The following is a 142828-nucleotide window of genomic DNA, read 5'->3' as shown; positions in this document are numbered from 1 at the left end:
TGTCCATCAGGGGTCCGTGGGTGGATGGGTGGCTGTGTCACCTGGATCTCAGTGTTCCCCCCGGGTGGCTGTGCCACCTGGATCCCACATTCCCTGGATGTCTGTATCACCTGGATCCCAGATTCCCCAGGTGGATCTATCACCTGGATCCCAGATTCCCTGGATATCTGTATCACCTGATCCCAGATTCCCCAGGTGGATTTAACACCTGGATCCCAGATTCCCCAGGTGGATCTATCACCTGGATCCCAGATTCCCTGGATATCTGTATCACCTGATCCCAGATTCCCCAGGTGTTTCCCCCCTCCCGGACAGGATTCCCGCAGCAGTGCCCGAGCTCTGGCCCCACTCCCGGCTCTGGGGGTGCTGCACAGAGCTCTGGGCAGGTCTGGCAGCCCCGGAGCCCCAAATCCCTGCCGGGCACCCCCAGGAGCGCTGCTGCTGCCAACTCCTGCTCCGGGAGCCGCATCCCAGCGGGATCAGCACGGCCTCGGCCGGGCCGAACCCTGCAGCTCCCATTTCCAGGCGAAGCACGGGTGGCACAGCCAGCGGGGAGGGCACCCAAAGCCCTGCGAGCCCCTCGGGGCTCCCTCCGGGCTGGGGGGAGCTCGGGAGGCTCGGCACGGCTCCGTCCCCACCTGCCGAGCCGTGGCAGGGTATGGCCCTCTGGAAGTGTGTGCCATGGAAATGTGCACATTTCCTAAAAGCAATATGGAGCAGCTAAATATACTGCTCACAAATCTGTTTACACTAATAATGGCTGGGAGCCTGCCATCCATATGACTGCACGGAACCATTGATTCAACAGAAATCCGCTGAAAATTCCTTGCAGGAGGAAGAAACTCACGGCGCTTCATGTTGCAATTTCTTCCCCCTATTTTTTTCCTGCTCCTCGGGGTTTGTTTTTTTTTCCTGGCACCTCTGGCACAGCCACGTTGGCAGCGGCTGTGCCCCTCTCCCTCTGCTCAGCCACCACGGGGATGGGGATCCTCAGCAATCCGGGATTTCCCAGCTCAGCTCCCAGCACTGCAGCCGCCCCCAGGGCGAAATGAGCACAATATTTCCCTTTTTCCCACCCAACGGAGGGGTCCGAGGCAGCGTTTTGGCGCCGCGCTCTTTCCCTTTTTGGGGAAAAAAAGGGAAAAAATAAATAAAAAAACAAAAAAAGAGGGAAAAAAAGCCCCTCGGGAATTGGCAGCTCGTGGCGTATTAATGGAAATGCTGCAGACTTGGCTCCCGCTCACCTCCCCAACATAATGTTAAATGGCAGCAAGGCACTATAGCAGTCATTTACATATGGTGCTTATAGACGCCAAACTTATTAACACAATAAAACTGCTGCGCCAGGAGCTTTCCTGCCTATTTTTCTCCTGGAGAATGTCAGTGTTGGAAGCACCTATCCTCCTCGTATGGAAACACCCGGGGCTGCCTTTCATATGGCACCGGCAAAATAAATAAATGACTCAGCCAGGGGCCCCCTCCGACCACTGGTGGAGGGAAGAGGGAGGGAGATGCGTGGATTCTGAGGTTTGGGGGTGGGGGAGATCACTGGAATTCACCAGATTTCACCAGGATCCACCAGGATCCACCAGAACCCAGCGGTACCTCCTGGAAAAGAGCCTTTCCTCCCTGGCTGGGGGCAGCGCCAGCATTGGAGTCAACCCCCCCTGCTCTGCGGTGTCCCCAAGTGTCCCCAAAGCTGGAAGTGATTTCCAGGTGGATTTTCCTGGTGCCGCAGGGAAAGCAGCCCCAGGTGTTTCCATGGGAGTTGTCCAGGTGCTTCCAACAGGGGAATTCTCCACGTGGGAAAGGAGGAATTTCCCAGCAGCGGTTTTGCCGTGCTGGGAAGTTTGGTGTCCACAAGTGACATTTGTAGGTGGCTGCTGCAGTGTCCCGGTGCCATGCTGTGGGATTTTGGGGATGTGGGATGGCAGCCGGGTCCGCTGATCCCCACTGAAGGGACGCTGTGAGGTCCCCTCGGGGTTTTGGGGAGACTCCCCGGGGTCCAAGCGGCCGCAGCTCCTCTCTTGGCGCGTTCCAGGCCCTGCTCACAGGGAATGTTCCCTGCTGGAGCTGAGGGTGACACTCCGGGGCCACCCAGAGGAGCTCCCCGAGCCTCCCGGGGCCGGGTGTGCGATTTCCTGCAGGGAAATCCCCCAGCTCGCCTGTTTCTGCTGGAAAAACAACAACCCTGCCCTGCTGGAAGGACATTTCTGAGGGAACACCTGATGGCCCTGGTGGGAGAGCCTGGGGGACATTAATGGGATCAGCAACTGTCCCCAGAAGTGTTGGGGACACGCTTAAGTGTGTGGCAGTGCCACCAGGGCATGGCAGTGTCACATGACAATGGCAGTGTCACATGGGAATGGCAGTGTCACACGGGAATGGTAGTGTCACCGGGACATGGCAGTGCCACAGGGCAATGGCAGTGTCACCAGGACATGGCAGTGTCACAGGGCAATGGCAGTGTCACCAGGACATGGCAGTGTCACAGGGCAATGGCAGTGTCACATGGGAATGGCAGTGTCACCAGGACATGGCAGTGTCACAGGGCAATGGCAGTGTCACATGGGAATGGCAGTGTCACCAGGACATGGCAGTGTCACACAGCAATGGCAGTGTCACATGACAATGGCAGTGCCACACAGCAATGGCAGTGTCACACAGCAATGGCAGTGTCACATGACAATGGCAGTGTCACACAGCAATGGCAGTGTCACCAGGCCATGGCAGTGCCACACAGCATTGGCAGTGTCACACAGCAATGGCAGTGCCACATGACAATGGCAGTGTCACACAGCAATGGCAGTGTCACATGACAATGGCAGTGTCACCAGGTCATGGCAGTGCCACACAGCAATGGCAGTGTCACCAGGCCATGGCAGTGTCACATGACAATGGCAGTGTCACACAGCAATGGCAGTGTCACATGACAATGGCAGTGTCACATGACAATGGCAGTGTCACCAGGCCATGGCAGTGTCACCAGGCCATGGCAGTGCCACACAGCAATGGCAGTGCCACATGACAATGGCAGTGTCACATGACAATGGCAGTGTCACACAGCAATGGCAGTGTCACCCCAGGGCCCAGCACCCAAAGTGGGGTTGGGGTTGGGGGCTGGGCTGGACCTTCACTGTGGAGATTCCAGGGATTCCCAGAGCCCGGGAAGGGCCGTGTCCCCTCACTGTCCCCCATGTCACTGATGCCACCCTGGAGCCATGTGTGCTGCAGGTCCCCGCGGCACCAGGGCTGCTGTCACCAGTCCTGTCAGCAGGACACCCCAAATCCGGCTGTTCCAGAGCCTTCCATGGGCCCTGCGGTGGGAGAAGCAGCTCAGCACAGCCCAGCAGGGGACACGGGGTCCCCAAGGTCAGGCACAAGGCCAGGGGAATGTCCCCAAGTGCCCAAACTCTGCCCAGCACTTTTCACTAATGGGGTTTGGATGGCTTTCCCAAAATCCCTGTCCTGTGCCACCATTGGGCACAGAGTGACCAGAGCTGTCCCTGTCCTGTGTCACTGCTGGACAGGAGTGACCGGAGCTGTCCCTGTCCTGTGTCACTGCTGGACAGGAGTGACCGGAGCTGTCCCTGTCCTGTGTCACTGCTGGACAGGAGTGACCAGAGCTGTCCCTGTCCTGTGTCACTGCTGGACAGGAGTGACCGGAGCTGTCCCTGTCCTGTGCCACCATTGGGCACAGAGTGACCGGAGCTGTCCCTGTCCTGTGTCACTGCTGGACAGGAGTGACCAGAGCTGTCCCTGTCCTGTGTCACTGCTGGACAGGAGTGACCAGAGCTGTCCCTGTCCTGTGTCACTGCTGGACAGGAGTGACTGGAGCTGTCCCTGTCCTGTGTCACTGCTGGACAGGAGTGACCAGAGCTGTCCCTGTCCTGTGTCACTGCTGGGCACAGAGTGACCAGAGCTGTCCCTGTCCTGTGTCACTGCTGGGCACAGAGTGACCGGAGCTGTCCCTGTCCTGTGTCACTGCTGGACACAGAGTGACCAGAGCTGTCCCTGTCCTGTGCCACCATTGGGCACAGAGTGACCAGAGCTGTCCCTGTGCTGTGTCACTGCTGGACACAGAGTGACCAGAGCTGTCCCTGTCCCAGTCCCAGGGGAAGCCCAGGCCACCAAGGGCTGGGGTGTCATCACTCCTGGAAAGGCTTTCTCAGGGCCATGGGCTCAGTCCCCTGGAGGTGTTCCCAGGCTGGAGATGATCAAATCAGGAGCTGGATGTTCAACATCTACCAGGACCTGGCTGTCAGATCCAGTTGGCTTTGCAGGCTCAGAATTCCTGTTCCCACGTGGCTGCAGCCACCAGAGCCACAGCCCTGTCCCCTCCAAGGGCCCTCAGGACCCCTGTGTGTGCCCCCAGCCCAGCCAGGAGCTGCCAAGCAGATCCCACCGCTCCTGGGCAGCGTTAGGAGACCAGAGTGGGGATGCAGCCCCATGGAAAAACCAGTGAGAGCCTGTGGAGGGGAGTGGGAACCAAGCAGCCCCTTCCCTGCTGGAATGGCCTCTCCCAGTCTGGAACTGGGGGGTCTGGGTGGCTTCCTGTTCCTAGACTTGGGTGGGATCTTCCCTCAGTCAGCCTGATCCTATAAACTCCATCCATCCCTCCATCATCCATCCATCCATCCATCCATCCATCCATCATCCATCCATCCATCCATCCATCCATCCATCCATCCATCATCCATCCATCCATCCATCCATCATCCATCCATCATCCATCCATCCATCCATCCATCCATCATCCATCCATCCATCCATCCATCCATCCATCCATCCATCATCCATCCATCCATCCATCCATCATCCATCCATCATCCATCCATCATCCATCCATCCATCCATCCATCATCCATCCATCATCCATCCATCATCCATCCATCCATCATCCATCCATCCATCCATCCATCCATCCATCCATCCATCCATCCATCCATCATCCATCCATCCATCATCCATCATCCATCCATCATCCATCATCCATCCATCATCCATCCATCCATCCATCCATCCATCATCCATCCATCATCCATCCATCCATCCATCCATCATCCATCCATCCATCATCCATCCATCATCCATCCATCCATCATCCATCCATCCATCCATCCATCCATCATCCATCATCCATCCATCATCCATCCATCCATCATCCATCCATCCATCCATCCATCCATCCATCCATCCATCCATCATCCATCATCCATCCATCATCCATCCATCCATCCATCCATCATCCATCCATCCATCATCCATCCATCCATCATCCATCCATCATCCATCATCCATCCATCCATCCATCATCCATCCATCATCCATCCATCCATCATCCATCCATCATCCATCCATCCATCATCCATCATCCATCCATCCATCCATCCATCCATCATCCATCCATCATCCATCATCCATCCATCCATCATCCATCATCCATCCATCATCCATCATCCATCCATCCATCATCCATCCATCCATCCATCATCCATCCATCCATGCATCATCCATCATCCATCCATCCATCATCCATCATCCATCCATCCATCCATCCATCCATCCATCCATCCATCATCCATCCATCCATCCATCCATCCATCATCCATCCATCCATCCATCCATCCATCCATCCATCATCCATCCATCCATCCATCATCCATCCATCCATCCATCCATCCATCCATCCATCCATCCATCATCCATCCATCCATCATCCATCCATCCATCCATCCATCCATCCATCATCCATCCATCCATCCATCCATCATCCATCCATCCATCCATCCATCCATCCATCCATCCATCCATCCATCCATCCATCATCCATCCATCCATCCATCATCCATCCATCCATCCATCCATCATCCATCCATCCATCCATCCATCCACCCAAACACCCAAACATCCATCCTTCCATGGATCCATCCATCAGGTGCAGGGTGGGATTGTTTGGCTGTCCTGTGCAGGGCCAGGAGCTGGACTGGGCGATCCCTGTGAGCCCCTTCCAACTTAGGATATTCTAATCCTGTGTTTCTGTGATCCATCATCCATCCATCATCCATCCATGCATCCATCCATCCATCATCCATCCATCCATCCATCCATCCATCCATCCATCCATCCATCATCCATCATCCATCCATCCCTCCATCCCTCCATGGACCACTTGACAGAATCACCTTCACAGAGGACACTGAGGGAGGTGACAGGAATCACCTGCTGGCATCTGCTGGCTTCAGGGCAATTTATTCCAATCCAGAATATTCCCGAACCAAAGAAAATTAAAGAAATAAAATAAAATAAAAGCCCAGGAAGCAGGGGAAGGACCTCCTGAACCTCCCTGCCCTAAGTAGGCCCCCATTTCCCCCCTGTGCCCCTCAGGGCCGCCCTCGATGGCCGATGAGAAGGAATCCGGGCCGGGCAGGAGCTGTGCCCGGGGGAAGAGGAGGAAATGAAGCAGCGCTTTGAAGTCTGGTCAACTTTTACCGTGGCGGCCGAGCCGAGCCCTCGGCCTCACTCGGGGCCGGCGCTGATTTTCCGCACGGTGCCCTTTGATGGTGGCGTTACCGATTAACGAGGGGACAGCACCTGCCGGGGGTCCCGGGGACCCCGCCCGCTCCGGCCACCGCCACGGGAGGCTCTGAGTGCCCATGGACACGGGTACAGCGCTGGCCCTGTGCCACCCCGGACAGCCCAGAAATGACCCGCGGCCGCTGTTGGGTGTCTGTGCTGTCCTTCTCTCCCTCTCCTTCCCTCCTCTTCCGTTTGCTCCTTGCGGGATCCCCCCTGGGTTGGATTTCCCGGATCCCCCTTTCCCTCCCCGGCGCCCCCGAGCGCGGTGCAGCCGCCCCTGCCCGGCCCCTGCGCTCGCACTGCCGGCGGCTCTTTCGTTCAAAAGGAAAATGCCTTTTTTTCCCTTCCCGGAGCTGCTCCCGGCCGGAATCCAGCGGGAAGGAATCCATCCCGGCTCCCCTCTCCTGGGCATTCCGCGGACAAAGTTTTCCTCTCGGGAAACCAGGGGCACCTCCAGCCCGAGCAAGGTCCCCGCTCGGCGGGTCCGGGTTTGTTTCCGAAGGGATACAAATCCTGCTTGAGTTATCCTGGAGCTGGGAGCAGGCCTGGGAGAGCAGAGGGGAAACAGAAATTTAAAGATAAATTTGGGAGTTCTCGGTGGCTTTCAGCGTAGCAGCTCCCCGGTTCCCTTCGGAGCATCCGAGCAGCCTCGCCTGGACACTGAGCCGGGACTGAAAACCAGCGGGGCCAATTGAGGGAAAAAACCAAAATCAGGTGAAATATTTATAAATTCCCGAGAGGACGATTCACCCCCAAACCGAAGCTGCTCTCTCACAGAAAACCTCCCGGTGGAGCCGGGGCACCGAGGGCAGATGCCGGCGGCGGGGATCCCGTGGGAAGCGGCCGCAGCCCGGCCCCCTTTCCCATTTTTCTCCCTCAGAAGATGCTGAAATCGAGGGAGATCCGCACGAAACGAAATCTGGGCCCCGCTCCGCGCTCCGGGGCCGCGGATCCCGCAGCGCCCGCTCCTCACCCGCGGCCGCCGCAGGGCAGGGGCGGAGGGGACGCGGATCCCCCCAGGCCGGCCCCGGGGGCAGAGAAAGGTCGCGGGGAAAAAAAAAAAAAAAAAAAAAAAAAAGAAAGAGAAAAAAAAGGAAATTAAATTGAATTCAATTGGATTAAATTGATTTAAATGAAATTCCACAAACGGTCCGGAGCCGGGCACAGTTTCCGCGACTGAGCCGAGCTGAGCCCGCGTCCCCTTCTCCTTCCCCTTCCCATCCCTTTCCCTTCCCATCCTTTCCCCTTCCCATCTCTTCCCATCCCCGTTCCTCCGCGGGTGTTCCCCGCTCCGCTCCCGCTGCCCTCTCCGCCAGCTCTCTCACCCAACTCCGCTTCTTTATTTCCACTTTTCCTATTAAAAAAAAATAAAAATAAAACCAGGAAATATATATTTTTAAATCAATTTATAAAATATTTTTAATATCGATTATTTTTTCCCCCTTCTCTCTCTCTTTCTCTTGCGGAAATGAAAATAAAATTCACAAACGCTTTGCCGACGCTCTCGCTCCAATTTTAGGCTTTCACTTCTCTGGGATTTCGTGTAATTTTGCCTTTCCTCCCCCCATCCTTCTTCCCGCAGGCTCTTGCGGGAGCGCGTCCGCGCAGAGCCCGCGGGCGCGCAGCAGCGCTCTCCTCTCCGCGGGGGGAAGGATCCCGCGCGGAGTATTTCGATCCAGCCAAGTGGAAAATAGACTTTCAACCCTCTTTGTGCGGGAGGGGAGGGCTGGCCCCCGCCTCCGCGGGCCAACAAAACTCCGAGCAGAGCCAAACTGCGGAGTGAACTCGGGAGCGGCCCGCGCAGGGGCTGCGCGCCCGCGCATCCCCCCGAGCCGGGGCTCAGCGGCTCCAATCGCCACTTCTTGCGAGCTCGGACATTTCGGGTTTTGGCTCCCGGAGCGGGATCGGAGCCGTGGGAAGGAGGTTTCGGCCGGGGGAAGTTCCTGCCTTGGGAAAGGGTTACGCGGAGGGGAGCGGAGCTTGCGCGGGGGGCGGGAGAGGCGGGGGAGGTTTCACCTGTCCTCCCCCCGAGGGCCGGAGCTCCGCTCGCCGCTGCGGCCAGGGCTGGGGCTGTCATAGAAATCGCGAAAAGAAAAAAAAAAAAAAAAAGAAAGAAAAAAAAAAAAAAAGAGAGAGAAAAAACAAGAAAACCAAAAGAAGAAGAAAAAATGAGGAGTTTTTAATTTTTTAAAATTTTGTTTTGTTTTGTTTTTTTAAAGACGGAGGGAAACCTCCCCCGCAGCCGGAGCCCCTCTGCCACAACTTCGCGGTGCGCCTGCGGGAACGGCTCCAGTCCAGTTTTTCGGGCGCTCTCTGCGTCCTTTTGCCTCCTCTGCCTCCCCTTCCTCCCCTGTCTGCCCCTGCCTCCCTTTCCTGCCCCGTCTCCCCCTGTCCTCCCCTTGTCTTCCCCTGCCTGGCTCTACCTCCCGTGCCTCCCCCGGCCTCCTTGTGCCTCCTCTGACTCTTCCTGGCTGCCCTCGTCCTCCCGCGGCCTCCTCTTGCTTCCCTCTGCCTCCCCTGCCCCTCCTCTGCCTCCTCTACCTCGCACTGCCCATCCCTGCCTTCCCTGTGCTCCCCATCCCATCCCACCCCATCCCCACTGTCCCCTGCTCTCCGATCCCATCCCATCCCTATATTCTCTCTTCTCCCCATCCCATCCCATCCCATCCCATCCCATCCCATCCCATCCCATCCCATCCCATCCCATCCCATCCCATCCCATCCCATCCCATCCCATCCCATCCCATCCCATCCCATCCCATCCCATCCCATCCCATCCCATCCCATCCCATCCCATCCCATCCCATTCCTGCCTCCCCTGCCCTCCCCATCCCGGCCCTGCTCTCCGATCCCATCCCATTCCTGCCTCCTCTGTTCTCCCCATCCCATTCCTGCCTCCTCTGTTCTCCCCATCCCATTCCTGCCTCCCGTGCCCTCCGCATCCCGGCCCTGGTCTCCCATCCCCTCCCTACATTCCCCTGTTCACCCCATCCCATTCCTGCCTCCCCTGTTCTCCCCATCCTATTCCTGCCTCCCGTGCCGTCCCCATCCCGGCCCTGCTCTCCGATCCCATCCCATCCCTACATTCCCTGCCCTCCCAGCCCGGCCCTGCCTCCTCCGGCCTCTCCTGTGTGTCGCGGGGCTCAGGTGAGGCGGCCCCTGCCCGGCCCCGCAGGTACCGCCCGCATCCGCCGGGGCTCGGGGCTGCGTGGGCGCCCGCGGGTGGGCGGCGGGGCGGGGGCGGAGGGAGGGAGGGGTGCGGGGCGCGGGTCCGTGTGTGTGTGCCGTGCCCAGGGGGAGGTTTCTTGCACACGCACACACACACACACCGCACACACGCGCGCACCCGCAGGACCGGCCCCGCTCCGGCCCCCCCCCCGCTCCCGGCTCACACCATGTTCCAGCCGTCTGCGAAGCGCTGCTTCACCATCGAGTCCCTGGTGGGCAAGGACACCCCCCTGGGCCCCGAGGCCCCCCCGCGCCCCCCCCCCCCCCCCTCCCCCGGCCCCGCCCCCGCCGCCGACGCCGCCGCCTTCGCCCCCGGCTTCCAGGGAGCCGCCGGCCGGGCCCTGTACGGCAGCGCCGAGCTCGTCTTCCCCGAGGCCGTGGGGCACCCGGCGCTGCCCGTCGGGCCCCCCCAGCTGGGGGGGTCGGCCCTGCCGCACCCGCACCCCTTCTTCGGGCCGCAGCACCGCGACCCGCTCAACTTTTACCCCTGGGTGCTGCGGAACCGCTTCTTCGGCCACCGCTTCCAAGGTGAGCGGGGGCTGCGGGGGGCGCGGGCCGAGGGCTGGCGGCGGCCCCGGGGGCTGCGGAGCCGCGGGGCTCCTGCCCGGGGCTCGGGGGGCCCGGCTGCAGGGCAGGACCTGTTGCTGCCGTGCCCGCACGCACGGCCGGGGCCGCGGGCGCTGCTCAACGGGGCCGGTGCCTGGGAGCTGCCGGTGCCCCGGAGCTGCCGGTGCCTCGGAGCTGCCGGTGCCTCGGAGCTGCCGGTGCCGCCGCCTTTGCACGCCCGCGGCCGGAGCGCTCCCGCAGCCCCGGGGCCGCGGTCGGGGCCGGGCAGAGCCGGGCAGCCTCGCGGAGTCCCGGCCGAGCATCGCGGAGCTCCGGGGGACGGGACCGGCGCCGCCGCCTCCGTGCGCAGCCGAGAAGGGAATTTGGTTTTCTCCTTCCCGGGAACGAAGGGAAGGATTTCGGTGCGGTGGATCTCGGCTGCGCAGGGAGATGTTGTTTGGTTCCGTAGATTTTCTCTCCGTTCCTTTTCTTCTCTTTATTTATTTCCTCGCTTTCTTTCCTTCTCTTTCTTTTCTTTGCTTTCCTGTTTCGCTTCTTTCGTTCTTTCTTTCTTTCTCTTAATTTTCTGGTTCTGTCTCTTATTTTTTTCAATCTTCATTTTCTTTCTTCTTGTTCCTTCCAATCCTCTTTCTTTTCCTTTTCCTTTCTTTATCCGGTTCCTTTTCTTTCCTTTTTCCCACACGTTTTTTTTTTTCCCTCGGTTTTTTTTTTCTTTTTTGTTTGTTAGTTTGTTTTTTTCTCTGTTTTATTTTCCTCTTTTTTGCCTCCCCGTTTCCTCTCACCGCCTGTCCCGCCGCGGTGCCGGGGGGGTCCCGCAGCCCGGATTAGTTTTATCTGCTCGGCACCAAGCCCTCGCTCGTCCCCGGGGCTCCGCCGGGGATTGCGGCCGCTGCCGGCGGCTCCCGGGGGCACCGGCCCGGCTCCCTCGGCCCCGGGAGCGGCTCCGGCCGGGCCCATGCGGGGCTCCCGGTCCCCCACAGCCCCCGGGCCCGGCTCTCCCGAGCCGTCCCTCTCTCCTGCCTTCTCTCTCCGCCTTTAATTTTCTTGTTCTTCCCTTGCTTTCGTTTCTTTCTACCTTGTTTCGCTCGCTTGCTTTACAGCTTTCCTTCTCTCGCTCGTTGTTCTTTGCTTCTTTCCTTCTTTTATTTTTTTTTTTTTGCTTTCCCACTTCTTGTCTCTTTCTCTTTTTTCCTTTCTCTTTCTTTTTCTGTTTTTTTTTTATTGCTTCCCCACTTTTCTCCTCTCTTTCCTTGTCCCCTTCCCTCTTTCTTTCTCCACTTCACTATTTTCTTTCTTACCTTTCCTTTTCTGTTTTCTTTTCCTGTCAATTTCTCAGTCTTCCTCCTGTTTTATAATTTCTTTTTCTCTCTGTCTCAGTTTTTTCTCTGCCTCCCACCTTCTCTTCCTCTTTCTTTCCTCTTCTTGCTGCTCTCCCCATCCATCCCTTCTCCCTCTTTCTTTCTCTTTCTTTCTTTCCCCCTCCCTCCCCACCCTTTAGCGCTGTGTCCAACCCCACCGTGGGGCTGAGATCAGCCGAGAGGGAGAACGGGGCGCAAACGCTGCAATTTTGGGATGGGGAAGGCTCCGAAAAACCCCGCAATTCTTCTTTTGTGCCCTTCCCGTGCCACGGGGCAAGGAAATCAGCCCAAGCCGGCCCTGCAGAGGGGGTTCCGGGGCTGAGCTCTGTGTGTGCCCGCAGGGAGCGAGGTGTCCCAGGAGAGCCTCCTGCTGCACGGCCCCTTCGCCCGCAAGCCCAAGCGCATCCGCACGGCCTTTTCCCCATCGCAGCTGCTGCGCCTGGAGAGGGCCTTCGAGAAGAACCACTACGTGGTGGGCGCCGAGCGCAAGCAGCTGGCCAGCAGCCTCAGCCTCTCCGAGACACAGGTACTGCCACCCGAGGGTTCCTCCTGTCCCACCCCGTGTGTCCCTCCTGTCCCACCCCGTGTGTCCCTCCTGTCCCATCCTGTGTGTCCCTCCTGTCCCATCCTGTGTGCTCCTTCTGTCCCACCTGTGTGTCCCTCTTGTCCCATCCTGTGTGTCCCTCCAGTACCACCCGTGGGTCCCTCCTGTCCCATCCCGTGTGTCCCTCCTGTCCCACTCCATGTGCCCCTTCTGTTCCACCCGTGTGTCCCAGTTATCTCACCCCGTGTGTCCCTTCTGTCCCATCCCGTGTGTCCCTCCTGTCCCATCCTGTGTGTCCCAGTTATCCCACCCTGAGTGTCCCAGCCTGTCCCACCTCAAGTGACCCAGGTGTCCCACCCCGTGTGTCACTTCTGTCCCACCTCGTGTGTCCCAGCTATCCCACCTGTGTGTCCCTTCTGTCCCACCCCATGTGTCACTTCTGTCCCACCCCGTGTCTCCCATGTGTCCCATCCCTTGTGTCCCAGCCTGTCCCGGATCCGCAGCCCCGGGAGCAGCTCGGAACCGGCACCGGATCCGCGCAGCGCTCCTGTGGGAAATCCCAGCTGGGATTCCAGGCCTGGGGTTCCAGCAGGTGCCGGAAGCCCCAGAGCCTGCGGGTGTTCCCGGGCCCCTCGGGCTGGATTTGGGGTTTTTGTGTGGCGGCGTTCGGGTGTCACAGAGGCTGCGGCAGCTTTGGGGCTGGGGATGCGGCTCCGGCACGGTCCTGCTCTCCGGAGCGCTTTCCTGGTGTTGTTCCTGGCTGGCTCGGGGTGTTTTTCCTGGGAGCAACTGATGGGTTTAAAAATCCAGTTAAGAAAGGAGCAGCAGCCCAAAGGCTTCCCTGGGAAGCTGGAAAAGTGTGGCTGAGCCGAGCAGCCCCGCTCTGTGCGCCCAGAATTCAGGATGGGTGTGGAGACGACGCTGCCGAAGGGCGCTGGTGTCGGATGAGACTTTCTGGGATCAGAACAGACATTTCACGGGAATTCAGATGTAAGGAGACCCAGGAGAAGCACAGGGATGAGAGGAAAAGTGGACAGAGCTGGGGGAAAATGAGGGAGCTGGGGCTGAGCATCTCTGGGAGCCCGGTGTCCCGGCGAGCTCCCAAATGCTCCAGGGGAAGGAGCGCTATTTCCCGGGATATTCAGCAGCTGAGGGATGGAGAAAGTTTTCCCCAAATTCTGGTGAGGCGGTTGGGCCTATGTGCTGAATTAATTGAATTTTTAAGCTTTAATTGATTTGGGAAATAGAGCTGGAGCCGTGGGAGTTCCCAGTGCCCGCCTGGCTCGTCTTCGCCTGGGCTCCACCACACCAAACCTCCATCCCTGGGAGCAGGAAATTCCTGGCAGGAAAATGTCACGGGCACGGGGACAGTGGGAAGGAGCAGCTGTGGCTGTTGGGAAGCGAGAACTGAGCCCCCAAAATCCCGGGGGTGTTTGGAGCCCGAGGGTGATGCTGTCCCTGCGGCTCGCGGGGCTCAGCGCTGGATCTGGCTCGGGTCCCTTCCCGCTGCTCCTGTCACCTCTCTGGGCTGGAATGGAGGAAAAAAGGGAAAAAAGGACAAACCCCAAAGGTCAAAGAACAGCCAGGAACTTGTCGGGGTGGAAAGGGCAGCTCTGGGATGCCCCAGGGCGAGCTTAGCCATTCCCTGGCCTTTTCCAGCATCGCCTGGAGCCTAAATGCGACAACGCCGTTTATTCCTGGGGAAATGCAGCGGCATCCCAACCCCAAATCCCAGAGATTTTGGGGTGCAAAGAAGCCACGTAGACATTTTAAATTTCCTTTTCCTGTGTGTGCTGCAGCCCATTCGGTAGCTCGGTGCTTCCGTGGTTTTGGGAAGCTGCTGCTGCTGGCGGGGAGCGGGCGCGGGGACAACGGGAGGCAGCGGCAGGGCCGGGAAAGGCTCCCGTCCTTCCCACGGATCCATCCGGGAATGGGCGCTCGGCAGAGGGAAACGTTCTTCCCTTCTGCTTTGTGGCTTTGGAAAAATAGTGTTTATTTTTAATTTTTTAAAATCTGGTTTAATTACCTGGAGGAAAATAATCCCAGTGCGCCGAGGGATGGGATACGGGATGGGATACGGGATGGGATATGGGATGGGATATGGGATGGGATATGGGATGGGATAAGGGATGGGATATGGGATAGAATATAGGATAGGATACACCCAGGTGTGGGGATTGGAGGAGTGGGACACCAGGGGCTGGTGGCCGTGCCAAACCCAGGATATTATTACTATTATTACTATTATTATTATTACTATTATTATTATTATTGTTATTGTTATTGTTATTATTATTAATTCAATATTCAGTGATAAATCCCGCGTGGAATCAAATTTCCATGGAAAACCAGCCCACTTTATCCATGATACCCATCCCGGTGCGACACAGGCACCGGACCCACAGTTTGCTGGGTTTTATCATTTTCTCATGGATTCAACAATTCCCACTCGGGGTTCCAGGCCCTGGCTGTGCCTGGCCCTATTTCCCAACTGCTTTTCCCCCTGGAAAAGGGGGTTTTTCCCTTTGGGCTGGGCCAGCTCCGGGTGCCCCAGCCAGGGAGCAGCACCTGGAGCAGCCCAGGGAAGGTGGGGAGGGTTCAGGTCCCGCCAGGCCTCAGGAAATGTCTTGGGATGTGGGCTGTGGGATATGGGCTGTGGGATATGGGATGTGGGATATGGGATATGGGATATGGGATATGGGATGTGGGATATGGGATGTGGGATATGGGATATGGGATATGGGATATGGGATATGGGATGTAGGATATGGGATATGGGATGTAGGATATGGGATATGAGATATGGGATATGGGATATGGGATATGGGATGTGGGATATGGGATATGGGATATGGGATGTGGGATATGGGATGTAGGATATGGGATATGAGATATGGGATATGGGATGTAGGATATGGGATATGAGATATGGGATATGGGATATGGGATATGGGATATGGGGTGGGGACGGTGCCAGTGTTTAATCCCTTCCCAGCCCTTCTCCTACCCAGGAGCTGCGTTAATTCGGGATGAGGTTGGAACAACAGGCTCGGGAACAGCAAAATCAAAGGGGCTGGGGGAGCAGAATGGAGCTCAGGGCCCTGCCACAATTCCAGGGGTTCCACAAGTGGGAGCAGGGTGGAGAAGGTGCAGGAAGGGCTCCGAAGGGAACATGGGATGGGCTGAGCAAGAGCAGCCGTCCGGGGGCTTTGGGTGTGATGGGAACAGTGGGGTGAGACCCAGGGGGCATTGAGCGGGTGTGTGGGGACACCGGGATCAACAGGGACACCGGGAAGTGTGGGGACACCGGGAAATGTGGGGACACGTGGGGACACCAGGATCAGCAGGGATCCTGGTAAATGTGGGGACACCGGGATCAGCAGGGATCTCAGCGCTGTGGCTGCTTCAGGGTTGGTGTGCCAGACTGGGATGTGGGATATGGGATGTGGGATATGGGGTGTGGAATGTGGGATATGGGATGTGGGACGGGGGATGTGGTGTGTGGGGTGTGCACTGGCAATGGGATGAGCTGGGGGCACTGTGCCCATCGGGCACGGCCTCTCTGTGCCCAGCGCTGGTGGCACCAGGTCACCTCAGCTCCCACGGGAGCACCCTGGGCTGGGAAGGCACTTCCCTGGATTCCTCTGGCACCACGGAGCCCAGAATTCCCAGCAGAGCCGCTCCACCCCCAGCAGCTCGAGGGGCAAACCCCGCTTGGGGTCTCAAACCTGCATTCCCAGAGCAGAGGCCACTCCCTGGCTCCTGCCAGAGGGAAGTTTGGGCTGGTTATGGAATCCCTGGATATCCCAGTGTCCCTCCTGGATTTGGGCTGGTTATGGAATCCCTGGATATCCCAGTGTCCCTCCTGGATTTGGGGTGGTTAAGGAATCCCTGGATATCCCAGTGTCCCTCCTGGATTTGGGGTGGTTAAGGAATCCCTGGATATCCCAGTGTCCCTCCTGGATTTGGGGTGATTATGGAATCCCTGGATATCCCAGTGTCCCTCCTGGATTTGGGCTGGTTATGGAATCCCTGGATATCCCAGTGTCCCTCCTGGATTTGGGGTGATTATGGAATCCCTGGATATCCCAGTGTCCCTCCTGGATTTGGGGTGGTTATGGAATCCCTGGATATCCTGCTGTCCTCTCCTGGAGCTGTCCCTGCAGGGACGGAGCAGCCCTGGCCAGGGACTCGTGGCCGGCTGGGAATTGCAGCTGCTCCGTAATTAATAATTAACAATTAACAATTAGAGCGAATGCCTGGGAATCACAGGAGGAGAAAGATGCCCAGATAGAGCAGGAGAGTGGCCCAGTGCAAAGCCCGGGGCTGGCAGTTGTCCCCTCCCCATGAGAACTGTCCCCAAAAACAAACCACAGCGTTTTTGGGGTGTCTCCGGAGGGAAGTGCCTGCAGGGACAGCAGGAGGAGGTGCAGGGGGTGGTGGCACTTTGGGTGACAGCGGGGCCGGTCCCTGTGTCCCCATCCCGACCCAGGGACAGCAGGAGGAGGTGCAGGGGGTGGTGACACTTTGGGTGACAGCGGGGCCGGTCCCTGTGTCCCCATCCCGACCCAGCGCTCTCAGCCTCACGGCCTGGGGGAGCTCCACGCGGAGCCACCGTGGATTGTCCCCTGGTGGTGGCAATGTCACCTTGGGGCCAGGTGGGACTCTGAGGGTGCCGTGCTGGCCCCGGGGGCACCGTGAAGGACACGGGGCTGGGAGCAGCGTCCAGGGATGCAGGACAGGGATGCAGGACACGGATGCAGGACACGGATGCAGGACTGGGATGCAGGACTGGGATGCAGGACTGGGATGCAGGACACGGATGCAGGACACGGATGCAGGACAGGGATGTAGGACAGGGATGCAGAACAGGGATGCAGGACACGGATGCAGGACACGGATGCAGGACAGGGATGCAGGACAGGGATGCAGGACAGGGATGCAGGACAGGGATGCAGGACACGGATGCAGGACAGGGATGCAGGACATGGATGCAGGACACGGATGCAGGACAGGGATGCAGGACAGGGATGCAGGACACGGATGCAGGACAGGGATGCAGGACATGGATGCAGGACAGGGATGCAGGACAGGGATGCAGGACACGGATGCAGGACAGGGATGCAGGACACGGATGCAGGACAGGGATGCAGGACAGGGATGCAGGACAGGGATGCAGGACACGGATGCAGGACAGGGATGCAGGACATGGATGCAGGACACGGATGCAGGACAGGGATGCAGGACATGGATGCAGGACACGGATGCAGGACAGGGATGCAGGACATGGATGCAGGACAGGGATGCAGGACAGGGATGCAGGACACGGATGCAGGACAGGGATGCAGGACACGGATGCAGGACAGGGATGCAGGACAGGGATGCAGGACAGGGATGCAGGACACGGATGCAGGACAGGGATGCAGGACATGGATGCAGGACACGGATGCAGGACAGGGATGCAGGACATGGATGCAGGACACGGATGCAGGACAGGGATGCAGGACATGGATGCAGGACACGGATGCAGGACAGGGATGCAGAACAGGGATGCAGGACAGGGATGCAGGACAGGGATGCAGGACGGGGATGCAGGACAGGGATGCAGGACTGGGATGCAGGACTGGGATGCAGGACTGGGATGCAGGAGCCATCCCCACCCTGCCACAGGACCCCGGGAATGGCGGAGCTGGGATTTACCAACACCCGGCACAAGAAGGGTTAATTTGGGAAGGGATAAAACCGTGGGCTCGGGAATTTGAACCGATTCCTCCCGGAGTCGGAGGGGGCAGCTGATCCCACCGGGAGCTGCTCGCACTCTTCCCAAGGTGGTGGATCCCAGCGAGGGATCTGGAAAATTCCCCATTCCCGCAGCCGGGAATGCCGGGGAGCCTCGTCCCGCTGGAGCCGGGAATCGCTTTATGCCCCGCTTCCCCTTCCATCACTTCGGGAAAAGGCAATTCCCTGTTCCCAGAGGGCCGCGAGCTTTAATTAAAGTTTGTAAAGTGCTCGGCGGCGCCTGAATGAAAGGCGCCAGCTGGGAATTGTTCCGGGAATGGCCCAGAGGTAGGAAAGGCAATGGATTGTGTCCCGGGAGGGGTCAGGACACGTCCCGTTCCCAGAGAGCCGCAAAGTCAGGGGCTGCTGCTGGGCTGGCTGCGGCTCCAGGGAATGCCGGCCGGGACTGGGAATGCCGGCTCCCGAACTGGGAATGCCAGCCCGAACTGGGAATGCCGGCCTGAACTGGGAATGCTGGCTTCCGAACTGGGAATTCCGGGTCGAACTGGGAATGCCGGCCTGAACTGGGAATGCTGGCTTCCGAACTGGGAAAGCCGGCCCGAACTGGGAATTCCGGTTCCCGAACTGGGAATGCCGGCCCAGGATGGGAATGCCGGCCCAGGATGGGAATGCCGGCCCGGACTGGGAATGCCGATCCGGGATGGGAATGCCGGCCTGAACTGGGAATGCCGGCCCGAACTGGGAATGCCGGCCCGAACTGGGAATGCCGGCTCCCGAACTGGGAATGCCGGCGCTCAGACTGGGAATGCCGATCCTGGATGGGAATGCCGGCCCGAACTGGGAATGCCGGCCCAGGATGGGAATGCCGGCCCGAACTGGGAATGCTGTCCCGGGGTGGGAATGCTGGCCCGGGGTGGGAATGCCGGCCCGGACTGGGAATGCCGGCCCGGACTGGGAATGCCGATCCGGGGTGGGAATGCCGGCCCGGACTGGGAATGCGGGCCCGAACTGGGAATGCCGATCCGAGAAGCTCCGGAGCAGGGAGCAGGCGGTGGTTGGTGCTGAAGGACAGGGGAAGGGCCGAGGATCCGGGATCAGCTGCAGCCGAGCGCTGCCGGCGGCCGCGGGATCCCAAATCTGCAGCGGGAGAAGGCTCAGCCCGGCCTGGGGTGGCGGTGGCACCTGGTGCTGCTGGGCCTGGGAGCCAGGCGGTGTCCTCATCCCTCCTGGGACATCCTGGATCCTGCCTGGGGCATCCTGGATCCCTCCTGGGGCATCCTGGATCTCGCCTGGGGCATTCTTATCCCACTTTTGGAATTCTGGATCCCTCCTGTGGAATCCTCATCTCTCCTGGGCATCCTCATCTTGCCTTTGGAGTTCTGGATCCCACCTGCACATCCCCACCCCACCCCATGCCCTCCTCACCCCACATCCCTGCCTGCAGCACCCAGCACTGCTGCCTGGGGCATCCACCCTGCTCCCTGCAGCATCCCAGTGCAGCATCCCAGTGCAGCATCCCTCACCATCCCAGCTGCCACATCCTGCATCCCATAACCCTGCCTGCAGCATTCCCACATCCCATAACCCTGCGTGAATCATATCCACTTCCCTTATCCCATCCCTGCTGCTTCCTGCAGCATCCTGCATCCCTCACCGCTGCCTCCTGCATCCCTCCTCCTGTCTGCAGCATCCTGCATCCCTGCATCCCTGCATCCCTGCATCCCTGCATCCCTGCACCCCTGCACCCCTGCATCCCTGCATCCCTGCACCCCTGCATCCTGCATCCCTGCATCCCTGCACCCCTGCACCCCTGCACCCCTGTACCCCTGCATCCCTGCACCCCTGCATCCTGCATCCCTGCATCCCTGCACCCCTGCACCCCTGCATCCTGCATCCTTGCATCCCTGCATCCCTTCATCAGTGCATCTTGCATCCCTGCATCCCTGCATCCCTCCTCCTGCCTGAAGCATCCCTGCATCCCTGCCTCTGGCATCCTGCATCCCTGCATCCATGTATCCTGCATCCCTGCATCCCTGCATCCCTACATCCCTGCACCCCTGCATCCCTGCACCCCTGCACCCCTGCATCCTGCATCTCTGCATCCCTGCATCCTGCATCTCTGCATCCCTGCATCCTGCATCCTGCATCCCTCCGTGCACCACTGACCCTGTGGGTGCCCTCAGCACCCCAAAGTGATGCCTGTCCCTGCTGTCCTGTCCTGTCCTGTCCCTGCTGTCCTGTCCTGTCCTGTCCTGTCCTGTCCTGTCCCTGCTGTCCTATCTGTCCTGTCCTGTCCTGTCCCTGCTGTCCAGTCCTGTCCTGTCTGTCCTGTCCTGTCCTGTCCCTGCTGTCCTGTCCTGTCCTGTCCTGTCCCTGCTGTCCTGTCCTGTCCTGTCTTGTCCTGTCCTGTCCACCCCGAGCCCAGCCCACGTTCCCAGTGCTGGAATCGAGGATCGTGGGGTTGGATTTGGATTCCTGGGCAGGTGAGGAGGGTGGGATCCCCGAGCACGGAGACTCCTGGGGCTGTTTGTCACCGGCACAGTGGAAAAGGTCTCCTGAACCCTCAGTGTGGTCAATTAGGGATCGCTAATTGTAATTACAGTCCTGGCAGGGGCGTGGGGATGGCTCTGAGTGTTACCCCGGTGGTCACTGCAGCCATGCTGCTGTGCCTGTGACATCCTGTGGCATCCTGTGACATCCTGTGACATCCTGTGGCATCCTGTGGCATCCTGTGGCATCCTGTGGCATCCTGGCACCAGGGACAGCTGGAGCAGTGCTGGGATTGGCTGCTCCCCGTGGTCCGTGCCCATCCAGGCACAGCCAGCTCAGGGTGTCACGCTCTGGGTGCTCCCAGGGGTGTCCCCTGTCCTGCTGTCCCATGGCTGAGGTGTCACTGAGTGTCCTTCACCTCGGTCATGGTGCTGCAACCGTGCAGCAGCTGCAGCTGTCCCTGTCCCATCCCTGTCCCATCCCTGTCCCATCCCTGTCCCATCCCTGTCCCATCCCTTTCCCCCCTGCCCCACCTTGCCATGGGGAAGTGAGGCAGGGCAGGGCAGCTGTGGGAGCGCTCCTGGAGGGACAGGGATGGCACAGGGACAAGCACAGGACAGGGACAGGCACAGGGACAGGGACAGGCACCAGGACAGGGATGACGCAGGCACAGGGACAGGACAGGGATGGCACAGGCACAGGGACAGGGACAGGGATGGCACAGGGATGGCACAGGGATGACACAGGCACAGGGACAGTCACAGGCACAGGGACAGGACAGGGATGACACAGGCACGAGGACAGTCACAGGCACAGGGACAGGGACAGGGATGGCACAGGGACAGACACAGGGACAGTCACAGGCACAGGACAGGGATGGCACAGGCACAGGGACAGACACAGGGACAGGGACAGTGACAGGCACAGGCACAGGACAGGGATGGCACAGTCACAGGCACAGGGACAGGACAGGGATGGCACAGGGATGACACAGTCACAGGGACAGGGATGGCACAGGGATGACACTGTCACAGGGACAGACACAGGGAGGGACAGCGTGGCCGCTCTCCAGGGCAGGCCGAGTTCCCAGCCGTGCTGCAGCCCCGCCCGTGCCGCCCCAGCCGTGCCCGCAGCCCCGAGCGCCGCCGTCTCTCCCGTGCCAGGTAAAAGTGTGGTTCCAGAACCGGCGGACGAAATACAAACGGCAGAAGCTGGAGGAGGAGGGCCCCGACTCGGAGCAGAAGAAGAAGGGCTCGCACCACATCAACCGATGGCGCCTCGCCACCAAGCAGTCGAGCGGAGAAGACATCGACGTCACCTCCAACGACTAAAGCAGGGACAGGCTCCAGGTGCGGCCACCATGGAGAGGACCCCGGGGCAGGCCTGGGGGACACAGGCGGTGGCACCGACAGGACTGTAGGGACATCGCCCGCCGCCGCCGCCGCCGCCCGCGGCCTTTCCTCGGGGCGCGGCCCGACCCCGTCCCTCGGAGGGGCTTTCGGGGAGCTCCCGCAGAGCCGAGGAGCGAGAGGAGCCCGCCAGGGCGGCCCCGGGACCGCGCATCCTCCTCGGAGCCCGAGTCCGTGAGATCCGACCGACGCGTCCCACCACAAGCTCAATGTTCCAAACCCTTCCTCATTTACCTTTTTATTCTCATTTGCCACCGTTTTTCCCCGCCTTCCTTTCCCCACCGTCCCCCCTGCATCGTTTTCTCCGTTGGTTCATGGTTTGGGTTTTTTTATGAGGATTTATTTTAATTTATTCTCTCTCGCCGTGCCCGTGTGCGTGCGTTCCCTCCCGTAGGTAGCAGCTGTAGTGAGTGTTACTGCGTGGAAATAAAAGGCAAAACGTGCTGCAAACTCACCTGGATGGAAACTGCGGGGCAGGGCGGCAGGGCACCGGCACCTCCTCGGGCTGGGGACAGCGGGGGCCCGGCGGGACGGCGGCTGGGGGGCATTGGGGGGTCCTGGGGGGGCACTGGGAGGGCACTGGGGGGGACTGGGGGGAGACTGGGAGGCATTTGGGGGGGACTGGGGGGGCACGGGTGGGGGCGGGGAGGCACGGGGGGGCACTGGGGGGGACAGGGAAGCACTGCGGGGGACTGGGAGGTACTGGGAGGGCACTGGGGGGACTGGGGGGGGACTGGGAAGCACTGGGAAGCCCTGGGGAGGCACTGGGGGACACTGGTGGGCACTGGGAGAAAGGGAATGAGCGCAGTTTGGAGGATCCGTGGCGGTGAGTGAGGACAGGGGGGCCCTTAGGGGTCCCACAGGTGTGACAGGTATGGAGGGTGTCCCCGGGGGTCCCACAGGTGTGACAGGGATGGGGGGTGTCCCCGGGGGTCCCATAGGTGTGACAGGGATGGGCGGTGTCCCCGGGGGTCCCACAGGTGTGACAGGGATGGGGGCTATCCCCGGGGGTCCCACAGGTGTGACAGGGATGGGCGGTGTCCCCGGGGGTCCCACAGGTGTGACAGGTATGGAGGGTGTCCCCGGGGGTCCCACAGGTGTGACAGGTATGGAGGGTGTCCCTGGCTGTCCCCGGGGGTCCCACAGGTGTGACAGGGATGGGCGGTGTCCCCGGGGGTCCCACAGGTGTGACAGGGATGGGCGGTGTCCCCGGGGGTCCCACAGGTGTGACAGGGATGGGGGCTATCCCCGGGGGTCCCACAGGTGTGACAGGGATGGGCGGTGTCCCTGGGGGTCCCACAGGTGTGACAGGGATGGGCGGTGTCCCCGGGGGTCCCACAGGTGTGACAGGAATGGGGGGTGTCCCCGGGGGTCCCACAGGTGTGACAGGTATGGAGGGTGTCCCCGGGGGTCCCACAGGTGTGACAGGGATGGGGGGTGTCCCCGGGGGTCCCACAGGTGTGACAGGGATGGGCGGTGTCCCCGGGGGTCCCACAGGTGTGACAGGGATGGGGGGTGTCCCTGGCTGTCCCCGGGGGTCCCTGGGGGTCACAGGTAAGCGGCAGCTCCAGGAACCGCAGCTCCACACCCGCACAGGGATTGGATGTCGGGAGAGCTCCCAGTGCCCTGAGGATCCCTCGGGAATGTCCCCTGAGGGATGGAGGGGACACCCAGGGCTGGCCCCACCGGGACCCCCAGACCTGATGAGGGATTTGGGGTCAGGGGGAGCTCAGGGGAGCAAGGCCGGGAGTCCTTCCCAGGTGCTCCTGGAATTTGGGGGAAAACACATCTCCTAATTTTATATATATATAAATTATATATCTAAAAATATATAAATATATAAAAATATATAAAAATATATAAATTATATATATAAATTATATAAATATAAAAATATAAAAAATATAAAAATTATATATATATAAAATAATTCATATATATAAATTATATATATAAAAATAAAATAATTCTCTATAAAATACAGCCTCTATACACACATCTATATACATAAATAAAACATATCCCTCCTAATGCATATATAAAGTGTATATGGTATTTTATAATTTATATTTTATATATATTTATCAGTATGCACACCATCCATCGTGTACATAATATGTATATATAAAATATAGATTGTGCTCGGTAAGGCCTCTATTATATATAATGATATCTAATTACATATTTTAAAATATATCCATTGGCTCATATATTTTATTATATGTACTAGATGATAATTATATATATATATTATGCCTTTAGTTATATGTATTTTTATATTCTAGCGCGATACAAATTTTGTAATTATTTTTGTATAATTATATACAAACACACAAAATTCATCATTTCTGCTGCTGGGAAAGCGCCCTCCCCACATCCGGGGAAAATCATTCCAAGGAAAATCCCCCACCCCGTGCAGCTTCTTCCCTGTAAAACCAGCCCATAATAACCTTGTCCTTAGGCAGGTTTAAATCCCAAAATTCCCACGGAATTCCACACGGAGCTGGGAGTGCAGCAAGTGTTTGATCTCTTTTATTCCGACAGATCCGAGGGTTACACGAGGAGCCGCGGGCGGTGGCTACGGAGGGGTTAAAAAGAACTGGAGCGGGGGGGAGCCCGGGGGTGTCCCGGGGGTGTCTGGTGTGTCCTGGGGGTGTCCCAAGGTGTCCCGGGGGTGTCCCGGGGGTGTCTGGTGTGTCCTGGGGGTGTCCCAAGGTGTCCCGGGGGTGTCCCGGGTGTGTCTCGGGCTGTCCCAGGTGTGTCCCGGGGTGTCCCGGTGTGTCCCGGGGTGTCCCGGTGTGTCCCGGGGGTGTCCCGGTGTGTCCCGGTGTGTCCCAGGTGTGTCCCGGGTGTGTCCCGGTGTGTCCCGGTGTGTCCCGGGGTGTCCCGGGGTGTCCCGGGCTGTCCCGGGTGTGTCCCGGTGTGTCCCCGGTGTGTCCCGGTGTGTCCCGGTGTATCCCGGGCTGTCCCGGGGTGTCCCAGGGGTGTCCCGGTGTGTCCCGGGCTGTCCCGGGTGTGTCCCGGTGTGTCCCCGGTGTGTCCCGGTGTGTCCCGGTGTGTCCCGGTGTGTCCTGGTGTATCCCGGGCTGTCCCGGGGTGTCCCAGGGGTGTCCCAGGGGTGTCCCGGTGTGTCCCGGGGTGTCCTGGGGGTGTCTGGAGTGTCCCAGGTGTGTCCCGGGCTGTCCCAGGTGTGTCCCGGGCTGTCCCAGGTGTGTCCCGGGCTGTCCCGGGGGTGTCCGGGGTGCCCACCCCGCTGGAAGACGCCGCTGCTGGCAGCTGACCCCTGGCCATTCCCGAGGGATCGGCTGTCAGGGTGTGCTCAGATCCCAGGATGAGAGAGATGCCGGGTGTGGAACGAGCCGGACAAAGCGGGGAAAAGCCCAAAGTGGCGTTTCCTAAAGGGACCTGGGGACACACCCAGAGCTGGGGACGGCCACCACCCCCAGGACAGCGGGTGCCACCCTGGAATGTCCTCAGAGCATCCCGGGGGAGCTGCTCTGTCCCCAGAGCTCTGCCCAGGGCCTCACACAGCCCAGCAGCCCCCGAGCTCCTCCCGAGGCAATCCCAGGCTCTGGATCTCCACCCCAGCGCCCCAGGAGGAGGAGGGGACACCCCATCCCTGGGCCAGGAGCCATCGGTGGGGATGTCCCTGGGGACAGGCTCCGGCTCTGGCCAGGTGACCCCACATGCCAGCCGTGCTCACAGTGACCTCTGCCCATCCTGGGAGCCGGGCACACGCCAGGATGGGGAGCAGGAAAAGGAACAACAAGGAGAAACGGAAGGAGCTGAGCCGTGCCCAGGCTGGGAGGGTTGGCACGGGGGTGACACCGCCCTGGCCTTGTCCCCTGGTTGTCCCCCGGGCACCTCAGGGAGCAGCCAACAGCCCCATCCTCCAGGAGAGACTCAAAACTTCTCGCCGGCACCTTTTGCTGCAACCTGGTCCTCATTATTCCTTAATTAACATAGCCAAGAAATCAATTAGCTGCGACATTTCTAATTAAATACTCCGGGAGATGATCATCTCATTATTATTCTCTGCCGAGGTGAAGGACTCGATGTGAGCTCCGCGCTCCCCGTTCCCCGCGCTTCCCCAATTACAGGAAATCGGGAATGCAAATGCTCGGGGTTGTTCCCGCAAACCCAAGGCTCCGTTTTGTGCAGGAGGAGATTAATTAGCGATTAAGTGAACGTGCAGAATGTTATCGTTAGCTGCGGTGTGGAGTCCTCCTGGCACCGCTCACTGCCCTAATCACCGGTGCCGCTGTGGCACCGCGCTCCCGGCTCCGTGTCCCGGCCCAGCGCCCTCGGAAAGGCCCAGTGGGACATTCCCGAGCTCTCCGTGGCTCCCACCACGAGGTTGGGGATCAGGAGCTCCCAGGGCTGCTCCAGGAGGGAGCCCAACCTTGAACTGGGAGTGGAACTGCCTTTGGAGATCCCAAAGGGTCGGGTTTGGGTCTGCCGAGCTTTTCTGCTGTTTTGAGATCAAATCCGAGCCCAGCCCTCACTGGGGTGCTGGAACTGCATCAACTGGGGACGTCGTGATCCTGCTGTCCCCGTGCTGGGATGCACAAGGACTCTGCCCGAGGGTTTGGGACCACAGGGCCACCACAACCTGCTCCTCGTGCAAACCCCTCCTGGTGCTGCTGGTCAGCACGCCGGGGACAGCGAGGGGAACACGGCAGAGAGGGATCTGCAGCGGCCTGACTGTCCTGGGGGATGCAGTGGCTTTGGGAGAGGGGGGGACAAATCCCAGGGTGTCCAGGGCCACCTCCTCACCCCAGACCTGCAGGGGCTGTGGAGGGGCTTGGAGCACGCTGGCAGGGGTTTGGAATGGGCTGAGATTCCAGGTCCCTTCCAGCCCAAAGCATTCCACGACTCTGTGCTTCCAGAGGAGGCCGGAGAAGGGAAGTGAGCCCAGGACTGGCTCTCCCCAGCTCCCAGCTGGAGCTTCCACCAAGGGCAGGGGCCACGAGCGGCACTGGGACAAAATTTGGGAGCATCCTGTGCTGCCCCTGCCAGAGGCTGGCGGAGGTAACCCCGGGAAGGGCTGGCTCAGGCCCGGGATGTTCCACTGCTCAGCACAAACGCTGCCGAGCTGACTGAGCCCCGCTCTGCTGCCACACAAAGCCAAACAAGTCTGACGGGGTTTGTGCGGGCAGACGACAAATCCAGACTCATTTAGGCCCTTTGATTGTCACTTGTTTGACGGAGCAGCTGCCTTTGAGCCGAGCCTCGCTCGCAGCGCAGCTCCTCTGACATCCCCCAAGCTGGTCCCAGCCTCTCCCGCAGGATCAGGCCCGCTGCATTCCCTGGAGCTGCCTGGCTTTAATAAATCCCCAGTCTTCTCCAAACTGATCCAGCCCCTACCGATGATCACTGGATTAATGGGACGAGCAGCCCCTGCTAATTACCACACCCGCTCCCATCACCGGGAAAACCGGGAGCTGGCTCTTTCCCGAGGCAGAACTTGGTCAATCCCTGCTTTTCCTTGGGTGTCTCCTGAAGAAGCACAGGCAGCCAAGCCCAGCCTCCTCTCATCCCCTGGAAATTCCTTGCTCCCGGTAACCCCAGCTCAGACACCAAACCTCGGATCTGCCATCACCGACAAACCCAAACCACCGCTCCCTCCTCGCTCCACCTCTCCGGAACCTCACGGCAAAGCGCAGCCTCCATCCCTTCCTCCTTCCCCCTCCTCCAAACAAAAGCCTGGGATGAGGGAGCTTTGAAGCAGAAAGGCTCCGGCAGTGCCCAAAACCAGCGGGAAGGGGGAACGCTGCAGCCAGGCCGAGCCAGGAGCCTCCTCCCTGTCCTGCCTCTGCCCCATCCCTGCTGGGATTGTGCCTCCTGCAGCAGCTCCCCTTCGGCTCCACGGAGCCCAAACGGGAATTTCAGCCTCAGAGGAGCTTCAGTCTGCTCCAGAACCGCCATGGGTGCGGGGCCAGGCACCCCCGGCACCCCACAGCGATCCCAGCCTCATGGAAAGGGCATTCCCAGGCTCCCAGCAGCATTCCCAGGCCAGCATCCCTTCTCCCCTCAGTGCTGCGGGAGTTCCCCGCTCCCAGGGCGCTGCCAGGAGCACAGATGGCCGTGGAAGCGTCCCCAGGACAGCTGTCACCTCCTCACGGCCTCCCCACATCCTCTGGACCGTACATTCATCTCACCCAGTGCATGGCAGGAGCTGGGCTGGGCCCAACCCAGCTCTCCTGGGCTGAGCCGGGCCTGCTCTGGGTGCCCTGCGCTCTTTGGGAGCTGGTCAGGGCCTGGCCCCTCCTGCCCTGTTTGCTGAGCTGTAAATCCACAGCGTGGATCCCTTTTGTGCAATTTTTCCTGATTTCCACCGGGGCAGGATCGGCCCTGAGCTGCCCCACGGCGTGGTCCTGCTCCTGTGGGTCGGGCTCCACACAGGGGGGCTCGGGCCTCCCAATCCAGGCATGACAATAAATCCATCAAATACATTCTGTGTCAGAGCTGATTTGGTTTCCCCTTTCCCCCCACCCTCCCCAAGCCCACAATAAATGGGAATTTGACAGGGAAGAGCCTGTGCTGCCCCAGTCCCTCCCCACGGTGACCCCACAGGGATCCCAGGGGACATCCCGCCTTTGGAATGCTCTGCTGGTGGCCACGCTCCAAATGAACCTGGGGGAATCCCTCAGGGTTGAATTTTGGCTGTGATACACCAGAAAACCAAACTGTGGCCCCAAACCCACAGGAGGACAGGACTGGGTGCAGTGTGGGGGTGACTCAGCCCTCCCCTTCAGCAGCCAGTGAAGGGACGGACAGACAGACGGACGGACAGGTGTCCCCAGAGGGAAGTGTCCCCTCTGAGGGTGCAGTGTCACAGCTGCCAGCACCTGGCTTTGGGTCCTCGTCTGCACCAGCACAAGGCCTTGGGCAGGGTCGGCTTTGATGGGTTGGGGGTTGGAAAAAAGAGAGAAGAGGAAGAGGAAGAGGAAGAGGAAGAGGAAGAGGAAGAGGAAGAGGAAGAGGAAGAGGAAGAGGAAGAGGAAGAGGAAGAGGAAGAGGAAGAGGAAGAGGAAGAGGAAGAGACTCGAGGAGAGGAGACTCAGGAGAGGAGACTCGAGGAGAGGAGAGGAGAGGAGAGGAGACTCGAGGAGACTCGAGGAGACTCGAGGAGACTCGAGGAGACTCGAGGAGAGGAGAGGAGAGGAGAGGAGAGGAGAGGAGAGGAGAGGAGAGGAGAGGAGAGGAGAGGAGAGGAGAGGAGAGGAGAGGAGAGGAGAGGAGAGGAGAGGAGAGGAGACTCGAGGAGAGGAGACTCGAGGAGAGGAGAGGAGAGGAGAGGAGACTCGAGGAGAGGAGAGGAGAGGAGACTCGAGGAGACTCGAGGAGAGGAGAGGAGAGGAGAGGAGAGGAGAGGAGAGGAGAGGAGAGGAGAGGAGAGGAGAGGAGAGGAGAGGAGAGGAGAGGAGAGGAGAGGAGAGGAGAGGAGAGGAGAGGAGAGGAGAGGAGAGGAGAGGAGAGGAGAGGAGAGGAGAGGAGAGGAGAGGAGAGGAGAGGAGAGGAGAGGAGAGGAGAGGAGGAATTCCAGTTGGAAGGGGACTGCAATGATCCTTGTCCCACTGCCTGCCCAGCTGGGGACTGGTCCAAACTTAAGCCACATCCTGTCCTTAGACACCAGCCCAGCAAAGCGTGGCTTAGGTGACCACCTGGGACAAGCAACATCCCTGTCAGAGGCTCTGTGCTGGGTGAGGCAAACCCCCCTCAGGGCTGTGCAAAGGAACAGAGCAGCTCCAGCATCACTTCTGCTCCAACACTCTACGTGTGGGCACCTTGGCTTTCCAGGACCTTGAAATCTGGGCAAAAGCCCCTGTGGAATTGCGGGTGGTGGGATCCAGGGCCAGCCAGCGGCACAGCAAAGGGCAAGGTGCCACCAGCAGCGTCTGCAGGAGGAGGAGGAGGGATGGAGGGGACACAGCTGAGCCCGTCACCGGGCACACGGACGCGGGAATTCCTCTCAAGAGCAGGACTGCTGGGGTGGCATCGGCAGGAAATCAATACCGGGCATTCCCAATCACCTGATCAATCACATCCACCCACCCCTGGCTCTCTCCGGAGTCGGTGTTGTGCAGCATCAGTGGAGGCTGAAGTCCCATGAGCACAAGATGTGCTGGGCGATGTCGGCGTCGTGCAGCCCCGACCACGTGGGCTCGCCCCTGCGCTCCCTCCATGCGGTGCCGCTACTTCTGAGTCCAGTTAGCTAGTTCTAAAGTGTTTCAACGTGATTTTATTTGTTGTAGTTGCTGCTCCTGTTGCTAGGTTAGAACTTTGAATATGCATCTTAGTGAGTGGTGTGAGGTGTCAGTTCTCTGCGGGTGTTAATTCACTCCCGGGCTGCCGGGAGCAGCTCCTCTCGCTGAGCTCTGTTATCTCATCCTGGTGTTGTCGCTTGCTTTCTCCCAGGCGGGGTCTGGAGTTTCCCCTCTTCCCTCCCCAGACCTTCTGGGCTGGGATGCTCCTGTTCCACTCACAAGCCTTTGTTGTAGACCACAGTCTTACTGCTGGTGGCCATGGCGATCTCGGGCTCCAGCCGAGACGTCTCGATCTGCGAAGGCAAAGAGGAGCGGGATCAGAACCGCGGATCGATCGATTAAGGCGGAGATGGAAATAATTCCGTGGCGATCACGCCTTTTCCTGGTGTTTCATGTGCCGTGCTCCAGCCTCCAGCCCCCCCCGATCTGGATGGGTTTGTAGCGCACGAAACGCTGCACGTTCGCTGCCTGGCAGTGCTCAATGAATTATAGAGTGTCTGAGGCTCCAACGCATCCCACCCATCCCAGTTTTCCATCCCTTCCTCTCCCTGCAGCTCGCAGGGATCCGGTGCCCAAAGCTGGACCTGGCAAAGCCCAGGGCTGAGCGGTGCCACCAGGGAAGAGCCTGTCTTGGCTCCACCCTCACAGCCAAACCCTTCCTGCCCTTCTCCATCTCCATCAAATCTCCGTCCCTTTCCTCATTTTCTCCCTCCACCAGCTTCTCCCGAAGCTTTCCCTTGCTCTGAAATCTTTCAGAATCTCCTCACCCCCGGGAGGGATCCGTGGCTCTCCTGGTCCCCACGGGAAGCGAAGACCCCGCTCCCAGCCGGGACAGGACATCTGGGAAAACCTGGAATTTTTGAAATCCTATACATTGAACCCACGCTGGTGCTGACACAATGCGAGGAACCCACGTTAAAAATCGAAATGCTTTTGAAAATGTTTAACCTAGTTAGACAAATTAGCAAAAATTTGTGCAAAACAATTTAGGTATTTAAAATATTCAATGTTTTTAAAAACTGGAAAAACTGTTCTTAGCTTTCAGCTGCAAAAACCCAACAAAATATAACATCAAAGCAATCTTAACATGAGGTGCAACATAACCCTTCAGCAAAGCTGTTAAACAGCTACTGAAGCATCATGGGAAATAGCACTTCATTTATTCAAATGCACATATGTCAGGTTTTTGCACCATATGTCATTCCAAGCTATTTACAGTAATAATTAAATCTTAATCAACGTTTAACCTCTGTAAAATGTTTGAAGGGATCTAATCACCCTTCAGACTGCACTAATGAAGGAGAAATATATAAACATAAAAAGAAAATGATGCATAGATAGCACACCAGAAAGAACAGTAATTGCAAAATTGTATTTCTTTTAAATATAATCAGCAAATTATGTAAAGTAAAGCCAACGAGTATTTTAAGTGAAGACATCTTGGGTGTCAGAGGTGTGATCAGCTAATTTTGTACTGCTATCCATAACAGATGTAGCATATTTTCTTTTAGTGCCATTATTAGCAACTTCACCATTCCTTTCAGTGCTGCAGCACAAAGTGAAGCATTGTGCCGGGAGAGCACCGGGAAAGGTGCAGGAGATCCGGATCCGACGGATCCCGTTCGAGGCAGGATTAACTCTGCTCTGCCTGCCTCTGACGCAGCTTTTCCTCCCTTTGTGTGGGGGTTTTTCTGCCAGGGACAGGCAGAAAAGCTCCGAGGTTTTGGGGCTGGGTGGGTTCAAGCGCCGGGAGGAAATATTCCAGGTGGGAAGTGGAGTCGCCAGGCTGGGGTTCAAGGAATGGCTGAATGTGGTGATGCCACACCACTGCCAAGGTGGGGACGGGTCACAGGTTGGATTCTGTGATCTCAGAGGGCTTTTCCAACCTCAGTGATCCTGGGATTCTGTGCTTTGAAATGAATCCCACCTGGCACTGGGTGGGTCAGCGCTGGCCGTCCGTTGCAGGGCTTGGGAAAATGGGGCAGCCCAAACCCAGCCTGCTCCCGGGAAGTCTCCACACAAACCCAACGGAGAGGCCCCCAGTCCCGCCCTCTCCAAGGCTTTGGAGAACTGGGAGCTCCAAGGAGAGCCACAGCTGCCCTGGAGGAGCCCAGAGCAGTTCTCTGAACGCCCCGGGGATGTGCCGAGCTGGGAGCCAGGGGCTGCGCGGGGGGATGCGCACCAGGCTGGGAGAGGGAAGGAAGGAGGGAAGGAGCAGTGTTGTGTTCACGCTCTCTTGGGACACAATTCAAGAAGCAGCGAGCACAATCCAAGCTGAACAGCAGGAAGAGTATCCTGGTGGGAAGAGCAAAATATCGCAGCCGACTGCTCGGGGAAGGTGTGGGGCGTCTGTGGTGGGAAGTTTTCAGCACAAATTACAGGGAACCCATCAAGAATAGTTTAGGCAGAGCTGAGATTGTCTTGGTGGAAGGAAGAGATGAGATAATTGTTTGTAGATCCTTCCAGCTTCCATCCCCCGGTCCAGGGGGGGAAAAAGCTCCTTTCCCTAGGTGGGGGATGAGTTCTTCATCCACGGCAAGGCTGTGGGGTCTGAGGTGGGTTCGGGGAGGATGGGATGGAGGCGGGATACTTCTGGTGACTGAGCAGGACGTGGGAATTCACACCCGAGGTGGGAGTGCTCAAAGACCACATGGATGTGGCACCTGGGGACATGGCCAGCGGTGGCCTTGGCAGTGCTGGGGAATGCTTGGACTGGATGGACTCTGAGGGCTTTTCCATTTTAACGATTCCACGGTTCTCGTGTGGGATGGGCACCCAGGCAGGGAGCTCTGTGACACCAGCAGGTGCTGGTTTGGAGATGTGTGACACCAAACCCAAAGCCTGGAAAGGTGCTGGAGAAACTGGGGGTAACTGGTTGAACTGGAGCCTGCTCTGCAAGTCTCTTTCTGGCTGACTTCAGTCAAGGAGGGATTAAAATCTGCTCTGGAGCCTCAGGAGCTCCAAGGGGTGCATCTGCACCAAGGAAAGATGTACAAGAAGTTGGGAGAGCTGCTCAGAAATCCATCAGGAGGAACCTACTCCTCCCACTTGGAAATCAGATAGAGAAGAGCAGGGAGATGATGGTGGGTTACAGGTATCAAGATAACATTAAATCACAACCTGGCTGTGTACCAGGTCAGTCTTTGACTCCCTTGGTGGTGGTTTTTGTTAGAAAGTGTAATTTCACTCATTTTGGGATAGACGGATCTCCAGAATCCTGGACCTGCTCAGCCAGCCTTCCACTGGCCACAGAATTGTGTCAGATGTGGACACCACGGTTCCTTGTCAAGATTTTGGTGCCTCAGCTCCCAGATGACCCTGATCATGGTCATGGCCATGCTGGGAGCCCTCCTGTGCAGGAGCAGCTTGGGACCTGCTGGGACCCCCCTGATGGGACCTGTCCCCCTGTCCCACACAGGGCACTTCGTCCCTTCAAACCGAGTGCCCACCGTGGGACTGGGGTTCAATCACATCCATCCTCTTCCTCCCAGCTCCATCTGTGCCAGGGCAAAGCAGGGATCCTCTTCCTGGCTTTGGGATGATGGCACTGGGGCGACACCAGGAAAGGGCCCTGACCTGTGAATCCAGCAGGAGTCCGGGAGGGACAGAGGCTCCGGCAGCACTGAGGGACACGGGGTGGGAAGCACTGCCCCCAGACAGTGCTGTAAGGGGGGTGTCTGGGGCAAACCCCAGATTTGGGGCCGATGGCTGCACGGACAGCTTGGTATCCAACACGGGGAACTCTCCAGTGAGGCCGTGGGAGAAGCAGGAATTCCTTCAGCGCCCTGTGAGGCCGCTGGAAGCTCTGCCATAGATCCAGGGAGCTCCTCACCGTGATGAAGCCCAGCCCAGGCCCTGGGAGCAGGTGAAGCCTGAGGACGCTCCTTTCCCTCTGGCAGACAGCCAAGAACACGAGGGAAAAAGGGGGAAAACCCCAGGAAGTCCTGACCCTTACGAAGCACCTGTTCATGGAGCAGCTCAGGCAGGACGGCAGCGATGCCAGCACCGGCGCCCCTGACCCGCTGAAATCCATCCTTCCCAAGGAACAAAGCTGGGAATCGCCTCCCGGGTACCCACGGCTCTCCAGCTCTCTTCCCCCCATCCTTGCCTTGCAGTGGAAGCCTCTCTCCTCTCATCAGCTCAGACAAGGCTAATTGGGGTGATAAAGAACTGGCTCCGAGTGCTGGCGTGGGCTGGAGGAACAAATGGTGCGGTGGTCACAGCTGGTGCTGCGGAGCCGGCGCGGGAGCGGGCGCGGGGGAGCTCCCTGCGCCCCAAATTGAGGCATCCACTCCCGGCTGGGTGCGAGGGGGGTTGTGTGTGTTTTGCATGGCTGCTGACACGGGTGTAACGTGCAGGCGCGGCCGGTGAGGCAGCAGCAGGCAGAAAGCAGATGCTTTTTGTTTGGGGTTGATACTCATTTCTATCCCAGCTCGGGAAAAGGTGTAGAAAGGAATGTGCTCCGGAGAGTGCAGGGAGAGAGATAGGTCTAGGCTCGCTGCCAGGGATCCTGGAACGATATGGAAGGCAGCTAGGGGAGACAGGAGCAGATGGATTTGGCATACAGCTCATCACTCAGCCAAAAAAAAAAAAAAAAAGGAGGGGGGGAGAAGAAGGGAGAAAGCAGCCAATTTTGGGAGGGGGAGGGTCATGACGGAAGCTGCTCCGGGGTGGGGGAAGGGAGGACCAGGATGGTCACTGTGTCTTCTGCTGCTGCCAGCGGGGAGAGGTGCTGGAGGCTCGTTTGGAGCCTGGGAAGGGTCTCCTGGCCATTCCAGCAGCTCTCGGCCATCTCCTCCCAGGCCTTTGGTCACCAGGGCAAAGCCCAAGGCAGGGCCAGGCTCTCGGAGCCCTCGGGAAGCTCTGCCAGGTGTAGGAAGGGCTGTGGCACCACGGAATCGTGGAATGTTTGAGGCTGGAAAGGAGCTTGGAGATCAAAAAACTCAACCACCCCTGCCAGGGCCAGCACTGCCCCATGTCCCCAAATGCCACCTCCAAGGGCTTTGAAATCCCTCAAGGGATGAGCATCCAAACCTCCCTGGGCAATTCCAAGGCCTGAGCTCCCTTTCCATGGGGAAATTCCTGCTGCTGTCCAACCTGAGCCTCCCCTGGCCCAGCCTGAGGCCGTTCCCTCTCCTCCTGTCCCTGTTCCTTGGGAGCAGATCCCAAATCCCCCCGGCTGTCCCCTCCTGCCAGGGACTTGTGCAGAGCCAGAAATTCCCCCTGAGCCTCCTTTGCTCCAGCCTGAGCCCCTTCCCAGCTCCCTCAGGAATTCTCCAGCCCCTTCCCAGCTCCCTCAGGAATTCTCCAGCCCCTTCCCAGCTCTGTTCCCTTCCCTGGACATGCTCCAGTCCCTTTCTTGTCATGAGGGCCCCACCCATTTGCATTCCCAGTCTACTGGGACCTTCCCAGTTATCCAGGAGTGCTGATAAATGATGGGAAATGTCTCTGTGAGCCCTTCCCCCAGCTCTCCCAGCCCCTTTGGATGGATCCATCCTGCCCCACGGATTTGTGGGTGTCTCTGTGGTACCTCAGGTCAGTTCCCCTTGGATTATGGGCCTTGGAGCACCTGGGCCTAGTGGAAGGTGTCCATGGAAAGAATCCCTGGCCATGGAAGATGTCCCTGACCATGGAAGGTGTCCATGGAAGGTGTCCATGGAAGATGTCCCTGACCATGGAAGGTGTCCATGGAAGGTGTCCATGGAAGGTGTCCCTGGCCATGGAAGGTGTCCATGGAAGGTGTCCATGGAAGGTGTCCCTGGCCATGGAAGGTGTCCATGGAAGGTGTCCATGGAAGGTGTCCCTGGCCATGGAAGGTGTCCATGGAAGGTGTCCCTGGCCATGGAAGGTGTCCATGGAAGGTGTCCCTGACCATGGAAGGTGTCCATGGAAGGTGTCCATGGAAGGTGTCCCTGACCATGGAAGGTGTCCTTGACCATGGAAAGTGTCCCTGGCCATGGAAGGTGTCCCTGGCCATGGAAGGTGTTCCTGGCCATGGAAGGTGTCCATGGAAGGTGTTCCTGGCCATGGCAGGGGGTGGAATTAGATGGGTTTTTAGGTCCCATCCCACCCAAACCACTAAAGTGCCCCCCATGGATCGATCCCTAAGGAATGAGATGAGCACAGCAGTGCTGGCTAAGGATTCCTCTTGGAATTGTTACAGTCCTGCAGACAGCTGGAGGTGACCTGAAGGTGAGAGAATTCGGGAAAAATTCCAAAAACCTTTTGATTGTAACACAGGAAATATTTTTCAGAGCATCTCCAGCCTCTGGTTCAGAGCCCAAGCAGCTGTGGAGCCCCAAGGCCTCTCCGTGTCCCACTCCAAGGAGCACCAGCCGCCCTCACGGTCGGCATTTTCCTAAATCCACAATTCCAGCTCTTCATTTCTCCACTTGCTGCCCCGAGGAGCTCTCTCCTGCTGATCTCCTTCCCAAGTGTCCAAAGAGTATCAGCTCAGCTTTGTGAAAACTGACAGACAAAACCCGTGCCTCTCCTCAGCAAGGCAGATTGCTGCACAAAATGTTGGTGTTAAAGTCTTTTTAACTTTAAATTTTTAAAACTGTCTTTTCTGATAATTTCCCACTTTTTCTACCCTGTTGAAATCCCGGTGCATCCCAAAGCTGGACACACTGGTGGAGAGATGTTCTCATGACTGAAGTACAAATGAATGATTGATGAATGATCGATATTCAGTTTTCTGCCCAAATCACGGAGCTGGAGGAAAACAGTTCTGAGAGAAACCTGGATTTTGTGAAGTTTTCCTTCAAATTAATAATAAAACCTGAATTTAAGAGGTGACCAGCACAGTTCTCTTCATTTTAGTTTTCTCTCAAGTCTTTTTGACCCATCTTTGAAAGAAACATTCTGTTTTCATAATAAAAAAACATTGTATTCAGTCAAAATGTTTTTCACAAAACCATGGAAAGTCTCATGAGAGCTCAAGATTAAAACCATGGAATCATGGAATGGTTTGGGGTGGAAGGGACCTTAAAAATCCTCACATTTCTACCCTGTCCTGCTTCCACCCCAAACCATTCCAAGAGATCGTGATTCTACTCCTGAGCTGATAGGAGATGCTTTGACTGCATCCACCTCCCTTCTGCCTTCCCAGAACATCTTTTACAGATAAAAAAAAACAACCAGCAACAACAAAAGACAAACAAACAACAACAACAAAAAATAAAAATAAAAAAATAAAAATTAAAAATAAAAAAATAAAAATAAAAATAAAAATAAAAATAAAAATGAAAATGAAAATAAAAATGAAAATGAAAATGAAAATGAAAATAAAAATGAAAATAAAATAAAATAATAATAATAATAATAATAATAATAATAATAATAATAATAAAGTTGGAAGATTTGGCTGTTCTGGAATATTTGGTTGTTTTGGCTTTTGAGATTTATTAAGTTCAGGAGGCTTTTTGTCCTGGAAGATTTGGCTGTTCTGGAATATTTGCCTGTTGTGGTTTTTGAAGGTTTTCCATTTTAGGATTATTTTTGTTTGCCAGGGATGTTCCTGCCCTCAGCTTAAATGGGAATAACCAATTGCCCTGGAGCTGAACAGATTTCAGGATTTTTGGGGCAGCTGTGGAACTTCCCCCTCTTCAGTGGATCGGGAAGCATTGGCTTCATGGCTGGATCTGATGATTTCAAAGGTCTTTTCCAGCCTAAATGATCCTGTGCTTCTGGGCTTTGCTGGTGCTGGGTTAACGGTTGGACTCGATGGCCTTAAAAGTCTTCTCCAACTTAATTTCCTTCTTCTACAATCGAGGGTGGGAATTTCTAATCTCCCTTTTGGGAAATTACCACAGCACAGCTTCTCTGAGGAAAAACACTCGGCAAAGAGCTCGACACGGAAGCAGGCGGGCGGAAGGGAAAGGCGGATTTGTGAAGTTTTCCTTCAAATTAATAATAAAACCTTTAATTTAAGAGGTGACCAGCACAGTTCTCTTCATTTTAGGTTTCTCTCAAGTCTTTTTGACCCATCTTTGATAGAAATGTTGTGTTTGGCTGGAGCAGGGAGCTGCCCTCGGCCAGGGCGTCTGCGGAATGAGCGATGATCCCGGCGGTGATAACAGAGCCGGCAGGTGGGATGACAGCCCCACACCTGGGCTGGGAGGTGACCCCTGCGTGTCCCAGCCTGTCCCCGAGCACGGCAGCAGCTCCCCAGCTCCAGCCCCGTGGTCAAACCCAAACCAATCCCCCAGGAGCACCCCCAGCACCCCACGGGGACCCTCCCGGTGACCTCGGTGACACCTGACAGGCACAAGGAGCTTCTTCTCCATCCTGCTCTTTGAAATCCTACAGTTTCTAAGCCTTCACTTGGGGTTTTGGGGGGCTTTGGTTAGCACTGAGCCCTCAGCACTTCCAGCTTTATAAAAATTGGAATAAGAATTGGCACCACCCCCAAGTCACTGCAGAGTTGTGGGTTTGAGTCCTCTGGGAAAGCAGAGGGATGCCCACAGCACCAGAAACCTCAAGTGTTACAACAAAACCCCCAAAAAAAGCTTTGAGACCGTAAGATTTCAAACAGCAAGATCAAGAAAAGTCCCCTGTGTCTGTCTTCCAGGGAGAGGAGACAGCCAAGGCCTTGAAGCCTTTCCCCTCTGCTGGGGAGTTTGCTCAGTGTGGGAGGGGATCCACCACGGGGTAAATCTGAGTTTACCACAATTAACTCCCTTCCACACCGGCTCCAGAACGGTCTCAGGCTGCTGCAGAAGCAGCTGTGAGGTGACCCCAGGGCTTGTGGCCTCGCCAGGCCAGGACCTTCCTGAGGAGAGGGCTGAGGAAACTCCTCCCTGGATTCCTGGAAGAACCCTCACGTTACAGATGCAGATCTCTTGTGGAACACCCGAGCCAGTGGATGGGTGGAAAAGTCACCACTCCAAACGTGGAACTTTTGAGTTTTGAGAACTCCCAAAATCACAGAGTTTGGTTATGATTCCTGATCCTTGCTGGAAGGAAAAGCACCTACACAGACACTCGGAGTTTCTCCTTTCTTGGAAGGAAAAAATAAAATTAAAATACTGCTTTTGAATGTGGGCATTATTGAAAAGTTTCCTTTTGGATGAAAACGAGCTCCCAGGCCCATTCCAGCAGGAATTCCTCAAGCAGCTCTGTCAAGGAAGAAAGAATTTGTTGCTCTTTGCTGAAGACATCGACCCCTGAATTCTCCTGCTACTCAGGAGGAAGAGCACGATGGAAGAGTGGGATTTAGGGATGCCCTTGGTGCTTTAGGGAAGCTGAGCAAATTCCTCAGGATCCCAACCTCCAGCACATTTCCTTCTCTCACAGACCACCAGCCTCACTAGGAACAGGAAATTTAAAAAGCAATTACAGATAATTATACATGTGAGATGTGATTAATAAGGCATTCTCAGCCCTAAGCAGGCAAGTCTGGACAACTGATCCCCTTCCTTTGCATCCTGCACCTCTTGGAGTTGTTCCAGATGAGCCAAAACAACTCCAAATACACCAAAAAGGACAAATCCAACCCTGTGTGACAGGAGAGGGGAAAGGACAGGGAAGATCTGGGGGTGAACCCCGAAAAGAGGCCTCTGACCAAGAATGGTTGGTGATGTTAAAGGTATTTTCCGATTTAATGATTCCCCAGGGCCAGGAGTGGCGCTCAGGGATCCTGGTGGATCGCTCATCGTTCCAACTCGGTATTCCCTGACTCCCAGCAGGCGGCTGGGATGTGCAGGGTGGGCTGGCAGGAGAGGGGAAGGGACTTGGTTTTCAGGCCCAGGATAAAGCAGCAGAGCCCAGGAGCCACCGGTGGGCTCAGGAATGGCCACGGCCCTGCAGGAATCCTGGGGAGGAGCCCCTGTGTTTACAGTAGGTGCTGCTGAAAGGTGTCCTGAAGAAAGACAGCAATTAACAGGCCTGCAAAAAAAAAAAATGGTTTCTTTCCACAAAGAGCCTTTTAAGTCTGTTTTTCGGGCCACTTTAAGGGTTAATGTTTAGCTGTTTATCCGGACTTGTCGGATGTCAGCTCTTTCTTTTGACTCCTAATGGCTTATAGCCATCAGGAGGTGAAGACTCCTCAAAAGAGCTGGTGTCAGGAATGTTTTTTTATGCCCACCAGCACCCACACACCTGCAGCAGCCTGTGCTTGCAGGGGGATACTTTACATACTTGAACCTGTCTCCCAGGGCCAGGGGTATAAACATGAAACCAGATCCCGTCTGACACGGCTGCCGGAGCCCCTGGCGCTCAGAGGGGTCGCACACCCACCCCACTGACCACAAAGAACAGCTGGGGTCAGCTCCTGGAGAGCTCCGTGGCTCCAGGCCCAGGTTTTAATGCCCTGGAAAATGTTCAGCACCTCTGAGTGGGGAAACAAAGGAGCAGCCATCAAAACCCAGCTGGGTCACAAATCAAAGGCTCCGGGACAGGGAGCCAAGGGACAACAAAGGCACAGCCCCCAGAGCCATCGGGGCTCACTCCTGACCTTCCCTGGCCCCGAGGTGTCACCGAGGCCCAAAATCACCCAAACAGGCGGAGCAGGTGCACATTCAACCACCCTGAGGTGTCCCAGGGGCTCCTGAGCAGTGATAATGGAGTTCCTGAAGGCCAGAGCCTTCCTCTTCCTCTTCCTCTTCCTCTTCCTCTTCCTCTTCCTCTTCCTCTTCCTCTTCCTCTTCCTCTTCCTCTTCCTCTTCCTCTTCCTCTTCCCCTTCCCCTTCCTCTTCCCCTTCCTCTTCCTCTTCTTTCTCCTCCTCTTCCTCCTCTCCCTCTCCCTCTCCCCTGGAGATGTCCCTGGATCCCGGCAGTGTCCCAGGCCGGGCTGGACGGGGTTTGCAGCACCCTGGGACAGTGGGAGCTGTCCCTGCCCATGCAGGGGTGGAACAAGATGAGTTTTAAGGTCACTTCCCACTCAAACCATCCCATGGATCCACGATTTTTAGAACAAAAAGGCATTTTCTCCCAGAAACGACTGAGATCTCCCAGCTCCAGAGCACTGGGGAGCGAGTGGGGAAATGCTTTGATTTTGAGATTTTGAGAAAGAAGCGAGGGAGAAAAACCCCAGGGAAATGGGAGATGTCATGATCCAAAAACGTTCTTTTCTTTTCCAAACTGGTTCCTTCTCTCCTGGTCAAGAGGAGTTTCAGCTGTGCCGGGACACGAATCCAAAGGGCACCGCAGGGAAGAGCTTACAAATGAAGCTGAATGTGAAATGAAGGTGAATTTGTCCCCTTGGGAAGTGGCCCTGGGACAAGGCAAGTGCTGTGGGATCACCCCCATGGATTTGCAGCTGGAATTCCACCAGGTGGAGCAGGCGGAAGGGAACCACCGGGACACAGCTGCTGCTGCATCCCAGAAGGAGAACCTGAGAGCATCAGATGGTGGGAATGAGGATTTACCATAGAAAAAGGAGAATCTGGGGGTTCTCCTGACTGGAATGTCCCAGCCATGCAGAGTCTGGAATGTTTGGGTGGTCTTTGCAGAAGGACCAGGCTGACCCAAAGCCCTCCCTGGAGCGGGAAGGAGCTGGAGGCTGCAGGAAGGAGCTGGAGGCTGCTGGATCATCAGCTCAGGACAAAGCACCACTGGGAGGGCAGGAGAGGACAGCCTGGCATCCTCTCCCATGTTCTTAGGGAATACCTTCACCCAGGAATGCTCTGAACCGCCTCGGGGAGGTTTGGAGCACCTGAACCTGTCTCTGTCCTTGCCTTGAATGCATCTGAGCTCCCCAAAAAGCTCTGCTGCCACGCTGAGCTGGAGTTTATCCCATGGAGGGTGGCCTGACCTTGCAAGCTCTGAAGCAAACCCAGCTCCAGGTCTGTTGGTGGAGATGATGCCAGAGGGAGAAGCTCCAGGTGGGAGCAGGAAGTGGGGCAGATCCCTGCAGCCAGGAGCCCGTCATGTCCAGCTGGCAGCCAGGGCAGGTTCCACCTGAACCATGGGGTGGCAGATGTGCCCTTCACCTGTGGCAGCACAGCCTGAGGGGGTCTCTGCCCTCCAGTGCTCACCTGTCCTGGAGCAGGGACACCCGACTGCCTTCCATGGAGGATTCTGGTGCTCTGATGTCAAAACTCAGCTCAGATAAATCCTATCAGCCTCGAGAGACCCCAGGACAAACCAGCACAGCTCCCTGAACACCCACAGCGGGCCAGGCGGGGCTGCAGCTGTGGCAACCCGCAGAACCAGGAGCACCAGGATGGCAGGATGAAGATAAAGCAGAAGATAAAACAGAAGATGAAGATAAAGCAGAAGATAAACCAGAAGATAAAACAGAAGATGAAGATAAACCAGAAGATAAGACAGAAGATAAACCAGAAGATAAGACAGAAGATAAACCAGAAGATAAGCTGGGTCAGCACTCAGAGAGGAACCACAGATGAACCTGTGGGGCCAACTCCACCCATCCAACGGGATTTGTTAGGAGCACCCCTGGCAGCAGGACCTTCCAGCTGGGAAGTCCAAAGTGCCCCAGAGAGGATGGGGACAATCCATCAGCCATGGCCAGTGCCCCGGGCTGTGCTCGGATCCTGCTGGGGTTGGAAGTACAGGTGGAGTTCAGGACTTCCTTAGGCCTAATATAATAATCCTTAGGATTATTTCTTATCAAAGATGGGCTGGAAACTCCCCCTGGAGCTCTGGAAGGGTCACTCACTCTCCAGCCTCTGACAGGAACAAGTCCATCCTCACTAAGGAGAACCAGAAACCTCATTAAGCACCACCATCCTTCATTTGAAAGGGGCTCAACACATTCCCAAATACCTCAGATTTTCCCTCAAGTCCTACTTGAACTATGCCAGTGTTCTGCCAGGTAAATCCTGCGGGTTCTGCTCAAATCCACCATTTCATGGGCATTAAAGAAGCCCCCTGGGGTCACCTCTTCATTTGAGGTTCACGAGGAGAACGAAGATACTCCTGCCTTTGTCAACAGGACGATAAAACAGAAGATAAGGCAGAAGATGAAGATAAACCAGAAGACAGAAGATAAAGCAGAAGATAAACCAGAAAATGAAGATAAACCAGAAGATAAGACAGAAGATAAACCAGAAGATGAAGATAAAGCAGAAGATAAACCAGAAGATAAGGCAGAAGATAAAGCAGAAGATAAAGCAGAAGATAAACCAGAAGATAAACCAGAAGATAAACCAGAAGATGAAGATAAACCAGAAGATAAAGCAGAAGATAAAGCAGAAGATAAAGCAGAAGATAAACCAGAAGATAAACCAGAAGATAAGGCAGAAGATAAACCAGAAGATAAAGCAGAAGATAAAGCAGAAGATAAAGCAGAAGATAAAGCAGAAGATAAAGCAGAAGATGAAGATAAACCAGAAGATAAGACAGAAGATAAACCAGAAGATAAGCTGGGTCAGCACTCAGAGTGGAACCTCAGATGAACCTCTTGGTGCTCCCGAAGCCACCGGCGGAGCAGGAGGAAACAATCTCTGCGGCACAGCTTGAATCCTCTGCAGTCTTTGGGAGACACTTCCCACTGAGCTTCCAGCCTCCTGCCAGCCCTTCAGGACCTTGTGCCACTTCTTTGCTGAGAGGAGCTCCTTCCAAGCCCAGCCTCCAACCCAAGGGCTCCCAGACTCCCAGGAAACCGTTCTCCAGCCCCAGAAGCAAAGCAGAACTTCTCACTTCTCAAACATTTTTCCCCATGGCAGCTGGCAAATCCCTTCCCTGGCTTCTCATCCAACTTGGACAAAATTACTGCAGAGAATCCCTCCTGCTCCCCTCCCCCCTGTGCAAAGCAATCCCAAGGGAGGGATGGTTCCATGGGGACCCCCTGCTGGATTGCATCTGATTTCCCTCCTAAGTATGGAATGGGGAAGCGTCTCGAGGGCTATGGCTGTGACCTCCATACAGCTCTTTTGTCAAGTGCCATTTCATTAAAAAATCAGCCTTTTAACTGTGGACACATTTCAACCTCACCAAATCTGCTAATTATTGACAGTTGGTGAAGAGGAGATTTCACTTGTTCCTCCTGTTAAACTGCATCTAATTAGTAATTACTGGTTCACTGTCATCTTTACTGCAATAATCCCACTGCACATTGGCTCATTAACCTTTTGCTTTTCTAAAGCAGCCTGCCAACAAGATGAAGGCTAAAACAGATTGGAAAACAATAGCTCAGCCTTGGATTTTAGGCTGTTTATTCCCCTTGTCCTGGAGATCCAAGAGCAAGATTATTTTTAAGGAAAGGCTGAAATCAGCCTCATTCCAGAAGACGCCTCGGTTTGCATTGAGCATCACCCAAAAAGCGCCCTTTGAACTCCCCCCAGGCCAGGGCAGGAGAGCTCAGGTGGTTGAAGGTTTCCCTGCCATTCTCCAGCTCCGTTTCTCCATTTCCCAGCTGGCCCTATCCCCCTTTTCCCCAGGATCCCGCCGGGCTCCTGGTGGGTGCTGCTGAAGGAACGATCTGGAGGAGCAGGGCCCACGGGGCGCAAAAGCAGCGGAGCAACCCCGTGGCTCTTTCTTCTGCTGCTACACTGAATTTCATTTGCACAAGTCCCATTTTCGGTTTGGAGCTGTCACAGCTGTTTCCATTGGCAGTGCATAGCTGAGTAGGAGTTGTCAGTGGGGATGCTGCGGGATTGGGAGAGGGAAGAGATTCCCCGGGGGGCATGGGAGGCAGTTGGAGGTTGTGGGCTAAATGCATTAACTACATGTTTCTCCTAAACTTAACAGCAGTGAATTACTCAATGCATATTGATGGGTTTAGGTACCACAGTTAACGCTATCCTGGGATGACAAGAACGTTTCTCAGCAGCTCCAGCGTGAGTATTCCCAAGAATCCATGGTTTCATGGCTGATACGAGGGGTTTATTTTTATAACGTTCTCTCTAAAGCCATAATATCTAGAAACAAGCTGTGATTCTGGAGCACCGCTGCAGAAATCCAAGTGGAATTTCATCCCTACAAAAGGCTCTGCTAGGCTGGATATCGACCCAGAAAAGGCTCAGGGTGCGTTAACCTTCCCAGCACGTGGAGTTTGCTCACCCCCAGAATTCCCTTTCCCTGACACTGGTGCCTCTGCTTGCAGCCGGAGCTCAGCTCTGATTTCACTGGAGTTGTTGTCACACAGGAATAACTCCGGAGCAGCTGCTGGGACAAGGTGGCTGCAATTATCCAGCAGATTTACTCAACCTGTTGCAAGGCTTCAGCTCTGCTGGAAAACCACTTGTGAGTTTGAGCCCCGTCAGGAGAGAGGATCCAAGCGGCCACGCCAACTCCTGGCCCGAAACAGCCGAGTGGCGACACTTCAGCCTCTGTTTGCTCCCTGCTTTGCAAAAGGTCCTGTGTGATTCAGAGCAGGGTTTGGATCCCTCACAACTCCTGCAGGGGTTGCTGCTCACACCACAGCCACGTGCTTGGGGCAGAGCACGTCTCTTACACCTCGTTGCTGATTTGCTCCCTGTAGTACTTGGTACAACAGCGTGGTCCCATGACCGAGGCCAAGGGAAAAGCAAAGACATTCACACCTGCTCAGAGATCCGTGTTCAAACACCTCTGAATTCCTTATCTGGCAAGACAGAATCATGGAATCATTCAGGCTGGAAAAGACTCCACTGAGCCCAAGCACTGAAGTTCATGGTCTGGTGATGGGTGCCCAAAACTTCCCAGGTTTTGAGAAACACTCCCTGCAAGGAGACTGGGATTTCACATCCGGAAATGGATCCAGAGAGATTGTTCTAGGTAAATCACTCGCTTTGCTCCTTGAGCATCCCCACAAAAACCTCCAAAGAGATTTCAGAAAACGGGGGGAATGTCCTTTGTAAACACTGTCAGGTTTATAGAAAATGCAAACATAATGGAAAAATAGGCTGGGAGAGCTGGGAATGTTCCCCTGGAGAAGGGCAAAATGCAGGGAATGCTGAGAGTCCCTGCAGGGGCTCCAGGAGAGCTGGAGAGGGACTGGGGCCAAGGGCTGCAGGGACAGGAGCCAGGGAATGGCTTCCACTGGGAAAGGGGAGATTGGGCTGGGATCTTGGCAAGGAATTCCTGCCTGGGCTGCAATTCCCAGATTTGCCGGGGCTGCCCCTGGATCCCTGGCAATGCCCAAGGCCAGGCTGGATCCTCCTGGGACGGTGGGAGGCTGGGGTGGGAGGGGATGGGATTTAGGGTCCCTCCTGTTCCAAACCATTCTGGGATTCCCGGCTGCCTGTGGAGCCGCTGACCCCGCGGCAGGAGCAGATGTGGGATCCAGCTGTGCAGGGCTCTCCCCCGGGGAGCAGGGCTGGGTCCCAGCAGGCAGAGCTCAGGCAGGCTCAGGGAGGGCTCCCTCTCCCTGGCAGGGTGCGTGGGCAGCGCACGTCATCCCGTCTGATCCCTAATCAGCGCTGATTCACGGCTCCACCGCCGGGAACATCTCAGCTGCCTTCAGAAGGTCACTCCCAACAACGCCGGCGCTTCCAGGACTGCCTGGTGCCTGCAATCCCAGTATCCCTGGAGGCATGAAAATTCAGCCCCGAGCTTTCCCTGGGGGTTAGAATTCGTTCAGCTGCTGAAGCCAGCGAGATTTTCCCTGCTGGAATATCAGATTCTGCACAGGAGAAATGATCTGTCACCCGGAATGCCACAGTTCCAGCGGGAGGTGTCCCTGGGCCACCATGAAACGAGAGGGTTTTCAAGGTCCTTCCAACCCAAACCATTTTAGAATTCCAGGATTTTGGAGGAACAGTGGCAATGTCACCTTTGGGATAAATGGTGTTGGTGGTACCTGCTGCGGTCTTGCTTCCCTGATTACCCCGAAAGAATTTTCCTGGAAATGGGGAGGAAATTGGAAATTTCCTGTGAAATTGCAGCAGGGAAGGTTTAAACTGGAAATTAGGAAGGAGTTCTTCCTGGAAAGGGTGGTCAGGCACCGGAAGGTGCTGCCCAGGGCAGGGCTGGAGCGCCCATCCCTGCAGGGATTTAAAGCCCTGTGCAGGTGGCACTTGGGGACACGGGCAGTGGTGGCCCTGGCACTGCTGGGGAACAGTTGGAGATCTCAGAGGGCTTTTCCAGCCTTAAAAACTCTCAGATTCTCTGGAGAAGGAGCAGAAGGGATGCTGTGTGCCCGAGACTCCTTCCCACGGGCAGGTTGGACGTGCTCCAGGCTCTACCTTGAGCAGGTGCGAGAGCTGGCAGTGCTCCTCAGCCTTGCCGAGCCTCGCCTCGCAGCAGAGCTGGGCTCAGAGCACGGAGCTGGTGGCCGGGGAGCCGGGGCTGAGCTCCTGCCAGCAGCGCTGCCAGGCTGCGGGCACACACAGAGCCCAGGAGAGGCAGGGAAATCACATTGCTCCTGCAACTGGGGCTTGTGCAGCTCCTGACTGCAATGCTGTGTCTGCTCCTGATGGAAGGGCTCCAAAAACGATGTTGACTAATTAGAAAAAGTTTAAGGAAGAGCCATATGAATCATTAAAGCTTCAGCAAACACGTCTTTTAGCAAGAGGCTCCAAGACTGAGATGAATTCAGGTTCTTAGAGAGAAGGGACGGTTTTCTCAGCCTGGAGACAGCAAGAAGGACAACACAGAATTCCCGACGTGTTTGTCAGTCAGCACACAAGTGTACAGCAAGATTCCCTGGCTGGAAGTCATGGATGAACCCACCCAGACTGAAAAACTATGAATTAACCTGCAGACAGCGTAACAAACTCTTGATCAGCTCTTCCAGCTGACACGGGAAGAGCCCTGAGAGAGTCCTTGTGTGACAGAGGTTTTCTCCCTCAGGAATAGAGACCTTCTCTGGAAATGTACAGATTTACAGCCAGGAAAAGCTCCAACCACCAAAATGAATGACTTAGAAATAAATTCACCTGAGCAATCTGTTAAATTGTTCTGAGTGACTGTGTTGGTCATTCCCTGCTCCTTTCCTCTGTTCACCCCCAGGCTGGGTCTCCCCAGGAGATGAAAAACAAAAGCCCTCAGAGAAGCTGTGGGGAAGAACATCCCCCTCAAATGGGTGGCCCAGGCTCTTGGCCTCAGGGACAGAGCTTGGATTCCATATTTTAACTCCAAGGAAACCCCAGTGTGAGGGAGAGGGGCCTTTGCCTGCCTGGAGAGGCTGCAGAGCTGAGGAGAGGAGCACTGGCTCCATCAGGACCACAGGAACAGGAGAGGAGGGCAGAGAGGCCGTGGTTGGTACCCCCGTGAGCCCCCGGCACGCACTGACCTCGGACATCTGCGGGAAGAGGCTGATGGCCAGGGGCAGGGCCAGGCCAAAGGCAGCGAGGCACACGAGGCTTTGGACCGGGAGAATCATCCGGGGACGGGACCTCAGGAGCGAAGTTCTGCAAGGGAAAGGCTTGGTTAGATCATTCCAGGTCCAGGGGAGCGCAGGACACCCCTGGATGGACACCCCTGCTCACCTGGCCCCCCTCTCCTCACCGCTGCCAGGCCCTTCCCAGAATCATGGAATGGGCTTGGAAAGAACCTTGCAGGTGATCCAATTCCTCCTCCTGCCACGGGCAGGGACAGCTCCCACCGTGCCAGGGCTCTCCAGGCCTGCCCAGCCTGGCCCTGGGCACTGCCAGGGGGGCACAGCTCCCCCTCAGCAGGTCACCACCCCCAGCCCCAGCTCCACCCCACAGAGTGAGGGGACCAGGTGACCCCACCACAGGTGACCCCACCACAGGTGACCCCTGTGGTGACCAGCTGGAGCTGGTGCCCCATGAACAGAAGGAAATCAGGTCCTGGAGAGGCACTGGGAGGTCTGGGAGCTTTGGAGAAGACACTGGAAAAGGCACCAGCAGCTTCATTGATGGAGCAATGGAGCCACAACATTGGCAACCCCTTAATTTGTTAAAATCCAACATCTGCAGTGGGTGACGAGGACCTTTCAACATTTCCTGTTCCCAGGGGACATTTATGAGTTCCAGACTTGCCAACAGCAAACACCTGAAGATTCCTGCAAGGTCAGGTTCTGGGAATGGCCCAAAAGTGACCTTTCTGATGGAATTAACACCTGAAAACTGGGACAACATTCAGTTGGTGGAAGCTGGTACATTCAATATATTCCAGGGTAGGGGGCCTCAGGCAGTTCATCAGTGTTAAAGTGGAAAATATCATTTGTGAAGGATTTATTCTGGTGCCATTTACAAAAAGAATCCCTATCATTCCACTGGAAAAATGGGAATATGAACCAACAACTGCACGGGGAGTTTGGCTGGAATGTTCAGTGTGTGTGAGCAATGTGGAGAGGGAGTGGATCTGCTGCTGGGTTATTTGGGACACAGGGAGCAGCTGGAGCTGGGCCAGGGCAGGCTCAGGTTGGAGTTCAGGGAAAGGTTCTTCCCCAGAGGGTGCTGGCACTGCCCAGGGAATGGGCACATTCCCAACTCCAACCAGGAGCGCTGCCAGGTGTGCCCAGGGTTGCTGGGGGGTCTGGGCAGGGCCAGGGCTTGGATGGATGATCCCTGAGGATCCAGCTCAGGATATTCCATGATTCCATGATCTCCTTCCCTCTGGGGCAGTCCCAGGAGCTCTCCTTGGCCAGGGAAGGTCTGAGAGACGACACCAACCCCTGGACATCCGTGCCTGGGGTGACATCACCGGGATTAAACCTCTCCCAACCCCACGTGCACCATTCCCAGGCGCCAGCCCAGGCTGTCCCTGCCCTGCCTTGGCATGGGGCTGCAGCCAGGGCGGAGCCCAGGTCACCTCAGCCCCTTGCTCCACGTCTGGTACCAGCTCCAAATGCACCTGGGTGATCTGATGGGAAGGAATTCACCCCCTGCTCCTGCCTGGGCACACTCAGCCTTCACCCCCTGCTCCTGTCAGGGCACACTCAGCCTTTGTCCTCTGCTCCTCTCTGGGCACACCCAACCTCTCAGGGCACACTCAGCCTCTCTGGGCACACTCAGCCTTTGTTCCCTGCTCCTGTCAGGGCACACTCAGCCTTTGTTCCCTGCTCCTGTCAGGGAACACTCAGCCTGTCTGAGCACACCCAGCCTCTCTGGGCACACTCAGCCTCTCTGGGCACACTCAGCCTCTCTGGGCACACTCAGCCTCTCTGGGCACACTCAGCCTCTCTGGGCACACTCAGCCTTCGTCTTCTGCTCCTCTCTGGGCACACTCAGCCTTCACCCCCTGCTCTTGCCTGGGCACACTCAGCCTCTCTGGGCACACTTGGCCTTTGTCCCCTGCTCCTCTCAGGGCACACTCAGCCTCTCTGAGCACACCCAACCTCTCTGAGCACACTCAGCCTTCATCTCCTGCTCCTCTCAGGGCACACTCAGCCTCTCAGGGCACACTCAGCCTCTCAGGGCACACTCAGCCTCCCCACCCTTGCTGAGAGCTGCCTCCATCTCCGGCAGCTTGGGGAGACGTGGGGAGAGCAAACACCAGGATTTATCTCCTCCAGCATCTCAGCTCCTCGCTAATAAGCTCTCAAGACGGAGTTGATCCTATCAATTTGTGCTGTGAAAGTCAAGCTTCTGTTCTGCAGTGCTGAGCTGCTCTGTGCTGCACGGAGCACGCTGCAGCTCAGGTCCTCCCACAGAAACCTGCCAGGCTTCGTCCCAGCAGGACAGCAGGTCACCTGGCCAAGGAGGACAGCAGGTCACCTGTCCCAGCAGGAAAGGTGTCCTGTCCCAGCAGGAAAGGTGACCTGGCCAAGGAGGAGAGATGACCTGTTCAAGGAGGAGAAGTCACCTGTCCCAGCAGGAGAAGTCACCTGTCCCAGCAGGTCACCTGTCCCAGGAGGAGAGGTGACCTGTCCCAGGAGGAGAGGTGACCTGTCCAAGGAAGAGAAGTCACCTGTCCCAGCAGAAGTCACCTGTCCCAGCAGGAGAGATGACCTGTCCCAGCAGGAGAAGTCACCTGTCCCAGCAGGACAGCAGTGACTGCTCCACACCCTTGAAGCCCTCCCTGTTGCAGGGCTGCCGTGGCTGAGCTGTGCCCATCCCTGGGATGCTCTGGGCAGCTCCTGGAGCTGTTTCTCCTGCTGGAGCTGCTGTGATCCGTGAGAGCCCTGGCTGGGACAATCCCAGGAGCAGGCTCCTTGCAGCCTCCCCGGGGCTCAAGGCATCGCTGTGACACCACCCCTGACATCTCCATTTGGAACTGCACCCTCTGTAATTATTGCCCTGTCAGGGACCTTATAATCACCCCAGTAAAACCTCGACCAATTTAAAACGATCCCGGGCCCAGCCCCCAGGTGTGACTTCCAGGGGTGCTTCCAACTCAGGCCAGTTCAAATTACAAGGGCCCACCTCCTAATTAGGTAGAGTTTATGGCTCGATTTAAAAAGGAGAGCAGACTAATTAACACATGTAGTGCAATGTCTTAATTGGGATTCAGATTGGAGAATTTGTGTGGTTCAGAATAAATGACTCATAATTAGCCAAGAGGTCCAGTTTTCTCCCGTCCCTGGGATCCCTGCTCCCGACACCGAGCTCGGGAGGATGGGGAGTTAAATATTGCATTTTGTGAGCTGCCAGCTGCAATGCAAATCCCTTTTCACCCATTAACCCCCCACGGGAAGGCAGTGATGAGGAGCTTCCAAAGGCTTCCACGGCAGAGGATCAGCACAGACTGGAAATAAATAAAACGAATATCCACGTGGTGAGGAGGGATTTAGGTTACACCGCTGCCCTGCGTGCTCTGCCCAAGGGTGGGGTGAGGGAACGGGGAGCTCTGCACCTCCAGAACCCCCTGACAGCCCAGCCCTGGCATCTTCTGGAGCCTAAAACATGCCAGGGTGAGGGAACTCACCCAGGCCAACCTCCCTGCTCAAACAGGAGCACAGAACTCAGGATTGTGTCCAGATGGATTTTGAGTCTCCCAAAAGACACTCAAAAAAGAGATGCTAAAAATCGAATTACCCATCATCTCCAGGGATGTTCAAAAAGCAGGAGGTGCTAAAAGAGCAGAGGAAGGAGCCTGATTCACTCACAAGAGCAAACCCCACCCCACCCCAGCTGCAGGGGGATTGGTGCTGTTCCACAGGAGAGCAGGAGTTTTGGAGACCTCACCCCATCCACGGGACAGGAGCAGCTTTGGGATTAACCCTGGCTCAGATTATTCAGCAAGGGGTTGGAAAGTTTGCACAGAGAGGTCTCACACTGGAAAGCTGCAGGAGGACAAGGGAATCATGGAATGGTTGGGCTTGGGAGGGACCTTAAAGCCCATCAGGGACAGCTCCCACTGTCCCCAGGAGCTCCAGCCCCAGTGTCCAGCCTGGCCTTGGGCACTGCCAGGGATCCAGGGGCAGCCCCAGCTGCTCTGGGCACCTGTGCCAGGGCCTTGCGCTCTCCCAGCCAGGAATTCCTTCCCAAGACCTGATCCAAACCTGATCCAAACCTCCCCTCCCTCAGCTGGAGACCATCTCCCCTTGTCCTTTCACTCCCTGCTCTTGGGAAAAGTTCTTCTCCAGCCTTTCGTAGGCCCCCTTTAACATGTTTATTTTATCGTCCCCAAGTTTACAACACAACATTTTGGCTCTGTGTCATCGTCAGAACTGACCCACGACTCTCCCCTGACCTGTGGATGGCAAAGAACAGGAAACTTTGCAACACTTCCCTCCTCTCCTCCTCCTCCACCTCCTCCTCCTTCTCTTTTCCTTCAAGCTTTGTTCCTTTTCCCCCTTTGTGCCTCTTCCTCCTGCAATTTCCCCTTACAACTTTTGCTGGGAGGACGCTGGAAGAGGCAGGGAAGGCTCTGGGAATGTTGAGCCGAGTGCTGAGGGACGCAGCGGAGGCAGGCGAGCCCGCGGCTCCCGTCTCGCCGTGCCGCAGCGCGGTGTCCGTAGGTACAAACACACAGACAGTGCATCTGCTGCACAGAGACAGGGTGTTGGAGCTCTTGTAAATACACCTTCATTCAACTTTCATCACAGTGTTCATTAGTGGTTGAAATTTTGCATAATTTGGCAGCTGCCTCTGGCGTTTTTCAGGAGGTGCTGTAATTTATTCCATATGGAAGTCAGGCGCTGCACTCCGAAGGAGTTATCGGGTGCACTGAACCAGGGCTGTATTTGTCTGGGAGGAGGTGTCAGATGCTAAACTAAACATGACAGGAGTGAACCCAAGTCTCCCAGCTGACAGATTCGCTGGGGTTTGCTATAAACAGGTTCAGAGGCAGCGCAGACACCGCGAGACGCCGGCGCCTGCTGCGGGGCACCGGAGCTTGGGGGATCCTCAGGGACCCCAGACTCCTCACAACGCCCCTCTGATGTGCCAAGCAAGCTTGGGATCCCCAGATCCCCGTTCTGCTGGACCCTCCCAGAGTCTGTCAGGTCTCTGCTCTGCTCCCGAGCTTTTCTCGCTCGTTTTGGGTCGTTTTGGGAAATCTGAGCTCTACCAGCGACCGGCAGCTCTGCTGTCCCGGCCAGCCAGGCCTCACCCCGCAGCTCCAGCCCGGTGCCCCTCCAGAGGATGCCAGCCGAGGGAGGTTTGGGGTTTTTGTGCTTGACTGACACCATTAGAGGAGCAGTTTCCGTGTTTTCTCTGGGAAGGCCCCGGCAGCTGAAGGTGTCGCTGCCGGCAGCTGCTGAGTCCAAACAAACTTCACCGAGGGCTGAGCCGGACGGGGCCGTGGGGGAAAAGCACCTGTGGGGAGAGGGATGTGGGAACACCCCGCTCACACTGACACGGGAATATCTCTGGGAAAAGTCCACGGGAAGGAGGGCCAGGAGGGCCTCCCGGTTCTGCAGTGACAAACACGGCTCGGGCGGAGGAAAATGCCCTTCCAGCACCACGGAGCTCTGGTCAGCCCCCAGGAAAACCCATTTTTCCCAGTGCCACCGATTTAGCTCAGCCAGAGCAGCTCTGCAGTGCTGATCCAGCCTGGGAGCAGCCTGGATTTATGGGATTTACAGGAAAACAGCCCTGAGAACCGCTGCATGAGGAGGATTTGGAGATGAACAGACACAACTGTTCTGCTCCCATCTCTCCCTCACTGCTGCACACTGCCAGCAGTTCCAGCTTTGGCTCTTGCACAGACACTGCCCAGCCGGCTCCAAGGCCTCCTCCAGCACATCCTGACATTCCCAAGCTCTCAGAACCTTCTCAGCCCTGCTCCGTGCTTCAGACCCCGTGCAAGGTCTTCTCTGAGGGGCTGAGAGGAGTCTGAGGACAAGGATGAAAGAGAAGCTCCGGTTCTCCGCTCCCCACTCAGAGAAGCCCCAAAGCGTCCCCAGCAGTCGCTGGTGATGGACTGAGCTTCTCCAGCCCTTGGAGCCAGGAAAGTGCAGCTCAGGCTGCCCCTGGAGCCGGCCTGGCCCGCACAAACCAGCCCTGCGAGGAGCAGGAGCTGCGCGAAGGCCGCTGGAGAAGCCTTGGACGGGAGCAAACAGCTCCGCGTCCCCGATTTCATCGGAACCACCCAACAAAGGAAGCGCCTGGATAACGGGAATAGAGGGAAATGGGGAGGAAGAGCCCCAGTTCCCTCAGTGGGCGCCGCTGTCCCCGCACCGGAGAATTCCCAGCGCCGGCTCCACGCCGCGGAAGAGTCACCCTCATCCCGCAGACACCGCCAAGCCGATATTTTTCCCGCATGGAAGTTGCCAGCGCAGATATTATTTATAAAACCTCAATGAGAATACATCTGCACAAAATAACTGACACCGTGTTCCCTGCGTGGCATATGCAGGCTGAAAATAAACATTGATTCTATATGTTCACCGCTCCAACAGAGCGTCCAAGCAGCAGGAAATGCATGAAACATGGGGAAGAATGGGAGCGCGGCAGTGGGAGGGAACATGGAATTACTTGGAGAGCAGAGAAGGCGGCCCTGGGAGTTAAAATACACAGCAGGCAAAGAGACGAGAGGAGCCAAGAGAGCTGAAAAAAATGGCACAAGAGACGAGAGAGGCAGCTGGGGGAGTTAAAACATGCAGATGGAGAGATGGCTGGGAGAGAGGAAAGACCTGGATCCGAGCGGAGAGACGGCGGCCGGGAACTGGCCACTTAAAATAAACTTTGGGAGCGGCGAGGTGCAGGCGAGGCGGGGAGAATTCCTGGGATCTGAAACCCTGCTGGGAGCAGGGGCTGCGCCCTGGAGGGCTGGGAGTGCCATCACCCACCTGCAGCTGGCATCACGCCGGGCACGGGAATTGTCCCCTGCTTCCACATCCCAAACTCAAACTCCTTGGAGGGATCGCTCCCTTCCTTCCCCAGAATCCCAAATGTAAATCCACTGGAAGAATCTTCCCCTTCTTCCCATAATCCCAAATGTAAATCCATTGGAGGAACTGTTCCCTTCCTTCCCCAGAATCCCAAATGTAAATCCACTGGAAGAATCTTCCCCTCCTTCCCACAATCCCAAATGTAAATCCCTTGGAGGAATCGTTCCCTTCCTTCCCCACATCCCAAATGTAAATCCCTTGGAGGAATCGTTCCCTTCCTTCCCCACATCCCAAATGTAAATCCATTGGAGGAACTGTTCCCTTCCTTCCCCAGAATCCCAAATGTAAATCCCTTGGAGGAATCGTTCCCTTCCTTCCCCACATCCCAAATTCAAATCCACTGGGGGAATCGTCCCCTCTTTCCCACAATCCCATCCATATTCAAATCCCCTGGAGGAATTGTTCCCCTGCTTCCCACATCCCAAACTCGAACTCCTTGGAGGAATTGTTCCCTTCCTTCCCCAGAATCCCAAATGTAAATCCATTGTAAGAACTGTTCCTTTCCTTCCCCACAATCCCAAATGTAAATCCATTGTAAGAACTGTTCCCTTCCTTCCCCAGAATTCCACTGGAAGCATCTTCCCCTCCCTCCCACAATCCCAATGTAAAGGACTCGGAGGAATTGCTGCCCTCTTTCCCCACATTCCCAAATCCAGGTTGTGACTCCTGATCCCAGCTCTCCCTCTCGGACACGTTCACCCTTCCATTTACAGCCCCTGTAGGGATTTCTATAAATAATAATTTATAAATAAAATAAAATTTATAAATAAAATAGTATATATGTTAATAATATATTAATAATATAAAATATTTTAATATTTATATTTAAATAAAATATAAAAATAAAATAAATTATATTATTATATTACATCTTATATAATAAATTATAAATAAAAAAATTTAAAACCCTCCTCAAACTCAAATCCTAAAATTTATAGAGTTGCACTTTCCCCTAAAGGCTCCAGAGGGGTTTTTTCTCCCCAAAATGAGCTTAGGGCTCTGACTGAGCCCTTTGGGAAGCACTTTCCAGCTCTGGGAGTTGGCTTCAGATCCCTCAGGTGCAGCCAGGGCAGTCCCAGGGATGCTCCAGGGATTCCACACCTCACTCCCATCCCTGCTGCTCCTCACTCCCAGCCCTCCAGGAATCCGAGGATATCTGATGGAAAATGAAGCAGGCACAAAGCTCTGGGGAGAATTCAGGCAGGCAAAAGCAGAGCCCGGATATTTTTATACCCAAGGAGTTCTCGTGGCAGTGAGGAGGAAAATTTTCTCTCACAAACGTGAATTAAAGCTTCCAATAAGTTAAAATGATTTTTTTTTTTTTTCAGGGCAATCTGCTGTAAGTTCACAGATAAAATCAGTTTTAGTAAGGCCTGCACTGAGCACAGGTGCATTCAGCAAAACTCGTCAAGGATTTATGATGCCCCCGAGGACAAAGAAATGATTTATTGGTTTTGTTTTGCTGCAAAGGACGGAGCAAATTTCACCAGCAGTTTTATTTTCTCCCCAGGTGCCAATCCAATTTTCCTGTCAGGTTTATTTCAGCTTGGGGCCGGCCCAGGATGGGCCCTCAGTGTGTCCTGCCAGAGACAAAGATTTATTAATTTAGAGAGGAGTTCTCTACAAATTTCTCCAAATTTTTTGCACATAAAAGATTTTATCTGTGGATACCCAGCAAAAGGTCCTTTGAAGCAATAAAACCATTTGTCCTGGGTGTTGATTTTATTTGGGACGGTTAAATGGGAACCAGTTAAACCAGTGGGAGCACACAGATCCACCTGAGTGCAAAGCCTCAGTTCCTACTCACACCTCGGAGGAAATCACTCCAGAATAAATTCCTCCAGAGCCAGGAACTCCAGAGTAAGGCACAGCCACTCCCAGGCACCTTCCCAGCAGATCCTGCAGGAAATCCTGGCCTGGGACCCCGTGGGGGACAAAGGGACCCGGGGCAGGGAAGAGGCTGCAGGGATTTTGTCCAGAAGGAAAATGAAATAAAAGTCAAATGTTTTGCACAAAATGAGGGGGGCTGGAATCTGCTCCTCACTGGAATTAGACGGTCTTTAAGGTCTCTCCCTACCCAAACAATTCCATGATTCCATGAAAATCTCTGGCTGAACAGCAGCCAAACTCTTTTAATCTCTGATGTTTGCTAAGTGGAGAATGACAATCAGGGGAAGTTCTGCACTGGGTTCGGAGGGTTTTGTCTCACCCTGAGCTCCCTCGTTGGGTTATTCCAGCTGCTGGGGGTCAGGGATGGCTTGGAATAATCATATCAGTATAAAATATCAACAAACCGGGCGTTGGCGCAAAACGATGGAAGGTGGAAATTTAATGAGCTAAAAATAGATTTGGTGGATGAAATTTGGGAGGGACCTTGTGGCTCTGCACAGCTCCTGCCAGGAGGGGACAGCCGGGGGTGGGTTTGGGATCTTATCCCAGGGATCAGGGACAGGAGGAGAGGGAACAGCAGCAGGAGGGTTTAGTCTGGATTTGGGGAAATTCCTCCACGGAAAGGGTTGTGAAGCATTGAGAGGGGCTCCCAGGGCAGGGCTGGAGCCCCCATCCCTGGGGCATTTCCAAGCCCTGTGGACGTGGGGCAGAGGTGGCAGGGCTGGGGATGGACTCGGTGACAGAGCAGGACCTTTCCAACCCAAACCATCCCAGGATCCCATGAAAAATCAATTCCTGACACCCAGCGAGGACCTTCCCGCCCCTCCCCTCGGGAACCCCCCGCTCCCCCCGGGCACACTCACTTCTCCAGCACGGACATGATGATGGGAGGTAGAACCAGTATAGGCATGGGCAGGACCACTCTGGTCAGGGCTGTTTCCAGCAGAGCCTGCGGAGCGAAAACAAACACATCCAGACATCCCAGAGAGAGCCAGGATGGACCTGCCGGGCTGAGGAACGGCTCTGCTGGGCTCTTGATGGCAAAGAGAGGATCAGCAGCCGCTGCCAGCTCCGCCAGGAGCCGCTTGGTCACAACATTCTGGGTCACAAACCCAGCAGAACAAACAGAGACACGCCAGAGCTGCCCTGGCTTCACCTGGCCTGACCAAAAGTGTCCAGAGGCTCCACTGAGCCCTCCCTCCTGGCCACACTCACCAGAAGGAGCAACCAAAGTGGGGTTTGGACTCACCGAGGCCCAGAGATCTTCCAGGGCCTGCAGGGGCTCCAGGAGAGCTGGAGAGGGACTGGGGCCAAGGGCTGCAGGGACAGGAGCCAGGGAATGGCTTCCAGTGGGAAAGGGGAGATTGGGCTGGGATCTTGGCAAGGAATTCCTGCCTGGGCTGCAATTCCCAGATTTGCTGGGGCTGCCCCTGGATCCCTGGGAATATCCAAGGCCAGGTTGGACATTGGGATTGGATCCAGCTGGGATGGTGGGAGCTGTCCCTGCCATGGATGGGTGGGAATGGGTGGGATTTATGGTCCCTTCCACCCAAAGCACTCCATGATTTTATGCCACAGGGACATCTCCATCACAACAAACCTCACACAGGGACAGCTGTGTCCCACTGAGGAGCTGCCACGTTTTACACAACCGAAACCAGGATTAACCTATCCAGGGAGAAGCTCTGGGATTGGATGGCAGCTGAGCAGAAGTTCCCAAAACTCCCCAATTTTGTGATTAAGCTCCACCTACATCGCTCTCACAGCACCTTCACTTTTAATCTTTATTTTCTCTTTCAACCTTCACTTTTAATCTTTATTTTCCCTTTCAACCATCAGGATGGAGAGGGTGAAGTGGGTCCTGGAGCCCGTTAATGGAAGTGAGGAAAACTGGCTCCAAGAAGTGTGTCTGAGCCCTTCAGCAGATTGTTTGAATCCCCCTGTTAAACAACAATATGGAGAGCTCTCGAGATCTCCCCGTTCCTGCCGAGGACTGCGGAGCTGTGCATTAATTGCTGTCTCTGGATGCCTTGGACAGAAGGAGGGAGGGAAATGCCAAGCATTATATTATTAACTCCTGTGCCTGGGCGTGTGCTCAGCACAGCTCCACATCTCAGCCGAGAGCCCACTTGGAAACCAGAGCTCAGGGGGTGCTCGGGAGCCAGAACTGCTCGCGGCTGGGAAGGGAGCGGTTCCAGGGCGGCACCGGGTGGGTTACGGGAAAGCAAACCAGGTGAGGTTCACGAGGGCTGGCACATCTGGCTCGCATCTGGCTGCCCTCACCTCTGGCTGTCCTCACCTCTGGCTGCCCTCACCCCAATTTGGGGGGCAGTTTTTAAGGCAGGTTTGGCAGGGAAGGGCTGAAAAGCCGCTCAGCTCAGAGTCCTCCTCATCTGGGAAAAGGTGTGAGGGATCTTCGCTGGGAATTCCACAAGGAATTCCTGTGGAAGCATCAGGATCCTCCCAACGTCAATCCGTGCCCTTCCAAACCACCGGGGCCAGACCCCGAATTTCCCTGGGTGACACAAATCGGTGTTCTTCGGATCTGCTCCGTCCCCAGCTCCGAAAGCCGTGGATTCCAGTGGCTGTGGGACGTGTCCAGCCCGGGCTCAGCCGTGTCCCAGCCCCTCGGAACTCACATGTTTGGCAGCAACTCTGGAGGAGCCCACGATGTTCCCATTGTCGTCCAGCACGTCGATCCCTTCCTCCAGCTCCGTGTGCCTCATCAGGACCACGTTGCAGATGTTGGCACTGGCTGAGGAGGAGAAAGGCAGGGGGATCAGCCCTGCTCAGCCCCCACTGGCAGCTCCTGTTTGCCCTGAGCGCCCTCCAGATTTCCTCCCCTCACTCTGCTCAGGTGGATCGCTCTGATCCCAAAAGACAACGGGATTCTCAAGGAGAATAATAACCAGGTTTTTCCCCTGGTACTGCAGGGGCCAGCAGGACTACAGGAAGGTCCAGTGCAAGGTGTCCTCGCCTGTGGTTGGAGCCAGATGGTCTTCGAGGCCCCTTCCAGCCCAAACCATTCCATCATTTCACAGATTTTTGGGGAAAAATGGCTCTGTGCACCAGGACCTTCCTGACCCCTCCTCCTTGCCCAGCCTGTGGCTTCTGAGGCCTCGAGACGATCCCAAATTCTGTCTCTCAAGTCTGACCAAGAGTTGGGGTTGAGCACCACCCTCCCATGTTCAGTCCTCCCTCAGGCTCAGGCACTTCCCAACTTCTCCCAAAGAAAAGCTGCTAATTCCCACAAAACTTTTGGGCTGATCAAGTGGCATTTTCCAGCACTCCCCACACCACATTTCCCTGCAAACTTTCCACCCAGAACTGAGACAAACCCACTGTTGCTGCAAGTACCAGTGCCTTCCAAAAATGTGTTTCTGCGCTGCTTGATGGGTTAATATTCGCTAATTAATCTCAATTCATGTCATATAACAAATGTCTAATTTTTTGAGGGTGGTGGGTGGGTGAGCCCTCTCTGAAGGCAGCTCTGTGCAATCAAGGATGATTTGTGGTGACAAATGCTCCTTCCACTCGAGAGGGAGAAGAACACACACACACGCACACTCTGTCTCTCTCTTTAATATTCCAACTACCAGACCACTCTTCCCATCTATCAAAATATCTGCGTTCCCAAGCCTCCAGCTCCCCAATCCCAGATAAAAAAACAAAACAAGGCCCTTCATTTAAAGGAAGTTGAGCCCCCTGTGGTTTTTTTTTTTAGCGTTTCTAACACTCTCACGCCCCGTCCTTCTCGCCGTCCATCAGAAGGGAGCGGATAAAACGCCCCAGCGGAGCTGCTTTGGCCAGGGACGCCCTGGCACGGAGCTCCTGACAGGCTCAGCATGGGCTGGCCAGCCCTGACGCTCCCGAGATGCTTTTGCAAGGTCCTGGATTCCCTGACCTGGTCCCAAAGCCAAAATCTGCTCCCAGCCCGCTCGTCTGAGCCGAGCCGCTCACGTAAGCGCTCCCCTTCTGCTTTCCCAGAGAGCAGAAAACGCCGCTAATTACGGCTAAACTTGGATTTCATGGACGTCTCAGATGCACGGGGTGGGGTGAGAAATAAATAAATATACGAGCAGACAAAGTGATCTGCAGGATTTGGGAAGAAATTGTGATAATGTGGCCTGGAAACCGCGGCTGTGAGAGCGCTCTGAGGCACACGGAAAGCTGGGTCCGGGCTCCAAACCGAGCCACCACCCCACCCCGGTGTGCTTGTAGGTATTTTTTCAAGCCCAGGGTGCTTTCCACACTCTAAATCTGTCCTTGGGCACCACCTAAACACAACGATTCTAACCACACACACACAAAAAAGCCCCAGGAGAAGAAATCCTCCCTCCCTCTCTCTTCTCTCCAATGAGGGTCTTTCCATCAGCTTTCGTTTCCTTCAGATCACGTTTGGGATGAGATTTTTGGGGTTTTCTAGGGATTTTTAGCCATTAACATCTCCAGTATAAAGCACACCCTCACCAGTGACACCCTGGCCTTGGGGACAGCTGTTCACACCCAGCTCTGGGGCAGAAAAGGGTGAATTTGGCTCCTTGAATTCCCTGGGCACCGAGATCCTCCCCCTCCTCACCTCTGAGAAAGGATCCAGCCCCTCTCTGCTCAAATTCAGGCTCCAAGACCCTCCTTCCCTTTCCTGCTCTTCCCATGGAGGACCCCAGAGGATGCTCCCGTCCCAAACCCTTTTCCAGAGGTGCAGTCTCTGGCTCTGCAGGGCCTTGGCACCTCCAGGCTGGTTTTGGGGATCCAGCCCCTGGAGCTGGGTGGGATTTTTTGGGTGATTTGGGATTTCCAGCTGCTCCTGGGAGGAGGGTGAGGGCAGGGCCTGGAGTTCAATGTGTCCTCCAGGCTGCAGCGGGGCACAAACATCACCTGGAGAAGGCACCAAGAGCTTGCCCAGCTTCCCAAAGCTCCACGGAGCCCTCAGGAACATCCCTGCTGGAGTTTGGGCTGTTCTCCCCACCAGCAGCAGCTCCCTGGGCCTCCCCCTCCCATGGAAACTTGGGATGGGACCCTCAATCCTGGATGTCCCTCCAGTTTTCCCAACCAGCTCTGGAGCTCAGCGGAGAAGGAGGCAAAGAAGGGATGGGGAAACCTCTTTAATTTCACAGAATCACGGAATTATTAAGGCTGGAAAAGACCTCTAAGATCATCAATCCCTCACTGCCAGACCCACCACTAAAACCCAGCCCTGAGGAACGAGTCTGTGGGGTTTTGGAGCAAGAGCTTTGCCCCGGTGTTTGGCTTTCCATGCAGAAATTGAGAATTTCTGCCTTTCTGCTGGGGGCTGGAGGTTCAAAAGTGATTGGGAGACACATCTTAATTAAGGGTTTGCCCAGGTCTACAAACCAGCAATTAGTGTGAGGATCCCTGATGCCCTGGCTCATAACGAAGCATGACAAATAAAACATTAGCCGGAGAATTAATTACAGGCTAAACAAATTAATGATGGGTCCTCAATCAATGGCAACACAAACACCTGGGTGTGAAAAGAGATCAGCCCTGCAGCAAGGATTTCCTGCGTGTCTTTGTCTCAAACCCCGCCTCAGAGCTGCCTCTCGGGGCTTGAACTCATCCCTTGCGCTCTCCTGGTTATAAAAACCCAAGGAAAGATGAATCCCTCGAAAACAGATCCTGGAAAAGTCCCAGGGAAACCACAGCAATGCCCAAAGATCCTCTGTGCACAAGGAAAGGGCTCAGCGCAGCCCCCAGGACACAATCCCATCGCCCCTGCTCTGCAGGCAGGGAAAGCAGCTGCTTTTCTGGCAGAAAAGAGGGGAAAACACCCCTCAAGCAGCTCAGGAATTGAGGGACACAACAACCAGTTCTCTGCTTCAAAAGGAGCTGGAAGGCCAGAGAAAGTGAGAGCAGCGGACAGGAAAAGGGGCTCAGGAGAGCTCCGAGGATGTGGCACTTGCACAGCAAAATTAAAACCCGAGAGGAAAATTAATTTAATTAATTAATTAAATTAAATTAATGGCATTAAATGGCTGAAAAAGGCACCTGGAACAGGGAGCAAACCCCATTTTTTTAGTGATTTCCTCCATGCCTGGGCAATTTTTTTCACCATCTTTGTAAATAAACAAGCTTACAAAAAAAAAAATTACCCCAAAGCCACTGGTGATTTCTTCAGGGCTAAAATAACTCAGCATTTGCTGGGGGCTGGAACCACAGGGCCCAGCAAAGGCTGAGTCCAGGGCATCCCTTCCCTCAAGCACAGGGCTGATAAAACACCAATAAAATGTTCCAAAAAAACCCCCAAAACAGCCCAAACCAAAAAAGCCAGGAGCAGCCTCAGTCCTGCACACACTTGGGGCTGCTCTGAATCAGATTCAGATTTCTGAATCTCAGAAATCTGCGCAGTCAGAGCGGAACCAATTCTTTGTGTTTTGTTGGGAAATAACCACCGTGATCTGGCGCAGTTCAGCCCAGACCCTGCAAAGGAAACGCGCTCAGATCGGAGTGGTCGAGGAGCAGTCAGTGCTGATCGCTTCTGAAGCTGCTTCAGAGTGGAAAGTGAAGCTGGAAGGCCCAAGGAGCTGCCTCCACCGGCAGCTTTGCAGCATTTTCCTGCCAAAATTCTGCTTTGCAGAGCCCCATCCCTGCCTGTCCCAGCTCAGGGAGCACTCCTGAGGGGACACGAGCAGGAAGGAAGGAGCTGTGCCCACCCCGCTGGCTTCTGGCCACCTGCAGGTTTGCAGCCACCACTTGGAATAAAAAGAAAAGGAATTTTTCCTTACCGACAGCAGGGAATGGCACGAACCTCTGGATCAGGAGCCGAGTGGCCGGGGTAAACTTGTTTGCTCTCTGGATCAGAACATTAAGGCCCACCTTGGAATGGAGAAAACAAAGCAGAGAAGCAGAGTTAATGACCAGGAGCAGGGCAGACAGCACGGTTTGGGGTCTCTAACCATGAAGAGGCGTTTGAGAGCTAAGCCTCCCCCAGCTGCAGGGTTTGGCTGTGCTGGGCTCAGCCCTTTGGTCAATACAGGGTTAAATCCAATGGTTGAGCTTAAAACAAGGGTTGAACGCAAGCTTTGGGCTTAAATGAAGAGGTGAACCCAACTCTTGGGTTTAAATGAAGGACTGAACACAGCTCTTGGGTTTAAATGAAGGATTGAACCCAACTCTTGTGTTTAAATGAAGGATTGAACCCAACCATTGGGTTTAAATTAAGGATTGAACCCAACTCTTGTGTTTAAATGAAGGATTGAACCCAACCATTTGGTTTAAATTAAGGATTGAACCCAACTCTTGGGTTTAAATGAAGGATTGAACCCAACCATTGGGTTTAAATGAAAGACTGAACTCAACTCTTGGGTTTAAATGAAGGATTGAACCCAACCATTGGGTTTAAATGAAAGACTGAACTCAACTCTTGGGTTTAAATGAAGGGTTGAACCCAACCATTGGATTGAACCCAACCATGGGGTTTAAATTAAGGATTTAACCCAACTCTTGGGCTTAAAAGAAGTGTTTCTATGAAAGGCTGAACCCAACCATTGGACTGAACCCAACTGTGTGGTTTAAATTAAGGTTTGAACCCGACCACTGGGTTTAAATGAAAGGTTGAACCCAACCATTGGGTTTAAATGAAGAGTTGAACTCAACTGTTGGGTTTAAATGAAGAGTTGAACTCAACTGTTGGGTTTAAATTAAGGTTTGAACCCAACCACTGGGTTTAAATGAAGGGTTGAACTCAACTGTTGGGTTTAAATTAAGGTTTGAACCTAACCATTAGGTTTAAATGAAGGATTGAACCCATCACTGGGTTCAGATTAAGAATTGAACCCAACTCTTGGGTTTACACAAAGTGTTGAACCCAATGGTTGGATAGGACCAAACCATCAGGTTTAAATTAAGAACTGAGCCCAATGGTTGGGTTTATATGGAGAGCCGAACCCAACCTTTGGGTTTAAATCCTTCCCAGCTAAAAGATAAGCCAGAAACCACTCCAACACCATCCAGCCCTTCTGGAAATGTCCTTGCCTGGATTTTTTCCCAGTTCACCATAATTTTCCCCATCCACCACAAAATCCTTGGGACTGGCAGTCCTCACCCAGCTGGGAAAAGCCCAAATTTCAGTGGTGGTGGTGGTGGCCCAACACAATTAATTCCTTCTCCAAGGGCCTGGACTACACAGCCCCATCCAGTGCCAACATTTGGGCTGTAAAGTTTATTATAACCACGGATTTATTTTTGTTGGCTGATCCAACCCTTGAATAACGCAGAGCTGTCCATGGTTTGTGATGGCTCCGAGTCGTGGTGGAAGTTCATAGAAACAGCCCAGAGGAGTCGCTGCCTCCTGAGCCTTACATCGACAACATTGAAAAATGGGAGAATCCCATCAAAATCGGCTTCATGCACAAGTGGGGTTCAAAATTAACCAGATCTACTCATGGGGAATGACTTCTGTCTTTAAATTACTCTTCCTCACAAGATTTTCTCTTTTTCAACCCCCCCCCACCCCTTCCCACCAAAAAAAACCCAAATGCACAAATGAAACCCAATAGCCCCAACCCGGGAATTTCCAGCTGGAAATGGAAGCCTTGAGCAATGTGTGGCCGAAATGTTTTCAGCCCCAAATGCAGCAAAACTAAAAAAAAAAAAAAACCAAAACCCCAAAACAGCCCAAACCAAAAATCCCAGCAATTTGGGGCAGGGAGGTTTGAAAAGAAAAGAGAGAACACATTTTGCAGGCTGCTATGTTATACACGCACATCCCGATACATCTCGGCACATCCCGGCACATCCCGGCGCATCCCTGCACATCCCGGTGCATCCCTGCACATCCCGGCGCATCCCAGCACATCCCGGCACATCCTGGCTCATCCCAACACATCCTGGCGCATCCCAGCACATCCAAACACATCCCAGCTCATCCCGGCACATCCCGGCACATCCCAACACATCCCGGCACATCCCAGCTCATCCCGGCACATCCCGGCGCATCCCGGCGCATCCTGGCTCATCCCGGCTCATCCTGGCACATCTCGGCACATCCCGGCACATCCTGGCTCATCCTGGCACATCCAAACACATCCCAGCTCATCCCGGCACATCCCAACACATCCTGGCACATCCCGGCACATCCCAACACATCCCAACATATCCCAGCTCATCCCGGCACATCCCAGCTCATCCCAGTACATCCCAGTACATCCCGGCTCATCCTGGCTCATCCCGGCTCATCCCGGTACATCCCAGCTCATCCCAACACATCCCGGCACATCCCGGCTCATTCCGGCACATCCCAACACATCCCAACATATCCCAGCTCATCCCAACACCTCCCGGCATCACAGAACATCCCGGCACATCCTGGCTCATCCCGGCACATCCCAACATATCCCAACACACCCTGGCTCATCCCGGCACATCCCGGCTCATCCCGGCTCATCCCGGCTCATCCCGGCACATCCCGGCTCATCCCAGCCCATCCCGGCACATCCCGGCTCATCCCAGCCCATCCCGGCACATCCCGGCACATCCCGGCACATCCCGGCACATCCCGGCGTGCCGCAGCCGGCGAGGAAGAGGTGGAGAAGCGCAGCTGCTGGGCAGGGCCTGCATGAGCAGGGGGCTGCTTTTCCAGCCCCAGGGAATATTTCCAGAGCCTTTCCCAAGGTTTTCACCCAGACCCCAAGCGGGAATTCCTCCTCTCGCACTCAGCAAACGCAGCCCTAGAGCTGAGTCCAAGGGAGCCACGGTGATTCTGCTCAGTCTGCACAGCAGTGAGGGCTCGTCTCCAACTTCTACCCCTTCAAAAATCACTGAATCCATTTTTATTTCTCTTTTTTTTTGCATTTGGCAGGTGTTGGGATGAATCTTTTCAAAGCCTGAACACTCCAGGAACTGTAACTCAGCCTAATGTGTGGCTTTAAGAGAAGCCAGATTTAAGCCCGGCTTAGCTGGTCTGTCCTATTTGGGTATTTAGCCTGGCCATGGTTAATCTGTGCCCATGACAAATTTTGGATTTGAATTTGCAGACCCAGCTTGGAGGTTTGATGGAGGATTTGACAATGAAGTGGGAGAGCAGAAGAAAGAAAACTCCTGAGTTGGGAGAGCCACCACTGTGAGGGCAGTGAAATAAAAATTTTACTTCCAGATTTAATGTGATGAACTCAGTCCCCACTTCCAGCAACCCCCCTGCTGGGAATATGAAATTAAATGAAATTAAATGAAATTAAATGTGGCTGGAGATCAGATCCCATCCCCCAGACCCCCAGCACAGAACTGGATTTAGGGAATTAACGAGGGTTTGTTTTCTACACTTTGGAAATTGCTGTTGCCGATCTGTGAGCTCCTTCCCACGGCTCGTGAGGGGCAGGAACTGCTCAACCTCAGGCCACCAAAGCAAAAGGGCCATCGAGGATTTGTTAATGAGTTTAATTACTTGGGGTTGTCCGAAGGATGGTGTTGAAGCAAATTGATCATTAAACACCAAGGCCAGGTTTATCACTGACCCCCAGGCAGGCGCTGAGCGGGACCTGCAGCTGGTGGAAACACGGACCAGAATCAGGGGGGTTCTCCTCACCAAACCTGGCACAACCGCAGAACCACTGAGGCTGGAAAAGCCCTCTGAGATCCAGTTCAACCATTCCCAGCACTGCCCCATGTCCCCAGCAGCCACAGTCAGAGCTTTGGAATCCCTCCAGGAACGGGGGCTCCCTGCCCTGGGAGCAGTGCTTGACACCTTTTGGTGAAGGAATTCTTCCGGAATCCAGCTGAACCTTCCCTGGCACAGCCTGGAGCTGCTCCCTCCCACCCTGCGGCTCCCTTTGCAGCTCAGCTGCTCTGGGCAACCTGCTCCAGTGCTCCACAGAATTCCAGAGTGGATTGGGTGGGAAGGAACATCCATGGGCAGGGACACCTCCACTACCCCAGGTGCTCCGAGCCCCGGTGTCCAGCCTGGCCCGGGACACGGCCAGGGATGAGGAATCGCCCACGGTACAAATTCCTGAGCCCAGGTCAAATCCAGCTTTTTCCAGCTGCCTGCTTTGTGGAGGTTTCCTCCTCCAGAGCAATCCCTTGCTGGGGCTGAGGGAGACACGGGGAGCTGGGCACACGGACACAGGGCTGGACACACGGACACAGGGCTGGACACATGGACACGTGGCTGGACACACGGACACATTGCTGGACACAGACACAGGAGTGGACACACAGACACAGGGCTGGACACACGGACACATGGCTGGACACTCGGACACGTGGCTGGACACACGGACACGTGGCTGGACACACAGACACGTGGCTGGACACAGACACAGGAGTGGACACACGGACACGTGGCTGGACACACGGACACAAGGCTGGACACAGACACAGGAGTGGACACACGGACATGTGGCTGGACACATGGACACAGGAGTGGGCACATGGACACAGGAGTGGACACACGGACACGTGGCTGGACACACGGACACGTGGCTGGACACATGGACACAGGAGTGGACACACAGACACAAGTGGACACGGACACAGGAGTGGACACACGGACACAGGAGTGGACACACAGACATGAGTGGACACATGGACACAGGAGTGGACACACAGACACATGGACACAGGAGTGGACACACAGACACAAGTGGACACACAGACACAGGGACACATGGCTGGACACACAGACACAAGTGGACACGGACACAGGAGTGGACACACAGACACAGGGCTGGACACACGGACACAAGGCTGGACACAGACACAGGAGTGGACACACGGACATGTGGCTGGACACACGGACACGTGGCTGGACACATGGACACAGGAGTGGACACACAGACACAAGTGGACACACAGACACAGGGACGCATGGCTGGACACACAGACACAAGTGGACACGGACACAGGAGTGGACACACGGACACAGGAGTGGACACACAGACATGAGTGGACACATGGACACAGGAGTGGACACACGGACACAGGGACACATGGCTGGACACACAGACACAAGTGGACACGGACACAGGAGTGGACACACGGACACAGGAGTGGACACACAGACACAGGGACACATGGCTGGACACACAGACACAGGAGTGGGCACATGGACACAGGAGTGGACACACGGACACAGGAATGGACACATGGACACGAGTGAACACAGGGACACAGGAGTGGGCACACAGACACGAGTGGACACGGACACAGGAGTGGACACACGGACACAGGAGTGGACACATGGACACAGGGACACATGGCTGGACACAGGGACACGAGTGGACACACAGACACGAGTGGACACACGGACACGAGCAGACCCAGGAATACGAGACACCACCACTTCCTAACATCCCGCCAGACAAAACCAGGATCAAACCCCACCAGTGGGAGAGGAACCTCCCCAGGGCTGTCCTGTGCCTCTGGCAGCGCTCTGCCCTCCCTCCCTTCCTCCCACTCCTCGAGTGCCAAGGATCCCTGCCACCGCTTTAGCTCCCAGTTTTGTTTCAGCACCAACAACGTTCCCTCAGCACAAGGACAATGTTTGTGACGTCACCGCGCTCTGAAGCCGGAACCATCAATCACTGTCAGAGACCAACATTTTGGATTCCTTTTCTTCTCCTTCTTGTCTCAAAAAATTCTGACCTCATGTCTACCAAAACACCAATTCTAAAACCATGGGGATTTTAAAAAAAATTCCCTGCTTTTTCCCACCTTTTTATGAGGATTTTTGAAGCCTGAGAGATGGTTTTGAATTCCCGACATTGGCAATGACCGAGCTCACGCCTCTTAAACCCGGCCTAGAGTGGTAAATACATCCAAGGAGTTATTTCACTTCATAATGGGAGGGAATTTTTATAAAATAAAGGAATCTCAGGAGTCCAGCGAGCATTAGCTGGGAGATGACACCACTCAAACGTTGCTGAGCCACTCTCCAGACTTGGTGGACTGCGCTGGAGAAATCTCCACTGGTTTAGGGGATCCAGCTCCTGAGCACTGCAGCTGGAGCTGGCTGCTCCAAGGGACCTGGAAAGTCCACTTGGAAAGAGGGAATGGGTTATCCCTCATCCTCCCGTCACCAGATTGGATTAGAACTAATTGGATCTGGTGAGTCCCATTCAGCCAAGCTGGAGAAAAGAGCATTAGGAGAAGAAGGAAAAAACTCATTCATTAGGGCTGGGAGGTGAGGATGGAGGCAGAGAGATGGAAAACTGGGCTCTTTCCCAACTGGAGTTTTCCCAAGCCAAGGAGAACAGAATGGAGGAGCCGAAGGGAAGGGAAAGCAATGAGGATCTGAGTGGGGAAGGAAGTTAGAGAGGAGCAAGAGAAAGGGAAGGAGGAAACATCACTCCAAGACAATTCCAGGAGGGATGACCCCACAGTTGGATGCTTCAGGGGAAGGAAGTGGTGTAGTCTGGAGCAAGGCTGGAGAAGAGAGGGATTCATGCTGAGAACTGGCCAAAGTTGTTTTGGGAGATGGTGGAGAAAGGAGGATGAGGGGCCATGCCCAAGACAGGAGGGTGCTGTCTCATCCTGAGTTTTCCATGCACCTGGATCCTGTCCAGAGGCAGCACCAGTGCCCGGGGGTCGTGGGGATGGGCTGGGGCCGAGGGAAGGGAAGGGATGAGAACAGACCTGCTGGAAATGGAGACACCACAGCGAAACGAGAGAGAAAATGCTGCAGAGAGGCACATGGAGCTGGGGAGCCCCAGAGCAAGCTGGGTTGGGAGGAACCTTAAGGATCATCTACGTCCAACCCCCTGCCACGGGCAGGGAAACCTCCCGGCAGCCCAGGCTGCTCCAAGCCCCGTCCAGCCTGGCCTGGGACGCTCCCAGGGATGGGCTTGGCAGGGCCCGGCAGTGCCAGGTGCTCCTAACTGCAGGGACAGGATGCTGCCGGGCACTGGGAGCATTCCCAGAAAACCCCATGTCCTTGTCTCCCACTGCAGCCTCAGGGCTGTGCCTTTGGGAATGGCTGCTACAGCTCCAGCCATTTCTGGGCCCCTGGAGGAGCTGCCAGGCTGAGTTTCCAGTCTGGGAGATCCAAGCACTCCCTTCTGGAACCTGAGAAAGGGGAAAGGTGTGTGCAGGAACAGGAGCTTCTGAGCACAGAGATGCAGGCTCTGGAGCCAGGCACCGCTTCATTTCAACCTTCATTTAGCACAGAAGCTCCTCGGATCCGCTGGGATTCTCCTCCTGCTCCCATGGAGGAGGGAGCCAGGCCACGCTCCATCCCCTCCATCCCTCTCCTGACTTCCTCCAGCTCCCGAATGTCTCCTGAGCGAGGACAGGGGCAGCGGGAGGGCTGCAGCTCTCCCCGGCTGATTATGGACATCACACCCCATTCGCAGGCTGTCAGCGCAGCCCCGCACACAATTATCGGGAACAGGGAGCTGGATTGGAAAAATCCACAGGGACACCTCCACCTGGAGAGGAGAGCGAGAAATGGTGTGTGAGAGTTCAGCGTGGGAGAGGGGGAGGACGGGCAGACCCGGGATGGGGGAGCCCACGGGAAGGAGCGGGACTGCTGGAAAGGGATGGGATTGCTGGAAAGGGATGGGATTGCTGGAAAGGGATGGGATTGCTGGAAAGGGATGGGATTGCTGGAGAGGGAAAGGAAGGGATTGCTGGAAAGGGAAAGGATGAGACTGCTGGAAAGGGAAGGAGTGGGATTGCAGACATGGGAAGGAGTGGGATTGTTGGCCCAGCTTCCACCCTGAGCTCCCCTGGCCCAGCCTGAGGCCGTTCCCTCTCCTCCTGTCCCTGTTCCTTGGGAGCAGATCCCAAATCCCCCCGGCTGTCCCCTCCTGCCAGGGACTTGTGCAGAGCCAGAAATTCCCCCTGAGCCTCCTTTGCTCCAGCCTGAGCCCCTTCCCAGCTCCCTCAGGAATTCTCCAGCCCCTTCCCAGCTCCCTCAGGAATTCTCCAGCCCCTTCCCAGCTCCCTCAGGAATTCTCCAGCCCCTTCCCAGCTCCCTCAGGAATTCTCCAGCCCCTTCCCAGCTCCCTCAGGAATTCTCCAGCCCCTTCCCAGCTCCCTCAGGAATTCTCCAGCCCCTTCCCAGCTCCCTCAGGAATTCTCCAGCCCCTTCCCAGCCCCTCAGGAATTCTCCAGCCCCTTCCCAGCTCCCTCAGGCCCAGGATCCAAACAGACCATGCCAAACTCTCCTGCTAAACTAAAACTGTCCTGCTCCTCTGCAGATTTCACCCATTTTGGTTCTGAGCACACGCAGGTGTAAGTGCACAGATTTGCACAGTTGTGCTCACTGTGGATAACCCAGAGCACCAGGAAATCCCTCTGGCAGCTCTTCCCAACCTCCAGTGGCTTGTGCAGAGTCAGGATTTAGGGTCAGGAAGCTGAAAATGCTTCCCAAATGAGGAGCTCTGGCTCTGCCCGCGAAGAGCTGCTTTAAACACTCTCCTGGCGGCCACAGTGAGCGCAAGGTGGGTCATTAGTGCCGATATTAATGGCATTAATCACCTGAACTTTAGCCCAGGTGGGGTGAAGGAACATCCAGGCTCTGGGCAGGGACCCTGGGAGCGCCGGGATGAAGCAGAACCCCTGAGCGGGGCTGCAGCCGTGGTTATGTGACACCGCTTCTCCCTGTCACCCTGAAGAGGACAGAACACCTCCTCCTGTCAGAATTCAGCTCAGCTTGCTAAGTGAGAACCAAATATTTCTTTGTCTCTGCGCTGGCTTTGCGTAAACCCCGAATAAAAACCTGGAATAAACCCTGTTAGGAGTTACAAACCCCGCTCTGCTGGAAGGGAGGGCAAGGAGGGAGCCTGGGAATCGAGGTGAGCCCCCAGCCTGGATCCAGGGGCTGATCTCACACCTGGCTGGGCTCCCCGTTCCTGGGGACTGTCCCAAAGGGAGCTCTGGTCCCAAAGGGAGCTCCGTGTCCCCGTGCATGTCACCAAGGGCTTTCCTGGCTGGGCTCCAGCCCCAGAACAGGCTTGGTGCCCTCAGCAGAGCCGGTCCTGGGCCAGTGCCAGCAGCAGCAGCGGTGGCCAGGACCCCTCACGACCCCTCAGGGTCCCACCAGGACCCCTCAGGACCCACCAGGACCCCTCAGGACCCACCAGGACCTCTCAGGACCCCTCAGGACCCCTCATGACCCACCAGGGTCCCACCAGGGGGACAAGGAGGGGCTGGCCCAGCGCAGCTCCCAGACACACAAACCCCTCGGAGGCTCCCAAAGGTCTCCAGCAGCACAAGGAGCAGGATTTGGAGCAAGTTGGAGATTTGGAGCTGCTGTTGGCAGAACTTGAAGCTGGGATCAGGGAGATGGAGAAAGCCCCGACCCCAAGGGAGACCCCGAGCAGAAGCGGGAGAGGCTCCAAGGAGAAGGTGCAGAGGGACCCAAATGTTGGAGTCAGAGGCACAGAAATTGTCCTTGTCTCTGATACCTGGCTCTGACATCCAAGAAAACACTGAATTTCATAGAACACCCTGAAAACAACTGTCAAACGTAAATAGAAAAACTAAAAATGTGAGTGTGTAGATTAGAGAGTTTCTTAAAAAAAGTTTAGAAACTAGTTTAGAAAACAGAAGACAAGATGGAAGATTTAAGGTGTTGTCCCTTTTCCTTCCTTCTTCTTCTTCTTCTAGAGGTTTTTGGGTAATAATCCCAAATAATACATAATAAATAATTTAAAAAAATAAAATAATAATAAAGTATAAATAATAATAATAAATAATAATAAATAATAATAAATAAAAATAATAATTTTGGGTAATAATAATTTTGGGTAATAATAATTTTGGGTAATAAGGTGATTGGACAGAGAATGCCTCAGTGCAGCACACAGGTGATGGGTCACTGGGTCATTAAGAAAAATAATTGACTTGTTTAATAATTGTTTAATTAATAAGTTAATTGGGTAAGAATAAGTATAAAGATAAAAGAACTGCATATTTTGGGGCTATTTTGTGCTTTTCAAGCCGAAGTGAGCCAGCCTATGGTGGGATTGAACTTGTGCAAAAAGGTCTGGGGAAGACCTGCCAATTGATTATATATTAATAATAATATATAATTATATAATTATATAATAATAATAATATTTTGATTCTATATTAATAAACACGAGAAACAAGAAGCTAAGGAGCCTTTTGGAGTATCCCTTCTGAAACAACTGAGATAAGGAAGACTCCTTGTGAGTGATAAGGACTGAGATGAGGAAGATCCCAAGTGGCTCAGCCCTGAAGAAATCGAAATATCACAGCAACAAGTGATCAAACAATGTGATCAATGTAATCAAACAATGTGATCAAACAATGTGATCAAACAATGTGATCAATCAATGTGATCAAACAATGTGATCAAACAAAGTGATCAAACAAAGTGATCAAACTGTGATCAAACAATGTAATCAAACAATGTGATCAAACAATGTGATCAAACTGTGATCAAACAATGTGATCAATGTGATCAAACTGTGATCAAACAATGTGATCAATCAATGTGATCAAACAATGTGATCAAACAATGTAATCAATCAATGTGATCAATCAATGTGATCAATCAATGTAATCAAACAATGTAATCAATCAATGCAATCAATCAATGTGATCCATCAATGCAACAACGAGTAGTACAAGAAGTAGCGGTACTACAAGGAGTAATGGAACACCAGAGAGAGCCTGCCCAGGTTATCCCCAGCAGCCAGCACCCCAAAGGTGCCCAGGACAGGGCAGGGACCAAGGAATGGCTGCTCCTGCTCCTCCAGTTAATTAATTGGGGATTTAATCAAGGGAACCAGGGAATGGCTGCTCGTGCTCCTCCAGTTAATTGGGGATTTAATCAAGGGTCTCATTTCAGGCCTTTCAGCACAGGAGTCACTTCTGACCCCAAAAAGAGAAGTCTGAGGCCAAAGTCCTGAAGGGCCGAGCCAGGGATGGGCAATGCCAAACAAATGGAGCTGAAATCAGGGATTGGAAAATCCTGGAATGGGTTGGGTTGGGTTGGGTTGGATGGGTTGTGTTGGGTTGTGTTGTGTTGTGTTGGGTTGGATGGGTTGGGTTGGATGGGTTGTGTTGGGTTGGGTTGTGTTGGGTTGTGTTGGGTTGGGTTGGATGGGTTGTGTTGGGTTGTGTTGGGTTGTGTTGGGTTGGGTTGGGTTGGGTTGGGTTGGGTTGGATGGGTTGGGTTGGGTTGTGTTGGATGGGTTGTGTTGGGTTGGGTTGGCTGGGTTGGGTTGGGTTGGATGGGTTGGGTTGGGTTGGGTTGGGTTGGGTTGGGTTGCGTTGGATGGGTTGGGTTGGGTTGGATGGGTTGTGTTGGGTTGGGTTGGATGGGTTGTGTTGGATGGGTTGGGTTGGATGGGTTGTGTTGGGTTGTGTTGGGTTGTGTTGGATGGGTTGTGTTGGGTTGGGTTGGGTTGGATGGGTTGTGTTGGGTTGGGTTGGGTTGGTTGTGTTGGGTTGTGTTGGGTTGGGTTGGGTTGGGTTGGATGGGTTGTGTTGGGTTGGATGGGTTGGGTTGGGTTGGGTTGTGTTGGGTTGTGTTGGGTTGGGTTGGGTTGGATGGGTTGTGTTGGGTTGGGTTGGATGGGTTGGGTTGGGTTGGATGGGTTGTGTTGGGTTGGGTTGGGTTGGGTTGGGTTGGATGGGTTGGGTTGTGTTGTGTTGGGTTGGGTTGGGTTGGATGGGTTGGGTTGGGTTGGATGGGTTGGGTTGGGTTGGGTTGGATGGGTTGGGTTGGGTTGGGTTGGATGGGTTGGGTTGGATGGCTTGGGTTGGATGGGTTGGGTTGGATGGGTTGGGTTGGGTTGGATGGGTTGGGTTGGGTTGGATGGGTTGGGTTGGGTTGGGTTGGGTTGGGTTGGGTTGGATGGGTTGTGTTGGGTTGGGTTGGGTTGGATGGGTTGGGTTGGGTTGGATGGGTTGGGTTGTGTTGGGTTGGGTTGGATGGGTTGGGTTGGATGGGTTGGGTTGGATGGGTCTTAAATCCCTTCTCATCCCAGCCCTGCCACAGTGCCAGGGTGCTCCAGCCTGCCCTTGGACACTCCCAGGGACCCAGGGCAGCCCCAATTTCCCAACTTCTGTAGAGAAATAATGACATTTTTATTAATAATTATTATCTGTATAAAATCATAGAATCTAAAAAGCAATTATTTCCCATAAAACCAGCTCCATGCAGCTTTTTTAACTTTCTAAAAGTGTGAAAAAATCAGAGTAAGAGTGTGTGTGTCAGCTGGAAAGAGTTTCTGTCTAATCCAGACCCCCTGATCTGTGCAGCTCTTGGCACTGGGACACTGGGGGAATAAAAAATTCCAAACATTTAAAACATGCTTGGTCTTTCTCGAGTCTTTTTTACTTCTCCCTGCTTTTGTTTGCCTTGTTTAGGAAAACCAGCTGGTATTAATTGCACTTCATGCACCAGCAGCATGAACAGCAGCCAGATCTTGGGAACTGGAGCCTAATCCCAGGAATCCACTCAATTGTTTGGGAAAAAAATTGCATTATCCCTCTGTTCAGAACTGCAGGAAAATGAGGGAGCAAAAGAAAAGGAGGGATAAAATAAACTTCAGTCATAGGAAGAGAAATAGAGATATCAGAGGGTGGAATTCCCACATTTGCTGCCCCTGGATCCCTGGGAGTGTCCCAGGCCAGGTTGGACACTGGGCTTGGATCCAGCTGTGGGAGCTGTCCCTGCCCCCTGGGATGGGATTTGGGATCTGTTCCAACCCAAACACCTTTCCCATCCTTATTTCAAGTGATTCCTTCACCTGGGTCATGCACAGGAGAAGGGATGAAATTCTGCACCTGCACAAAGCTCTGCTGTGGCTTGGGAGTAGTTGGAGAGAAAAGGAAATACGGGGAGAAATGGAATAAAAGAATATTGATTCCTCCCCAGATTCACCCTGGAGGGCTGGAAATCAGGAGTTATGGTTGTAGCAACTCCCCTCTCTCTAAAAAGGGAAGAAAATCAGGATATTTGCAAAGATTTCCCAAGGATTCCCATTTACCTGCAGGACAGTGAGGTCAGAACCTGCTCATCCAGCACCTGATGGAGCAGTTTGTCCCTGCTGTGAGGAGACCAGGGGGAAGCACAGCCCCAGATCCTCTGCTCTGTCCTCTCCGACCTTCTCCCAGCCCTTTTCCACCTGCAGACAGGGAAGGGGCTCCCTCCAAAGCCTGACCCATATCCCAGTCCCTGCTCTGCTTCTCCAGGCTGGTGGGATCCGTGAGGGATTTCAGGACACACCATTCCCAGCTGGAATGTCTGCAGGGACACCGGGACACGGAAAGGTCACTGCTCACCTTCCCTGCTCCACTGGGAAGGGTTCTTCCAGCACCAGAGAGGAGAAGAACCTCTAAAGGCTGCTGCCCTTCGTATTTCACATGGAGGAAAAGCTCCCAACATCCAGAAGGAGAAGAACCTCTAAATGAGACTGATGCTCTGTGTGGAGGAAAACCTCCCAAAACCCAGAAGAACCTCTAAAGGCTGCTGCTCCTCGTATTTCACATGGAGGAAAACCTCCCAAAACCCAGAAGAACCTCTAAAGGCTGCTGCTCCTCGTGCTCTGTGTGGAGGAAAATCTCCCAACATTAGGAAGGAGAAATTCTAAATGCTGCTGCTCTTCATATTTCACATGGAAGAAAAGCTCCCAACACCCAGGAGAACCTCTAAAGGTCTCTAAAGAACCTCCAAATGCTGCTGCTCTTCATATTTCACATGGAGGAAAAGCTCCCAACATCCAGAAGAAGAACCTCTAAATTAGACTGATGCTCCTCGTGCTCCATGTGGAGGAAAAACTCCCATCATGAGGAAGGAGAACCTTCAAATGCTGCTGCTCTTCATATTTCACATGAAGGAAAAGCTCCCAACATCCAGAAGGAGAAGAACCTCTAAATTAGACTCATGATCTGTGTGGAGGAAAACCTCCCAGCATTAGGAAGGAGAACATTTAAATGATTCTTCATATTTTACGTGAAGGAAAACCTCCCAACATCAGGGAGGAGAAGAACCTCTAAAGGCTGCTGGTCCTCATGCTGCACATGGAGGAAAAGCTCCCAACGCCCAGGAGAACCTCTAAAGGTCTCTAAAGAACCTCTAAATGCTGTTCTTCTTCATATTTCACATGAAGGAAAAGCTCCCAAAATCAGGGAGAAGAACCTCTAAAAGCTGCTGTTCTTCATGCTCCATTTGGAGGAAAAGCTCCCAGCATTAGGAAGGAGAAATTCTAAAGGCTGCTGCCCTTCATATTTCACATGGAGGAAAATCTCCCAACATCAGGGAGGAGAAGAACCTCTAAATACTGCTGTTCTTCATGCTTCATGTGGAGGAAAAGCTCCCAACACCCAGAAGAACCTCTAAAGGTCTCTAAAGAACCTATAAAGGCTGCTGCTCCTCGTGCTCCGTGTGGAGGAAAAGCTCCCAACACCCAGAAGGAGAAGAACCTCTAAATTAGACTGATGCTCTGTGTGGAGGAAAAGCTCCCAGCATTAGGAAGGAGAACCTTTAAATGGTTCTTCATATTTCACATGAAGGAAAAGCTCCCAACATCAGGGAGGAGAAGAACCTCTAAAGGCTGCTGGTCCTCGTGCTCCATGTGGAGGAAAACCTCCCAATATTAGAAAGGAGAACCTTTAATTGGTTCTTCATATTTCACATGAAGGAAAACCTCCCAACATCCAGAAGGAGAAGAACCTCTAAAAGCTGCTGCTCCTCGTGCTCCATGTGGAGGAAAAGCTCCCAAATTTAGGACAGAAGAACCTCTAAAGGCTGCTCCTCCTCATATTTCACGTGAAGGAGAAGCTCCCAACATCAGGACAGAGGAACCCTGAAGGTTTTGTCCTTCATGCTCCATGCAGAGGAAAACCTTCCACCACCAGGAAGGAGAACCCCTGAAGGTTTCTGTCCTTCTCCAGCCCAGAAGAGCCACAGATCCAGGGGAAGCTCCTGCCTGTCCCCGTGGCACCGTCCCCAGGGCAGGAGAGCTCCAGGAATTCCAAGGAATTAAAGATTCCCAAGCCCTGCCTCGGACACCTCCACACTCCACGGGTTCCTTACCAAAACTTCTCGGGGGACAAAACTCTGCCAAGATCCTTGTCCGTGTGTCCTGCCCCTCTAATGTGCCCCTGTTCCAAGAGGGAACATTAATTAATCAATCAAGAGCATTAATGCCAGAGGCAGCGAGCAGCAGAGCGGAGCGAGCAGGGGCACACCCAGCTGGGGACGGGACCCTCAGGGGTGACACAGAGGTGACAAAAACGCTGTCCTGAGGAGGGAGGGGTCAGCGAAGCCATCCCGCGCTGCCCAGGAAGCCGGGCACGGAAAAACAAAGCACGGAGGTGGCGGGGATGGGGATCAGGGTTAAAGTTCAGCTGGGAAAGTGGGCACAGCTCTGGGGGTGATGGAGGTGGGAGCTCAGGTGAGGGCTCAGGTGAGCTGGGCTGGGAGCTCAGGTGAGAGCTCAGTTCAGAGCTCAGGTGAGCCAGGCTGGGAGCTCAGGTGAGAGCTCAGGTGAGAGCTCAGGTGAGAGTTCAGGTGAGAGCTCAGTTCAGAGCTCAGGTGAGAGCTCAGGTGAGAGCTCAGTTCAGAGCTCAGTTCAGAGCTCAGGTGAGAGCTCAGTTCAGAGCTCAGTTCAGAGCTCAGGTGAGAGCTCAGGTGAGCTCTGCAGGAAGGGACAGCAGAGGGGACGGGAGCAGCAGTGCCCAGCACAGACTGTGACATGGAAAACCATCCAGGGGTATCCAATAAAACAGAGTTTTCCCTCAAAACCTCCAGGCACTTCCAGCAGCTCCACACCCTTAGGAAAATGTTCCAGCAGCTGCTCAAGGAGCAACAGCAAATTCCCTGTGACCTGAAAAAATGGGAAAAGTCTTGGCCAGAGGGAAAAATACCAACTGCTGTGGGATCCTTAATGTTCCAAAGGAAAAGGTACAACCACTCAGTCCAGGGCTTATTGGAAACCCAGTGTAAGGAATAACTGTCCCAAGCTGCTCCTCCAAATTGTTCCTGCCCCTCTGGGATGAGCTGAGCCTGCTCCTGGTGTCAGCCCATGCTCCTGGGAATGTGAAATGTGACAGTAAAAGCCTCAAGAGCCGGATTTGAGGAATGTTAGAAGTGTCTCTCTCACAGATTACTTCACACAGAAACTTCAGAGGAGGCCCTGGAGCTTCTCCAGGGCTGGAGCCCCTCTGCTCTGGAGCCAGGCTGGGAGAGCTGGGAATGTTCCCCTGGAGAAGGGCAAAATGCAGGGAATGCTGAGAGTCCCTGCAGGGGCTCCAGGAGAGCTGGAGAGGGACTGGGGCCAAGGGCTGCAGGGACAGGAGCCAGGGAATGGCTTCCACTGGGAAAGGGGAGATTGGGCTGGGATCTTGGCAAGGAATTCCTGCCTGGGCTGCAATTCCCAGATTTGCTGGGGCTGCCCCTGGATCCAGCTGGGACAGTGGGAGCTGTCCCTGCCCATGGATGGATGGGACATGGATGGGATTTAAGGTCCTTTCCCACCCAAACCATTCCAGGATTCCATGACCTGAACGCCAGCTCCAGCTTGAAACACATCCACAGGGCAAGACGTAATTCCACCCCCAGGAAAACATTCCAGAACTGCCTCTCCTGCCCGGCCACCCTGCAGCCTCGAGGTCTCTAATTGAGCCTGGTTAATGAATTCACCGCCAATTAACGCAGGAGGGAGAGCCGGGGCTCCCAGCACAGCGCAGCGGAAAGCTCGCGCATGCAGGGCCAGCCACAGCCCAGGTGACAACATCTGCTGCTGGCCAAGACACAGGTGAGTCCACGGGAAGATTAAAAACATGCTTGGCAATCCCAAAAACACCTCCCCAGCAGCTCGTTAGCCACGAAATGCAGAGATATAAAGAGTTACCCACTGCTATTGAGACAGCACTTATGACAGCTCCCAAGTAGCCCTGGATGAACTTGGATGTCGGAGAAGGCTTTGGAAAGAAAAACAAAGCATATTTTCAATAAACAAACTTCTGGTTATTAATATTCAACCCAGTTTTTTGTTTGTTTGTTTTGGTTTGGGTGTATTTGTTTCGAAGCACAGACAGGTTTAATTTTTGTCATATTGTTCTGTGACACATGGTCTGTCATCCCGAGAGGCAAAAGCCAGGAAATCGTGGCCTCCCGAGCAAGGTTACGGGGAATGGAAAATTAATTGGCACCAGAAAATTACAATAATAGCAGCTCAAAGGGAGGATGTGAGGGGAATTCAGCAAATGGTACCAAATTAGCATCTCTGCCCTCCAGTGCTGAACCCCAAACTCGCCACAGCCAATAATTTGTCTGTGAAATGTTCTCTCCATGAGCTGGATGGATTCCAGCTCAGCTTCCCACATCCCAACACGGGATGAGTGGAGGAAGGAAGGGAGCAGGGACGGCCCCAGCAAGGACGGAGCAGGGACGGCCCCAGCTCTTCCCACGGCCACCAGAAGGAACAAAATCCTCGGGTGATGGGAGCGAGGAGCTTCCTCCTGCTCCCCCAGCACAGCTCCTGCTCCTGTAGATCCCAACCACTCCGGACCAGCCAGGAGCATGGGCTGTGCTTGCCCACGGGCCAGTGGTGCCTCAGTGTCCCTGGGGAGGTTTGGGGGCCGGGGAAGAGGCAGGGATTGCGGGAAGGCCCCGCGGTGCTCACCTTGCTCGCGTTGCGGTTTGCATAGTTCACACACGCGTTGTGGCTCTGGTTCAACCACTGCGGGGCAGAGGAGACACTGCATCAGCACAAACCCTGCAAAACCCCAAAAAAACCCACAAAAACCCTACAAAACCTCGCAAAACCCCAGAAAACACCAGAAAACCCAACAAAACCCCACAAAAACCCTACAAAACCTTGCAAAACCCTACAAAAACCCAACAAAACCCTACAAAACCCCACAAAACCCAACAAAACCCTACAAAACCCTACATAACTCTACAAAACCCTACAAAACCCCACAAAACCCAACAAAACCCTACAAAACCCTACATAACTCTACAAAACCCTACAAAACCCCACAAAACCCCACAAAAACCCTACAAAACCCCACAAAACCCCACAAAAACCCCACAAAATCTCACAAACTCCTACAAAACCCTACAAAACCCCACAAAACCCAACAAAACCCTACAAAACCCTACATAACTCTACAAAACCCTACAAAACGCCAAAAAACACCACAAAACCCAACAAAACCCCACAAAAACCCTACAAAACCCCACAAAACCCAACAAAACCCCAACAAAACCCAACATAACCCTACAAAACCCCACAAAACCAAACAAAACCCAACATAACCCTACAAAACCCCACAAAACCAAACAAAACCCAAAAAAACCCTACAAAACCCTACAAAACCCAACAAAAACCCTACATAATAATTCCACCCTGGGTGGGCAGGGACACCTCCCACCATCCCTGCCCACCTGGCCTTGGAATGGGGTGGGATTTAAGGTCCCTTCCCAGCCAGAGCAGTCCGGGATTCCATCCCACGTGTCCCTGACCAGGCCAGGTGAGTGGGAAGGGACCTTGAATCCCACCCCATTCCAAGGCCAGGCATGGACAGGGATGGTGGGAGGTGTCCCTGCCCACCCAGGCATGGAATGGGGTGGGATTTAAGGTCCCTTCCCAGCCAGAGCAGTCCGGGATTCCATCCCACGTGTCCCTGACCAGGCTGGGTGAGGGTCCCTCAAGCCCCTGAGGGTCTCAGGATGTCCCAGCCGGGACAGCTCCCAGCCAAATCCACCAGAGCCCAAATTCCCGGCACAGTTGTCGCGCTGTGCTCCCGGCAGATCCCGCTGTGCTCGGAGCCCTCCTGCCTGCACAGCTCCATCCCCACTCACACTGCAGACAATAAAAAGACATTTGCCACTAGAAAGGAGGCTGAAAATAACTCGTTCCTTCCTTTCAGCTGGCGACGGAATCACACTTGTGCTGTGTTTACTATGGATCCCTCGTTCCCGTGCCTGCTTCCTCCCCTTACTCTTAATTCCCAGAATTTTAACGGGAGATCACACCAGCACCTCCCTCCACACAGATGATTTTCCCCCAAAGTTCCTGCAGCAGACTGAATGCCGGGACTTTGCCAAGCACACCTATTCCCAAAATTCCTGGGAACGGGGCCTCCCATCACCGCCAGCCCTGCACAGACGTTTCCCTCCCAACATCCTTCCCCTGGGAAAATCCCAGCTCCTTGTCCTCCCCAAGGCAGATGTGTGAGCTTGGGGCCACACCACACGTGGAACAACCGCTTTACACCCTGACAAAACGGCTCCAAAACGCTGATTTTTGGTTCTGGCCTCTTCTGCCACGGCACAGGAAGGGGTGGGATGAAAAGGGGAGCCAGGATTTGTTTCCAGGCCTTTCCCTGAATGCAGCCAGGCACATCCAAGGCACGGCCAGGGTGGGACAGAACTGTCCTGGGGTGAAATCAGCTCTTCCCTCCCCACATTCCCACCCTTCCCAAGGAGCGTTACCTGCCAAAACACAGTGGAGGCCAGGGTCTGGTTGGGCAGGAGAAGACCAACAACCTGCAAGAGAGGAGATTCATTATTGAAGCATCCCTGCTCTGCTCCCCGTGCTTTTCCAGGCATGCAAACAGCCACGCTGATTTCCAGGGACTTGAATAAATTATCCTCGTTTCTGGCTTGATTTCATTCCCGTTCTTTTTTTTCCATCCCAGTCATTATCAGCCTCCTGTCTCTGCGTTTTCCAGGGCTGGGAGTGGCTGATGTCGCTGTCCCTGAGCATCCCCTGGCATTGTCACTGCCCGAAGATCCCATTCCAACCCAAACAATTCCCTAATCCAGGTATTTCTGGAGGGAAACTGGACGAAGGTGAAGAGTTCAAAGCTGCTGTTGGCAGAGAACGAGGGGGTTCTCCTTTTCCTTTGGCACATTCCCACTTTGGGACACCAGGAAAAGTTCCCTCTGGAGCATGTGAGGGCAGCAGAGCCGGCTGGGAGCGCTCTGGGGTTTGGGATTTATTCCAGTGAATGAATCTTGGCTGCTGTGTCACACCCCGAGGCTCGGGGCAGCCTGGCCCGGCACATCTGGCCAGATGTTCCCTGCTGGGGCTGGACACCGGGGGCTCTGCAAGGTCACCCCTGGCAGCACCTGAGGCCACACAGGTGTGTCCTGGGTGGCACCACAGGGACAGAGCTCTGCAGAGCCCATCTCTGACACACCAAATACCCGCCCTGGAGCCGTGGGTCTGCTTTGGGGTCACGGTTCCTGCTTTGGGGTCACGGTTCCTGCTTTGGGGCCATGGTTCTGCTTTAGGGCCGTGGTTCTGCTTTGGGGTCATGGTTCTGCTTTGGGGCCGTGGTTCTGCTTTGGGGTCACGGTTCCTGCTTTGGGGCCGTGGTTCCTGCTTTGGGGTCATGGTTCTGCTTTGGGGCCGTGGTTCTGCTTTGGGGCCATGGCTCTGATTTAGGGACACGGTTCTGCTTTGGGGCCATGGTTCTGCTTTGGGGCCATGGTTCTGCTTTAGGGCCATAGTTCCTGCCCTGGAGCCATGATTCCTGCTTTAGAACAGTTCTTCTTGGTTTAGGTCCATTTTTCTTATTTTAGGGCCATTTTTCCCCTGGTTTGGGGCCGTTTTTCCTTTTAGAGCACAAGAAGCTGAGGAGGAGGAGGAAAGGGATGCCGAGGGATCCCGAGGACCGGCCCTGCAAGCACAGACAGAACAAAGACCTGCAAGGTGAGAGGATCCCTGCCTCACCCTGTCCCTCCCCAGGACACCCCATATTTCGGGAGGTGTTTTCACCACGGGGTGAGAAGGCCGAGCGCCTCCATCTCCACTCGTGTCTCCCAGGCAGGAAAAGCTGCCAGCTCATTCCCAGCCTCAGATCCTCTCCAGTTTATTCCCAGGAATTTGTGGGGGAAGAGACCCCTCCTGTGCCAGGGATGAGCGGGAAGAGGAGGAAACGTCTCCATTGGGGACGTGGAGAAGCGCCACCAGACAAAAGGGGACGGGGCTTGGGCAGCCTCATTTCATTCCCATCTCCTCTCCCTTCTCCTCCTCCAGCTTTTCCTCCCACTCTCACGGAGTTGCAGCGACTTTGTTCCCTGGCCCGGCGCCAGCTCCCACTAATTTACGGCTGCGTTCCCCCACGCGGAGCTCGGCATTAATTAGCGCAGCCCCTAACGAAGGTTCGGGGCTGGGACCCTGCTGGCCCCCAGTGCCCCAGAGCCAGCAGGATGACGAGGCTCGGTGAGAACGTGGCCAGGCAGAGGCTGGGGCTGAGCGCCCGGGGAAAATTCCGACGAGGAAGGGGGGAAAAAAAAAAAAAAAAAGAAATTAAATGAAATGAAATAAATAAATAAAAAAAAAGAGCACCCAAAAATCTGTATGACTGAAAGAGGCACGTTTAAATGCAAACTCTCCATATGTGCAAGAGTCTGTCAAGAAATGTACAATTTCACTTTTAATTACTGTCAGGGGAAAAAATAACTAAGAAGGAAAACAAAATATATATATAAAAAAAAAAAAAAAAAAAGAAAAAAGAAAAGAGCTCCTAAACACTGGCGAAGCGTCGGGGACGGAATTTAATTGGTGATCAGGTGTGAGGGGCCCTCGGTGGCCCCAAAGCCACCCCTGGGACATGAGGGAGCTCTGAGCAGCCCCAGCTCAAAGCCCAATCCCTGCCTGAGGTGGGAGCTGCAGCCCCAAATTCCCATTGCATCCTTCGGGGTTCTCTAAAACCCCCTGCAGGGCCCGATTTTGGCTGACTCTCCCCAAGGGCAGCTCAGGGCTGCATTTCTGGAACAATCTTCCCCCGGAGGAGGAAGCACAGCCGGGGAAGAGGCTCCAGCCCTGCTCTGCACAGAGCCCTGCAGAGCACGGAGACAATTCCAGAGGCTCCAGCCTCTCCGTCCTGGGCTGGAAAGGGGGAAAAAGGCAAAGCCAAGCTCTGCTCGCTCCCAAAATCCCAGGCTGCTCCCTCTGCCCCAGGCTCAGTCCCAAAGCCACGGGAAAGGATGGAGAGGCAAAGCCCAGGGTGGTGGCACGGGAATCAGAAAATTCCCGGGATTTGGAGGTGTCAGGGGAGCTGCTGCAGGGCTGGGAAAGATCCCATTATTATATTTTAAACAAATAAATCCCATTGTTTCACCTCAATCCCAATGGGCGACCCCAGCCCGGGAAATACCCCGGGAGCTGCTCATCCTCACCCCACTCCTGGTGTGGGGAGACATGAGCTGGGGACAAGGACAGAAACCCCTGGGGACAAGGACAGAAACCCCTGGGGATAAGGACAGAAACCCCTGGGGACAAGGACAGAAACACCTGGTGACAAGGACAGAAACCCCTGGGGACAAGGACAGACCCCTGGGGACAAGGACAAACCCCTGGGGACAAGGACAGATCCCTGGGGACAAGGACAGATCCCCTGGGGACAAGGACAGAAACCCCTGGGGACAAGGACAGATCCCCTGGGGACAAGGACAAACCCCTGGTGACAAGGACAGACCCCTGGTGACAAGGACAGAGCCCTGGGGACAAGGACAGAGCCCTGGGGACAAGGACAGATCCCTGGGGACAAGGACAGAAACACCTGGTGACAAGGACAGATCCCTGGGGACAAGGACAGATCCCTGGGGACAAGGACAGAAACACCTGGTGACAAGGACAGATCCCTGGGGACAAGGACAGACTCCTGGTGACAAGGACAGAGCCCTGGGGACAAGGACAGAAACCCCTGGGGACAAGGACAGACCCCCCTGGGGACAAGGACAAACCCCTGGGGACAAGGACAGACCTCTGGTGACAAGGACAGAAACCCCTGGGGACAAGGACAGACCCCCCTGGGGACAAGGACAAACCCCTGGTGACAAGGACAGACCCCTGGTGACAAGGACAGACCCCTGGTGACAAGGACAGAAACCCCTGGGGACAAGGACAGATCCCCCTGGGGACAAGGACAAACCCCTGGGGACAAGGACAGACACTCCTGGTGACAAGGACAGATCCCTGGTGACAAGGACAGATCCCCCTGGGGACAAGGACAGAGCCCTGGGGACAAGGACAGATCCCCTGGGGACAAGGACAGACACCTGGGGACAAGGACAGAGCCCTGGGGACAAGGACAGACACCTGGGGACAAGGACAGAAACCCCTGGGGACAAGGACAGACCCCTGGGGACAAGGACAGACCCCTGGTGACAAGGACAAACCCCTGGGGACAAGGACAGATCCCTGGGGACAAGGACAGACCCCTGGTGACAAGGACAGAGCCCTGGGGACAAGGACAAACCCCTGGTGACAAGGACAGATCCCTGGTGACAAGGACAGATCCCTGGTGACAAGGACAAACCCCTGGGGACAAGGACAGAGCCCTGGGGACAAGGACAGATCCCTGGGGACAAGGACAGACTCCTGGTGACAAGGACAGAGCCCTGGGGACAAGGACAGAGCCCTGGTGACAAGGACAAACCCCTGGGGACAAGGACAGAGCCCTGGGGACAAGGACAGATCCCTGGGGACAAGGACAGAGCCCTGGGGACAAGGACAGATCCCTGGGGACAAGGACAGATCCCTGGGGACAAGGACAGAGCCCTGGGGACAAGGACAGCCCGAGCCCAGCGCAGCCTCTCTTGAGGAATTCCCATCCCCCTTTGTGGAACACAAATCTCGAAGTGTTTTTATGCTGGAGCCGGCTGCCAATTTTGTCACTAAATTTCACAGATCGATTGGCAGAAATGTTACATTTTAATTTTAACATTTGAAACGTTCGGGGTTTTTTTTTTTTTCCCCTCTCTAAATGACAAGAGGTTCCAGTTTATCCTTTACAGCTCCTGAAATTGGGCTCATCTGACAGCTCTGGGCTCCTGTGACAGCTCTGGATTGGGGCCGATCTCATTGGCAATTTGATCGTTAACTCGTTTTTGTTTAACCTTTTCCTTTAAAATGCCCCACACAAAGTTCCCAGCAAAGCTTCACCCACCACAACAAACAGCAGCTGATCCCCCGCTGCTTTTGGGGTTTGCACCCTCCCCGGAAGATTTTGGGGTGCTTGAGATGAGCTCGGAGCACCCCTGGCCTCGAGGAGGTTCAGTTCTCTCCAATTCTCCCTTTTTTGCTCCTCAACCATTCCAGAAGCTCCAGCAAGAGCTGCTCCCTTGGAGGATCAAAACTCCTGGCACTGATTTTTCATGGGGGACAAACCGTGCCTCAGTTTCCCACCAAAAACTCCTGGCACCGATTTTTCATGGGGGGACAAACCGTGCCTCAGTTTCCCACCAAAAACTCCTGGCACTGATTTTTTATGGGGGACAAACCGTGCCTCAGTTTCCCACCGAACTCCTGGCACTGATTTTTTATGGGGGACAAACCGTGCCTCAGTTTCCCACCAAAAACTCCTGGCACTGATTTTTTATGGGGGACAAACCGTGCCTCAGTTTCCCACCAAAAACTCCTGGCACCGATTTTTTATGGGGGACAAACCGTGCCTCAGTTTCCCACCAAAAACTCCTGGCACCGATTTTTTATGGGGGATAAACCGTGCCTCAGTTTCCCACCAAAAACTCCTGGCACTGATTTTTTATGGGGGACAAACCGTGCCTCAGTTTCCCACCAAAAACTCCTGGCACTGATTTTTCATGGGGGACAAACCGTGCCTCAGTTTCCCACCAAAAACTCCTGGCACCGATTTTTCATGGGGGACAAACCGTGCCTCAGTTTCCCACCGAACTCCTGGCACTGATTTTTTATGGGGGACAAACCGTGCCTCAGTTTCCCACCAAAAACTCCTGGCACCGATTTTTCATGGGGGACAAACCGTGCCTCAGTTTCCCACCAAAAACTCCTGGCACTGATTTTTCATGGGGGACAAACCGTGCCTCAGTTTCCCACCAAAAACTCCTGGCACCGATTTTTTATGGGGGACAAACCGTGCCTCAGTTTCCCACCAAAAACTCCTGGCACTGATTTTTCATGGGGGACAAACCGTGCCTCAGTTTCCCACCGAACTCCTGGCACCGATTTTTCATGGGGGACAAACCGTGCCTCAGTTTCCCACCGAACTCCTGGCACCGATTTTTCATGGGGGACAAACCGTGCCTCAGTTTCCCACCGAACTCCTGGCACCGATTTTTCATGGGGGATAAACCGTGCCTCAGTTTCCCACCGAACTCCTGGCACCGATTTTTTATGGGGGACAAACCGTGCCTCAGTTTCCCACTGAACTGGGCTGAAGGAATCGCTGGGATGAGCGGGAGGAGGGAGAATTCTCTCAATTCCAGCACCCAAACATTCCCAAAATTCCCAGGAAGGAGGAGAAAACCCCTCAGCTGGGTTAATTAATAATAATCTGATATTTAATATAACTAATATTTAATATAACCTGTCTATAGGAATAGATAAATAACCTCAATAATAGATAAATAACCTCAAACAGGGGCTGGATTAATTAATTAATAATAACCTGATATTTGATATAAAATAACCTCAATAATAGATAAATAACCTCAAACAGGGGCTGGGTTAATTAATTAATAATAACCTGATATTTAATATAAAATAACCTCAATAATAGATAAATAACCTCAAACAGGGGCTGGGTTAATTATTAATAAACTGATATTTAATATAAAATAACCTGATATTTGATATAAAATAACCTCAATAGTAGATAAATAACCTCAAACAGGGGCTGGATTAATTAATTAATAATAACCTGATATTTGATATAAAATAACCTCAATAATAGATAAATAACCTCAAACAGGGGCTGGATTAATTAATTAATAATAACCTGATATTTAATATAAAATAACCTCAATAGTAGATAAATAACCTCAAACAGGGGCTGGGTTAGTTAATAATAACGTTATATTTAATATAAAATAACCTCAATAGTAGATAAATAACCTCAAATAGGGGTGGGGTTAATTAATAATAACCTGATATTTAATATAAAATAACCTCAACAGTAGATAAATAAACAAGGGTTGGGTTAATTCATCAATAAACTGATATTTAATATATATAACCTGTCTATAGGAATAAATAAATAACCTCAATAGCAGATAAATAACCTCAAACAGAGGTTGGGTTAATTAATAATAACCTGATAGATAATATAAAATAACCTCAATAGTAGATAAATAGCCTCAAACAGAGGTTGGGTTAATTAATAATAACCTGATATTTAATATAAAATAGCCTCAATAGAAGATAAATAAACAAGGGCTGGGTTAATTCATCAATAAACTGATATTTAATATAAAATAACCTCTCTATAGAAATAGATAAATAAACTCAATAGTAGATAATTAACCTCAAATAGGGGCTGGGTTAATTAATAATAACCTGATATTTAATATAAAATAACCTCAATAGAAGATAAATAACCTCAAACAGGGGTTGGGTTAATTAATAATAACCTGATATTTAATATAAAATAACCTCTCTATAGGAATAAATAAATAACCTCAGTAGCAGATAAATCACCTCACATGGGAGTAAGGTTAATTAATAATTACTTGATAGCTAATAGATAGAGATATATGGATATATAGATATATTGATAGAGAAATAACCTCAATAATAGATAAACAAATAACCTCAGAGGTTGTGTTAATTCATAAATAACCTCATAAACAGTCGATTAATTATCTCAATATATTAATTGGATAAAAACCCTTTAATAATAGATAAATACCCTCAAGCAGAGGCTGGGTTAATTCATCAATATTCTCATGGAATATAGATAAATATTCTATAGAATATGTAGCTATAATATAGAATATATATCTGTAATATAGAATATAGAATATATAGAATATAGACTAGATAGAATATAGACTATATAGACTAGATAGACTAGATAGAATATATAGAATATATAGAATATATAGATTATATAGAATATATAGAATACAGAACAGATAGAATATATAGAATATAGAATATATATAATATAGAATATATAGAATATATAGAATATAGAATATATAGAATATAGAATAGATAGAATATATAGAATATAGACTAGATAGAATATAGAATAGATAGAATATAGACTAGATAGAATATATAGAATGTAGACTAGATAGAATATATAGAATATATAGAATATATAGAATATATAGAATATATAGAATATAGAATATATATAGACTAGATAGAATATAGAATATAGAATATATAGAATATAGAATAGATAGAATACAGAACAGATAGAATATATAGAATAGATAGAATATGCAGAATATATAGAATATAGAATAGATAGAATATAGAATAGATAGAATATATAGAATATATAGAATATAGAATATAGGTAATATAGAATATATAGAATACAGAACAGATAGAATATATAGAATATAGACTAGATAGAATATATAGAATATATAGAATATATAGAATATAGAATATATAGAATATAGACTAGAGAGAATATTTAGAATATAGAATATATAGAACACAGAACAGATAGAATATATAGAATATAGAATATATAGTATATATAGAATGGATAGTATATATAGAATATAGAATAAATAGAATATATAGAATATATAGAATATAGAATATATTGAATACAGAACAGATAGAATATATAGAATATAGAATATATAGAATATATAGAATGCATAATATATATAGAATATAGAATAAATAGAATATATAGAATATAGATATAGATAAAATGTAGAATAGATTAATAACACCAATACATTAACAGATAAATAACCTCAAGAATAGATAAATACCCTCAAATTGAGGTTGGGTGAATTCATTAATAACCCAAAAGATCAATAACCTCAATGTATGAATAGATAATTATTAATTATATATTAGTATATTATCTATACTATTATATAATTAGATAATAGATCAATAATCTCAACATATGAATAGATAATTATTAATTATATATATTGTTATATTATCTATTCTATTATATAATTAGATAATAGATCAAGAACCTCAATGTATGAATAAGTAGTTATTAATTATATATTAGAATATTATCTACTCATATAATTAAATAATAGATAAAGAATCTCAATATATGAATAGGTAATTAATTATATATTAGCATATTATCTACTCTATTTATATAAATACTCTATAATTTATATATAATATATATTTATATATAATATATAATTTACATATATAAATTATATAAATTTATATAATTTATATAATTACTCTATAATATATAATTAGACAATAGATCAAGAACCTCAATGGATGAATAGGTAATTAAGTATATATTAGTATATTATCTATTCTATTATATAATTAGATAATAGATGAAGAACCTCAATGGATTAATAGGTAATTATTAATATTATTATATTATCTACTCTATTATATAATTAGATAATAGATGAAGAACCTCAATGGATGAATAGGTAATTATTAATATTATTATATAATTAGATAATAGATCAAGAACCTCAGTGGATGAATGTATAATTAATTATATATTATTATATTATCTACTCTATTATATAATTAGATAATAGATGAAGAACCTCAATGGATGAATAGGTAATTATTAATATTAATATATAATTAGATAATAGATCAAGAACCTCAGTGGATGAATGTATAATTAATTATATATTATTATATTATCTACTCTATTATATAATTAGATAATAGATGAAGAACCTCAATGGATGAATAGGTAATTATTAATATTAATATATAATTAGATAATAGATGAAGAACCTCAGTGGATTAATAGATAATTAATTATATATTATTATATTATCTACTCTATTATATAATTAGATAATAGATGAAGAACCTCAATGGATGAATAGGTAATTATTAATATTATTATATAATTAGATAATAGATCAAGAGCCTCAATGGATTAATAGATAATTATTAATATTATTATATTATCTACTCTATTATATAATTAGATAATAGATGAAGAACCTCAATGGATGAATAGGTAATTATTAATATTATTATATAATTAGATAATAGATGAAGAACCTCAGTGGATGAATGTATAATTAATTATATATTATTATATTATCTACTCTATTATATAATTAGATAATAGATGAAGAACCTCAATGGATGAATAGGTAATTATTAATATTAATATATAATTAGATAATAGATGAAGAATCTCAGTGGATTAATAGATAATTATTAATATTATTATATAATTAGATAATAGATGAAGAACCTCAATGGATGAATAGGTAATTATTAATATTAATATATAATTAGATAATAGATGAAGAATCTCAGTGGATTAATAGATAATTAATTATATATTATTATATTATATACTCTATTATATAATTAGACAATAGCTCAATAACCTCAATGGATGAATGTATAATTATTAATATTATTATATTATCTACTGTATTATATAATTAGACAATAGCTCAATAACCTCAATGGATGAATAGGTAATTATTAATATTATTATATAATTAGATAATAGATGAAGAACCTCAATGGATGAATGTATAATTATTAATATTATTATATTATCTACTGTATTATCTAATTAGACAATAGCTCAATAACCTCAATGGATGAATGTATAATTATTAATATTATTATATTATCTACTGTATTATATAATTAGACAATAGCTCAATAACCTCAATGGATGAATGTATAATTATTAATATTATTATATTATCTACTGTATTATCTAATTAGACAATAGCTCAATAACCTCAATGGATGAATGTATAATTATTAATATTATTATATTATCTAGTCTATTATCTAATTAGACAATAGCTCAATAACCTCAATGGATGAATAGATAAAAAGCCCTAATAATGAATTTATTGGGTGTGGTTTCCATGACGGAGCCCTGGGGATTTTTGGGGAAATGGGGAAGGGAATCCCTGGGAATGTCCCGAGGTGCAGAGGTGGGAACTGCTCAGAAATGCATTTCTGGGTGTCCCCAGCCCGGTACTCACGATGGGGGTTCCAAAGGGAATGTAACCTGGGGGAGAAAGAGAAATTCATCAATTGTAATGGCATTAATTGGAATTTTAATTGGAATTGGAATTGGAATTGGAATTGTAATTGGAATTTTAATTGTAATTTTAATTGTAATTTTAATTTTAATTTTAATTTTAATTTTAATTTTAATTGTAATTGTAATTGTAATTGTAATTGTAATTGTAATTGTAATTGTAATTTTAATTGTAATTGTAATTTTAATTGTAATTTTAATTTTAATTGTAATTGTAATTGTAATTTTAATTGAAATTGTAAATTGTAAATTGTAAATTGTAAATTGTAAATTGTGAATTGTAAATTGTAAATTGTGAATTGTGAATTGTGAATTGTGAATTGTGAATTGTGAATTGTGAATTGTGAATTGTGAATTGTGAATTGTGAATTGTAAATTGTGAATTGTGAATTGTGAATTGTAAATTGTGAATTGTGAATTGTGAATTGTGAATTGTGAATTGTGAATTGTGAATTGTGAATTGTGAATTGTAAATTGTGAATTGTGAATTGTGAATTGTGAATTGTAAATTGTAAATTGTAAATTGTAAATTGTAAATTGTGAATTGTAAATTGTGAATTGTAAATTGTAAATTGTGAATTGTGAATTGTGAATTGTAAATTGTGAATTGTGAATTGTAAATTGTAAATTGTAAATTGTGAATTGTGAATTGTAAATTGTGAATTGTGAATTGTGAATTGTAAATTGTAAATTGTGAATTGTGAATTGTAAATTGTGAATTGTGAATTGTAAATTGTAAATTGTGAATTGTAAATTGTAAATTGTGAATTGTGAATTGTAAATTGTGAATTGTGAATGAATGTCCCTGTGCAGGAGAAAGCCCAGCCTGGCACATCCTGCATCTCCACCTGATGCTCCATCCTGCAGCCTCCTCCTGCTTTCCCCACCCTGCATTTCCTTTTAAAGCTCCCCAAAGTCTTTTCCTCCAATTTTATTGAGCACCACGGAAATCAAACTCCTCGTGTTCCCCCCCTGCTGCCAATCCCTGTGCTAATTATAATTCATCTCTGATTTCCACTGCAGGCTCTCAGAGCATTCCCCAATATTGCTGAATTCCCTTCCTGGATCCAAAATTCAACCAAAAAGACCCGAGAGGAAGGAAAATTGGGAAGATAAATACAGGACAAGGCAGCAGAGCAGAGGCTCCTGTGTCCCCAAAGAACTGAGCCCTGCTGATGTTCCCTGGGGCCCAGGCAGCTGAAAATGTTGCACCCAAACCCAAGGATTAATTAATTTAATATTTTAAATTAATATTTTAATAGTTTAATATTTCAGATCTGCTGGGAAATGCTGTGCTGGTGCTCCCAGGAGAGCTGCTGGGGACCTGGGGACAGTGGGACACCCCAGAGAGGGGAGGAGGCAACTTTTAATCATTAAACTCATTAATCATTAAAGCTCATTAAGGCACAGAGAAGCTGCTCCTTCCTGGAATCCCAGTGCCAGGGCTGTTCAATACCATAACAGGTGGAAAAACAGGGATCATCCCGTTCTTTTTTGGGAATAAACCCTCCCCAGCCCCCTCCTCTTCAGGCACTGAGGATGGATCAAGCTGTGGGCAGCGAGTTTTGTCATTTACTGCAAAATGAAAATGCTCCCAAACTTGACAGATCCCTCAAAAACGCCAGAAAAGGCTCTGGATGGGGCTCAGGTAAAATAGGAAGTGTCTTTCCATGAGGAAAGGGGAGAGAAAAAGGGGAAAGGAAAGGGGGAAAAGGAAAGGGGGAAAAGGAAAGGGGGGGAAAGGAAAGGGGAAAACGAAAGGGGAAAAGGAAAGGGGGGGAAAAGGAAAGGGGAAAAGGAAAGGGGAAAAGGAAAGGGGAAAAGGAAAGGGGAAAAGGAAAGGGGAAAAGGAAAGGGGAAAAGGAAAGGGGGAAAGGAAAGGGGGAAAGGAAAGGGGGAAAGGAAAGGGGAAAAGGAAAGGGGGAAAGAAAGGGGAATAACAAAAAGGGGGGAAAAAGAATATGGGGAAAATGGGGGAAAAGGAAAGGGGGAAAAGAAAGGGGGAAAAGAAAAGGGGGAAAGGGGGAAAAGGAAAGGGGGGGAAAGGAAAGGGGAAAAGAAAAGGGGGAAAAGGAAAGGGGGAAAGGAAAGGGGGAAAGGAAAGGGGGAAAGGAAAGGGGGAAAGGAAAGGGGGAAAGGAAAGGGGGAAAGGAAAGGGGAATAAAGAAAAGGGGAAAAGGGGGAAAAGAAAAGGGGGAAAAGAAAAGGGGGAAAAGAAAAGGGGGAAAAGGAAAGGGGGAAAAGGAAAGGGGGAAAAGGAAAGGGGGAAAAGAAAGGGGAATAAAGAAAAGGGGAAAAGGGGGAAAAGAAAAGGGGGAAAAGAAAAGGGGGAAAAGAATAGGGGGAAAAGGAAAGGGGGAAAAGGAAAGGGGGAAAAGGAAAGGGGGAAAAAAGAAAGGGGAATAAAGAAAAGGGGAAAAGAAAAGGGGGAAAAGGGGAAAAGGGGGAAAAGAAAAGGGGGAAAAGAAAAGGGGGAAAGGAAAGGAAAGGGGGAAAAGGAAAGGGGAAAAGAAAGGGGAATAACGAAAAGGGGGGAAAAAGAAAATGGGGAAAATGGGGGGGAAAGGAAAGGGGAAAAAAAGAAAGGGGAATAAAGAAAAGGGGGAAAAAGAAAAGGGGGAAAAGGAAACTATTAAGCACTAAATCTCACAGGATCTTCATTTTCCTCACCTACAGATGGATTTTGGTGCTGGAATTCCTTCCTGATCTTTGTCTAAATGTTGACAAGGTTCAGTTGAGAAGGAGGAGACCCCTCCCCAGGATTTTATACAAACTCCAGGTGAAAGGAGGGGATGTGCCGTACCTGACATTCGGAAAGGCATGAAGATGGTCTCGTTTGTGTCGGGGTGGATGATGGCCTGCAAGTGTCACCAGAGCCACAGTGAGGGCACAGCAAAGCCACCCCCCAGCCCCAAAGCTCCTCTGAGCCCCCAGAATTCCCCCCCAGGACCCTCCTCCTTTCCCAGCTCCCAGCAAAGGGGGTTTGGGCTCAGCAGCCCCCACAAAACCCCTCCCCAGCACTGATTTTGTGATCCAGCAGCAGCTCAGCAGCCAGGAGGAGAGCAGGGACCCTCCCAGCTCCTTCCTGCTCCTGGCTCCCCAAAAACTGCACCTGAACCCCAGGAAAGGCAGATTTAGGAGGGAAAGGGAAAGCTGTTTCTGTCCCTGCCTGTTTTCAGCAGCTCCTCTGAGGCTGGAATGTCCTGGGCAGGAAATCTGGGAAAAGCCTGGCTGGGGCAGAGGGATGGGCAGGGCTCTGGACTGGAGAAGAAAATTCCCTTTATCCTGCTGGGAATCAAAGGGGTCACGGGGGAAACCCTGAGGCCTCGGGGCCAAACAACACCGAGGGGTTGGGTTCAGGAGCCTCTCCCACCTACAGGGGTGGATCCCATTCCAGGGGTGGATCCCATTCCAGGATTTCCACCTGCAGGGGTGGATCCCATTCCAGGGGTGGATCCCATTCCAGGATTCCCACCTGCAGGGCTGGATCCCCATCCAGGGGTGGATCCCATTCCAGGAGTGGATCCCATTCCAGGGATGGATCCCATCCCAGGAACTCCTCCCACCTGCAGGGGTGGATCCCATTCCAGGAGTGGATCCCATTCCAGGAGTGGATCCCATTCCAGGATTCCCACCTGCAGGGGTGGATCCCATTCCAGGAGTGGATCCCATTCCAGGGGTGGATCCCATTCCAGGGGTGGATCCCATCCCAGGAACTCCTCCCACCTGCAGGGGTGGATCCCATTCCAGGGATGGATCCCATTCCAGGAGTGGATCCCATTCCAGGGGTGGATCCCATTCCAGGAGTGGATCCCATTCCAGGGGTGGATCCCATTCCAGGAGTGGATCCCATTCCAGGAGTGGATCCCATTCCAGGAACTCCTCCCACCTGCAGGGGTGGATCCCATTCCAGGGATGGATCCCATTCCAGGGATGGATCCCATTCCAGGAGTGGATCCCATTCCAGGAGTGGATCCCATTCCAGGGGTGGATCCCATTCCAGGAGTGGATCCCATTCCAGGAGTGGATCCCCTTCCAGGAGTTTCTCCCACAGCAGGAGCTGGGATAACCCCAGGCAGGCCCAGCCCTCCCAGGATGGCACCACAAGGGACCCGAAATCCCCACACCTGCTTTTCCCTGGATTTTCCAGAGACTCCAGCCTTGATGTGCACCCACAGCTCCTCAGCCCTGGCGCCTCTGGAGATCCCAACCTCCCTAAAAATCCCAAATCCGCTTTGCTGATGGCCCATTTTTAACCACATCTCCCCCCAAATCTTCTGCCAAGCCCAGGAGGCTGCACTGGAATTAACTGGGAAGGAAAAAAAATCAATTCCCAAGGGATCTGGGGCCGTGGGGAGGAAGGTACAGCACAGGCACAAATCTTCCCAAGGAACTGTCAAACTATTTGCAAAAAACTGGAGACAAGAAAGCTCTTGACTAGACAGGAAGGAGAAAATGAAGACATCAAAATATATAAATATATATATATATAAAAAAAAAAAGAAAAGAAAAAAAAAAAAAGAAAATCAGGCTTTTTGGTGGCAGAGTGTTCTCTGAATTTACATTTCCATGGGAAGGCAAAACAGCAACTGGCAAAGGGAATGAGGGAGGACAGGAAAAAGCAGAGATACTTGAAAATAATAAGGAAATTTGGAAATATTTAAGAAGTGTATTACCTGTTTGATTTTTTGAGCTCCCCACAGCTGGAAAAACAAAAGAGAATGTTAAATGTAAAAAAATACCAGTGTAGTTTTATCCCAAATATTCATCTTTTAGCTGCTGTTGTAAACAAACAGGAGGGATTGGGACAAAAACCTCATTTTCTGCAGCCACCAGGATGGATTTAAAGCTCCTTTACACACCTGAGCTCCTTCACAGCTGCGTGGGCAGCAAGAGACAATATTAAACTGGTATTAAATGGCAGAAAGAAGAAGAACAGCCAGAATTCAGAGCTTTAAAATCCCGAATTCTGTGCTGCAGGGAGATCTCAAGGTAAATTTAGCACTCCCTGGATGAGCTTCCCGTGGCAATGCAGCCTCGCTGGGGGCAAGGTGGGTTCCTGCAGGGAACACAAAGCTCTTCCAGCAACCACAACCAACAGCCAGCACTCTGCAGGCTGAAACACACCGGGAGATGCTCGAAGAGAAGCAAAAATCTCCTTGAAATCTCTCACTGTTGCTCTCCAAACCCCCAAATGCGGCTCAGAGGGTGGGGATGGGTGGGCAGCGAGGAGGAAACATCCTGGGAGAGGGGCAGGTGGGGACAAGGAGCACCCAGAGCTGCCCCTTCCTGCTCAAAGGGGTTCCCTGCACACCTGAACCCAGTTCCAGCCTCAGACCCCAAAGCTGTGCCCCGTCCCAGGGCAGGGTGGAGGGCAGGACTCTGAACGTCCCAGCAGAAGTTGGGTTTTGCTGTTCCAAACCCGTGTTCAGCCCCAGCCCCAGCACCTCTGCCTGGGTTTGTTCCTCCCTCAGGTGCTTGGAGCTGCAAATCCACCCTTGAACCTCGGTTTCAATCTGAAAAAGCCCCAGTTTCTCCGTCAGCCAGGCTGCTTCCCTGGCAAGGCTCCTTTGCCAATCCCTCCCCACCCTCGTGGCTCCTTCACTGCTCTCCAATTTGTCAACATCCTCTCGAGTGGAGGCCGCCAGGAGCCTGGGGAATTATTCCAAGGAGAGCTGTGCCGGAGCCAATCCCAGGGCAGGAGAACCTGGGGAGTTCTGCTCCTGCTGCTGCTGCTGAATCCCAGGCTGCTGATGGCTCTTTTTGGCTCACGGTTCCCCACCAAAAGCCATCCACACCCTGCAGATCAGGTGTTCACCCTGCTGAGCTCACCACTCGTCCCTCACCCCGGCTTTATTGCCATTCCCAAATAGAAATCCATTAAAATGCTGTTGGAATGAGGTAATTAGCCTGCTATAAATGGCATTAATTGGCCCGTTGATCCAAACACGCCCAAATCTCACTCCCAGTTCACCTCACAGTGAAGCTCTGAGATCAACTCCACTGCTTGTGATGAGGATCTGAGGATGGAAATGTCACGTACACAGCGGCTTTCTCCCGAGGGAAAATTCCCTTCCCAAGGAAAATCATTCTTGCCCCTTTTCCAGAGGAACACAGAGGCTGGGGGACACAAAGGACAATCCTTGTGGGTGGTGAAGACCAGCTGGGTCTGAATCCCAAAACCCAAAGGGAAGGAGGCTCCACGTCCAGGCAGTCAGCAGATCTCCAGCAGCTGGAGAACTTCCAAGGGGTGCAGGTGGAATTCCTCGGGCTCCAGGTGCCTTCCCAGCACGTCCCAGTGACCCCGGGGCTGCCCCCGTCGCCTTCAGCCGGGCTGGGAAACAGAACCGCCGGATTTTCCTCTCCAACTGCAGGCACTGACACCAGCAAAAAGGAAGAGGGATGGTTTCTGAGCCAGCACGAGGGCTTTTTTGGTCAAATTCTCTAATTTCATTAATTGATCCCAATATTTATGCCTTTCCCTGCTGCAGTGCAAATATTGTTAGAACACGCGGTTTCATTACTTCTCCCAAAGAGACTTCACAAGATGCACCTGATGAGTCACCTCAGGATTCTGCCAGCTCATTTTCACTTCTTTCCCCTCTAATTCCTGTTCTGTCTGCAGCGTTTTCCAGCAGCTCCAGCTCCCTGACGAGTCCTGCCAGCCTCTCCTTTGGGTTTTGCTGGGATTTCATTCCACCCTCCCCGGCCATCCTGGAGGAACAGCCGAGCTTCCACCTCCTCCACCCCGCCGGGAAACCGGGGAATCTTCTCTGGAGCACAGGGAACGACTCCAGCTTCGTGCTGGGTTTAGATTTCAGTGCAGGATTGCTGGATCAGCCTCACCAGGAGGCTCTCCTGGGACGGAGGATTTTCCTTGCTCTGCCGCCCCTCGGTTTGGGTGCCTGGGGTGGGATTGGAGCAGGGAAGAGCAGAGGGCTGGAGCAGCGTTATCCCAACATTCCCCTCTCCAGCTGCATCCCAAGCAGGCAGGAATGGGCTCTGGGGCCACTGCAACCTTCCCTGGGTCAGATCAGAACAGGGAACCACCTGGATCATGGATCAGAGCAGGGAACCACATGGATCAGATCAGGGAACCACATGGATCATGGATCAGAGCAGGGAACCACATGGATCATGGATCAGAGCAGGGAACCACATGGATCATGGATCAGAGGAACCACATGGATCATGGATCAGAGCAGAGAACCACATGGATCAGAGCAGGGAACCACCTGGATCATGGATCAGAGCAGAGGAACCACATGGATCAGATCAGAGGGGAACCACATGGATCAGATCAGGGAACTACATGGATCATGGATCAGAGCAGGGAACCACATGGATCATGGATCAGAGGAACCACATGGATCATGGATCAGAGGAACCACATGGATCAGAGCAGAGGAACCACATGGATCAGATCAGGGAACCACATGGATCATGGATCAGACCAGGGAACCACATGGATCAGACCAGATCAGATCAGAGGACCCACACAGGGTCCCTCCATGGACAGGCAGGAATCAGCTCCAGTGGTGCACAAGAGGTCTCAGATCCACCTTTCCAGGACTCCTGGAAGAGATTTCCAACCAGCCTCTCCAGGATTTCTCTACAGTTTTTTCCAGGAAGAGTCACCACTTCTGTCACCACCTTGAGCAAAGCCTTAAAGCCCTGAGCTCGGTGGTCCAGCACAGGAGGGACCTGGAGCTGCTGGAGGAGCCCAGAGGAGGCTCCAGGAGGAGCAGAGGGATGGAGCAGCTCTGGGAGGAGAGGCTGGGAGAGCTGGGATTGTTCACCTGGCCAGGAGAAGCTTTGGGGTGAGCTCAGTGTGGCCTTGCAGGGCCTGAAGGAGCCACAGGAAACCTGGAGAGAGACAATTGCCAAGGGCTGCAGGGACAGGAGCCAGGGAATGGCTTCCACTGGGAAAGGGGAGATTGGGCTGGGATCTTGGCAAGGAATTCCTGCCTGGGCTGCAATTCCCAGATTTGCTGGGGCTGATCCCTGGATCCCTGGGAATGCCCAAGGCCAGGTTGGACACTGGGATTTGATCTGGGACAGCGGGAGCTGACCCTGCCATGGCTGGGGGGGTTCTGGGTGGGCTTTGAGTTCCCTTCCCACCCAAACCATTCCAGGATTCTGGGATTTTATGAACTCAGGGACTGAACATCACCTTAAATATCACTGGGATGTTTCAAGCAGGGTCTCAAAGACCACCAGAATCTGAAGAGAACCAAAGCCGTGGTGAGGAGATGGAGACCGGAATAAATCTTGGGAATAGATGTGATCTTTGCTTGTCAGGACATTCATTAGCAGTCCTTATTTAGCAGCAGAATTGCAGCTTAGAGATAGTTTTTTTTAAAAAAAAAAAAAAAAAAAGAATTTATTTAAAGAATCCATCCAGCCCCAATCTCTTCACCAACACCTGTCACTATAAAAACAGCACGGAGGGTTCCAGTTCTTAATGGATGAGCCTCCTCCTATTAAACACGGCAACATTTCACAGTCCTGCACTGGGAATTCATTTGTCACCCCACCAGAAAAACCTTCTGCCTTATTTCTCATCCAAAGCAATCCTCCTTCAGCCTGAAAGCCCCCGGTGCCACCCTCTGACAACTGATCCTGAGTCCATGGGCGCCTGCTCCAGCCAGGAACAGCTCCCTGGAGAGAAGCCCTTATTGATTAATCACTCATTAATCAATCACTCCTAATGACAAAGCACAATTATGGACAAAGAACTAATGAGGAGTCACAGGGGAGATGAGCCCAAGCTGGAGAGGGAACCCTGAGGTTTAAATCCTGCAGAGACCCTTGGGTGGGGTCTGCCTGGGTGAGACTTTACACATCACACAACAAAATCCCCTTTGTAAGGGTCGGGTTGAAGAGGAAATCACTGAAAAAATGAACGTTTTTAGTTAATTTATTTCATCTGTCCAGGCTGTTCCCTTGGTGCTCCAGCAGTAATCTGGGAATGAAGGGGAAAATCTGGGAAATGCGGATTTTAGCGAGGTAGCAGCCGGGAGTTTGCACCCCGTCAGGAACTGCCAGTGGTTTCACACTCCGGGGGCTGGGAGCTTTATTAAAGCACAGCTCCCATCATCCAGCCCACACTGAATTCCAAAGATTGGCTGGAGCAGAAGGTGGGATGCAGCAAAGCTGCTCCTGGAGCACACTGAGCTCCCTTGCTGTGCCCTGGGGAGGGACAGCCTCCAGCCCAGATGTGCTTTCCCAATAATCCCACTTGTTTAAATGATTGAAATAAAGGGGGAAAAGAAATAATGGCCAAGTCCAGCTGCTCACAGATATGGAATCTGCTGTCTGGCATTCCTGGTAAACCTGGAAAACCAGGTAACACCACCTTATGTCTCTTCTTGTTCCTCACGGGAGATCTCCCCGCTGGTTTTTACAGCCCTGATCCCCAAATCTTTGCATGAGAAAGGTTTTGGTTCTCCAGCACCAAACAAAGCTCAACTGACCCCAGGAGTGGGATAAGTCACAAAGGGCCCTGTTGGTTTCTGCCCTTGATTTTCTGCACAGGAGGCACCTGAGGCTCTTCTCGGACACCAAAGGAAAACTCCTTTGTCACTCTGAGTCACTGAGAGGAATCAGAGATCCAGGGAATTGTTTGGGTTGGCAAAGACTGAAGACAATGACACCCAACCATCCCCAGCCCTGCCAGGGCCACCACAGACCACTGTCCCCAAGTGTCACATCCACAGGGCTGTGAAATCCCTCCAGGGACGGGCACTCCAAACCTCCCTGGGCACTTCCAACTCTTTACCAGCCTTTCCAGGAAGGAATTTCCCCAATATCCACCCTGAGCCTCCTTTGCTCCAGCCTGAGCCCCTTCCCAGCTCCCTCAGGAATTCTCCAGCCCCTTCCCAGCTCCCTCAGGAATTCTCCAGCCCCTTCCCAGCTCCCTCAGGAATTCTCCAGCCCCTTCCCAGCTCCCTCAGGAATTCTCCAGCCCCTTCCCAGCTCCCTCAGGAATTCTCCAGCCCCTTCCCAGCTCCCTCAGGAATTCTCCAGCCCCTTCCCAGCTCCCTCAGGAATTCTCCAGCCCCTTCCCAGCTCCCTCAGGAATTCTCCAGACCCTTCCCAGCTCCCTCAGGAATTCTCCAGCCCCATCCCAGCTCCCTCAGGAATTCTCCAGCCCCTTCCCAGCTCCCTCAGGAATTCTCCAGCCCCTTCCCAGCTCCCTCAGGAATTCTCCAGCCCCATCCCAGCTCCCTCAGGAATTCTCCAGCCCCATCCCAGCTCCGTTCCCTTCCCTGGCCACGCTCCAGCCCCTCCAGGGCTCTCCAGAGCTGTCCCAGCACTGCAGGTTCCCCAGCACAGGGGACGGGCACTGCCCTGGCCCTGCTGGTTCCCAGCACCAGGAGGTGCTGCCAGATCCCAAACCAAGTGTGGGTGGAAGCAGAATTGAGTCCCCACGGATAAAATCAGGCAGCTCTGAAATCACACGGTGCAGCCTCCCAGCACTCAATAAACATTAACTAATTAATCCTCCCAGCACTCTCCTGGAAAGGTTTCAGCAGTGCTGAGAACCATTCACTGAAAACCAGGGCTGGAGGAGGGCTGGGACACTGCTGGGATCCTGGAATGGTTTGGGTTGGATGGGACATTTTGAGGTGTCTGAGCCCTGTCTGGGCAGCCAGGCTCCTTCACCCAGCTCAAGTTCTTCCAGGTTTGGGTTGGATGGGACATTTTGAGGTGTCCAAGCCCTACTTGGGCAGCCAGGCTCCTTCACCCAGCTCAGATCGCTCCAGGTTTGGGTTGGATGGGACATTTTGAGGTGTCCAAGCCCTCTCTGGGCAGCCAGGCTCCCTCATCCAGCTCCAGGTCACGTTTGTTCCATCTCATTTTAACCACACCAAGCTCACAAATGCGATCTGCTCTGTAACCTTCGGACAGAGCCCCTAAATCCGGGACTGGAGCCGGTTTGGGACTGAGGAGGAGCAGCAGGAGGAGGCTCCTTTGAGCTCCCTCCGTGCCTTTTGTGCCCTGAGATGATGCCTAAACCCAAGCAGCTCGCTGTGTTCACACTGCAGAGGGTGGAAAAGCCCTGGCCCAGCCAAGGAAGATTTTCCTGCCGAGCAAAGGGAGCAGCAGGAGCAGGATCCATCCCTCTCCTCTTGCATCCTGCGGGAGACCAGAGCGGGGAGAAATTACAGTTTACTGCAAATGGACCTCTTCTCTCTTCATCAACACTGTCAGGAAAAGCCATTATTCCCCAAAAGGGAGGCTCTTTAGTCCCTGATGGATTCAGGGTTCTCTGCTGTGTCTGGGGCAGCGGGAGCGGCTCTCCCCGCTGCTAACCTGATTGAGACAAGAACACGGCAAGAAATCCCTGCCCATTAAACCTCGGAGCCTTTTTTCACTTCAGCCATCCTAATGGGGGAGAAAGGAAACAGTTTGCAAGCAGAGAGGTGCCAGCAGGGCATTTGGAGAGGCTGGGGATGGAGAAGTGGCACACACAGGGGCTGGATGGAGAACTGAGTCTGTCTCCAAGGGATCCCTGCACAGAGATGCTGCTGCCTCACATCGCTCTGCTTCACGCTGATTTCCTTTTATTTTCTTTTTTTTTAACTCCCCCTGATGCTGAGGGTGAAGCTGAGGGGGCAGAGTCAGTGACTGAGCTGGGTCGGGCTCTTGTTGGATCATAAATCTGTGTTATTGCTTATAAATCTGTGTTATTGATCATAAATTGATGTTTCTGTTCACAAATAATCCATGTTCCTGTTTACAAATCCCTGTTCCTGCTCACAAATCTGTGTTTCTGCTCATAAATCGGTGTTTCTGCTCACAAATAATCCCTGTTCCTGTTCACCAATCCATGTTCCTGATAACAATAATCCCTGTTCCTGATCACAAATCCCTGTTCCTGCTCACAAATAATCCCTGTTCCTGCTCACCAATCCATGTTCCTGGTAACAATAATCCATGTTCCTGATCACAAATCCCTGTTCCTGCTCACAAACCTGTGTTCCTGCTGTTCCTGGTCACCAATCCCTGTTCCTGCTCCCCAATCCCTGTTCCTGATCACAAATCCCTGTTCCTGATCACAAATCCCTGTTCCTGCTCCCCAATCCCCGTTCCTGCTCCCCAATCCCCGTTCCTGCTCCCCAATCCCCGTTCCTGCTCCCCAATCCCTGTTCCTGCTCCCCAATCCCCGTTCCTGCTCCCCAATCCCCGTTCCTGCTCCCCAATCCCTGTTCCTGATCACAAATCCCTGTTCCTGATCACAAATCCCCATTCCTGATCACAAATCCCTGTTCCTGATCCCCAATCCCCGTTCCTGCTCCCCAATCCCTGTTCCTGCTCCCCAATCCCTGTTCCTGCTCCCCAATCCCCGTTCCTGATCACAAATCCCTGTTCCTGATCACAAATCCCTGTTCCTGATCACAAATCCCCGTTCCTGCTCCCCAATCCCCGTTCCTGCTCCCCAATCCCCGTTCCTGATCACAAATCCCCGTTCCTGATCACAAATCCCTGTTCCTGATCCCCAATCCCCGTTCCTGCTCCCCAATCCCCGTTCCTGATCACAAATCCCTGTTCCTGATCACAAATCCCTGTTCCTGCTCCCCAATCCCCGTTCCTGATCACAAATCCCCGTTCCTGCTCCCCAATCCCCGTTCCTGCTCCCCAATCCCTGTTCCTGCTCCCCAATCCCTGTTCCTGATCCCCAATCCCCGTTCCTGCTCCCCAATCCCTGTTCCTGCTCCCCAATCCCTGTTCCTGCTCCCCAATCCCTGTTCCTGCTCCCCAATCCCTGTTCCTGCTCCCCAATCCCTGTTCCTGATCCCCAATCCCTGTTCCTGCTCCCCAATCCCCGTTCCTGCTCCCCAATCCCTGTTCCTGCTCCCCAATCCCTGTTCCTGCTCCCCAATCCCCGTTCCTGATCACAAATCCCTGTTCCTGATCACAAATCCCTGTTCCTGCTCCCCAATCCCCGTTCCTGCTCACGTTTTGACGGGAGGTGCAGGCAAACACCCTCTGGAATGATCGGGCAGATTGCAGCAGCTCTCCTGGGCCAGGTGAGCTCCCCAGGTGTCTCCAGCCTCAGATCCTACAGCGAGGAGGGAGGAGAGCACCAAAAATCCCAAACCCCGGCAGCTACGAGGGTTTCATTCAGATCCACAGCTCAGGGTGTTTATTGCTGGTTTTCTGATCCCTGGATTAATTTCCAGCCTCCAGGTTTATCTCCCCTCCCGGTTCCTGCTGGGGCTCCACAGCCCCAGCACTCCTGATCCCCATCCTCACTGCACAGACAGGGAAAACACGGGAAGCAAAGGCAGGAAAAGGAAACATTTTGGGAGAGGAGGAAGGGAGCTGGAGTTTTATTAAGCTCAGCTGCTGGAGCAGCCAGCTGTGCCAGCACAAGCCAGGAGAAGAGACAGAGCCTCCTTCACACCTCCCCTGTCTGGGCACTGTCGCTCTAATTAGGAACGGCTGGGTAGAGACGACACGGACTCTCATGGAGTCAGAACAGGAGAATTCCCTAGTTTATTGCTTTAGCCTTGTTTTATAGACTGGTTGGTGGAAAGTCCAGAAAGGAAACTCTTATTGGTTAGTAAATTACTACATCACCATCATTGGTCAGTGGTGCACAACACCCTCTGACTTTCTCTTGCCAAGAAAACAAGGGACAGACAAACAGCACCTGGCACGGCTGTTTTCTGTCTTTGAGGATTGTTTTCAAATCCTCCCATGAATTTCTCAGGCTAGCTCTCAGGCAGGACTGAGCTCTGTGGCCTGTAATAGCTACAGGCACTCTGGTTCAGATTTAGCATCCATAGGGCACGGCAAAGCTGCTCCAGCCCCATCCCAAATTCGGGAATCACAGCGGGAGCAGGCAGCCCCAGCCTGGCTCTGAGGCTCTTGGTCCGTCCCTGCCGACAGCAGGACCAGAGTGGGCACAAGGGATGAGGAACCCACGCCTCGGGATCCCTCACTCTGCCCCACTGCTTCTTTAGGCACCACATTTTTAGGATGGAGTGCTAGGAACCTACAAATGGGGGAAATCAGGGCTTGGATCCCAATTTCCAGCGGCTTTCCGGCATCCTGGGCTGCTGCTGGTCGGTTTTTGGAGCACTGATGTTAAACCAGCAGCTCCTCCTAACCCAATTCCTAAGGCCAAAATTCAGCCTGCGAGGGGAAGGAAGTGCAGTTCAAACATGGAATGACTGCAGGGAATTCTAGGTAAGAAAATGAAAGTATCTGGGGGGGAGAAGCGATGAACAAACCTGAAGTTCATCCTGAAATCCCCCCAGTGCCGATACCCACCCGCAAATCTCCCAAAGCAGATCTTTGGTGCCCAAACCATGAGCACACCCAAGGTTCCTCAGCCTTGGAAAAGGTTTTTCTGGAGCACAAAAATGCCCCAGGAGAAGCAGCTGGGCCATGGAGGGATTTCAGCACCTCTGGAGCCACCGAGGCTCACGGCACGGATCTGCTCCCCCAGGCTGTGCTGGGCTCCCTGGGAGAGGGGCTCACACACACAGGGGACACCGATGCAACCCCACAAACCCGGGGGGAGAAGCTGAGGATAAAGAACAAAAAGCCCTGAGGTTGGTACAGCCTCAGCACCAACATTCCCAAAACAGAAAACTCCACATTTCAGCAAGCTGGCTCCTCATCCTCGTTTAGCAGGCTGGTGTTTTACAGCCCTTGATTTCGGGGGAGAAACCATTCCCTCAAAGTGCTGTCATTTCTGATGTCCCCGGCCTCTCTCCACCCTGTGTGCCCTGCAGCAGCCAGGGACACAGGGGAGACGGATTAAATTGCCAAAGAAAACCCTAAAATCGAGCTGCTCTTTCCCTTGCTGAGATGGCAGTCACAGCTTTATTCCTTGGGATCCTTCGGGGTGAGGTGGCAGGAGGGAAGGAGGAAGAGGATGGATGAGCACTCCTTTTTGAGGACAGGGAAAAAGGGTGGGGGGAATTCACACAACCAATAAGGGGAACTGGGGAAGAACAAGATAAAGGGAAAGAAACTCACAGTTCTACATTTGTGGGGGTACATTTTTGGGCCACACCATTTTTCCTAACTGCATTCCAACAACAAATGAAAGCTTTTCCCTCCAGCGGAGATTCCCTCCAGGAGGCAGTTTGGGGAATTGCCTGCCCTGTATTCCTGTGACTGCAATTGGATACGTTACAGTCTCTACCTTCTGCTGCAAATTGGCTCCCAGAGCCCTCGTGTGTGTCATTTGCACCTTCCCACTCGCAGCAGCCACCGGAGCTCCGTGGGGACAAATCCTGCCAGCCCCGGGAGCAGCCACGGGACCGGCGTCGGAAACGGGGCTGGCACGGGGACAGAGGGACAGGGACAGGGACAGGGACAGAGGGACAGGGACAGGGACAGGGACAGAGGGACAGGGACAGAGGGACAGGGACAGGGACAGGGACAGGGACAGAGGGACAGGGACAGAGGGACAGGGACAGGGACAGAGGGACAGGGACAGAGGGACAGGGACAGGGACAGAGGGACAGGGACAGAGGGACAGGGACAGGGACAGAGGGACAGGGACAGGGACAGGGACAGAGGGACAGGGACAGAGGGACAGGGACAGGGACAGAGGGACAGGGACAGAGGGACAGGGACAGAGGGACAGAGGGACAGGGACAGGGACAGAGGGACAGGGACAGGGACAGAGGGACAGGGACAGGGACAGGGACAGAGGGACAGGGACAGAGGGACAGGGACAGGGACAGGGACAGGGACAGAGGGACAGGGACAGGGACAGAGGGACAGGGACAGAGGGACAGAGGGACAGGGACAGAGGGACAGGGACAGAGGGACAGGGACAGGGACAGAGGGACAGGGACAGAGGGACAGGGACAGGGACAGGGACAGAGGGACAGGGACAGAGGGACAGGGACAGAGACAGGGACAGGGGGAAAGGGACAGGGACAGGGACAGAGGGACAGGGACAGAGGGATAAGGACAGAGACAGGGACAGTGGGACAGGGACAGTGGGACAGAAGGACAGGGACAGAGGGACAGGGACAGAGGGACAGGGACAGGGACAGAGGGACAGGGACAGAGACAGGGACAGGGGGAAAGGGACAGGGACAGGGACAGAGGGACAGGGACAGTGGGACAGAAGGACAGGGACATCATCCAGGACAGGGACATCCAGCACGGGGAGGGCCCCTCAGCACATTCCCTGAGGAATTGTGGCCGAGGTCCCACGGGAGCACCTGGAGGAGCAGCCTGGGACACTGAGCTGTCCCTGCCATGGCCGGGGTGGCCCTGGGTGATCCCCAAGGTCCCTCCCGGCCCAAACCAGTCTGGGATTCTGGGATTCCGGTGAAATGAGGAGCACGAGGCACAAAGAGTGAAGGAATCCTTACAGAGGGGCCATAACAGCACCACGAGCTGCTCCAGGGCTGGAGCCAGGCTGGGAGAGCTGGGAATGTTCCCCTGGAGAAGGGCAAAATGCAGGGAATGCTGAGAGTCCCTGCAGGGGCTCCAGGAGAGCTGGAGAGGGACTGGGGCCAAGGGCTGCAGGGACAGGAGCCAGGGAATGGCTTCCACTGGGAAAGGGGAGATTGGGCTGGGATCTTGGCAAGGAATTCCTGCCTGGGCTGCAATTCCCAGATTTGCTGGGGCTGCCCCTGGATCCCTGGGAATGCCCAAGGCCGGGCTGGACATTGGGATTGGATCCAGTGGGTCAGTGGGAGCTGTCCCTGCCCATGGATGGGGTGACACTGGATGGGATTTAAGGACCCTTCCAGCTCTTCCCAAACCATTCCATGATCCCACGAATGGATCCCCAGGGAGCTGGAAAAGGTGGGATGTAAATGATGCTGGAGCAGTTTCTCCCTTCACATTTCCTCCCCCTCCTCAGGATCCTCTTTTCCACCTGACCCTGGGACAGACCCAGGGAAGAGGAATTTCACCAAACCCAACAATTCTCTCGGGCTTTTCACAGCAAAAAAATTTCTACATTTCTAAAACTTCTAAACCCAGCTGTGCTTTCCATCAAACATCTCTGGATCCACGGATTTCCATCACCCAAATTCCCCCTGCAGGACACCAAACCTCCCCAGGGCCATCAGGGGCTTTCTCCTCCAAACATCTTCTCTAATCCTCCTCAAATACTCAACCCAAGCAAGCAGGAGAGCAGAGGAACACCCCAGAAAACCTGGGAAACCAAAGAAAACCTGCTCATCTCAAGAAAAATCAGGAAATCCCAAGAGCCTGCTGGAGAAGGGGATTGATGGCACTGTGGGGTATTCCCACTGCTCGGGATATTTGGGCTTGGGGGCATTTCAACAAACACTCAGCTGCGGATTTAATAAACAACAAGCCTGGCTTTTAACTATTCCAATAAAAACTGGAGGAAATAAGCTCAGCTGAAGAGATGGAGCGTGTTTTCTTGCTCCACTGAATAAATACTGATCAAGCAGCTCTTTCTCCTCTGTTTTGCTGACCACATAATTGATACAGCCAGGCTAAAAATCCTGTTTTTAAAACATCTTTCTAATGTAGGAACAAAGCCCACGGTCCCCCTCAACGAGGAGCTCTCAGCAGTGCAGCAGCTATCGACAGCTGAGAGATCAATTCTTCATCTCTGCTAATGAGGCCCCAGAAATGGGTTTTTCCCACCTTGAGTTAATGGCCACTTTCCTGAGCAGCGAAATCCAGCTCGAGGGGAAGGATGGGAGGCTCTGGATGTGTGGGAGAGGCTTGGAAGGGGCAGAGCTGCAGGAGCTGGCTCTGCTGCTGCCCGGAGCTCCAGCATTTATTCTGGAAACCGCCTCAGAGATGGTCCTGGGGAAGTGCTGGAAGCACAATTACGGCTCTGGAGGGGTTTTTTTATCTTTAGCTAGCCCATAACTGTTCCATTCCAGCTCATTTGGAAAAATCTGCCTGGGAAATGCAGCAGAGCAAGGCTGGTTCCACCAGAACCCTGTCAAGAAGCTGCGTGTGGAGGAGCTGCTTGCTGTGACATAGCTTTAGGCTCTGTGTTTGCCACTCCTCATGTGGTGAAACCATCTCAGCAGGCGCCAGGGACTGTGCTGAGCTGCTGGGAGGCTGCAGCTCCTGCCATCCTCGCCCAGAGCCGCGGATTTCTGAATGAGAAACGCGGCGATTCGAGCTCTGTCAAACGCTGCTCCACCAGAGAGGCTCAGCCGGGAGCTTGGTGAAGAGCTCTGTCAAAACAAGCCGTCTGCCTGATCTCCGAGCTGCTTCCTGAGGGGGGAGTGTTGGCTCCTTGGAGAATTAATGCATTAAAACTCTGCCCAGAGCGTTGTTTTTAAAGGCTTCGGAGGTGAGCGCGATTCTCGCTCCGCGTACGAAGCTCGGCCGCTTCTTTGTGCGCCTCGCCCAGCTGGAGGGCAGCGCTCTGAGGGCTGGGAGGCACCGAGCAGGAGATCTCCTGAAGGAAATCGAGTCAATTCTCCCTCGAGTCCCACCCAGCAGCAAAAACCTGCGGTTCATCCTCTCTCAGACCCGGGTCACGGCTCCACCACCCGCGGGGACACAAAGGCATCAGCTCAGATCCCATCAGAGAGGGGTAAAACCCCCCCAAAACGAGTCAAAAATCAAATTGGCTCCATGTGCCGGTGCCCTGCCACACGTGGCAGCCTCAGCAGGGGCTCAGCTCCATCCCTTGTTCCAGCAGCAATCCCTGCAGGTGTGCACGGGCCTGGCTCCTCTCCAGAGCTCCAGGAACCTGCACACGGTCACTGTCCCTCAGCCAGAGCCCACCCTGCAGAGAGAGGTGCAGGAAAAGTCAGGGAAACTGCCACTCTCAGCCCCAGCGGGGCAAAAAAGGCATTTTCCAGCTGCCTTCGGATCAAATTTGGGGTGCTAGCGGCGGGAGTGAGAGGTTTGGGGCTCTGCTCGCAGGGAACAGGGACAGGAGGAGAGGGAACGGCCTCAGGGGAGCCTCGGGGTGGATATTGGGGAAATTCCTTCCAGGGAAGGGCAGGGATGGAATCCCCAGCCCTGTGGAGGTGGCACCTGGGGACAGGGGCAGTGCTGGGGATGGCTGGAATGGATGGAGGAGCTCAGAGGGCTTTTCCAACCTGAGCAATTCCGTGATTCTACTGCCCAGTTTCCCTCCTGTTCCACAGAACCAGGGCACAGAGAGAGCACCGGGACCTGCAGCTCCTTCCCCAGGTCACCAGCAGCTCCAGCACCCCAGAACGGTGGCTGTGTCCCCTGAGGGTCACCTGCCCCCTGTGCCCCCCATCCTCGCCCTTCTCACAGTGCCTGGGGCACCTGGGACAGCGTCCCAGATTCCAGCCTGGATGTGCCATGGGAATCCTGCAGTTCCTGGGGCTGCAGAGACCCTGGATGTGCCCAGGGAATCCTGCAGGGACCCTGGATGTGCCCAGGGAATGCTGCAGGGACCCTGGATGTGCCCAGGGAATCCTGCAGGGACCCTGGATGTGCCCAGAGAATCCTGGATGTTCCCAGGGAATGCTGCAGGGATCCTGGATGTTCCCAGGGAATCCTGCAGGGACCCTGGATGTGCCCAGAGAATCCTGGATGTTCCCAGGGAATGCTGCAGGGATCCTGGATGTTCCCAGGGAATGCTGCAGTTCCTGGGGCTGCAGAGACCCTGGATGTGCCCAGGGAATCCTGCAGGGACCCTGGATGTGCCCAGGGAATCCTGCAGAGACCCTGGATGTGCCCAGGGAATGCTGCAGGGACCCTGGATGTTCCCAGGGAATGCTGCAGTTCCTGGGGCTGCAGAGACCCTGGATGTGCCACCCCTGCCATGGCAGGGACCCCTCTGGCTGTCCCAGGCTGTTCCCAGCCCGGCCCTGGGCACTGCCAGGGAGGGAGGGAGGTGTTTCCATCCATGCAGATTTTAAACAATTCCAGCCAGGCTCCTGCAGGAACCCCAAACCCCTCTGACACCACCGTAACCAGAGGCAGCCGAGGCACAACTTCACCACAAAACCCGGCGTGAAACATCCCCCAGGAAAGGCCTTTCCCCATCATTTCCTCCCCTGGATCTCACTCAGAACCTCACCCCTGCACACAGGACCAGACCCACGAGGCTCTCCCCCTCTGGAATTCTGAATGAACCCCGGGAAGAGCCTGGCTTTGTCACTCTGCAGAATGTAGGTCAAAAGTCTGCGTGGTTTGTCACACAGAGCGGCTCTGTGTCATCTGCCTCAGGCAGATGGGACTGAGTCACTGCTGCTGCCTCCCTCCTCCCTTCCCAGCCCTTCCCTTCCTCCTTCCCAGCCCTTCCTCCCTTCCCAGCCCTTCCCTTCCTCCTTCCCAGCCCTTCCCTTCCTCCTTCCCAGCCCTTCCCTTCCTCCTTCCCAGCTCTTCCTCCTTCCCAGCCCTTCCCTTCCTCCTTCCCAGCCCTTCCCTTCCTCCTTCCCAGCTCTTCCCTTCCTCCTTCCCAGCTCTTCCTCCTTCCCAGCCCTTCCCTTCCTCCTTCCCAGCCCAGCCCTTCCTCCTTCCCAGCTCTTCCTCCCTTCCCAGCCCTTCCTCCTTCCCAGCCCTTCCTTTCCCAGCTCTTCCTCCTTCCCAGCCCTTCCTCCTTCCCAGCTCTTCCCTTCCTCCTTCCCAGCCCTTCCCTTCCTCCTTCCCAGCTCTTCCCTTCCTCCTTCCCAGCTCTTCCCTTCCTCCTTCCCAGCCCTTCCCTTCCTCCTTCCCAGCTCTTCCCTTCCTCCTTCCCAGCCCTTCCCTTCCTCCTTCCCAGCCCTTCCTTTCCCAGCTCTTCCTCCTTCCCAGCCCTTTCTCCCTTCCCAGCCCTTCCTCCTTCCCAGCTCTTCCCTTCCTCCTTCCCAGCTCTTCCTCCTTCCCAGCCCTTCCCTTCCTCCTTCCCAGCCCTTCCCTTCCTCCTTCCCAGCCCTTTCTCCCTTCCCAGCCCTTCCCTTCCTCCTTCCCAGCCCTTCCTCCCTTCCCAGCCCTTCCTCCTTCCCAGCTCTTCTCCTTCCATCAGGTGCTGCTTGGAAGAGCGTGGTGACATCAGGAGAGCAGGACACCAATCCCTGCTGACATTCCCGGTTATTTTTTGTGGGAATCTCTCCAGCACAGCACCTGCCCCTTCCTGAAGCGAGCAGGAATTGTCATTCCTGCATGGATGAGTGGAAATTTTCGCTTGTGAACGTGGAGAAACAAGTAAAAGAGGTTTTTTTGACCTGCAGGGTGTGGGGAAAGGCTGCCCAGCACTTCCATCCCTGTTTATTTGGGATGGCTCCTCTGGAATTGCTGCTCCTCACATTCCCCAGGCAGCTCTGACAGAAATTCACCTTTCCAGGCCATCAAATCACACATTTAATCACACACAGATTCATTTTGTGCTGGATGCACCAACACAGCCATAAAAAAGCCCTGGGCTGGTTTGTGGGCAGGAATCTCCAGACAGGAATGGGGAAGAGCTCGAGGTAACACCCACAAAAATTGATGTTTTTTGTTTCATGGCACTGATTTGGAGGTAAGATACTCCAGAAGCAGTTTGGCTCCTCTAAAATCCTCATCTCTGCTCCCACAAGCTCCACGTGCAGAGGAATATCAGGAGAAATTCCAGAAGAAGGGACTGGGGTGGTGTTGGAGAGCTCAGCCAGTGAACCCATCGGTCCCAAAGTCCCCAGAGCATCCTTTCCTCAGGGATCCCCAAAGGCTGAGAGGAGCTGCCCATCCACGGGGATCCCACAAAATCCTGCTCCCATTCCCAGGGCAGGAACATCCCCAGTGCTGCTCCAGCCTCCAGGAGCAGCCCCCAGAGCGTTCACATGGGGCAGAAATGGAAATTCCTGTGATGGGAACAGGGCAGGGGCTGAGGCCTCACTGCTGCTACGAGAACTCACAGCAGAGACAAAAAGCTTTCATCCAGCTAAAAAAATTACCTTTTTTTGCTTTGAATTGCAGCAGAAGTTTGTATTTTAGCACAGAAACACCAAAAAGGAGAGGAGACTCGAGGAGAGGAGACTCGAGGAGAGGAGACTCGAGGAGACTCGAGGAGAGGAGACTCGAGGAGACTCGAGGAGAGGAGACTCGAGGAGACTCGAGGAGAGGAGACTCGAGGAGAGGAGACTCGAGGAGACTCGAGGAGAGGAGACTCGAGGAGAGGAGACTCGAGGAGAGGAGACTCGAGGAGAGGAGACTCGAGGAGAGGAGAGGAGACTCGAGGAGAGGAGAGGAGAGGAGACTCGAGGAGAGGAGAGGAGAGGAGACTCGAGGAGAGGAGACTCGAGGAGAGGAGACTCGAGGAGAGGAGACTCGAGGAGAGGAGACTCGAGGAGAGGAGAGGAGAGGAGAGGAGAGGAGAGGAGAGGAGAGGAGAGGAGAGGAGAGGAGAGGAGAGGAGAGGAGAGGAGAGGAGAGGAGAGGAGAGGAGAGGAGAGGAGAGGAGAGGAGAGGAGAGGAGAGGAGAGGAGAGGAGGAGAGGAGAGGAGAGGAGAGGAGAGGAGAGGAGAGGAGAGGAGAGGAGAGGAGAGGAGAGGAGAGGAGAGGAGAGGAGAGGAGAGGAGAGGAGAGTTTTGCTCTGACCTCTTTGTTGGTGACTCCTGGGGGCAGAGTGCCGTGTTTGTAATCCTCCAGCAGCTGCACCGCTTCCTTCAGGCGGCTCTGGGGAGAAACAGCAGCAAGGAATGAGAGCCACAGCCATGGATATTCCTGGAAAATCACACCTGGAATCATGCCATGGGCTGCCCTGCAGAGGAACCGAAGGATCAACCTGTTCCAACCACCTGCATGGGCAGGGAACCCTCCCACTACCCCTGAGTGCTCCATTTATATTGTATTGTATTATATTATATTATATTATATTATATTATATTATATTATATTATATTATATTATATTATATTATATTATATTATATTATATTATATTATATTATATTATATTATAGTATATTGTATTATATTATATTATAGTATAGTATAGTATAGTATATTGTATTATATTATATTATATTATATTATATTATATTATATTATATTATATTATATTATATTATATTATATTACATTGCATTATATTATGTTATATTATATCATATGTCATATGCCATATCATGTTATTAAATATTATATCACATTATATAATATTATATATCATAATATATCATATTGTGTTATATTATATTATGTTATGTTATATTATATTATTATATAATATTATATATCACATCTCATGTCTCATATCATTATAATATGTCATATGTCATATCATATTATATCATACCATACTATATTATGTTCTATTATATCATATTCTATAATATTATATATCATAATATATATCATATTGTATTTTATCATATTATACCATATTATATTATATTTTATATTGTATTTTATGGTATATCATATTGTTATATTGCATTATCTACTTATATTGTATTAGATTATAATATCATATATTATATATTATATTACAACATATTATATTATATATCATGTCATATGTCATAACATATAATATTCAATCATATATTATATAATATTATATAATATTATTTTATGTAATATATTATATTAATATCATATTATACCTCATATTAGATATCATATTATATTTTATCATATTATATTATACTGTATGATATATATTGTATTTTATTGTATTATATCATATTATGTTATATTGCATTAGATTATTATTTCATGCATTATATTAACTTATATCACGTATTATATTATATTACATTACATTATATATCATCATATCATATCATATCATTATAATGTCATTTGCCATATCATATTATATATATTATATTATGTATTATATTATATTATATTATATTATATTATATTATATTATATTATATTATATTATGTTATATTATGTTATATTATATTATGTTATATTATGTTATATTATGTTATATTATATTATATAAAATATTATATTATATTATATTATATTGTATTGTATTGTATTATATCATATTTAATATATTTAGTATATATAACAGATATATGTATTATATATAATATATTATATATAATATATATTATATTATTTTATTATATTATATATAAAATAAATATATATATTTTATATATAATATATAAAAGATATATTTATATTTTATATATATATAAATATTATATATATATAATATATATTATACAGAGAATATATAAAAACATAGAAATTTATACATCTCAATATATCCATTTTTTCCTGAAGGAATGCCCATTTCCCTGGAATACACGTATTTATTGAAGTGTAAAACCCCACCAGGGCAGGACAGCCAGCAGAAAGGTTCCTTGGATTGCCCAGAGGGGAAGAAATCAGGATACAAAATCCTTTTCCAGGGGTTAAACCTGATCCAGGTCTGGGGACATCACATCCCAGAGCCTCTGGCAGGTTGTGTCTCCTCCAGCTGAGGGATTCCCACCCTGCGCTCACATTCCAGCCCCAGCTCCGGCCTTTTGTGGGATTTTCCACGGCTGCTGCCGGAGCACAGCCCAGAACCACGGGATGTTTTGGGAACGCTGTCCCAAAGCTCCTCAGAGAGCTCCTGGTGCCTCCCCAGGCCCTTCCCGAGCCCCTGAGCTCCCCAGGAGCTCAGACACAGGGATGCAGGGATCCAGGGATCCAGGGATCCAGGGACCCAGGGATGCAGGGATCCAGGGATGCAGGGAGCCAGGGATCCAGGAACCCAGGGATGCAGGGATCCAGGGATCCAGGGATGCAGGGATCCAGGGATGCAGGGATCCAGGGATGCAGGGATGCAGGGATGCAGGGATCCAGGGATGCAGGGATCCAGGGATGCAGGGACCCAGGGATGCAGGGATGCAGGGATCCAGGGACCCAGGGACCCAGGGATCCAGGGATCCAGGGATCCAGGGATCCAGGGATCCAGGGATCCAGGGACCCAGGGATCCAGGGATCCAGGGATGCAGGGATCCAGGGATCCAGGGACCCAGGGATCCAGGGACCCAGGGATCCAGGGAAACCTCGCACCAAATGGCACCCCGGGGTTTCCTTGGAAACCAACCCAAACCAACAGTCAGTGCTGAGCACTGTCCTGCGAGCATTCCAGAGCCAGGGAACAGCTGGAACAGCTGGAACAGCTGGAACAGGGAACAGCGGGAACAGCTGGAACAGGGAACAGCAGGAACAGCTGGAACAGGGAACAGCAGACACAGGGAACAGCAGGAACAGGGAGCAGCTGGAACAGTCGGAACTCTGAGCTGATTCTGGGCAAAAACCTGATTCTGGGCAAAAACCTCCTGATTCTGGGCAAAAACCTCCTGATTCTGGGCAAAAACCTCCTGATTCTGGGTAAAACCTCCTGATTCTGGGTAAAACCTCCTGATTCTGGGCAAAACCCTCCTGATTCTGGGTAAAACCTCCTGATTCTGGGTAAAACCTCCTGATTCTGGGCAAAAACCTCCTGATTCTGGGTAAAACCTCCTGATTCTGGGTAAAACCTCCTGATTCTGGGCAAAAACCTCCTGATTCTGGGTAAAACCCTCCTGATTCTGGGTAAAACCTCCTGATTCTGGGCAAAAACCTCCTGATTCTGGGCAAAACCCTCCTGATTCTGGGCAAAAACCTCCTGATTCTGGGTAAAACCCTCCTGATTCTGGGTAAAACCCTCCTGATTCTGGGTAAAACCCTCCTGATTCTGGGTAAAAACCTCCTGATTCTGGGTAAAACCTCCTGATTCTGGGCAAAAACCTCCTGATTCTGGGCAGAAACCTGATTCTGGGTAAAACCTCCTGATTCTGGGCAAAAACCTCCTGATTCCGGGTAAAACCCTCCTGATTCTGGGTAAAACCTCCTGATTCTGGGTAAAACCCTCCTGATTCTGGGTAAAACCTCCTGATTCTGGGCAAAAACCTCCTGATTCTGGGCAAAAACCTCCTGATTCTGGGCAAAAACCTCCTGATTCTGGGCAAAAACCTCCTGATTCTGGGCAAAAACCTCCTGATTCCGGGTAAAACCCTCCTGATTCTGGGTAAAAACCTCCTGATTCTGGGCAAAAACCTCCTGATTCTGGGTAAAACCCTCCTGATTCTGGGTAAAAACCTCCTGATTCTGGGCAAAAACCTCCTGATTCTGGGCAAAAACCTCCTGATTCTGGGTAAAACCTCCTGATTCTGGGTAAAACCCTCCTGATTCCAGGCAAAATCGCGGCCTCAGGGATTTGTGGAGAGCAGCAGAGCTCCCAGCCTGTGTCCCCACACTCCCACAACAGGTGACATCTCCCAGATCCCGCTCTTTGTCTGGGAATGTCAGCCTGGAATTGGTTCCCTCTTGGATCAGCCCACGCCAGCTCCGGGCTGAGTGTCCTGGAAGAGCTGCCCCCACCCTTCTCCCACCTCTCCAAACCTCTTGCTTGGGATTAAAATCAGAATATCCTGAGCTGGAAGGGCCCACCGGGGTCACCAAGATGCAGCTCCTGGATTCCCAGAGCTGCTCTGGGTTTCTCCCAGCAGCTGAGCCTTGGCTCCCCTCCCTGATCCAGGATCCCCCTCTCCTGCTGCACCTTCACTCCCACCCCAAAACGGGGGGAAGGATCCCCAGGAACAGAATTAGACCAGATTTTAGTGCCAGAAATTCCTTTTGTTCTTCTGTTCCCGTTTTATTGGAGCAGCGGGAAATTCGGAAAACCGGGATCCAACACCTTCTACAGATGCTGGAGTGCCAAACACGGAGCAATGGTGTTCAGAAATCTCCAAAGGCAATCCCATTCCACCTAAAACACCGTGCCTTGCTCCAAAAATCAGCAAATTATTTCATACACAAAAGCTTTCATGACTGGTTCAAAAATAAAACCCCATCCACGCTTGCTAAATCTGCCTTAAAAATTCAGTTTAGCTTAATAAAAAATAACATGGAAGTGGCAGAGTGGGGATTTCCTGGAAAGGTTGAATTCTTGAAGAGAATAAATGTGTCCTGGATGTTTCCATGGATAAGGATGGGAAACCTTTTCCACACCTATCCAACATCCCTGGCAGAGAAATGAGTCATTAATTAAGCCAAGTCCTCTTGACATTGGAGAGAGTTTGGAATTGGGGTGCAGAAACACGGCTGTGTGAGGTCCTGCTCCTCCAGAAGATCTCCCACAGGAGCCAAGCTGACCCTGAAAAGGGGAATGAAATCCAACCCCGGGGATTGGAACTCCTGGGAATTCCTGCCTTGGCTCAGGGGCCGCAGCTGGAATGAGCAGCTCCAGGAACAGGCGTGGTTGGGAACATGTGCAGAGAAACACCCCGGGGTTTTTAGGGTGTCTCAGGCATTCCCAGGCTGCAGGAGAAGCAATCCCACAGGATCCCAGCAGCACCTGGAGCTGCTCCTCAGGGCTGTGTGCTGCTCCAGAATTCCCCTCAGGAAAAGCTGTTCCCGCCAGGAAAGGACAGTTGTCCGGGAAGGAGAATCCCAAGGCTCCAGTGAGGTCTGGGGGTGCAGGGAAGAGCAGCCCTGGTGCCCCCAGAGCCGGGAGAGGAGAGGGGAGGGCCAGCAGCACATCCCCACAGCCAGAGGAGAATTCCAGGGCTGAGGTTTTGTCACTGCAGTCACTGAAATGGCTGAAATCGATGGAATGGCTGGAATCAATCACTGCAATCACTGGAATCGCTGAAATCACTGAAATCACTGAAATCACTGGAATCTATCACTGGAATCACTGGAATCACTGGAATCTATCACTGGAATCACTGGAATCACTGGAATCACTGGAATCTATCACTGAAATCACTGGAATCACTGGAATCAATCACTGCAATCACTGCAATCGCTGAAATCACTGGAATCACTGGAATCACTGGAATCTATCACTGAAATCACTGGAATCAATCACTGCAATCACTGCAATCGCTGAAATCACTGAAATCACTGGAATCTATCACTGAAATCACTGGAATCACTGAAATCACTGGAATCACTGAAATCACTGGAATCTATCACTGAAATCACTGGAATCACTGAAATCACTGAAATCACTGGAATATATCACTGAAATCACTGGAATCACTGGAATCACTGAAATCACTGGAATCACTGGAATCAATCACTGCAATCACTGAAATCGCTGGAATCAATCACTGGAATCAATCACTGAAATCACTGAAATGGCCGGAATCACTGGAATCAATCACTGCAATCCCTGAAATCAATCACTGAAATCATTGAAATCAATCACTGCAATCACTGAAATCAATCACTGAAATCATTGAAATCAATCACTGCAATCACTGAAATCAATCACTGAAATTACTGAAATCAATCACTGAAATCACTGAAATCACTGGAATCAATCACTGGAATCAATCACTGGAATCAATCACTGCAATCCCTGAAACCAATCACTGAAATCACTGAAATCAATCACTGAAATCACTGAAATCACTGGAATTAATCACTGGAATCAATCACTGCAATCAATCACTGCAATCAATCACTGCAATCAATCACTGCAATCACTGAAATGGCTGAAATGACTGAAGTCACTGAAACCAGAAATCACTGAAATCACTGAAATCAATCACTGAAATTACTGAAATCAATCACTGAAATCCCTGAAATCAATCACTGCAATCACTGAAATCAATCACTGAAATTACTGAAATCCCTGAAATCACTGGAATCACTGGAATCAATCACTGCAATCACTGAAATGGCTGAAATCAATGGAATCAATCATTGAAATCAATCACTGAAACCACTGAAATCACTGAAACCATAAATCCCTGAATTCCCACAAATCCCTGAATTCCCTGAAATCCCTGAAATCCCTGAATTCCCTGAATTCCCTGAAATCCCTGAATTCCCTGAATTCCCTGAATTCCCTGAAACCCCTGAAATCCCTGAAATCCCTGGAATCCCTGTATTCCCTGAAAACCCTGAATTCCCTGAATTCCCTGTATTCCCTGAATTCCCTGAAATCCCTGAATTCCCTGAAACCCCTGAATTCCCTGAATTCCCCGAAATCCCTGAATTCCCTGAAACCCCTGAATTCCCTGAATTCCCTGAAATCCCTGAAATCAATCCCTGAAACCCCTGAATTCCCTGAAACCCCTGAAATCCCTGAAATCCCTGAATTCCCCGAAATCCCTGTATTCCCTGAATTCCCTGAATTCCCTGAATTCCCTGAAATCCCTGTATTCCCTGAAAACCCTGAATTCCCTGAATTCCCTGAATTCCCTGAAATCCCTGTATTCCCTGAATTCCCTGAATTCCCTGTATTCCCTGAAATCCCTGAAATCAATCCTTGTATTCCCTGTATTCCCTGTATTCCCTGTATTCCCTGAAATCAATCCCTGAATTCCCTGTATTCCCAGAATTCCCTGAATTCCCTGTATTCCCTGAATTCCCTGTATTCCCTGAATTCCCTTATTCCCTGTATTCCCTGTATTCCCTGTATTCCCAGAATTCCCAGAATTCCCTGTATTCCCTGTATTCCCAGAATTCCCGTCCATCCAGCGCTGTCCCCAGCCAGCAGCTCTGAATGGAGAGCAGCAGCGAGGGATGAATGGGGCCCGCTGCTATTTTTTCCCCTTTCTCTTGAGGAAATCTTGGGAGTTTCTATAACAACCCTGGCCGGATCCCATCTCGTTTGGAATGGGAGCAAACAGCAAACACAAAACAACCCCCTGGGGCTGGCTTTTAAAGCCACAAATTGTCCCTCTCGGCTCGGAGGGGACAGGGGGAGCTTTGGGTGAGGAAGGAGCACCGGGGGGGGGACAAAGGAGAGCCACAAAAATCAAATAAAAGTGAGCTCAGCACATCCTCACACACAGCTCTGAGCTGCTCAGGTAATTCCAGCAAACACTCCAGCCTCCAAATCCAGGGAAAAGCTTCCTATTCCTTCTGGAAAAGCCAAGCACGTTTTGTTGGTTTTTTTTTTTACCCAGAACCTCTGAAAAAAGCAGGAGAAAGTTGAGCACATGTAGCAGCTCCGAATGCCAAATCCCCTCACTCCGCAGCTCCGCTCGATAGCTGCTAATGTCTAACATTACACTTCAGCTCCTTTTTAACAGCAAAAACGAGGTCTGTCTGCAAGGTTGTGCTACTGTTTCAATATTTATTGTTGCTTGGTTTCTCTGCTGCTGTCTGTGGGATGAAGTGTCACTCGAGTTTTTACAGCATCCCTGATGAAATGAAAAAAAAAACAACCCCACAACCACGTTTCCTTCCCCGGAGCGCCTGATTCCTTCCACAGCCTCGGAAAAAACCTCGAGCACTTCTAGCGGTGGCTGCTGGGGTCTCAGCTCTCACAATAGGGTGCCAGACAGACCATCTGCACAGGGATGTTCTCACAGAGCTCAGCCCTGCCAGCACCCACCCTGCTCCAGCCTGCGAGCCCTGGGAGCGCTCGGGAATGGGATGGGATGGGATCCATGGGATGGGATGGGATGGGATGGATGGGATGGGATCCATGGGATGGGATTGATGGGATGGGATGGGATGGGATCCATGGGATGGGATCCATAGGATGGGATGGGATGGGATGGGATGGGATGGGATGGGATGGGATGGGATCCATAGGATGGGATCCATGGGATGGGATGGGATGGGATGGGATGGGATCCATGGGATGGGATGGGATGGGATGGGATGGGATGGGATGGGATGGGATGGGATGGGATGGGATGGGATGGGATGGGATGGGATGGGATGGGATGGGATGGGATGGGATGGGATGGGATGGGATGGGATCCATGGGATGGGATGGGATGGGATCCATGGGATGGGATGGGATGGGATCCATGGGATGGGATGGGATGGGATGGGATGGGATGGGATGGGATGGGATGGGATGGGATGGGATGGGATGGGATGGGATGGGATGGGATGGGATGGGATGGGCAGGGATGGGCTGGGCTGGGATGTGCTGGGCTGTGCTGGGCTGTGCTGGGATGTGCTGGGATGTGCTGGGCTGGGATGGGATGGGATGGGATGGGATGGGATGGGATGGGATGGGATGGGATGGGATGGGATGGGATGGGATGGGATGGGATGGGATGGGATGGACAGGGATGGACAGGGATGGGATGGGATGGGCTGGGAGCACTCGGGAATGGGCTGGGATGGGCAGGGATGGGATGGGATGGGCAGGGAACGGGACAGGGATTGGCTCTGGATGTGCCATCAGGTGTAGCTGGGATGAGCCTCCATCCATGGGATCTCTGGTTTGGATCCTGTGTCACCGGGGGCTGGGACAGCTCCTGCAGGGACCTTCTGGAGAGGGAGAGCTGGAACAAACCCCAGCAGCTGCTGCAGCCAGCCCAGCCCCGGGCAGGGAGACACAGCCACACAATCCCAGAACTGCTCCGCTTGGAAAAGCCCTCTGAGACCTTCCCAGCCACCCCCAGCCCTGCCAGGGCAAGCGCTGCCCCAGCCCCGAGTGCCACATCCAGGGGCTCTGGAACCCTCCAGGGATGGGAATTCCCAACCTCCCTGGGCACTTCCAAGGCCTGAGCTCCCTTTCCATGGGGAAATTCCTGCTGCTCTCCACCCTGAGCTGCCCTGAGGCTGTTCCCTCTCCTCCTGTCCCTGTTCCCTGGGAGCAGATCCCAAATCCCCCCCGGCTGTCCCCTCCTGCCAGGGACTCGTGCAGAGCCAGAAATTCCCCCTGAGCCTCCTTTGCTCCAGGCTGGAGCTGAGGAGCAGAAAGAAGAGCCCCAGCAGAGATCACTGATGGCTCATGGCCACCACTCCAAGCCCAGGGCCACCTGCAGCCCTGAACTCCCCCCTGGGCTCCCACCTCGTCCCCCCCGGCTCCAGGGCTGCTCCTCCTGGCAGATCCGTGCCTTGTCTCCTCTTGGATCCCACGGTGGCTGCCCGTGGCTGGGAGCAGCCAGCAGAGCCCCGTGTGTGACACTGGGAGCGAGGGGGTCCCTGTGCCAGGAGCACGGCACATTCCTGCCACAGAGTCCCCACGGGGGCTCCGGGGGGGATCCACGTCCTGCTGAGCCTCTGGGCTCAGCCTGGCATCCTGGGGATGATCTCAGTGCCCCGAGCTCCACGGGATCCACCTCCAGCCCAGCCAGGACCTGGGGACGTGTCCCAGCCCAGCCAGGACCTGGGGACGTGTCCCAGCCCAGCCAGGACCTGGGGAACGTGTCCCAGCCCAGCCAGGACCTGGGGGAGATGTCCCAGCCCAACCAGGACCTGGGGATGTGTCCCAGCCCAACCAGGACCTGGGGATGTGTCCCAGCCCAGCCAGGACCTGGGGGAGATGTCCCAGCCCAGCCAGGACCTGGGGGAGATGTCCCTGCCCAGCCAGGACCTGGGGACGTGTCCCAGCCCAGCCAGGACCTGGGAGAGATGTCCCAGCTCAGCCAGGACCTGGGGGATGTGTCCCAGCCCAGCCAGGACCTGGGAGAGATGTCCCAGCCCAGCCAGGACCTGGGGGAGATGTCCCAGCCCAGCCAGGACCTGGGGGAGATGTCCCTGCCCAGCCAGGACCTGGGGGAGATGTCCCGGCCCAGCCAGGACCTGGGGGAGATGTCCCAGCCCAGCCAGGACCTGGGGACGTGTCCCAGCCCAGCCAGGACCTGGGGACGTGTCCCAGCCCAGCCAGGACCTGGGGACGTGTCCCAGCCCAGCCAGGACCTGGGAGAGATGTCCCAGCTCAGCCAGGACCTGGGGACGTGTCCCAGCCCAGCCAGGACCTGGGGGAGATGTCCCAGCCCAGCCAGGACCTGGGAGAGATGTCCCAGCTCAGCCAGGACCTGGGGGAGATGTCCCAGCCCAGCCAGGACCTGGGGGAGATGTCCCAGCCCAGCCAGGACCTGGGGGATGTGTCCCAGCCCAGCCAGGACCTGGGGGATGTGTCCCAGCCCAGCCAGGACCTGGGGACGTGTCCCAGCCCAGCCAGGACCTGGGAGACGTGTCCCAGCCCAGCCAGGACCTGGGGGATGTGTCCCAGCCCAGCCAGGACCTGGGGGACGTGTCCCAGCCCAGCCAGGACCTGGGGACGTGTCCCTGCCCAGCCAGGACCTGGGGGAGATGTCCCAGCTCAGCCAGGACCTGGGGACGTGTCCCTGCCCAGCCAGGACCTGGGGACGTGTCCCAGCCCAGGATCCCGTGGCCAGCAGCAGCAGCAGCTCCAGCTCCCCGTGGCCGAGCAGATCCAGCTGTGCCCTGGCTGCAGGCACAGCCCAGCCTGCTCCCCGTGTCCCTGCTCCCAGGGATGACACACACGGCAGACTTGACTCCAGCTGGCCCCATTGTATTGGATCCACAGTGACAGACAACAGGAGCCAGAAACTTTTTGTTCGAGTGGAGCCAGCAGATGTGACACTGAATAAACACAGACAGTCAATCTGCTGAGTAAGAAGGTATCGTTCGTATAAATAACATACATCTAATCCTGCTTCCATTTTAAAGCCAAATATGGGAATGCAAGATGCTCTGCAGCTCCAGGCTCTGAACAATGAGACGAGGCACAGAGAGCAGGCAGCCCCTCGGAGCTCGCCCCACTTCTGCTTCCACCTGCACTCACTGCCAGCCCTTCCTGCAGGAGCAGCTGGGTGATAACAGCGAGCCCGGGGGGGATGAGTTATCAAAACACCCGCTGGCCCCCACGGACCTTAATTACAGAGCAATTAAAACTATGATTCCAATCATTTCAGCCTGACACGTCCCCACGCCGGGCCCTGACCCCGGGGACATCTCGGGACTGGTGACCCTGCAATGCCAATTTCCCACTTGCTGGAGGATTTGCAGCTGCCAAGAGAGGATTTCATTGCCAGGAATGAGGTGGACGAGCAGCCCCGAGGTTCCTGAGGCCGGGGCTGGGCTCCAGCCCCTCTGCCCCAGGAGATGGCAGGACATCAGAGCACAGCTAGGGCAGAACCCGGGGCCACCCCCCGAGGGTTCCCTCCTCCAGAACCTCTGAAACACGAGGAAGTTCCTGATGGGGTCAGGAATCTGTTTCATTGGAAAATAAACACCCAAAGGATGAGTGTCACCATGACTGATCATCCTCTCAGCTCCCCACTGGGAGAGATCCCTCATCCCTCCTCAAAACACCAGCAGGCTGCGGTGATGGAGCACACAGCCATCCAAAAAACGATGGAGAAAAATGAAATATCCCCACATTTCCCTGCATTTTCCACGGGATTAACCTCCATTCCCATTAGACACTCATTCATCTACTCGTTTTTTCCCGTTTGCCAACGAGCTCCTCCAAGCCAAGCAGGGATTTGTTTGTTCCTGGGAGCCCTGGGGCTGGGAGATGAAGCCATCTGTCAGCTCCCTGCACACCCCTGGGCTCAGCAAACCCTTCCTGAGCTCCCATTTGCCCCCTCAGCCATCGAGGGAAAGCAAAAAAAACCCCGAGTTCTCCGTCTGCACGGCCCAGCCAATGTAAAAAAAAAATAAACAAACAGATTTTGTGCCCCAAGAAGTGGCCCAGGAGGTTATTTTACTCTCCAGGGAAGGGGACATCAGCAGAGATGCTGCAGGTGTCCTGAGGCATCCCTGCCACGGAATTCACGCTCCCAGAGGAGATGACAGAGGGCACTGCCCTCCCTGGAAAGCCCCCAAGCCATTCCTGAACACCCCAAAGTTCAGCCCTGTCCTTTCCCAGCCCCAGAGATGGACACCAAACCTCCCTGACTTGTTGAGGTTCCTCCAGAACCCAAAACTGCTCAATTCTGACCCAGGATAAAACTGGGTAAAACATCAGAATTTGTTCTTTTTATTCCCTAATAATAAAAAGTATTATTTTTTTTTAATTGGAAAAAAAAAATAAAATAAAAAGGAAAAAGCAGCTGTCCTTCACTGAAAATCCACAGAATTCCAGAGCAGGAGCAGAACTTTTCCTTCCCAAGGGTTCCCCACCACCCTCAGTCCTCAGCTGATGGAATCAAAGAGCTGAGGCAAAGCTGGACAAGAAAAAATGGAAATAAAGGGGCAGAGTTGGAGTCAGAGGCACAGAGAGTGTGCCCTTATCTCTGATACCTGGCTCTGACATCCAACAAAGCACTGAACCTCATATGACACCCTGAAAATGACTGTTAAATAGAAAAACCAGGAGTGTAAATGTGTAAATTAGAGAGTTTTCTTAAGTCACTGGGTGAAAAAGTTAAAGTTTGGAGTTTAAACCAGTTTAGAGAACAAGAGACAAGATGGAGGATTTAGGGTGTTGTCTCTTTTCATTCTTTCTTCTTCATCTTCTCCCTCCAGAGGTTTTTGGGCAGCAGTGATTGGACAGAAAATGCCTCAGTGCAGCACTCAGGTGTGGGGTCATTGGGTCATTAAGGAAAATAATTTACTTGGCATCAGTTAATTGGGTAAATGAAGATATAAAAGACCTTGAGGAAGATCTTTGTTGGCCGTTTTTCACCTTTCTATCTTAGTGCACACAGCTCCTTGTATCCATGTAATGCTGATAAGAATAAACAAGCAAGAACAAGAGAGAAAAAACTGCCTCCCTCTCATCAACTTCAGTTCAAGGGGAGTAAAAAGCCAACCAGGAGAGTCATGGAGACAGGGCAGGACCCCCAAACCCTGCTCCAAACGGAGGGAAAACCGCAGCAGAGCTCTGCAGAACGGCACCAAACCCGTCCCCTTCGCTCCTCCAAATCAAAGCTGCTCTCTCATCCCCTCACCTGCGGTTTGGCCATGAAAACCTGCAGGAATTTTCCTCCTGAGGAGGAAAACCAGCAGAACTTTGGCCAAAAGCTGGCTCAGGGGGCTGGGGCTCGCTGGTGCCAGCCAGGTTTGAGCCACTCAATCCATCCCCCGTGTTATAAATCCCTATTGTGACATTTCACAAGTATTAGGATGAATATTATACGTTAAATACTTTTTGGTTGTGTCTGTACTTTCTCTCTTGCTAACAAGTTTTAAGCTTAAAGGAATTTGGTGGTACAAAGCAAAGAAACCCCAGAGGGCAAAGACAGTGGGGCCCAGGCTGTTATCAGTGGAAGGACACGGAGACCTGTTGGGGAGGGTGAAACAGGAAAACCTTATGAATGTGATTGTTTGTCAGAAGATTCTGAAAATATGAAGGCTAGAATCAAAGTAGAAATGAAAGAAAAGAAAGAATCATAGGATACTGAGTACTGGTTAACCAAAGAACAATAGCCTAGCCAGCTAGAGGAGAATCCCTGCTGATAAAACAATGTCCTTCTGCTGATGGAAAGCCCAAAGGTCAAGAAGCAAGGAAAGAACTTGTAAAGTTTTGTGGAATCTAAAATGCAACACTGTTAATATATGTTAATATAGGGAAGCGCATAGGCTGGATGTAAATTCTTTAGTGGGTGTGTCTCATGGTGATTGGTTACTGGGAATTAGAATATTCACCATAGAAAAAGATATATTGGATTGTAACAAGAACTTCGCTCTCTTAACTTTTCTCTCCTACCTCTGAACCCCTCTCCCTCACCTCTTACCCCTTTACCCCTCTCCCCCACGCTTAACTCTCAGCCCCCTCTCCCTGCTCCTACCCCTCTCGTCCTCCCTGCTCTCTCCCTCTGGTTTTTCCCTCTTGCCCTCTGTTTCTCTTACTCCCTCCCTCCCCTTTCCAACCTCTCCTCTCCTGCTCTGCCGTCTCTCCCTCCTCCCCCTGACCACGTGGAATGGAACCCAGGCTGTTATCAGTGGAAGGACAGTGGAACCCAGGCTGTTATCAGTGGAAGGACAGTGGAACCCAGGCTGTTATCAGTGAAAGGACAGTGGAACCCAGGCTGTTATCAGTGAGAGGACAGTGGAACCCAGGCTGTTATCAGTGAGAGGACAGTGGAACCCAGGCTGTTATCAGTGAAAGGACAGTGGAACCCAGGCTGTTATCAGTGGAAGGAGAATGGAACCCAGGCTGTTATCAGTGAAAGGACAGTGGAACCCAGGCTGTTATCAGTGGAAGGACAGTGGAACCCAGGCTGTTATCAGTGAAAGGACAGTGGAACCCAGGCTGTTATCAGTGGAAGGACAGTGGAACCCAGGCTGTTATCAGTGAAAGGAGAATGGAACCCAGGCTGTTATCAGTGAAAGGACAGTGGAACCCAGGCTGTTATCAGTGGAAGGAGAATGGAACCCAGGCTGTTATCAGTGGAAGGACAGTGGAACCCAGGCTGTTATCAGTGGAAGGAGAATGGAACCCAGGCTGTTATCAGTGGAAGGACAGTGGAACCCAGGCTGTTATCAGTGGAAGGAGAATGGAACCCAGGCTGTTATCAGTGGAAGGAGAATGGAACCCAGGCTGTTATCAGTGAAAGGAGAATGGAACCCAGGCTGTTATCAGTGGAAGGACAATGAGGACCAGGCTGTTATCAGTGAAAGGACAGTGGAACCCAGGCTGTTATCAGTGAAAGGACAGTGGAACCCAGGCTGTTATCAGTGGAAGGAGAATGGAACCCAGGCTGTTATCAGTGGAAGGAGAATGGAACCCAGGCTGTTATCAGTGGAAGGAGAATGGAACCCAGGCTGTTATCAGTGAAAGGACAGTGCAACCCAGGCTGTTATCAGTGGAAGGAGAATGGAACCCAGGCTGTTATCAGTGAAAGGACAGTGGAACCCAGGCTGTTATCAGTGAAAGGACAGTGGAACCCAGGCTGTTATCAGTGGAAGGAGAATGGAACCCAGGCTGTTATCAGTGGAAGGAGAATGGAACCCAGGCTGTTATCAGTGGAAGGACAGTGGAACCCAGGCTGTTATCAGTGGAAGGAGAATGGAACCCTGACTGTTATCAGTGGAAGGAGAATGGAACCCAGGCTGTTATCAGTGGAAGGACAATGGAACCCAGGCTGTTATCAGTGAAAGGACAGTGGAACCCAGGCTGTTATCAGTGGAAGGACAGTGGAACCCAGGCTGTTATCAGTGGAGGGACAGTGGAACCCAGGCTGTTATCAGTGGAAGGAGAATGGAACCCAGGCTGTTATCAGTGAAAGGAGAATGGAACCCAGGCTGTTATCAGTGGAGGGACAGTGGAACCCAGGCTGTTATCAGTGAAAGGAGAATGGAACCCTGACTGTTATCAGTGGAAGGACAATGAGGACCAGGCTGTTATCAGTGGAAGGAGAATGGAACCCAGGCTGTTATCAGTGGAAGGACAGTGGAACCCAGGCTGTTATCAGTGGAAGGACAGTGGAACCCAGGCTGTTATCAGCACTGACCACTTGCAAAGAAAAGAAATCAAATTCCAATAAAATGATCAGCAAAAATAAAACCCATGCTCTGAAGAGGCGAGTTCAGGGCGTAACCATGCAAAATGCTTCTTAGAAAAGTTTGAATCTGCATTAAACCCTCACAGCAGGAGGGGATAAAAAGGGTGTTCCAAAGATATCAGGTGTGTCAATATCAAAGATATCAAAGATATCAAAGATATCAAAGATATCCTGGCAACGTGCCAGAGGCACCCGGCCATAACTCTTTGCTTTATTTTATGTCTCTTATTGCCCTTATTAAACCTTTTTAAAATTTTACAGGAGACTGAACTTGGTTTTTCACACCCGTGAGCCACAAACCCTGTGGAAACACTTCTGCTTCTCATCTGCAGCTGTAAGAGCCTCCCAAAACAGAGCTGAGCGTTACCTCGGTCACAAAGAGGGTGCGGGGGTCGATGATGTCCAGGAAGTGCCTGAATCTGCCGTAAAATGAAGTCTGGAAAACAGGAGACAAAAAAAAGCAAACCCAAGTTCAGTGAGGAATTGCCTTTCGGGGTTTATTTCCTTTGCAGAATGAAGCATCAACTGGAAGTAAATCATAGAGGAGGTCTTGACTGGTAATTTGGGCTAGGAAAGCCAAATCACTCCAGGATTGCCTGGGTCCCTCCTTTTACTCCCAGGAAAAGCCTCTCCAGCGGCTTTTCCATCGAGTTATCCCTACACAAACACCCCCAGCCTGGACTTTTCCCCAAGTGCCACCAGGAACGAGCCCAGGCTGGCCCTGAGCGCTTCCAGAACCAGGAAAAGTCTGGAAGAAGGGATCTGTGAAACAGGAGGGGAAGGTGATGGGCAGCTCCAGAGGAAAGGAGGAAAGGAGACTCCGTGTTCAGACAGTGAAAATAAAAATATCAGTGGAATTTATCCCAACTCCAAGCACCAGACCATGAAACACTGCGGGATTGGGAGCTCTTGGGATACATGAACATCACCACTCCAACATCAGCTGGATTCCCTGATCCAGAATTCCAGAGCCTCAGGCCAAGTGGGCGCAGGGCAGCCCCTTCCAGAGCCCCTTCCAGAGCCCCTCAGGGATGAGGATCACGGCCAGGGACACCACAGAGCTCTGGGATCTGGGAATTCTCCATCCTCACGTGGCCCATCTGCAGGAAGAGGCTGTAAACAAAGGCCTGGAGTGCGGCTGGAGCAGCGGGAGCGGCGTTTAGGGGCTGCTGGCGGCGCTCCCCAGGACATTCCCGCTCATCCAGGGATGATTCCTGCAGAAATCCCTGTCCGAGGGCCCTGTGCAGGACATGCTGAGCCCCCCGTGCCACCCACCCTCACCAAACCCCGTTATCCTGCCGCGTTCCCGCTGAAAACGAGAACCCCCAGCGGCACCAAACAGCCCCACAGCGGCTTTTAATTGGCGTGGATCTAATTAACACCAATCCTGGCGCTTTCAGGGCCGTTTGGAGCCGGACATTTTGCTGCCTCCCTTTTATTTTGGGTGTGAGGATCCCTGCAGAGGCCAGAGCTGTGCCAGGGGCGCAGGGAACGCCAGCTGTTCCTGCCTCAGCCCATCCCATGGAACAGCTGGAGCTGCTGCAGCACAGCTGGAACTGCTGAGACACAGCTGGAGTTACTGCTGCAGCACAGCTGGAACTGCAGCACAGCTGGAGTTACTGCTGCAGCACAGCTGGAGCTGCTGATACACACCTGGAACTGCTGCAGCACAGCTGGAGCTGCTGAGACACAGCTGGAGCTGCTGAGACACAGCTGGAGTTACTGTTGCTGCACAGCTGGAACTGCTGATACACACCTGGAACTGCTGCAGCACAGCTGGAGCTGCTGAGACACAGCTGGAGCTGCTGAGACACAGCTGGAGCTGCTGAGACACAGCTGGAGTTACTGTTGCTGCACAGCTGGAACTGCAGCAAAGCTGGAACTGCTGCAGCACAGCTGGAACTGCTGCCTCCAACAACCACAGGACGAGGGGATTTAAAATCTGACTTCGCCGCTGCCCTCGTGGCCGTGACACGCTGAGAAAAGCCACATTAATTAAATTAAGTTGAATTAATTAATGAATGGGAATTCAATGGAACATCAGCGTTTCACACCCGCCTGAGCACGGAGTGAATGGCGAGGGAGGGCGAAGGAGACCTCGAGTCCCCAGGGCAGGACAGAAATGGCACCTGGAACCAGCGGTTCCATTCCCAGGGTGAGGCTTTGGCTGGCACTGAGCTCCTGCCCAGCCAAGCTCAGCCAGGCCCAGCTTAAGGGCAGGTTTGGGCAGCTCAGCCCTGTCCTGATGTTATCCCAGTCTCCCATTCCCACACAGCTGGGGCTCAGCTGGGCAGCTGAGAGTGCCCAGATCCCGAAATCGGGGAATGGCTGGGATGGAAGGGACCCTAAGGATGATCCAGGGCCACCCCAGCCAGGGCAGGGACACATCCCCTGTCCCAGGAGCTCCAGCCCCAGTGTCCAGCCTGGCCTGGGCACTGCAGGGATCCAGGGATCCAGGGGATCTGGGAATTGCAGGAAGGGATGAGGGATTTGTTTCCAGGTGCTGCTGCCTGAACTCGTCCGTTCTGTGGTCAGAGAACACCAAGAGCAGCAGGACCTGAGTCTGGACAGGCTTTACCTGCTTAGGGTGAGCTCTGGTGAGTCAGAGCCTCATTTCCCACACCTGGAGCCCTCTGAGACCTGGCCCAACAGAGCCAGGCCTAACCCAGAGCCACGAGACCTCAGCCCAACAGAGCCAGGCTCAACCCAGAGCCACGAGAGCTCAGCCCAACAGAGCCAGGCTCAGCTCAACAGAGCCAGGCTCAACCCAGAGCCACGAGAGCTCAGCTCAACAGAGCCAGGCTCAACCCAGAGCCACGAGAGCTCAGCTCAACAGAGCCAGGCTCAACCCAGAGCCACGAGAGCTCAGCTCAACAGAGCCAGGCTCAACCCAGAGCCACGAGAGCTCAGCTCAACAGAGCCAGGCTCAACCCAGAGCCACGAGAGCTCAGCCCAACAGAGCCAGGCCTAACCCAGAGCCACGAGAGCTCAGCTCAACAGAGCCAGGCCTAACCCAAAGCCACGAGACCTCAGCCCAACAGAGCCAGGCTCAACCCAGAGCCACGAGAGCTCAGCCCAACAGAGCCAGGCTCAACCCAGAGCCACGAGGGCTCCCTGGCCGTCCCTCCCTGCTCCTCCTGCAGGGCTGCCCAGCTCCTGAACAAACATCCTTTGTTCCATCCTTTGTTTTGTCCCCTCCAGCCACGGGACTCTCGGTGTTTTTCCCTTTCAGATCTTGTGGAAAGCTTCCTCCCTGCTTGGCCTCCCATCATCCAGGCCATTCCTGTTCCCAGTTTATTCTCCTGACTGGAAGCTGAATGAATTTTTTCAGTTCAAGGTCGGTTTTCACAGAGCTGCATACAAGACACAGGGAAAAAAAAACAACAAAAAAAGCCCCCAGGAATTCCCAATAATTCAGAAATTTGGGGGAAATTGGGAAGGGTTGGAATTCCCAGATTTGCTGGGGCTGTCCCTGGATCCCTGGCAGTGCCCAAGGCCAGGTTGGACACTGGGATTGGGATAGAGGGAGGTGTCCCTGCCCATGGATGGGGTGGGATTCAGGAATCCCAATCCCAGCTGGGATTCAGGAATCCCAATCCAAGCTGGGATTCAGGAATCCCAATCCAAACTGGGATTCAGGAATCCCAATCCCAGCTGGGATTCAGGAATCCCAATCCAAACTGGGATTCAGGAATCCCAATCCCAGCTGGGATTCAGGAATCCCAATCCCAGCTGGGATTCAGGAATCCCAATCCAAACTGGGATTCAGGAATCCCAATCCCAGCTGGGATTCAGGAATCCCAATCCCAGCTGGGATTCAGGAATCCCAATCCCAGCTGGGATTCAGGAATCCCAATCCAAACTGGGATTCAGGAATCCCAATCCCAGCTGGGATTTAGGAATCCCAATCCAAACTGGGATTCAGGAATCCCAGTCCCAGCTGGGATTCCGTGAGCCAGCCCAGCCAAAGCTGCCAGGAGATGGGAATGGGATGAGAGGAAGCAGCCCCTGGGCACAGGAACAGCTCAGTGCCCTCCCTGCCAGCCCAACCCAAATTCCCTGAGGCTGGAGATGGTTCCCTTCTCCCAGCCCTGCTCCCATCCCTGTGCCAGGCACGGAGTTTGTCAGATTCCCACGAGTCTGACCTTCCTCTCCCAAAAATCCATCCCTGGCCTCCTTCCCCCTTGAATTCCTGGAGCAGCTGCTGGAGTAAACTGGGAGCAAACTGAGTATCACAAATTTCCTGTGATTAATCGGGGATATTTTGGGAGTGCTCTCAGCAGCCTGAGAGTGTGATGAAGTGGTTGGGAATATTAATGGGATATCAATGGGATATTAAAGGGATATCAATGGGGATATTAATGGGATATCAATGGGGATATTAATGGGATATCTATGGGATATCAATGAAATATTAATGAGATTTTAATGGGATCTTAATGGGATATCAATGGGATCTTAATGGGATATCAATGGGATATTAAAGGGATATTAATGGGATATAAATGGGATATTAAAGGGATATCAATGGGATATTAATGGGATGTCAATGGGATATTAATGGGATATTAATGGGATATCAATGGGATATTAAAGGGATATCAATGGGGATATTAATGGGATATTAACTGGATATTAAAGGGATATCAATGGTATATTAATGGGATATCAATGGGATATTAAAGGGATATTAAAGGGATATCAATGGAATATTAATGGGATATCAGTGGGATATCAATGGGATATTAAAGGGATATCAATGGTATATTAGTGGGATATCAATGGTATATTAATGGGATATCAATGGGATATTAATGGGATATCAATGGCATATTAATGGGATATCAATGGCATATTAATGGGATATCAATGGCATATTAATGGGATATTAATGGCATATTAATTCCCTCCCGGGGCACAGCAGCTCAGGAGTGTTGTGGATCCAGGATCTGGGCCATGAGGGTCCAGCTGATCCCAGGAAAGAACCCCTGGCAGGCTCCAGGCTCCTGAGGGAAGGTCAGAGGTCATTAGCGAGGTGTTAATCACCTTCGGGAGCAAAAGAATTCCAAGGAGCCCGTGCTGGGCAGGCCTGGGAAGAGCTGGAGGCGTGGACAACTTCAATTTAATTACAGCCTGATTTTAAACGGGGTTTAATTAAGCCAGAGCCAAAAGCATGCAGGCTTGGGGTGGGGCTGAGCTCCAAACCAGGCTCACAACAGATTTAATTAAAAAATTAAAAGAAAAATTAAAAGCAAAATTAAAAGCAAAGGAAAGGGAGCCAATTGAAGCCACTGGGAGTGTGGTTTGTGCCACTCCTGGCCTTGTCCAGGCAAGTCTGGGCTAGAACTGTGGAATGCCTTTGATGCCTTTAGTTTGGTTTTCCAAAGTTCAAGAGCCGAGATTCCAACGGGAGAAGCTCCTGCAGCTCCGAGCCAGCGGCACAGGCAGGGCCAGGACAGGGCATGGGAACCCCCTGGAGCAGGAGCTGGGCTTCAAAACCCAACAAAAACCAACAAATTCCCCTTCAAACCCAGCCAGGACAACAGCAGGAGAACCTGGAGCTGCTGGAATAAACATTCCAGGATTCTGGAGCCCCTCTGCTCTGGAGCCAGGCTGGGAGAGCTGGGAATGTTCCCCTGGAGAAGGGCAAAATGCAGGGAATGCTGAGAGTCCCTGCAGGGGCTCCAGGAGAGCTGGAGAGGGACTGGGGCCAAGGGCTGCAGGGACAGGAGCCAGGGAATGGCTTCCACTGGGAAAGGGGAGATTGGGCTGGGATCTTGGCAAGGAATTCCTGCCTGGGCTGCAATTCCCAAATTTCCCGTGGCTGCCCCTGGATTCCTGGGAGTATCCTGGACATTGGGATTGGATCCAGCTGGGACAGTGGGAGCTGTCCCTGCCATGGATGGGTGGCCCTGGATGGGATTTAAGATCCTTTCCAACCCAATCCAGGCTGTGATTCCATGATCCTTTTAAGCCCGTCCCTTCTCCACAGCGACATCCCTTTAGGTAAGAGGAGTTTGATCCCATGGATTAAAGGGAACAAAAACCTCACCCTGAGCAGCAGCTGAGGCAGCTCCTGATCTCCTGCATCCCTGCAATTCTCTGGACATGGAATCCTGGAATGGTCTGGGTGGGAAGGGACCTTAAAGCTCATCCAGTCCCAGCCCTGCCACTGGATTTTTCCCAGGATAAACGTTCCTGAGCCCTGGGAACACACAGCAGGCTTTGGGAGAGGGAGAGCTCTGCAAATCCTCAAAGGAAAAGGAATCAAATAAGGAAATAAAGAAGGGGGGGGAAATGAGTATTTCTAGCAAATTAGCTCGACTTGTCAGAAAATTAAGTCCTCATCACAAATTCTCAAGCCCAACGTCCTCATTTCTTCCTTCACCTAAAAATAGCCGCGTTTCCAGCGGGAGCCGGAGCCTTTCCGGCAGGGAGCTGGGAAAAGGTGACTCGACAGAACAGGAGAGGAGGGAGAGCTGCACAGGCACCAGGGAAAGAACATTCCAGAACCCCAGAGGGGCTCGGGGTGCTCTGCCCCTCCTGCTGCCCCAGATCCTGCAGGGAATCCCAAATCCCCAGGGGCCGAGGGTTTTGTTCCCAGCACAGAAGTTGTCCTTGTTGTCCCCGAGGGGATCAGGCTGTCCCAGCTCCGTGTCCCAGGAGAAAGGAGAGCTGGCATCCCTCGGGAATCCGGCTGGAATAGCAAACAGCCCAGCCCCCCATCCTGCCCAGAGCGAGAGCTCCGACACCGCGGAAAAACGGGAAAGGCTGCACGGGCAGGACGGGAAAGCACCGGAACAGCCGGCAGGGAAGGGCTGGGGAATCCCTGATCCCTTGGGAATCCACTGGTCCCTTGGGAATGTGCTGATCCCTTGGGAATGTGCTGATCCCTTGGGAATCCACTGGTCCCTTGGGAATGTGCTGATCCCTTGGGAATGTGCTGATCCCTTGGGAATCCGCTGATCCCTTGGGAATCACTGATCCCTTGGGAATCCACTGATCCCTTGGGAATCCACTGATCCCTTGTGCTGATCCCTTGGGAATCACTGATCCCTTGTGCTGATCCCTTGGGAATCCACTGGGGCTCCTCCCCAGCACCGACCTTTGGAAGGAAACACCAAGGTCAAGGTGGGGGAAATAAAGAACTGGAGAGGCTGAGCCAGGGATGGAGGGGCTGGGTTATCCATGGGAATCAGGGCTGGGTTATCCATGGGGATCAGGGCTGGGTTATCCATGGGGATCAGGGCTGGGTTATCCATGGGGATCAGGGCTGGGTTATCCATGGGGATCAGGGCTGGGTTATCCATGGGAATCAATCAGGGCTGGGTTATCCATGGGGATCAGGGCTGGGTTATCCATGGGAATCAGGGCTGGGTTATCCATGGGGATCAGGGCTGGGTTATCCATGGGAATCAATCAGGGCTGGGTTATCCATGGGGATCAGGGCTGGGTTATCCATGGGGATCAGGGCTGGGTTATCCATGGGGATCAGGGCTGGGTTATCCATGGGGATCAGGGCTGGGTTATCCATGGGGATCAGGGGTGGAGGGGTTGGGTTATCCATGGGGATCAGGGCTGGGTTATCCATGGGAATCAGGGCTGGGTTATCCATGGGAATCAATCAGGGCTGGGTTATCCATGAGGAATCAGGGCTGGGTTATCCATGAGGAATCAGGGCTGGGTTATCCATGGGGATCAGGGGTGGAGGGGTTGGGTTATCCATGGGGATCAGGGGTGGAGGGGTTGGGTTATCCATGGGAATCAGGGCTGGGTTATCCATGAGGAATCAGGGGTGGAGGGGTTGGGTTATCCATGGGGATCAGGGCTGGGTTATCCATGGGGAATCAGGGGTGGAGGGGCTGGGTTATCCCAGGCCGTAGTGGGAGTGGGAATGTGGAGCTGCTGCATCCTGAGCCGAGCAGAGCCAACACAGGATCCATAGAGCCTGGGAATGTTCCAGCCCCTTCCTCTGTGACCCCACAACGCTCCAGACCGGGCTGTGGACCCTTGGGCAGAGGGAGCAGGAGAAAACAGGGAATGTGGGATGAAACCAACGGGACAGCAGCACCACAACCCCTCCACAGCTCCCTGGAAATTTACAGGAGAGGGATAAATCCCCTCAAGCAGAGAAGGGGCTGATTTGCCATGCTCGGAGCAGCCCCTGGCAAAGCCTTCCCAAAGAATCCATCCCCATTCCCTGGCACCAGGGCACCCCTCGCATCCTGCAGAGCCCCTGGAACGATTCCTGAGCGCTGCCACAAGCGCCAGTCGCTCCTTAATGAACAGAACGCGCCGATCCCGTGCCTGACGCGCTGCCAAGCGTGCCTGCACTCGTCTGTGGTGTCTAGAAGGGAGAAGCGTCTCCTCCTCCTCCTCCTCCTCATTAAAAAGCTCCCTCTCTCCCCAGCTGGAGCATCCCTGCTGTCCCCAGGGGAGTCACCCCCTCCCCGTGGCTCCAGGACGTGCCCCGTGACTCCTGCACCGATGGGTTGGGTTGGAGGGGACCCCCAAAGCCCTTCCCATTCCCTGTGGGAAGAGGGAGGAGATCCTCCATGGAATGGCTCCCCTGGGAAATGCACAGCTCATCCCAAAGGCTGCCTGGGCCAAGCCAAGCGCAGGGATCGACCCAGATGGGGATAAATGGGGGTTCTGGATGGCTGTGGGGAGTGGGAATGGTCTCCCTGGGGATTGTCCCAACATCAGGACACACTCCCACGCCCAAGGTGAGGAGCAGCTCCTCCAGGGAATCCTTCCAGGGAGTCCTGTCCCGCTCAGGAGGGACTGAAGGGGGTTTAGGAGCCTCCATATCAGCCCAAATGGATCCACAAGCACAGCAAGTGGTGTCTGCTCATCCACGCAGGGTTCTGTGCCCAGCACCTGCCCTGCTCACCTGGGGCCAGGTGTGTGACCCTCCCCGTCCCCAGGTCAGCCGTGGAGGACACAGCTTTTGTGCTCTGTCACAATCTGCTGGCCTGTGCATCGTCCTGGCTGCTCACAGCCAGCGCTCCGTCCATGGCCACCAGAGCCGGACACTGCCAGCCGGGCAGGGCGCCCACCTGGAGCATCGCCACTCCATCCCAGAGCTGCTCTTCCCCTCGCAGCCACCTTGGCCCTTGCCCCGGCCCCTCGGGTGAAGGACGAACCCGCGCCATGCCACACCGGGACCCCCTGCCCGTCCCCGCTGCCCTGGGTGCGCCCGCGGGGCTCGAACCCGCGACCCACGGGCCCCGCGCCCGCCGCGCTGCGCCCCGCGCCACAGGGGGACCCGCCGGCACCGCGGGACCCGCCGCGGCCAGGGGGCGGTGGCTCTGACTGACAGCTCGGCCGGCCAATGGCGCGGGAGCTGCGGGCCAATCAGCGCGCGGCACTGAGAGACGGGCGGGGCGAAGCGGAGCGGGGAGCGGGGGGCTCCGTTCCCGGGGTGGGGGGGCGATGCCGCGCGCGAGGAGGGGAAGGCTCCCGCCGCCCCTCCCGGTGTCCCCCCCGCCGCCTCCCGCCGCCGGCCGTACCTGCTCGAAGCGGGGCTTCCCCAGCTGGAACGGGGGATAGTCCGCCGGCTCCGCCATCCCGCAAGCGCCACTTTAAACAGCCTCCCCCGCCGCCGGGCCCCGCCCCCCGGCCGGCCCCGCGCTGATTGGCTGCGGCCAACCGCAGCTGCCGCGGGGCACGCCGGGACATGGAGTCCGCCCGCCACTGCCGGGGCGGGGCCGCACCCGCTCCGCCAGCCAATGGGGAGCGCGCTGCCCGCGGGGCACCATGGGAAGTGTAGTCCCGCCACGGCCGAGGGGACTCGCGGGAGCCAGCGGAGAACGGGGGGAGTCCAGAGAGAAGGGGGAGGTTCCGATGAACGGGACACGGAAAGAAGAGTTCGGCCTTAATCGTGTAATAGACTGAGCAAATAATAAAGCACAGAAAGGTGAAAGCCCAAAAACCTCTGAAAAACTACCCCAGATATTTTTGAATTTCATCCCGACGATATCTGTGATAAGGAGGACATGGAAGGGCTGGAGCGTGGCCAGGGAAGGGGCTGGAGAATTCCTGAGGGAGCTGGGAAGGGGCTGGAGAATTCCTGAGGGAACTGGGAAGGGGCTGGAGAATTCCTGAGGGAGCTGGGAAGGGGCTGGAGAATTCCTGAGGGAGCTGGGAAGGGGCTGGAGAATTCCTGAGGGAGCTGGGAAGGGGCTGGAGAATTCCTGAGGGAGCTGGGAAGGGGCTCAGGCTGGAGCAAAGGAGGCTCAGGGGGAATTTCTGGCTCTGCACAAGTCCCTGGCAGGAGGGGACAGCCGGGGGGGATTTGGGATCTGCTCCCAGGGAACAGGGACAGGAGGAGAGGGAACGGCCTCAGGGCAGCTCAGGGTGGATATTGGGAATATTCCTACATGGAAAGGAATCTGGAAGTGCCCAGGGAGGTTTGGAATTCCCATCCCTGGGGGTTCCAAAGCCCCTGGATGTGGCACTCGGGGACAGGGACAGCGCTGGCCCTGGCAGGGCTGGGGATGGCTGGGCTGGATGAGCTCGGAGTTCTTTCCCAATTCCAATTCACCGAGTGCATGGCTGTGTTTCCTTGTGGAATTGCAGATTCCTGCTGCGGTGGGAGCCCCACGGTCAGCAGTGACCTTTGGATCACAATCCTGGACGCGGAGCTGGCAGCGATAAGGATTTGTGGAGATAAAGCCAAGGTCGTGCGGGGCTGGGGCTCCGCGGGGCACA

General features: G+C 53.0%; 2 protein-coding genes across 3 annotated transcripts; one reads left to right on the top strand and one right to left on the bottom strand.

Moving 5' to 3' along the window:
- Window positions 1–9974: 9974 nt before the first annotated feature.
- LOC102104739 (homeobox protein EMX1) lies at window positions 9975–22188 on the top strand. Its single transcript, XM_005532568.2, has 3 exons — window positions 9975–10335; window positions 12074–12258; window positions 21669–22188. The coding sequence occupies exons 1-3, from the start codon at window positions 9975–9977 to the stop codon at window positions 21834–21836; spliced, it is 714 nt and encodes a 237-aa protein (XP_005532625.2). The 3' UTR covers window positions 21837–22188.
- Window positions 22189–30249: 8061 nt separating this feature from the next.
- Window positions 30250–141738, bottom strand: SFXN5 (sideroflexin 5). Of its 2 annotated transcripts, none has more exons than XM_005532569.3 (14): window positions 141628–141738; window positions 132483–132551; window positions 116520–116597; window positions 98720–98746; window positions 96847–96901; window positions 93985–94010; window positions 83533–83586; window positions 81716–81772; window positions 80946–81011; window positions 63896–63986; window positions 59789–59904; window positions 58013–58098; window positions 48306–48423; window positions 30250–30477 (listed from the first exon to the last, which is right to left on the bottom strand). In XM_005532569.3, the coding sequence occupies exons 1-14, from the start codon at window positions 141682–141684 to the stop codon at window positions 30400–30402; spliced, it is 978 nt and encodes a 325-aa protein (XP_005532626.2). In that variant the 5' UTR covers window positions 141685–141738; the 3' UTR covers window positions 30250–30399. The 2 variants fall into 2 exon arrangements, with proteins under 2 accessions (XP_005532626.2, XP_087913110.1); XM_088056984.1 differs by lacking the exon at window positions 141628–141738 and adding an exon at window positions 141009–141204.
- Window positions 141739–142828: the final 1090 nt, after the last annotated feature.

This window comes from Pseudopodoces humilis, chromosome 6 (assembly GCF_049639895.1).
Source record: "Pseudopodoces humilis isolate 2021_Gansu_Grassland_sample_001 chromosome 6, ASM4963989v1, whole genome shotgun sequence".
Lineage (NCBI taxonomy): Eukaryota > Metazoa > Chordata > Aves > Passeriformes > Paridae > Pseudopodoces > Pseudopodoces humilis.
This window is presented reverse-complemented; position numbering and strand designations above follow the sequence as displayed.

Coding starts and splice junctions, on each gene's coding strand:
- LOC102104739 (XM_005532568.2), top strand. CDS start 9,975: ATGTTCCAGCCGTCTGCGAAGCGCTGCTTCACCATCGAGTCCCTGGTG. Junction 10,336..12,073: donor CTTCGGCCACCGCTTCCAAG/GTGAGCGGGGGC, acceptor GTGTGCCCGCAG/GGAGCGAGGTGTCCCAGGAG. Junction 12,259..21,668: donor TCAGCCTCTCCGAGACACAG/GTACTGCCACCC, acceptor CTCCCGTGCCAG/GTAAAAGTGTGGTTCCAGAA.
- SFXN5 (XM_088056984.1), bottom strand. CDS start 141,098: ATGCACAGGCCAGCAGATTGTGACAGAGCACAAAAGCTGTGTCCTCCA. Junction 83,587..93,984: donor TTCCCTTTGGAACCCCCATC/GTGAGTACCGGG, acceptor CCTCTCTTGCAG/GTTGTTGGTCTTCTCCTGCC. Junction 63,987..80,945: donor TAAGTGCTGTCTCAATAGCA/GTGGGTAACTCT, acceptor CTCCATTCCAAG/GTGGGCCTTAATGTTCTGAT.